General features: G+C 44.8%; 3 protein-coding genes and 1 pseudogene across 3 annotated transcripts in view; 3 read left to right on the top strand and 1 right to left on the bottom strand.

Annotated features, from left to right (window-relative positions):
• Positions 1 to 15,515, top strand: part of Dipk1c (divergent protein kinase domain 1C) — a 19,484-nt gene extending 3,969 nt beyond the window's left edge. Inside the window, exons 2-4 of the mRNA XM_041640888.1 lie at positions 5,749 to 6,408; positions 11,858 to 12,022; positions 13,109 to 15,515. Of these exons, the coding sequence (XP_041496822.1) occupies positions 5,749 to 6,408; positions 11,858 to 12,022; positions 13,109 to 13,327 (1,044 nt within the window). The 3' untranslated portion in view covers positions 13,328 to 15,515. The remainder of the gene's footprint in view (positions 1 to 5,748; positions 6,409 to 11,857; positions 12,023 to 13,108) is intronic.
• Positions 15,516 to 55,870: 40,355 nt separating this feature from the next.
• CUNH18orf63 (chromosome unknown C18orf63 homolog) lies at positions 55,871 to 98,292 on the bottom strand. Its single transcript, XM_041640799.1, has 13 exons — positions 98,159 to 98,292; positions 96,596 to 96,674; positions 95,170 to 95,226; positions 91,883 to 91,994; positions 91,334 to 91,375; positions 89,896 to 89,972; positions 85,770 to 85,879; positions 77,378 to 77,474; positions 77,183 to 77,268; positions 75,517 to 75,700; positions 67,843 to 68,859; positions 66,846 to 66,925; positions 55,871 to 55,943 (listed from the first exon to the last, which is right to left on the bottom strand). Exons 1-13 carry the CDS (start codon positions 98,290 to 98,292, stop codon positions 55,871 to 55,873), a joined length of 2,148 nt encoding a protein of 715 aa, XP_041496733.1.
• On the top strand, positions 69,280 to 69,375 carry LOC121440180 (annotated as a pseudogene).
• A 10,052-nt stretch (positions 98,293 to 108,344) lies between the features above and the next one.
• On the top strand, positions 108,345 to 138,468 carry LOC121440135 (cytochrome b5). The gene is made up of 5 exons (XM_041640839.1): positions 108,345 to 108,582; positions 130,564 to 130,692; positions 132,227 to 132,256; positions 137,209 to 137,243; positions 138,103 to 138,468. The coding sequence occupies exons 1-5, from the start codon at positions 108,454 to 108,456 to the stop codon at positions 138,182 to 138,184; spliced, it is 405 nt and encodes a 134-aa protein (XP_041496773.1). The 5' UTR covers positions 108,345 to 108,453; the 3' UTR covers positions 138,185 to 138,468.
• Positions 138,469 to 144,179: the final 5,711 nt, after the last annotated feature.

Genomic DNA, 144,179 nt, shown 5'->3' with positions numbered 1-144,179 from the left:
TCTGATGCTGGACTTCTCAGCAAGCCAGAAAGCAGCAGGTCTTTAGGCTGTTACAAACTCAGTAATGACACCATCTTTCAGAGTGTTTTCTGACTCCTGTTTGTAAATTGCCTTCCAAATTTGCTGGGGTGAATATCCTGGACATTTCAATAGTTTTTCTGTTATTTCATTGCGGAAGCAGATGTGTATATAAAGCAATAGGCTGGTGAGCACAATCCAGACAGCACTTACATGGTGGTTTAGCGAGAGCTGGGAACAGAAATAGAGGGAGGGAGGGAGGGAGGGAGGGAGAGAGAGAGAGAGAGAGAGAGAGAGAGAGAGAGAGCAGGATTGAGGGAGTTTTCTAAGGGTTTGATAGAAGGTTCGGAAACAGATGAAGAAGAAGGTGAGATGCAGACAGGAAAATGACTTTTCTGGCGGTGTAGTTGGTGTGAGACTGTCTTACTATAGATCAGGCTAGCCTCAAACTTGTGGCAATCCTTCCATTCCAGTTTCCCCAGTGCTATCTAAGATCACTATGCTAAGTTTAAAATAGCATTTTAAAAGACTTTCTTGTGTGTGTGTGAAGAGTGTGTATGTATGTTTGTGTAAGTGTATGAGTGTATGCATGCATATGTGTGTACATGTGTATGTATGCATATGTGCATTTATGAGTGTGTGCATGTGTATATGTGTGCATGAGTATGTGTGTGCATATGTGTATGCATGTATGTGTATATGTGTGCATGTGTATGTATGTGCATGTGTTTATGAATGTATGAATGTGTATGTATGTGTATATGTGTGCATGTGTGTTTATGAATGTATGAATGTGTATGTATGTGCATATGTGTGCATGTGTGTTTATGAATGTATGAATGTGTATGTATGTGTATACGTGTGCATGTGTGTATGTGTGTGTATATGTGTGTATGTGCATGTATGAGTGTGTGCATGAGTATGTATACATCCTACAGAGCACGTGTGGAAATGAGAATGCAGTCTTGGGTGTTGGACCTCACTTTCCACCTTCTTTGAAACAGGGTCTCTATTGTTTACCACCATGTATATCAGAGATTCTCCTGGTTCTGCCTCCTCCTTACCATAGGAGCCCCGGAGTTACAGATGAGTGCTAACACACCCAATGGGGATATAAACTTGGGTCCTCAGGGCTGGGCTACAACACTTTACCCACAAGTCAACTTCCAAGCCCTGGGACAGCACTTTGGATAGACTATTCCAGTCTGGCCTCAGGCCGGTGCTTTAACTGCTCTTCATTCTGAAGCACCTTTTCGTTTGGTGCTTCGTCAAATCTTGGACTGTGACAGAACTGCCCTGTGCTTTATTGCCTGCTGAGCAGGGTCCCTTGGCTGCTAGTGCTGAGGTCAGTTCTTGTCCTGCAAGAGAAAGCCCTGACCCTGCTCTTCATAACCAGCTCTGGGAGGCTGGAGAGCGGAGCGTCTAAGGCCCAGGGCCACATCGCTGGGGATGGTGCTTCTGACTGTTGGACCTTGTGACATCCTGCAACCCTGGACAATGTCCTCATTGCACATGCTTAGAAACAAGCTGCCCAGCCTGTGAGGGGCAGAGCCAAAACTGCTGTGTTCCCTTCCTGTCCACACTGTGCACACTCTGCCATTGCTCAGGAGTCTCGAGCTTGTCATGTCTGCTGTGAGCTGAGTCTGGGAGCTGTGGTGGGAAGGTGGCCCCATGATGTAGTAATACGAGCGGTGGGGCTGCGTTCCCAGCACCCCGGCCGCCTGGCTAGCTTATGCCCCGAAATAATCACACGGACACTGTATTCTTTTAATCACTGCTTGGCCCATTTCTATCTAGCCTCTTCTAGGCTAACTCTTGCACCTGGACTAGCTCATTTCTAATATTCTATGTAGCACAGCTAGGTGTGCTTACCGGGAAGATTCTAGCCTACGTCCATCCTGGGTCGGAGCTTCATTGCGTGTGTCTGCCCAGGAGCCGGGGAGCATGGCGTCTCTGCTCCAGAGAGCAGGGCTGTCCGTCTGAGCTCACTTCCTCTTCCTCCCAGCATTCTGTTCTGTTTACTCCACCCACCTATGTTCTAAGCTATGAGCCCAAGCAGTTTGTTTATTACTTAACCAAGGAAATCAACAGATTGATATATGACACTCCCACATTACCATGAGACCTCACTCACAAACGGGCTAATTCCAATAGGTGTCTTTGTTAATTTGACTGTGTCAAGGTGGGGGACAAAGCTTCAAGGCCTTGTTTCATGTCAATCTTCATGGGACTCGCTGGCTCCAGAATCTGCAGGTGTCTAACTCTGGTTTGTGGCAATGATAGCTCAGTTTAGAGGGGAAGAGGGAGGGTCCTGGTAGCCAGGTCCCTTGCCACACACACTTTTTTACTCATAACAAAGGAGACCAGCTCTGTGGCCTGGCTGAGAGCCTAGCCAGGACCGTTGCCAGTGACCTTGTCTCCAGGGCCTTAGGTTGCACCAGGGACTGGCTCCTCTGCCCCTTTGCAGCACTGTGAGATTGTGCAGTGCCCAGCTCAGGTCTTCTCCTTTACCACACATGGCACTCTTCAATTCTGCCACGTACTTCACGCAAGAGCATTTTTCAATTAAATTACTAATGCAGTAATAGCGGAGAAATGCTTGTGAAACTGATCCAAGGCACGTTTGGATATCACACAGCTTCTTTTGTTTAATTTGAAAGGACTCGAGAAGCTATTGCATTTTCTTATCTGGTTCATTATAGTGATTTGAGACTATAAATACAAGATAAAGCGGGGGAAACACACACGCACACATGCACACACACACATGCACACACACACACACGCATGCACGCGCACACACTCACACTGTTGTATGACCACATATCCTCACTCACTGGTTGTCCCAGTACCTTCCTAAGGCCATCAGGGAAGGCCTCTTGAAGCCTGACTGGCTGTTCTTTACCAGAGCACTACGGGAACACATAAGCAGAGAGACTGACCCAAAAGTTTCTGACATTTCCATGCCTACTCCCTGCCCCCATGCCGAGGAAAGAGGCCCCAGAGTTAAGGCCAAAGGACAGCATTTCTTCTGTATGAAGCTAAGACCCAAGAACATCCAACACACAAGCACAGCTCCAAGAAAGACTGTTTTAAACAACTCTACCTGAGTACCTGTATACAGTTGCATTATGGTTGTTGGTTTTCCAGACATAAAAATTCAGTCAAGAGGCTGGGGAATGTCTCAGCGGGCAAAGTGCTTGTCCAAGCATGGGGACCTGAGTGTGTATGCTCACTGAAAGCCAGGCATGGGGGCATGCACCTGTGACCCCAGCACTGGGGGTGGGCAGAGACAGCAGATCCTGGGTATCACTGGCCAATCGGTGTAGCCAAAATAGTGAGTTACAGTTCATGGAGAGATCCTGAAGAGAAAAAAAAAGGGAAGAAACCCACAGTTGATCTCTGGCCTCCATATGCACAGATGCACAGGCATACACACGCCTCTGCTACACCATCACTGTCACCATCACCTCCACCTCCTTCACCACCACCACCTCCTCCTTCACCATCACCACCTCCTCCTTCACCATCACCACCTCCTCCTCCACCATCTCCACCTCCTCCTCCACCATCACCACCTCCTTCACCATCACCACCTCCTCCTCCACCACCACCACCACCACCATCACCATCACCACCACCTCCTCCACCATCACCACCTCCTCCTTCACCATCACCATCACCACCACCTCCTTCACCATCACCACCACCTCCTTCACCATCACCTCCACCTCCTCCACCATCACCACCACCTCCTCCTTCACCATCACCTCCACCTCCTCCACCATCACCACCTCCTCCTTCACCATCACCTCCACCTCCTCCACCATCACCACCTCCTCCTTCACCATCACCTCCACCTCCTCCACCATCACCACCACCTCCTCCTCCACCATCACCACCACCTCCTCCACCTCCTCCTCCTCCACCATCACCACCACCTCCTCCACCTCCTCCTCCTTCACCATCACCACCACCTCCTTCACCATCACCACCACCACCACCACCATCACCACCTCCTCCTCCACCATCACCACAACCTCCTCTACCACCACCACCACCACCTCCTCCTCCTCCACCATCACCACCACCTCCTCTACCACCACCACCACCACCACCACCACCACCACCACCACCACCACCACCTTCACCAAAACTCTGGGCATACGGTGCCATTCTTTAGCTGGGAGATCAAGTCCAGCACTTTTTTCTGTTTTAAATTTTTATTTATTTTATTTCATGTATTTGAGCATTGACTATATTTATGTGTGCACACCCCATGTGCCTGATGAGTCAGAACTGAAGATGGTTGTGAGGCACTATGTGGGTTCTAGAGATTGAACCCTGGTCCTCGGCAAGAACAACATGATGGACGGCCGAGTCACCTCTCCAAGTCCCGGATCCCAGACTTTCTATTTGCAGAACTCTGGTACACGAAGTCTCGTAACCTGGTGTCTGACTAGTGTGAGCCTCAGTCTCTGTGGTCTAGAGAGTTCTAAAGGCCCCCATTGCAAGAGGACCCCTCAGCAGGAAGCCAGTGGGAAGGGGCAGTTCAGACCTTCCTTGAGGTTTCAGGATTTGGGGCAGTTGTGAAGTTACTGTCTTAAAGTGGCCTCATAAATCAGGCACTGAAGCACAGGTGTGTTCTTTGTTAACAGGCATTCAAACACTTCGTCTTTAGTATTCATAAATGTCCACAATTTCTTACCGACTGCTGGGGGTTCCAGTTTGGAACTCACATTGTTTGCCTGCTACAGAGATGGGGCAGCAGCGGCCGCCAGGAATTCTTAGGCGAATGAGCACAGTCGCAGAGTTAAACAGGAACTGTGTATGCTTCATCTTAGCCTAGCTTGACACCACCCGTGGCCAGATGAGTCACAAACGTTTGCGGTTTCCAGACAGTTTTTGGTTTTGACGTTATTTGTGTCTGAGCACCCGAAGTTTATTTTCTCGACTTTCAGGCACATCTTATAATTGACTCAGGAGCAGCAGAGCTGACTAACGTGAAACAGCCCGTCCATCTATGAGAGGGCACGCTGACGTATCTGACCGTGCGTCCGTCTATGGGAGAACACGCTGACGTATCTGACCGTGCGTCCATCTATGGGAGGGCACGCTGACGTATCTGACTGTGCGTCTGTCTATGGGAGGGCACGCTGACGTATCTGACTGTACATCCGTCTATGGGAGAGCATGCTGACATATCTGAGCCCTTGGTTTCTAGATGTGTGATTTTGAAGGCCAGGTCCTCAACTCTGTCTAGTGGCATAATCATCCTGAGAGCCTCCCTAACTGTCACCAAATCAGGGTTGCAGGGAAGTTGTTCTGGAACCTCACTGGGTACCAGCACTCAACCCAAGGGTTGTGGTCCCTTCTATGACAGCCGAGTGTCTGTATAGTAGCTATGCCCCTCTCTCCCCAGGCTTTGGACCACCTCTGTGTTTCTTATGATGCCCACTGCAAAGTCCTTGAGCTATTGTAGAGGAGTGACGGCAGATGAAATAGTCTGTACGTGTTCTGCGGGGGTACAGTACCTAACCAGAATTTCTAGTAGAGGCTTGGCTTGGGATCTCACAGGTCCAGGAGGTTGTGGAACCCACCGCCCAGGGACCTCCAGCATTCTCATCTGGGCACCCTAATGTCAAAGCCTTTGAGTACAGCATGCCAATACGTGTTGTCCCTTGCCTCTTATCCCTGCCCTGTTGTGACCCACTGTTCCCTTCGTTCCAGTGCCAGGACTACCGCGGCGGCTGGCTCACGGGTGCGCTGTGCGAGGACCTGTGCGTGGCCGGGGAACTGCTGTACCAACGCTGCCTGTACTATGAGCGTGGCAAGAAGGTGCTGCAGGCCCAGTGGAGAGGTCGAACTGTGGTCCTCAAATCCAAGAGGGAGGCTTTCTCCAGCTTCCCACCCCTCAACCTGCTGGGGGAGGAAGCGGGGCCAGGTGCTCCGGGCATCCCCGACGCTGAGCTGCTCCTGATGGTGGCTGGCGAAGTGAAGAACACACTAGGTTTGGAGCTGCCCAACAACAGCATAGTTCCTCTGTGGCCCGCCAGGCAGGGCCCTCGCTGGCGGCAACAGCTGGCCAGTGCGTGGTCACTGCTTCAGCAAGAGGAATACGTGTACTTTAGTGTGCTGCCAGATCTGAGCCGCCACATCCTACCGGTCCTGGGTTCCTGTGGCCATTTTTACGCAGTGGAGTACTTGGCTGCCGGTAGCCCTCACCACAGGGCTCTCTTCCCGCTGGGTGAAGCTGGCCAGGCACAGGCTATTAGCCACATTGCTCTCAGCTTCCTGGATATGGTGCGCCATTTCGACAGTGACTTCTCCCACCGCCTCCACCTCTGTGATGTCAAGCCCGAAAACTTTGCCATCAAGAGGGACTTCACGGTAAGTGCAAGCAGGCTGCTCTGTTTGTTGTGGAGAGAGGCAACTGGTCTGCGTGGGAGGAAATGAAATGTCTGCTTTCAGAAGGAAGGTGGTGTAACTTTGGGCAGCCTCGTGGCTCCTGGTCATTCCCGTTCCAGACCACTTCCTTGCTGCATTGACAAGCGGATTTAAACAGATATATCTTCTGCTTCTGGAGTAGAAGTTCAGGGAAGGAGCCCAGAGCAGGCAGAGGCCAGGCAGGGCAAAGAGGAAGTGCCTCATTTTCTTGAGGGCAGCCCTGATGACCAGTTAGTGCTAGCACAGGATCTGTGTGGTCTGCGGGGTGTGGAGGGTGGGGTGGGGGGGCTTCCTGGACTTCAGATGGCTGTGGGAACAGCCTCTAGGGCTGTTCTTCCAGGCCAGGCCTTCTGTGCCCACAGCACCAGGATGCTGAGATAGCCAGTGCTTCCAAATCTCTCTTCTGGAGAGATTCTAGTCAGTTTTAAGCCTGCAGTAAGACACCTAGAGAGGCACGTGGAGTTCCGTGCCTGTTAGCAGGGAAGACCCCCAGGAGAGCAGGAGACCCCACAGCTCCTGCAGATGGAAGCTGCACTTTTATCCTCTTCTCTGGGGCTCTGCAGCGGCACCGGAGATTTGCGTGGTGGATAAAAAGTGACGAGAGAGACTGTATGTTTTATAAGATGGCATCAGACTCCTCCCCCTCTTGGCTAGAAATAGCTCTGAGGCGCCCCCCCCCCCCCAGGTTAGGTGCAAGTGCTGCTCAAATGGGATTGCTCATTGCAGGGACCCGCTCATGGTGGAGCAAGGCTCTTCATCCTGGTTAGGACACGGAGGGACAAAATAAGTTCTTGCTGGGCCCTGGGATTTCATGGCGGGCTGCACGGGATTGGCATACACCTTCAAAAGCAGTTTGAAATCTAGGGAACTAAATTTGCCATCGGTGTGTTCTCCTGATGCCCTTTCCCGGGCTGCCCCAGAGGGGATGAAAATCCAGGGGTAGCTTTAAGTAGGAAAAGATGGAGCGCATGCAGGGTAGTTCTGGTGGGCTCCAGCAGAGTGTATACTGGGAAGGGGGCTCGGGGGTGCTCAGTCCTGTGTTATATCCTTGCTGTGAGTTCATTAGGGCGTCTCAGATGAAGCCCCTCAGACAATGTGCCACCAGCAGCTGTTTCAGAGCAGATGGCCTTTCTAGCCAAGGCTCTCCACCTTAGCAGGATTGTGCAGTAGAAAGATGGGTAGTTGCCCGCCACACCCAGAAAGTCTTGTCTCAGTCACTTGAGGTATGGATAGAGCCCTTATGAGCCCTGGGGACACAGGCACCTGGGATAGGGCATATAACCACCTGAGTTGGAGGGACAGTGGGATATGGAAAGTTGTCCTCTGGGTATGGCATAGGCATCGTCCCCTTGAGACCTCCACAGTTGTGATTACCTGCGTGAGAGAACAATGTTGGGTCCATTTGTGATCCACAGTGGGAGGGAGGGAGGAGCTCATGAGGAGCATTGTCATCAGAGTCCCCCTCCTCCCTGAGGACTTATTACCGGTTATCCTCATCATGAGAGAACTTGCTAGCAATACAAATTCCATTTTCTGTTACATTTACATACTTATTTTGTGTGTGGAAGTCACGACTATTATAGCATACGCACCCATGTCAACTGATGGGAGTCAGTTCTGTCTTCAATACCATGAAGGTTGAATTCAGGTCCTAGGTTTGGTGACAAGTGTCTTTACCTGCTCAGCCATTTTACCAGCCCCACAATATAAATTCTCACACTGTGCCTCAGACCGAGTCTGAGACTCTAGAGACAGCTGAGGCCACACCTGTGATCAAATCCAATATTCAGGAAGACCAACAAGTGAGTTCAAGGCCAATCTGGGCTACATGATATGAGATGCTGTCTCAAAAATATGCAAGCAAACTAATAGATCAGGCACCTTCTAGGTGACTCTGGTCTGTGTTCAAGTTTGAGAAACTCTCACTCCAACTTCCAGAAGGGGGTTCTGTTCTTGAGCCCTGGCTGACTCCTGCCCTGAGCAGAGGGAGGGGATCTAACCGCTGAGGCAGGAGAAAGGAAGATCCCCATTCTCCCAGTGCAGGCTCTCAGGCTTTAGGAAACACTTGCAACTGAACAGCTGGGAAGTGAAGGTGACCCCAAACCACCCGCAGGGCTTTCAAGCAGGTGAGATGTTCCTGCTCAGGAGAGGGTTGTCTCCATGTTTCCAGTCTGCTGCCCAGAGGAGGTTTGAGTAGAGGGTACTACTTGGGTCGTTTTGTGCAGGATAAAGTCTCTGATTCCCCTGATGCTAAGCAATATTATGAAGGGTTTCCTATTTGTTTTTGTTGCTGTTCTTACTTTAGGGACACAAGAGCTGCAATTCATTCTAGGCTACAGACTATAAATTAAAATATAAATGTGACTGTCACCAGGAGATGAGAGAAACAGTGTTACAAATGAGGCTGAGGGGCACAGAGGCTGGGGAGAGTGCCAGAAAATAAGAGAGAAAATGGTTCTTGCCCTAACAATAAATTATAAAGAAAATAGGTTCATTAGCATAGCTCTCATTAATTAAAAGGTTATTTTATTATTTTATGTGTATAGGTGTTTTGCCTGATATATTTCTATGTACTACTTAAAAATCTTTTGTTGTTTACTTTATGTAAATGAGTGTTTAGCCTGCATGTATGTGTGTGAACCATGTGTGCCTGGAGCCCAAAGAGGTCAGATGAAGGCACCAGGTTCCCTGAAACTGGACCTATGGATGTTTGTGAGCCACTATGTGGATGCTGGGAACCAAACCTGGGTCCTTTAATGGACAAGCCTACTCTCCGGCCCCCAGTTCTTGTTAATTTTTAGTGTTTCTAACCAAGCTGAGTGATGAGATTAGTTATTAATTTCGACCAAATAATGAGACAGGAAAGATTGATAAATTGTATCAGCTTGGGATGTAGCTCAGTGCTAGAGTCCATCCTGGCATGCACAAAGTCCTGGGCTCGATTCTTAGCATTACCAAAGGAAAAACCCCTCTTTTAATTAGGGTTAGGGGTGTGGCTCAGTGGTGGTAGAATGCTTACCGACTTCTGTGCTGCCCCTGGGTTCCCCAGTATCTCCCCCCAAATAGAAACAAAGGACGGGATGTGTGTGTGTGTGTGTATGTGTGTAGTCTTGTAGGAAGGGAGAAGTGGGGGTAGATACAATCAAGACACATAGTAGATATGTATGAAATCGTCAAAGACTAGATGAAAAGATATTATTAAAAACCAAGAAAAACATCAACTTCCTCAAAACAAACAGCAGCAATGAATTGTTTGCCGTGCCTGAGTTCATTACTAGGCGAAGATCACTGAGGAGGGAGAAGTTCTTTGTGCTCTGTTCTCATTATTCTGCACACATTTTAAAATAATCTATGTTCTTCCTGATGTTTTCCTGATAATCCCCAGGAAGCCAGTCCACTCCCAGCATCGATCCTGAGCCGAAAAGAAAAGGAAAGTAGAACCAATGAACAAGCCTTCTGAAGCCAAATGACAACCAGCGAATAAGCCCTCTCTGTGATGCTGGGGGGGGGGCAAGGGGGGAGGGCTCACATTTTCACAGTGACCTGTGAGGGCTTGTGGGATGCCAGTTCCATCAAAGATGTCACATTTTGTAATGACTTCTTATCTCGACTTATCTCGAGCTATTAGCTGTTGAACTTGGGCAAACCCTAGATTCCAGCAGATTTGAGTTCACTTTTTTGGGGGATCCAGGTGGTGAAGGGAATTCTGAGTAATTTATAAGTTTTTCTTCTTCTTTTTTACTGAAGCCTGTTTGGTTGGAAGCCAAAAGGATAAATTTGAAATTCCAGCAGTCCCCAGTCCTTACTCTGACAGTGGAATTAGTGGTTGATGTTGTTCTACCTGGGCATATAAAGATTCTAATGCGGATTCTAATGTCAGTTGCGGTTTCCCCATGGCTCATCTGACCGGTCAGTTGACTTGGATACTAGTTGTGCCATCAACAGAGCAGCCTGTGATTGTTCGTAGTCTTGGGGCTCAATTATGTGTCTCTTAAGACATTTAAAATCCTCACTCCGAGAGGCGTGAAGAAATGAGAAACTTAGTGGGGTCAAATGGAGCTCTCACAACAGAGATAACTAAGTGGAGAGAAGGAAGAGGCTGTGCCTGATGGTGACTGTCACTCGGACTCTGTCAAATCTGCAGTCTTCCACAGAAGCCAACACAGCCTTAAACAGAACAGTCAGCAAGGACTTGAGGACGTCTGTCTCACTACTGTGTGTTTACCCTTGGACGGATGCAAAGCTTGTTAATCTCTGTGACCAAGGATGGTTGTTTCAAGATCTCTGATGTTACTCTCCTTACTTTTGTCTTATGTGTTGGGTTGTTTGCACGTGTGTGTGTGTGTGTGTGTGTGTGTGTGTGTGTGTGTGAATACCTGTCTCTGTGTGTGTAGGAGCTCCTTCTAGCCTGAGCCTCACCGAGTAGATTTGACTGGTTGGCCACTGAACCCCAGGATGTATTTGTTTTTGCTTCTACAGCTCTGGAATTACAATGCTTTTTTAACTTATTTATTTTTCAACATGAGTTCTGCGGATTGAACTCAGGTCCCGCACACTTTTTTGACTGAGCTGTCTCCTCGGCTCCCTCATTTTTGACTTCCAAAGTTTCCCCTTCCCCTGACCTCTTTATATGAGCCTATCTATGTTTTACCTGTGTCTTACCGTGGCAACACATTACTGCTTTATACCAGTACTCTCTGGACGAGCTTCTCTGAGTGTTCTTGTTATTTATGTGACAAGTATCATAGACGGTCAAAAAGGAAGCAGAAGAGGGGGCTGGAGGGACGGCTCAGCGGTTGGTAGTGTTAGCTGTTCTTCTGGAGACCTGATCTGGTTCCCAGAACCCAGACCCGGTGACTTACAACCACCTGTAACCCAGCCCCAGGAGAGCCTTGTCCTCTGTCAGCCTCACAGGTACTTGCACACGCATGGCACATGCATGCACACAAGTGCGCACATACACTAAGTGCAAATCAAAACAAACTTTAAGAAAGCAACAGAAAGAAAATTCATTTTAAGTTATTGTGCATATTCTGCATTTAAAAGTCAAGAGAAAGTCCAAAGATGAAGGTGATATGGATGGTTACAGTCCCAAATCCTGGGCTCAAGTTGGTGATACCAAAGGATCTTTTACAGTAAAACGTTGGGACATGATCTAGGATACTGACTTGTGACAAAGGAAGCATTTGTGGGTACTCTGGGGAAATGAGCTGTTTCCCAGGGCGTGGCTGGGCGTGGTCTCCTGACAGGTGGACTCGTGGTCACAGTCATGCTGCTCCGTGTGACCTCAGGACTGGAAAAGGAGCCAGGAATGGGTTCTCCTACAGGGCCCCTGCTCTTATCTGTTTGCCGTCCATGCTATCATTATTGCCACGTGCCTCTTTGATTTCAGGTGGTAGCCATCGACGTGGACATGGCCTTCTTTGAGCCTAAGATGAGGGAAATCCTTGAGCAACACTGCACAGGAGATGAAGACTGCACCTTCTTTGACTGTTTCTCCAGGTGTGATCTGAGAGTGAACCGGTGTGGAGCCCAGCGTGTGAACAGCAACCTGCAGGTAGGCGACTCCAATCCCAGGGCTGAATGTTTCTCCCATCAGCTGGGAACAAGCCCTTCTCTTGGCCAGGATTGTTCCCTTCCACCCTCGTCTGATGCTTTCAGAAGGGCGTGTGTGAACTTGGGCCCCCGGATGCCCAGGTGCTGAGTGTAAGCAGAGAGATGTCCAAGCTGCTTCCACAGGTGGGTTACCTCACTGCCGGCCACATCCAGTGTCTGTTCTGTGCCCTTTGGTTTTTGAAACAAAGTTTCTGCATGTAACAGTCCTGGCTTCCCCAGAACTTACTTTGTATAAAGGTGTTTGGTAAATGAGGTGGACAGAAAGCCTGGTCAAGGTAAGTTAGGCACATTCTCAGTGCAGCTCCAGGCAGTGCTCCCCACTGTGGGGTTGGGGACCTCAAAACCTGTTGGCAGATAATGTGTGGAGAGTCTGAAGAGCTCTTGTTATTCATTGAATTTCATGGCCTATTAGCAGTTAAGTCTATGAAACAGTGCCTTTTTTTCTTCTTTCCCTAAAGTAAAGCAGTTTGACGCCTCTTGCACAGCCTTGTGCCTGTACAGCTTTCCCCTGGGATGTACTTTTCCCCTGGGTGTCCTAGGACTATAAAGATAAAAGCTCACACTTGCATGCTCTTCTTTATGAATGACCTGTTGACTCTCAGGACGCCGCTATGGGCAGTTATTATTGTTATTATCCCCTGTGAACGGGGCAGTCCATCTAGCTGAGGGATGGAACAGGCACAGCTGCCCTCTGCCCTGCCAGCGAGCAACTCCTTGCTCGACTTGGCTCTGCTCTTTTCTTTGGAAATATGTTTATTCTTGTTTAAGTATCACCCAGAATTTTCTCCCTCTGCTTTGGGGCTGGAAATGGAATTTTCTGCTTCAGAGGGAGGAAGTCTTCTGTGCTCTTAGACATACCCTGTTCCCAGTGCTTAGTGGTTGAAGGCTTAGGAAGGAAACTCCTGCTCAATGTTAAGGCTCTCTCTACAGAGCCTTCCCCAAAGGGGTAAGGAAAGGGTGTCCTTGAGACCCAGGGGATGCCAAGAATGGCTTGTTTCCATGAATTAACTTCTCACTTTCCCCTAAGGTCATCTGTGATAAAATATTTCGACGCTGGTTCTCCTCAACTCACAGGAGCCCTGCCGTCTCCCCACAGCTTCGGCTGCAGCTACAGCAGGCTGTTCAGGAGTGTGCTCACCAAGGGGGTCCCTCTGGGTACTCCAGGACTGCATCCTCCGGCGTGTTCTGGAAGCTTCGGTGGCTCCTGCAGGCCACTCTGAGAGAGCTGCAGGAGGTGGAGAAGTAGCTGCTTTCTTGTCTTAGTCATCAAGAGTGGACAGAAGAAGCGACCTTCAAGTGATGGCCTCTATTGTTGCCATGCAAACGCGCTGTCCCCGCCATTGACAGGTTCTTCTGGAGAGTGCAACCGACTTTCCCTTCTGGCACTGTGGTGTGGACCACCCTTGCTCCTGCCCAGCTTGATTCGACTTTATTTGGTGCTGACCTCTGTCCTGTCCACTCCCTCAGAAGTGAGCCAAGGGAGGGGATTTGGAGTATTTGACCTGTGCAGTTGCAGTGTGCAATTTTCTGACGAGTGCAACCATACCTTGCCTTGGAGACAAAAGGCAGCTGCTCCCTGCTCGCCATTAGCAAGCTAAAGTGTGAGTGTGGGCATACAGATGAGTGTGTTTGCAAATAAGTGTGTGTATATGTGCATCCATGAGTGTGTGAGCGTGTTTGTATAAGTGAATGGGCACTGTGTATATGTGAGTATGTTAATGTGTGCAAACACAGGTGGGTTTGTGTGTACATGAGTGGATGGTGCACATGGTCTCACAAATAATGTGTGTAAACACACGTGCACACACACAGGCAATGCACACTTATGCACGTGCACACACACACCTTTTGCCACTGTCTTCCCTTTCCTGATATGTGAAGATGAAGTCTGTGCCAAGCACAGAGGCTGACGGAGCTGGAGGTGATTTTCGTTTGAAAACTGTATCTCAGGTGGGTGTGGTGGTGTGCACCTGTGATCTTCTTACTTAGGGAGACTGCAGATTTAAGGCCAGCGTGAGCTACATGATGAGTGTGAAGCCAGTTCTGTACGGTGAGTTCGGGACTAGCTGACCTACAGATTCAAACTGTGTCATAACAAACACACAAAACCAAACCCCAACAGAACCAAGTTTCCTCTGGAGATTCTCTGCTGATGAGGAAGTGGCATGAAGATGCCTTCATTGTACCAATATGTCCGTCTCTTTGGTGGATCTCACGTGCCTAGACTGCACTCATTTCCCATCGGCCCATCTTTTCTCAGAGAGAATAATCACCAGTGATGGCTGTCTGAGTTGTCAATGCTGTCAACATCCGGAATTAACTAAAATCCAAATGGCCGGGTACACCTGTGAGAGATTTTTCCTAATTAGATCATTTGAAATGAGAAACCCACCTTTAATCTAGATCCTCTGAGGTGGGACGATGCACAGTTAATCTGGCCCTTGGTTTCTGTAGGATGTCCCATTTTGTCCATGTGTGAGGGTCAGGATGCCAGAGGGGGAGGGAAAGAACAGAGCTATGGAAGGAAAGGAGAAAGGAAGAGAAGGTTTCCATATATCCTTCAAGGGCATGTGCTCAGTGCCCTTTCCCCCCAACTGGTTCTACCTGTGGGCATCTCCACCTCCTCCCAATAGCGCCATCAGCTGAGAACCAAGCCTCCAGCGTAAGAGCTTTTGGGGAACATTCCAGATCCAAGACATCACCTTTGATGGCTCCTTTTTGAATGGTGTAATAAAGGGCCGTCTGCCTCCTAGGCTGTGCCCTTGCCTTGCTTCTCTGGTTTTCAGTTTGGGGTAAGCGAACGCGTTCTGAACAATTGTCCCACCCTTTGCACTTAAAGCCCACATGGAAGACATTTTATAACTGGCACTGACCTGGGTCCAGCTCCTTGTGCTCTTCAGGGGTTGTGCCTTTTACTCTAACAAATTGCTGAAGCTGAGCTTCACTGGAAACGCTACAGAAGAGCTGGCCAGATGGCTCCACTGGTAAAGGGGCACGCTACCATGTCTGCTTGCCCTCTCTGCTCCCTGGGACCAGGGAAAACTCGTTCCTCAGGTGGAAACCCATCCAGACGGCAAACCACTGTGGAACAAGGTGAAGGTGGGATTAAAGTATTTCCCCTGAAAGCCTCTCAATGCGAGTTTTGTTTTCTTTTTGTTTTGTTTGTTTGTTTGGTTGGTTTTATATCCAGAAATAAAGCTACTCACTTTGACTTTTCATGAAAATTGTAGCTTCTTATGGGGTTTGAAGAGATGTCTCAGTATTTAAGATCACATGCTGCTCTTGCAGAGGAGTCTGGCTAAGTCCCCAGCTCCCACATGGCTGCTCAAAACCACCTATCACTGCAGTTCTCTCTTCTGGACTCTATGGTCACCGGACAACACCCAGTGCAATACATACATGAAGAAAACACTGCATATAAAATAAAAATGAATAAAAATCTTTAAAAAAATATCCTATACATGCACTTTTAATTTTAAGTGTGTGTGTGTGTGTGTGTGTGTGTGTGTGTGTGTGAGAGAGAGAGAGAGAGAGAGAGAGAGAGAGAGAGAGAGAGAGAGATGCCCACATGTGGTGTAACTTACCATAACAGAGGATAACTTGTGGGAATGAGTTCTCTCCTTCCACCATGGATTCCAGGGATCATAGGCATGTGGGCAGGCTTGGTTGTGTCAGGTGTAAGGAAACTCCATTTCCCCAAATTCCATCAGTTGAACAACAGCCAGCATCCTCTGCAAGCTGTGAAGTTGGTCCGCCTCTGCCCACGGAGCTATTTCCCTTATCATGGAGAAGAAATAATTACAGCATTAAAGTGCATGGTGGCCTCCAGACTCCCTCAGCATCACAAGTACCTGTTACACATTTCAGAGTCAGTGTTGGCATCCTAGCTCTTCTTGAGTTTTCTTGCTTCCCCCTTACCCTAAACTCCCTGCAGATCAGGAACTTTCCTTCCCATAGCTTCACCTTCTCCTTATAACCCTGATATTTCCTCGGTGTGCTTCCTCTTGTCTTCCTCTGCTGTGGGGCAATGGTCTTGTACCCTGTAAAGATTTGTCACTTGTATTAGTTTAATAAAATGCTGATTGGCCAGTAGCCAGGCAGGAAGTATAGATGAGGCGACCAGAACAGGAGAATTCTGGGAAGAGAAAAGGTTCAGTCTGCAGTCATCACCCAGACACAGAGGAAGCAAGATGAGAATGCCTTTCTGATAAAAGGTATCAAGCCATGTTGCTAACACAGACAAGAATTATGGGTTAATGTAAGTTATAAGGGTTAATAGGAAGCCTGAACTAATAGACCAACCAGTTTATGATTAATGTGGACCTCTATGTGTTTTTTTTTTGGAGGGGGACTGAAAGGCTGTAGGACAAGGCAGGACAGAAACCTCTGTCTCTCTTGGTCCTCTCTTGGTCTTCATCTATTACCCTTTCCCATTCACTTCTACTCTGCCTCTCTCCTGGCCAGGTCCAGTCTGCTAGCGATGCCCAGTCTACCACTTTCTCTCTCTGCTCTGGACTCCTTCAGATGCCTCTGCCTGCTCTCTCCCTCATATCTACAGTAAAACCCTTTGCCTTAGCTCTACCTTGGAACAGCTCTGTAGACAGTTTATATAGGTAGCAAGTTACCAGCTGAGCCACTTTTCTAGCTTTTCAGTAGCATTTCTAATTTGTTAGAGTAAAAACCCTCCCCCCAAAAGTACAAAAAGTGGAACCCAGGTCAGTGTCAATGCAAATATTAAATTTATATTAAAAACTATGAAATTATTTCTGCATTTTTTTTGTAACTGGATTGCTTGGCTCTTGGATGTGAAGTTCTAGATGACAGTGTTGTGTCATTGTTGAGCGCTGGGCACTGCTGTAGGGTTCTGTGGTCTAGGCCACATAGAATTCCAGCACATCCAGAAGTCATCATCTTGTCACACACCCCCATGACACTGCAGGGTCCTTCTAGTGGCTCCAGCATTTCTTCAGGAAGCTCTACCCTTCCTCTCACTTTGTCTCTTCCCTCCCATTGCTGAGGGTGCTGGTGTTTCCATCTGACCTCAGCAGTGCTGGCAGAATTACAATGCTTTCTCCTGTCTCTGTCTCTGAGGCAGATATCTATTGGAACTCTGTTCAGGACATTAGAGAAGACCTGGATGTTTTGCTAGAGCAGAGCCACAGTTTCCCCTCTTTAAAAGCACATTTTCCAGGTGTTGAGCTCAACTATGAGAGAACATACAGGAATACAAAGTCAGGGCATTCACTGGCTTGCCTCAGACTCCCTGGGCCTTCCTTCAGGCTCTTTCAAGGTTCTGAGCCCTCCTGTGGTGCCATTTTCTTCCCTTTAATCACTCCCCCTTTCATCCTGACCAGGTCCTGGCATTTCTTTGAAGACTGAGAGATGAAACCGGAGTGAACAGTGTAATAAGAAGTTGCATAATTCTGAGGAAACTACACCATTCTTTAAACTGGCGCTTTTGATCAGGGTTCTTGCTTATTGCAAACATTCCTGCTGCTCAATTGTAAGCTTGGCTATTATTTTTTTAAAACATTTGCTGGAATCATCTGTAGGCCAATTCTTCACTAGATCTTAGTTATTCCAGGTACAATGAAACACTCCTTATCCTCACTAGCAACCGGGTGACTGCAGAGGTTGTGAACCTCTCGGGTGGGTGTCCATGGTAAAGAAGTGACCAGTGCTCTGGGAACTGCACTCCTTCCCCAGCCACCTGTGGTGGTTTAAATGGCAAGGCCCTCATAGCCCTCACATATTTGCATGCTTAGTCTCCACCTGAGGAGCTGTTGGGAAGGATTGGGAGGTGTGGCCATGTTGCAGAAGGTGATTCCCTAGGGGTGATACTGGGAGGTTTCAAAATCCATGTCCAGGCTCAGGGTCTCTCTTTCTCTGCCTGCTGCTGATCAGGATGCAAAGCCCCGGGCTACTGCTCCCCTGACCGTCTGCTTCCCGCCATTATGATTGTGGACTAACCCTCTGAAACTGTAAACAAGCCCCAATTAAATGCAGTCATGGTGTGGCTTCACAGCAGTAGAACAGTGACTAAGGCAGCCTCTGACCCCACCCCCTTCAGGCTCCTCAGGCCTCCAGAGTCTTTTCTCTGTGGAGTGTCTTATGTTGTGAGCTTCGTCCTCACTTCAAGATCCAGGAAGGGCAGCGAGGGAGCACTTAGAAGCAGCCAATGACAGACTGCACTTTACGAGCACTCATTTGGGGAACACAAAGATCTTGCTGCCTCTGAGGGTTTTGTACATGAGGCCAATTTTTACGGCAAGAGTTGAGATGAAAGAGACAGAGCAAAGACAAGTGTTTTAGCTTGCACTTGAAGAATGAAGTCAATAAGCCCGAGTTTTCTTGTCCTGGTGTCAAAATATACACTATACAAAGTTTGCCACTTCACCAGAGGATTAGTGCTGTGGGAACTCCTTCAGCCGGTAGCCTTTAAGATAGCAGCCCACTTGGGCGTGGTCTCTTGTACTATAAATGCAGATGTAAAGCTTGCACGGCTCTCTATTGGCTGCTGGATTCAGTTCCCATTCCCCGCTCATGCAGAGGACTGTTGATCTGTGAGTCTACCCCTAAATAAAGCACTCTTCAGTGTACTCTACTCTGAGCTAGTGTGGGACGACTTCATTGTAATCATCTACAGATTATGATAGCGGGAGGCTTCCTGGAGACTGGTGAGGCTGCTGTTTCCCAGAAGGGAAACCTTACTTAGTGAGAACTTGATACCATCATAACAAATCATGTCTATAATCTCAGGCAGTGCCAGTGTTGAAATGCTGGGTGTGGAAGCTCATGGAGGATCTGAGGACAGATTGTACTACATGGTGAATTATAGACCAGTCTGGGCTATAGAGCGAAGCTGTCCGAACAAAGCAAAGCAAAGCAAAGTGTAACAGGAGACTTTAAGCTTCTAAACCACCAGTTTCTGTGCTAAACAATAGACAGAGATCAAACCAAAGGCCTGCGTTATCTGTGTTCTCATACTCACACGTGTGTGCACTCATGCTAACACAAGGCACAGCTCTATCTCTCTCTCTCTCTCTCTCTCTCTCTCTCTCTCTCTCTCTCTCCTCATTGGCTATTTAAAGCAACATTAGGCCAAACTGTGTCTACAATGAGTGGACCCTGGGCCCAAGCCTGCCTCTGACCTTTCTCCCTGGCTCACAATGCTCCTCTTAGGGCAGAGTATCATGGGAGGAACCACCAGAAACATCCCCAAGGCTCAGGCTGCTTAGGTACTCTCTAGTAGCACTGTTGGTGCACATCTTAGCTCCTGGTTGTCAGGAATTCAGGTGTAGGTGCATGCAAGCATGTGCATAGAGGAGACAGCGACCTGCTGGAGCAGCCTGACGACCAGGTGACATACACTCAGAAGCCTGAGGGTGTAGAGGGCAGGCATTCCCCAGCCGTGTCTCTGCATGGATGCCTGCATGTCACTCATAGGCTGGGCATGCTTAGCAGGCTATGGTGGGGCTTTGCAATTTTGGCCTATACCCCACCCCTAGTTTTTTAAAAGTCAATTTCTACTAAGTCCTTGGCATCTCCTCCTGGCATCGTAGGTCCTGGTATGTTAGAACATTGTCTCACATTGCTTAAGCAGCAAGCCTTGGCCAGGCATGTGAGCATGTCATAGGCATGCTGTCATTGGGAACCATAGTTCTGTCCAGGAGAGAGTATTGATTTACATAGGCCTCCAAGGGCATTAGCAACTGTAGCTCTTTACCTGATGTCGTGAACTCTAAGTGAGAGCTGCCCCTACCCACTCACTTGTTCTTGTGGCTTTCTGAGGTTGAGGAACTACTGTTCCTGAAATGGGAATGGCCCCCATCCACTCGTGTGTTTGAGTGCTTGTCCCATAGAGAGTTATTAGGGGGTGTGGCCTTGGAGGAAGTGTGTTAACGTGGAGGCAGGCTTTGAGGACTCAGAAGTTAGGCTCAGTGAGGCATTCACTTCTGCTGTCTGCAGATCAAGATATAGACCCCTCAGCTCCGTCTCCAGCACCATGTCTGTCTGCATGCTGGCTTGCTCCCCACCATGGTGATAATGGACTGAAACTCTGAAACTGTAAGTCAGACCCAATTATATGTTTTCCTTTATAAGAGTTGCCATGGGGTCAGCAAGTGTCCAATCCAACCCAGCCTTGCAGAACATGAATTCTATGCAAGCAGGTGTCCAGAGAGCTGGCCTGCACCAGGAGCAACCCCAGGAATTGCTCCAGTCACACAACAAACCCACCTCCTCACCTCCATCTGAGCTACTGGGCCACTGTTGCTGGTGACATGCCTCCCTCTGAGTACATGGCCCATACGTCTGGAGAGGTGTTTGTCTGTTCTTCATTCTCCTGTCACCCCAGACAGGTGACTTTCCTAAGCCACCCAAGACACAGTGAAAGATTCTGCCCAGTGCTTTCCTCCAATCTTGTAGTTTTCCAGGAGGGAAACCCAGAGTTTGGGAAACTGCCCTGATTGGAAACAAGTATTTGGGTTCTGGGTCCTGAACTCGAGAAGCTTAGCTCTGGGTAGCTCCTTCATGCTCTTTGGAGGCTCTAACCACTTGGCTCCCCCATCACCTTCCTCTTCAGCAGTCTCTGGCTCCCCCATCATCACCTTCCTCTTCAGCAGTCTCTCTCTGGCTCCCCCATCACCTTCCTCTTCAGCAGTCTCTCTCTGGCTCCCTCATCACCTTCCTCTTCAGCAGTCTCTGGCTCCCCCATCACCTTCCTCTTCAGCAGTCTCTGGCTCTGCTCCCGCAGAGGACAGAAGAGGGCACCACACAAGCCGGCAGCTGTCCCAACTTCCAGGCACCATGGTTGGGGTACCAGACTGGCATAGCTTGGGAGCACAGGGCATAGAACAAATCCACAGACAACAGGATTTTACATAGAATCTCTCTGGATAGCAGAGAGTGTGGAGCAGGGTAGTGTTGGAGGAGACCTGTTTTTCCTGGAGACAAGCAAAGCTTCATCACTCAAGCAGGGTGTGAAAGATGTCCTTGGAGAGGGCAGGGGCAAGCGCACTGACACTTTTGGATTGAAGACCAGCCAGGGAGTAACAATGGGAGGGGACTCAGGATGCTCCTACCCACTGCTCTCCCTGTGTGAACTGAGCAGCCAGGAGCTGATGCTACACAGAGGTGAAGCCCTCACTAACCAGGAGAGAACCAACCTTCCTCCCTAATTCTACAGTGAGGGATGCTATAAATGTTTAGAACAAGAGAGCGTGTGGGGGAAGGGCAAAGGGGCAAAGCTATTAATCAAAAGTTCAACTCTTGCCTGGGTTTTAAGAACTTCGTATTTCAGTTCAGGTTTGGTGACTCAGACCCCCAGGAGCTGGAGCACATTACAGAAGCCACATCTTCCCCGAAGCAGTTTGCAGCCTGGAAACAATCACAGTGTTCCTTTTTACAATAACGTAATTTATGTAGGCTCTTGCCGGCAAATGGCCAGATTTAATTCTTGAATAGCATAATGATGAACCACTTTAGGAGCACAGAACTCTGGGCTGTTTGGGAACATTCACAACCAATATGGCTGAGAGAAAGGTGCATCCCAGGCTGGCCCAGGTCACTGGCTTTTCTTGCTCTGAGGGGAGAATTTCTCACTTGCAGGGCTGGGCACCTGGGAACAGATAATAAATAACATGTATAATGTGTAGTGAATTATGTATTAGCAGTAGGGGATGCATGAGAAGAGATGCTGAGTACTCTGGGAAGAGGCAGAGGAGGACAAATGGGTGGACCCTGGCCAGGAAGCAATTGAGTGTGCTGGAGAGGCTGGAGAGGAGAGTGTCCAGACAGTTAGGAAAAGGTCATGAAGCTGGCCCAGCATGGCATGAGAGGAATGGGGGAGGAGACCGCATGTACCCGGCCACAAGCAGAGAGAGGACTGCATGGGAGCTCAAAGGGCTCCTCCGGGGACGGGGTTTTTATGAAATGCCAGGAGACAGGGTTTGGAGCGCTGTGGAGAATGGAGTTAAAGGCACCAGGAAGACAACATGGGGGTTTAGTAGGACTCCCCGGCATGCCCAGTGAACAGACAGCTTCTGAACAGAGTCTACTGACTGGGTAATGGGCAGACAGAAATTCTGGGAACTCTCCAAGCTTTCCAGCCACCAGGGCTGCAAGATGGGGCTGCCATTCCTGAAGACATAGACTGTGGGCAGAGCAGCAGAGAGTTAAGTCTTCAACAAGCTAAGTACAGCTGTCTGTCCACGTCCAAGCGTCCAGTAAGTGGATGTTTCTGGAGACGGATGCTGGGGTTGAATTCTGAGGTGGTCAGCAGAGAGACTACGTTAAAACCAAAGCAGGGACTTTCTGGTCTTAGTTCTCGGTTTCCCAGGGAAACTTATTTTGAACTGTTCCGTTTAATAAGATTATGGGCCAAAGCCTTGGGGAAAAAGTCCTGGTCTATAAAAATCGAGCTTATTTTTGCTCCGGCCATCAGCGTAGAGCTGTTCTGTGGAGGAAGCCATGAACCCTGCCCTACATGTGATTGAGCGCCTCGCCTGGAGTGATCTTTACCTGTGTGTCTGTGAAAAGCCTTGTATGAATGACCCTGGAGAGACAAAGCTTCTATGGTAGGCCATGCCCAGCGCAGGAAGAAATCCCATATTTGAGCCAAGCATTCATTCTCTGCATGACGTAACATCTGAAGTGCGGGTTGCCCGGTCCACCCAAATAAGGCTCGATTTTATATACCAAATCTAGCTCAATTTTAGCTTGTCTTCTGCTATTGCTTTTAAATTAGTTTAAGTCGCTTTCTTTTCTTTTTAAAGAGGACTTTTATGTTTATGTGTTCGATGTGTGTACCTGGGTGTATGTATGTGTACCATGTGTATGCAGTGCTCCGAGGCCAGGGGAGAGCATGAGGTTCCACAGAACTGGGGTTCAGGCAGCTGTGAAGCCCATGTGTGTGCCATGGACAGAATCTGGGTTCCCTGCAGGAACAGTAAGTACTCTTGATGGCTGAGCCAGCGCTCAAGTCCCTGTTATGCAGTTTTATCATCTCCCGCTCCCTTTTTCTTTGAGATAAGGAAAACTGGGTAGCAAAGATGAGTGAGGCTTGGAGCGGGTGAGGTAGCTCAGTGGATAAAAGTGTGAGCCACCAAGTCTAATGACCTGAGTTCAGCCCCCAGGACCTACAATGTGGAAGGGGAATACTGACTGGTAAGAGTATCCTCTGGCCTCCACACACACACACTGTGTCATGCGTGTACCAACACATACAACATATCACATATGAATCTATCTGTTCTCACATGCCATGTCCTTCAGAACAAATAAATAAACAAACAAACAAATAAATAAATACTGTTATTTTAAGACAGATTAGTAGGGCTGTATCTTAAATATAAGCTAAGCGTTAAGTAGAAACACATGGCATGGCTTTAAAAATCCCCTCCTCCCTCTTCAAAGATGGAGCAAGCTTGTGGTTGGTGCTTGCTATTACAGAGAGACTGATCACGGACATGGAATTTCTGAAGTCCTTTTCTCAGGCTTTGAAGAAACAAGCAGAAGATGCGGGTGTGTCAGGCAAAGGGAGTGAGAGGTGTTCTTTCTGATGACTGTCTCCTGAGGCTGTTGCTGGGGTCTTTGCTGCTTGTTTTTGGTTTGTTGGCCTGAGGACTACTGAGACAATGTGTCTGTTTCTGAACTCTGAGGACAGCTGTGACTACAATCTGACCTACATCTTTTCTGTACTAAGGAGAGGTGTGAGCACGCACGCATGTCCTCTTGCGTCCAGCCTGAGCTGGTGTGAGGTCTGTTGGACGTGAGCTCCTGCGCATCTGTGTGCTGCCTCTACCTTTTGTTCTTGGACCCGTCCTTGCTGTGTTCTCAAACCTTCCCAGGGCTCCAAGCTCCCTACCAGGGGCCAAATGGGAGGGACTAGGGAGGACAGGAAGCGCCAGATGGTGACTTGGAAACTTCATGTGGAGGTAGGGAGATGGTCAGGAGTGTGCTGGCTTTCAGGTCCTTGGCAAGGGCCCCAGAAGGCAGCAGCTGCTCCCTTTGCTGCTCCTCAGGGTTCAGATGGGATCATAATAAATCCTAGTGTGGATTTTCCTTGGAGTACGCAGGTCTGAGATCCCTAATGAAGTTGTCAGGGAAGCTGTCTCCTCGCTGCTGGGAGAACAGCTGTGTGGGAAGAAAGATGGAAGCAGGATTTCTTGGGCGCCTGCTCTGAAGAATGGCTGGAGTTAGATCAGCTTTGGAGAGAGTAACTATTTCTTCTTTATCCATCAGCGGGTCACATACCCACCCATCTATTCTTCACCCATCACTGTCTACCCATCCATTTGATTGCCTCTCTATTATATAGATAGCATCTACCCTCCGTACACTCCCTTCTTCACCTCTCCGTCCCATGGTAGTAGTTCCTTAAAGAATATACGCTGTAGTTACTTCAGCTTGAAATACGAGGGGAGCTGTGCCTGCTCTTTTAAAATTGATTACTAGCGTATAGGGGGGCACACTTGTTTCATGGTGTGTGTGATTATATGTGAGTGTGTGCAAGCATGTATTTGAAAGTGGGTGGTGTTTAGGACGGTATGTGTGCGTGTGTGAATGTGTATTCAAGTGTGAAAGTTGATGTGAGTGTGTTTGAGTGTGTCTGGATCATGTGTGAATGAGTGAGAGAATGTGAATGTGTGTTTATATTTTCTACCAGTCAGTGCCAGCCTGATGTTTCGATGGAGAGAAACATCTGAAATAGAGGAAGAGGCCACAGTAATGTAGGGGGAGCTCACACAGCTGAGGTCACTCTGGTACCCAGGCGTGTTCGCTAAAGGGGAGTAGAGAACACCTGGCTGTTTCCTGGTGGGAGTGCTTGACACTGTTAAGGTCTCAGCCTCTCTTTAGGGCCTCCTGAGCCTGCAAAGGTAGCTCTGCCTAGCTCCCAGGAAGACACCCTGTACCACTTACAGGTAGCTCTGCCTTGCTCCCAGAAGACACCCTACACCACTTACACTAAATCTCTGTTTTCTCCTTCAACTTTTTAGGAAAATCTGCTCATCTCCATGTGCTGGGAGTGGGAGGGTGACCAGCTATGACCACGAGCCCCGCCATCCTCTGCTGAAGGAGTCTCTAAAGCTAGGAAGGGATTCTAATGTGAGGGGAAAGGAGCACTCACACAGGGACCTGGGCAGTCCTGAAAGAGTCACCTGGTTTCACATTCAGAGAAGAAGCCGCCTAAGGCTTCCTTGGTCAACTAAGGTGGGATCCCAACAAGTCAATTAGCAGCTGTGAGTTGCTTCTAAAGTGCAGAGGCAGACAGTGAAGCTGTCAGTTTGCCATCAGTGAGAGGGAAGTAAAGTGTTGTTACAGGGCTGGCAGGAAGAGGCATTGAGATGCTTCTTGCCCAGTGGACTTCATTAATTACTGGCAAAGCCATAATGACACCCACAACTAATGGGACGCAGTGGAAGGGGCAGCTTTCTGCTCCTGTAAGCATTTGCGATCTCTACATAAAAACCCGGTAGAGGGGAAAATGACTAGTTTTCTGTCTGTGTGCTATTGGCTCCTGCTTCTTTGTAGACAAACCCTATACCAGGTCATTACTAATTGCTCAGTATCAAGCTGAGAGGGGCTATTGATCTGAAGAAAGCTCTTTTCTCAACTGCTACCAGCTTTGGAAATCGAAATTGACGTTAAGCCTTTGAATTCCTTGCAAGACATAAATGGGAATCAATAAAAGAAGGTTTATTGGGGATTAAACAAAGAAATTAGTTGGGAAAGGAAAACTAAAAATAAATAATGAACAATGACAGAGACAGAGTGGGCAAGAACACACCCTTGGTGACTGACAGAGACAGAGTGGGCAAGAACACACCCTTGGCAGCATCGAACCCTTTCACGAGAGAAGCCTTGTCTTTCCCGGTCACCATGGCACTGTTGTCGTGGATGGCAACTCTGATCTGAGACGTCATGATCAGCTGCAGTTTCTCAAGAGGGGCTGGTCTATGTGCCGAATCGTGCCCCGCCACCAATCTTCAGCTCTAAAGAGCCCCTGAAGTCTGTTAGGGATAAATGTAGTATTGTAGTTAGGTTTCTATTGCTGTGATAAAAACACTGACCAAAACAAACTTGGGGAGGAATGGGTTTATTTGTAGTTCACGGTCCACAGCTGAAGGACACCCAGGCAGGAACCTGAGGCAGGAACTGACGCAGAGGCTGTGGAGGAGTGCTGCTTACTGGCTTGCTTCCCATGTCTTGCTCAGCCTGCTTTCTTCTGTAGCTCAGGACCACCTAGCCAGGGATGGCGCCATCACGGTGGGCTGGCCTTTCCACATCAGTAATTAATTAAGGAAATTTCTCCCTGTACTTGCCTACAAGGCAATTTAATGGAGGTGCTTTCTCAATTGACTGTAAAAGTACCACAGTCTTGGAAAATTTTCAACATTTTAAAGGTCCAAGTTCTCTTTCAAAGCGCAACATCTCACTCTCGACTGTGGACACAAATAAACTCTCAAACAGTGAGCCAAATCAAACCTTCTTTAAGCTGCTGCTTTAGACACTGCTCACAGCAACTTTAGAAAAGGACCTAATTTGCATGCTCTGTCTTGCCCTCTGTCTCTGTTAGAGCTTCTGTGGCTGTGAAGAGACACCATGGTCACGGTAACTCTGACGAGGGAAAACATTTCACTGAGGTGGCAGTTTACAGTGTCAGAGGTTCAGTCCGTTATCATCATGGTGGAACACGGTGGCATGCGGGCAGACATGGTGCTGGAGAAGGAGCTGAGAGTCCTACATCTTGTAGGCAGCAGGAAATGGCCTCTAAGACGGGGAGTAGCTTGAGCAAGAGAACTCAAAGCCCACCTCTACAGTGACACATTTCCTCCAACAAGGCCACACCCACTGTAATGAAGCCGCACCTGTGACCTAATGGAGGCCAATGGCATCCGAACTAGAGCATCTCCCATGACTGATACAACAAATTCCACACATTTAGGAGTTTAAAACAGCATCTTACCATTCTGGAGGTCAGAAGTACAAAGTCAGCGTCACTGCGTCAGGGTCATAGGTCACAGAATTGTGAGGTAGCAAGGTCAGCCTCTTTCCTTGCCTTCCCCACTTCCGGTAGTGGTGAATGTTTCTAGGATGGTGGCCCTACCACTCCAAAGTCTGTTTTCATTACTATATCATCTCCATTTCTGAATTGCATCCGCCACACCCACCCTCATATCTAGGATATTCTGTCTGTCTCAAAATCCTTAATCTAATGTAAGGCCCACTCCACAGCATGGAATTCCTGGTACTGTAAACCTTGCTAAGAATTGGTGCCTGGGATGTTGCAGACCAGAGGGGTGAACTTACTATTTGAAATTGACACAATATCGAAACTGCCTTTGAATACTTATATCTGTACCCATAGATTTTAACTATTAATAGAGGAGTTTCTCTTCACAGTAGACATGAATTAACCCAGAGTGTCAGCTGGTCAGGGTTCAGAGAATGAGTGTGCACCGCTCAGCCCTAGATGGAACATCCGTATCTACCCCTTCTCACACGGCTCCGAGAACATCGTGGAATGGGGTCAGAAGGACTCAGAGCCGAGGTTAGGCAGAATGGTTAGAACTGCCTTCTGGACACAACAGGGTTGCTATATTCGTGAGCCCACATGGCACTGGTTGTCCAAACAGGACATGCAGACGATCAAGCATAGATGAGCGAGGGGCTCATGAACCCAGCCCTCTAGCTGAGAAGGTAACTGAAGGTCGCTGGAGATGGGAGAGCCAGTTTTCTTCAGAAAAGCAACATCTATTGTTGCCATGCAAAAATGGACAACCCTGATCGGATCCAGAGGGCTGTGAATGGAGAACATGGAATTGGAACAGGGACACTGCAAGGCAGGCTGAGAGGAGAATGTGGCATTGATTTGATCAAAATACATTGCCTACCTGTCTGAAAATCTCAAAGAATGAATATATTTAAAAACCAGCCTCCATTGGCTTCTCGACTCACTGGAATGAGAGAGAAATGATGTCTCACGTGACCAAAAGGCCTTCGTACTCCTCTTCCTTCATGACTTCTGCATTCCATCTCTTCAATCTTTAGTCACACTGGCTACTTCCTTGCAGCTTTTCGAATGTGCAGATATGCTATATATGCTCGCTCAAGCCCTCTGCTTGCAGGGTCTCTCCCTCCTTGAGATTTCCTTGTATACTTTCCTTCTTCCTTGTGTCTTTATGGAATGATGTCTTCTTCGGTGTGTTGGGGGACGTGTGGCGTGCAGCGCTATTTCACTTCTCAGGTCTCCCATCATTCCCACTCCTTCCCTGCTTGACTTTTCTCTTAGTACTGTTGATACTTTTATTGTCTCTTTTCCCACTCAGAAAGGAGTCTCATCAATGCGGGAATTCATGTTTCTTTGTTAATGGCTGGATATCCAGCCGTAGACCAGGCCTGCATATTGTGGACAATATATATTTATTTAACACATGAAAGAAGAATCCATAACCACATCTGATGTGATTATGTCAGACGCACCGAGTCCGAGAAGGCAAGGCCCATGTGACTGTCACCTGAGAGAAAGGCAGAGTCTCCTGCTGACCGATTTACAACCTCTGTGTCTAAGCCAGAGGGCCAGCGTCATAGACGTCAAGACCTGTGCCCATTACTGCTGTCACCCAAGCCCCAAAGGTCATTCCACACTGAGGCATCATGGAAACAATTTTTGCCTGCTTAGTTTTCCCCTTAGCCCAGAGCCACACTCTTCTGAGAAATCTTATTCTCCTGTGAAGTAAATGCTCACTGAGGGGAACCTGGGGGTGTTTCTCAGCTTCACAGCTGCGGATATTACAATACAGGCTCACAGAGCACAAATCAACACACGCCTGACAAGGGTGGAGAGCAAGGGAAGCCTTCTCAAAGCCCGTGGAGACTGTGGATAGAACCACACATAAACTAGCTCGCTTGAACAGACAGGCGTTCTTTTCCTTAAAGAAAGGGCGAATAATGCCTTTGTCTATCACACCAAATAAAGTCATTTAAGACGGAACCCCCTTTGAGCTGCCAGGGCTTGCCATGACTTGGAAATGCAGTTCTGGGTTCCCCCTGAGTGTGGGAATGTGTTCTCTCCCTCGTCAGCTTTCCCAAAGGGAAAAGAATCTGTGTGGCTGGGGTAGCCAAGAGGAGGCCCCAGGGAGGGCAAAGTCATGCAGGTCCTTGCAAAAAGTCAGGGTCTCAGGGAAAAGGCTGCACGGTGACATGTGTCCGTGCTCCCATGGAAGACAGCTCCTGTCCTGGCTGCACCGCTCCTGGTCTGATTTTTAATGTGGGAGATGTGTTGCTGGCTTGGAGTCTTGGGTGTCAGCATGAGGTGCTGATGAACACACCCAGGGCACAGCTAGCCTTGAAGGCTGCAGCCTGGCAGGCCAAACAGGCTATTGCTGGAAAAAATAAAAGTATAGATTGGAGCACCCCTTGTCTTCCCTGTCTGAGAGTCACAGGTGGCTGTGTCAGGAACAGTTACCGCAGGGTTGTGCTGTCGTTGCTCTGCGATCACGTTCCCATCACTCGGCCTGCACTCCTGTTTCTAGCATCCAGCGCGGTGCCCGTCTCATAGCGGCCGCTCACACATGTTTATTGAATGTGACAGTGTTTCTAACTAGCGAGCTCTGTGACTAGAGAATGGAGGGTGATCACAGTCCGTAAAAAATCAATTAACATTCCCAAGTCTGATTTTCTACTTAAAATGGCCACTCTATCTAATCTCGTCTCTGCGGCTTGGTTGATAGTTCTCCCCTGTACTGAACATGAGGTCATGAGGGTTGTCACCTCAGCCTGGAGTCAAGCAGAAGTGAGAAAAGCACAGCAGAGAGGGGCTGGGTGTGGGGTACACAGTGCCATCCCAGCCCTGGGGAGACACAAACAGGAGGGGCTGGGTGCGGGGTACACAGTGCCAACCCAGCCCTGGGGAGACACAAACAGGAGGGGCTGGGTGTGGGGTACACAGTGCCATCCCAGCCCTGGGGAATCACAAACAGGAGGGGCTGGGTGCGGGGTACACAGTGCCATCCCAGCCCTGGGGAGACACAAACAGGAGGGGCTGGGTGCGGGGTACACAGTGCCATCCCAGCCCTGGGGAGACACAAACAGGAGGGGCTGGGTGTGGGGTACACAGTGCCATCCCAGCCCTGGGGAGACACAGACAGGAGGGGCTGGGTGTGGGGTACACAGTGCCATCCCAGCCCTGGGGAGACACAAACAGGAGGGGCTGGGTGCGGGGTACACAGTGCCATCCCAGCCCTGGGGAGACACAAACAGGAGGGGCTGGGTGCGGGGTACACAGTGCCATCCCAGCTCTGGGGAGACACAAACAGGAGGGGCTGGGTGTGGGGTGCACATTTGTAAGACCAGCACTGGGGAGACACAGACAGGAGGGACTGGGATTTGCTGGCCAGTCAGTCCACAAAATGTTACAGTTTCAGTGAGAGACCCTGACTGAGGAAGTCACCAACATGTACGCGTGCACGCACGCGCGCGCACACACACACTCTCAGAAGAAGAAGGCTAGGACGCATGTTGAGATTGGTGGAAGCTAAGCCTCAGAACCTTTAGCAAGTGGGTGGGAAGGTCCTGTTTTAAACGCTGCTTGTGTCCCAAAAGCTTTTCCAATGGTGCAAGGCCAATTATTTCCCCAAATCATTCTCCCTGGAAAGAATGTCAGCCACTATAGATTCCTCTCCTCCGACGTACAGCTTGGTTTCTTTCCAGTATACACATTACTGTGAGCTCTTCATCATAATGGGGCCTTGCTGGGTCACTCTGGTTTTCCCTGATAATCTTTTATTGTATTTACACGCTGACTGAGGAGCTAGGAGCTCACTAGATCCTTGACAGACAGACAGAGAAAGAGACCACAGAGAGAAAAGAACAGTGGCAAACTTCCAGCTTTTTCCCTGCCCCCTTGACCTGAGATAAAGGCCTGGTGGGCATTTCCCAGCAAGGGCTTCCTTCTAGCTGATTGGTCCTAGTTGGTCAACCATGCTGGGGTTGGTTCTAAACATGTGACCCTTTCTTTGTTTAAGCTGAACAATCCAGAATTAGGGGAGGGAGTCCCATCCCAGGCCACCAGAGCCACTTAAAACCCTCAGCCCTCTGGGGGAAATTAGTCTTTGGTTTCCAGGTGCCCTCTCTGCCCCCTGGGGGTGGTCTTCTCTGTGTCTTGTTGTGTATACATCTTCACTTTTAATAAATCTGTTGCCTGTCACTGCCTGCTGTGCCTGAGAATTTTCCTGCTTTCTAATTCTTTAATTGGTAGAAAAGATGAACCTGATGAAGATCTGTGGATGGTAACAGGACCTCACTGCGGAGCTCCGCGTCTGACCTCAGGGGAGAATTCCTTTCTGTCAGGAGCGGATGACATCTGAGAGATCAGACATAGATTTCTTCTTCTGTTGCTCTTGTCCCTTGCTGTATTCTTATGTGACCCCATGGCTGTGCCTGTGTTTTGCCAGTGATTACACCACTTGACCTGGAAGAACCATGCCTCCTGCCAGAGCCTCCTATCTGTGTTGACTTTGGTGTCTAGCCATGGGCTGCTTTCTAGATAGGCACCCTGGGCACTGCTCCAGAGCATAGATGACCTAGGGCTCAATCACATTCACACCGAGACAAGAGTCCCAGAATACCCAGCTATGGATCATAGCCACTTACTCTCGAGTGATGCCCGTGCAAATGGCTCCAGAGGGCAGACCCACACCAGAGCGGCCAGCACTGGGTGTTAAGCAGGAGGAAGTGACCAACATCCACTCCTGGGTCTCAGAGCTGTTACCAGTGAGCTTTTACTATGGGGATCCTGAGGGCTTGGATCAGGTCCTCATGCTTGCGTAGCAGGCACCTCAGTGACCTAGCCAACTCCACTGCCCAAGTTCTGGCCTTCTTAAAGCAGACAGTGTCCTAACCCCAGAGCAAGGCTGCTTTTGCCTCAAGCAGGCTGGTCTCAGAGCTCTGTTAACCTCTGGGCAGAACCAGAAATAATTAACAATTCTTTATACAGTCTGTCTTAGGGTGTAGGGATGCCATTTTTAAAAATCACATTTATTATTTTTACACACACACACACCCCACACTGGGCATATGGAGGCCAGGGGACACTACGAGGGAGCTGGCTCTCTCTTTCTATCAGGTTCCTATTCTGGGGATGAAACTTAGGTCATCAGGTGTGGTGATAATGTCCCTGGAGCAGGCTTTGACCATGAGGACTCTAATCTGGGTTCCTGAGCTGCCTTTTACAGGAAGCCAGTCCTCCTGCAAAACACTGCTCATAAAAGCAGGGAAATGTCTACCTACCCACACAGATAGGAGCCACACAAGTGTCTCACGTGGCAGCCAGGGCACAGTGTCATGGAAACACTCCCCGAGTGCCAACACATACGCTCTCTCCCATCAGGCTCCCCCCACCCCCCAGAATGTCTCTGTGTAGTTTGCTGCTTATGGCCTCGCATACTCCAGACAGATTGTAGTGTGTTCTGTAAACTCTTGATCTCTGCCTCTCCTTGGTCTGGATGGATCCCTTCTGAGCATGCACAGTCCCCTCAAGACTGGAAAGGTGCAGAATGACCAGCTCAATGGCTGGGGACCCTGGCAGAGGTGTTCTACCACCCTGCTGTGTCACTTCTCTTTCTTTTTCTTCCCCTAGCTTGCAGTGCCCATGGCTGGGACAAACGGGCCTCTCCCTTCTCCTCTCCAGAGAGGGTATCATAGGACCATCCTAATCAGGACACTGCCCCATCCCCTTCACAGAGCCATTATGGGAAGGACAATGTACCTGGTATGGGCAGCAGTAACTAGACACCCTTCGTAATTAGTTGGCCACCCACTGAGAGCTACTTGAAGCTATTTGGGTCATCGGTTAGATCAAGTGAGCCATTGTAGTCCAATGAATGGGAGGCCTTGAATAGACAGGAAAACAGCCCTGCTGGAGGAGTCCCAGAACGGGGCATGGGAAAATCTGCATAGACCTGTTCTGCTAGGCAGGCAGCCTTTCAAAGTGTCCCTAGCCATGACACCCTAACTCCCAGGAACAACTTTGGATGTTTGAATTGGTATCGAACATTCTTTTTAGGAATGTTTTTATTTATTCTTTGATAATATATGTGTGTGCAGTATATCTTGATCATATCCACTCCCAATTTTCTCTCTCACAAAAATATCATATGACTTGAAATCTGTCTCCGTTGAAATTCTCTATTCATTTTCCAGATTATGGGGGGTTGGGGTGGAATATGCCTCCTCTCCTCTCCATCCCCTCCCTCCTTTTCCCTCTCCTTCTTCCCTGCCTCCTGAGTTCATGTGTTCAGTAGGCAGAATCCATAACACAGCAGGAGCCTCAAAGGCTGGGAAAGACTTCAGGTAGGAGAGGGACTAATTTCTCCCCGGTACCAATCTTTGCATTTCAAAGCTGGAGCTGGAAACACTTCTAGTTAAAGCAGTTATGAGAGACAGAAGTCTGACCATGGTTGCTGGGGCTGGCCATGGACTAGGGATAAGGAGCTAACCTGTGCTCAGTGGGAATGGAGTCTAAGTTCCTCAGGCTGGAAGAAGATGTGCAGGGACAGGGTCATGAAGGTGGCGCCACTTTATGCTGAACTTAATACCATTAAACTACACCTAAGATGCCAAGCATATTTTACCACAAGGAAAAGAAGAATAAAAAATAAAAACACTTCCAAAGGTTATACAGATTAGAGAAAATAAGGCATCGCTTTGCAGTTACAGGCAGGGCAGACACAGGCTGGGGAGATTTAAGATTTATCCCTCCATGAAGGAGGCAGTAGCAACTTTCAGAGTGGAGAATGAACTGTTGGCACAAGTTACACCATAGTGAGCCTTTCCCTTTAAGCCAGACTTGGCTATTGTACCATTAGAAATGCTGATACCATCCGTGATAGAGACTTTGGGCAGCACATCACGGTGGTTGGGAGACAGCACATGAAGATGCCTGATAAAGACCCAAAACATGCAAAAATTAAGACCTTGCTGAGAATTTTCTGATTAAAAATGAGAAAGACTCAAAGTCACAGATGAGAACCAGGAAGGGAAATTCATGGCTCAGGACTCTTGGTTTTGTTTTGGTTTTGGTTTTTCGAGGCAGGGTTTCTCTGTGTAACTTTGGAGCCTGTTCTGGCACTTACTCTGCAGACCAGATTGGCCTTGAACTTACAGAGATCCGCCTGCCTTTGCCTCCCAAGTGCTGGGAATAAAGGCGTGCACCACCACAACTCAGCCAGGCTTTGTTTTCCCTGCAAGCAGAAAGACAGGGTATCTGAGGATGTTCTCCTCCACTGAACACATTGTACTTAATGCAGAGCTGGGGTTTTTATTCAGCAGTGAGTCAGGGAGGAATTGACTGCCTGGGATCCTGAGACTAACAAGACTTGCATCGGGTCAAAACCATGCTGCAGTGAGAAGGCTGCAACCTGCTGTCAGGGTTAGGGGCTCTTGCCAAGTAGGAAGTTTGACTTAGAGCTGGTAGAATATTTCAGAGCTCAGAGTGTTCCCAGATGCCTTGTGAATAAGGAGTTAACATTTGGAGCTTTGAGAGTTAGAAATGTATGTGGGAACGGAGGCAGGAAAGGAAAGGGGAACTAAAGAAAGTTGAATAACCAAATTTTAAAAATTTAAAGGGAAAGGAGCTAAATAAAAAGCAAGGAAAATAAACAAAATACTATGTTGGGAAGAATCTATTTGGAAGTGGATGAAGACCATGGCAATGCACAAATATAATAAAAAGTTAAAAAGGTTTACAAACACGCGAAGAAAGAAACAAACTTGCTGTTGGTTTTTGAATCATGTGATGGTCTTAAGTAGAATTTGTTATTTTGAACATTGACTGGATGAGCCTGGAGGACATTGTGCTGCATGAAGTTACCCAGGCAAGTGGTCCCACTTACATGTGGCATCTTAATGTGAAATCCAGAAGCAGAGCTAAGTGGTTACAGCGGTGTCCTCTAAAATGTGAGACCCAGAAGCAGGGCTATGTGGTTACAGAGTGTCCGTCTAAAATGTGAGACCCAGAAGCAGGGTTACTTAGTTACAGAGTATCCATCTAAAACGTGAGACCCAGAAGCAGGGCTACATGGTTGCAGAGGTGTCCTGGTTAGTTTTTGTTGTCATCTTGACACAATCTAGAGTTACCTAGTGTGATGGTTTGAAGAAAATGGCCCCCAAAGGGAGTGGCATTATTAGGAGGTGTGGTTTTGTTGGAGTAGGTGTGGCCTTGGTGGAGGAAGTGTGTCGCTGTAGAGGTGGGCTTTGAGGCCTTTTGCTTAAGCTATGCTAATTATGGAACACAGTTTACTTCCTGTTGCGGGTGGATCAAGATGTAGGACTCTCAGCTCCTTCCCTAGCACCATGTGGTCCCGAATGCCGCCATGTCCCAGCATGATGATAAAACTCTGAATGGTAAGCTGATGCAATTCAATGTGTCCCTTTGGAAAAGTTTCTGTGATCATGGTGTTCCTTCACAGCAACAGAGGCCCTAACAAAGGCACCTGGGAAGAGGGAATTCCAACTGAAGAACTGTGATCAGAGTGGCCAGTGGCCATGTCTCCGAGGGACTGTCTTGGCTGACGATTGATATGGGAGTGCCCATTCCTTATGAGTGGCACTGTCCATAGGTGGGTGGGACTAGGCTATGTAGGAAAGCCAGCTGAGCATGAGCCAGGGCGAGACCCAGAGGACAAGCCAGGAAGCAGTGTTCTTCATGGCTTCTGTTTGAGTTCCGCTCCGATTTTCCTCAATGATGGTCTATGACCAAGAACTATAAACCAAATAAACCTCCCTTTCCCCAAAGTTGCTTTTGACCAGAGTGGTTTTTATCACAGCAACAGAAAGAACCTAGGACAAGGGTCAAGAGGAAAGGGGATGGAAGACGGTGGTCAGGAGGCACAGTTAGAATCAACAGCAGCAGAAGCCCATAAGAGGGTATCTACAGATGAAATACCGGTTAAAATTCAGAAAATTAGCAATCTTCCTTAATCAGTAAGTGATTTAAAAACACAGTTGATAGAGCTGCTGTTAAAAACAGTGCTGTGAATCAAACTAAGCATCAAGTGATCAATCAAACCAAAGATATGTGATCGTGTATGAAATATTGCCTGATAGGAGCTATAGTGAGTGCAGAGACCGGCAATGCAGACATGAGTGTCTAGAAATGTATTATGAAAACATCCTGTGTCTTCATGGAAATGGCCAAGAATATGGTGGTATAACTACTGGTCATCTTTACCAGGCTTTTGAAATCTGTGGGCAAGGTTGGGAAGACCAGAGTACGATGACCCTCCTTCTGGTTTGGCCTGGTCAGATGGGGCAGAGCCCTGCTTTTATGTTGGGTGTCCTTCATCAGATGGCTCTTCACCTGTGCTGGCTTGCAACTCCAGCCAGCTGGTACTCATTGGAGCTCCCATCTACAGATCAAATGCCATTGTATCTCCTGAGGTTACAGAGAAAGCACACAAACGCTCCGGGGGGCGGGGGGATGCACAAATGGCATCAAGTCTTTCTCCTTCCTGGAGACAGACAGTTTAGTTTCCCGCTTGGGGCCTAGAAAGTCCAGACTTGTTGCAAAACTGATTGTTCTTTAGTGAGTGTCTTCCACTTGTCTCTCCTTTAAGATTGGGATAAATGTATATCCCGCTTGAGAAAAGGCTCTCAAAAGGAAATTTAACTTCATGCCTTTTAGCAAAAAAGAAAAAAGAGCAAACAAACAATCTAGGTTAAATCAGTTTTCCTCCAGTTGACCTCCTATGATGAAACAGTAACTTTAGGCCACTGTTCATGAGACAGTCCACATACCCCTCCCCTAGAATCTAAGCCTAATCCTAATTCTGCATAGCTGTGTGGTATAGAAGGTGTCCTCATCAGGGTTACTATTGCTGTGGTGAAACACTATGACCAAAGCAAGTCAGGGAGCAAAGGGTTTATTTGGGTTGTACTTCCAGACCACTGTTCATCATTGAAGGAAGTCAGGACAGGAACTCAAATACGGCAGGAAGGTGGATACAGGAGCTGATACAGAGACCATGGAGGGGTGCTGCTTACTGGCTTGCTCAGTCTGCTTTCTTATAAAACCAAGACCACCAGCCCAGGGATGGCACCATGCACAATGGACTGGGCCCACCCCCATCAGCTACTAATTAAGAAAATACCCTATAGGCTTGTCTACAGCCTGGCCTTTTGGAGGTGTTTTTTCAATTGAAGCTCCCTCCTCTCAGATGACTCTAGTTTGTGTCAAGTTCCTATATAACTAGACAGTACAACAAGTTACTTGCCTATGCTTTAGTTTTATTAATTTTTGTGTGGTATTATGTGTGTGTGTGTGCATGTGTGTGTACATGTGCACACATTTGTGTGCAAGCCAGAGTTCCTGGGATCTGAATGTCTCCACCCTCTTCCTTCAATAGGTTACAGGTGCAGGTGGCCATACATGGCTGCTTATTTGTTTGCTTGGGATTAGAACTCAGGTCTTTATGCTTGTGCAGTGAGTCCACTGAGCCATCTCCCCAGCCTCCTGTGTCTCGGTTTTCTAATCAACAAAAAGAGAAAAAAAAAAGTCTAAGATATCTGCAAGAACACAGAGTACTAGAGCCCAGAACAGAAGGCAATGCATTTTCAGTCCAATTGATGTGAACTCTGCATCCACAGGAAACAGGAAGCAGACGCACTCTGGATTCAGCCTCTCCACTGACCACACCATTAGGGATTTGTAATGTCTTTTGCTAATCTGGACAGATCAAACCCTCTGGGCATTCTAGACAGATCCGAGAAACTTCTCTTACCTGCAGAACTCATGTCTACTCTGTTCCCTACTGGGCCAGCCGACTTCTCAGAACACAAGCAAAAAACTGGGTTAGGGATGAAAAGACTTACTACCAAGAAACCAGCAGCAATGCCGTAAATGCTACAAGCAGACAAGCCCTACATCAAGTATTCAGGACACGAAAACTTGGCTTAAAGCCATTTCTGAATGAGCCAAAAATAATTGCCCAAGAGGCTTGGGTTAAAGCCAAGGAAAGCAGAGAGCAGAGCCACGGAAACATGAAACCTAGAAATGCGTTTGCCTCGAGGTTGGTCCTCCTGTCCTGTGCCCTGTCCAGAAGGAAAGGAGGTGACAGCTGCGGGCTTTGTGCAAATCTAAGGTAGGAAATGTTCTACTGTGGGGAGCCTGGTCTTGATGTGGTCACACCTCTTAGTTCACGAGAGCTGTGGATTTCATTGACTCCCGATGGGCCAAGGAGAGGGAGGCAATCGGAAAGGGGGTGGGGAATTATGGAGTCAACTTTACCCATCATCCTTCATTCCACGAGTCCCAGGTTCCAGGGAGTCAGGTGCTAGGCTGAATGACAGGGACTCAAAGATGCACCAGACAGTCATGACACTCATATGAGGTAGAGGGAAGGAGGGCGGCCGCTCAAAGCATGTTAGTGAAGTCATGTAGCTGTCCTCCAGCTAATACTGGGACTGTCTTGATAAACCATCACAGTGTGATTATATCATGAACTGGAAATGCACTATTTACACCTATCCTACAGAACACTACAGTTTAAGCCCAGAAAAATCATCTATCATGAAGCCCCCTTTATGAGAAAACACTGAGTATATTATGAGATTGGTTGGAGACTGTCCTGAACATAGAACATTGGTGTGGCACACTTTACAACCTCCTTAGTGTCAGGACATCCCCACTCGGAGGGTCTGGAGTATAGATACCTTCCCGAAGCCCGTGAGGGACACACTTGGTGTCTTAGGTTTGTTTCCTCTTGTGGCTGTGCTAACACATCCCAACAAAAGCAGCCTAGGGAGAGAGGGTCTATTTCAGCTCACAGTTCCCATTCCATCACACTGAGGAAATCCAGACGGAAGCAGCTTCAAACAGCTGGTCACATCATATCTGTAGTCAGGATAGAGAGTGATGTGTACTTGTGAACATCTCCTTCTTCCTGGGTCCCATCCCAAGGAACTGTCCCGTCCATGGTAGGTGGGTCTTCCCACTTTGATCGACCTGCAAAGAGTAACCCTTAGAGGGGCAGCCAAGGGCTAAGATGACCTGACCGTCCACTGCAGGAGGGCCTAAGGCTTGCGTCTTAGTTAAGTCTGCATTTGTTAAGCTGCCAATTAGCACTAACACTGGCACTGACACTAACTTCACACTTGGTGGTCTGTCTTCTTCAGCAGACGGCTGGGCTATCGTGTGCAAAGTGGCAAAGCTCAGGGTGGAGAGTAATTGAATGGAAGGGCGGTGAAGAGTGGGGATGTATCAACTGCTACCAGGAAATCATCTTGGAGGAATGATTTTAGGTGAACTTCTGAAATCAATGAGATATATAATATAACTTAATATAATATAATATAATATAATATCCATCTCCACCTTTTCATGACTATTCAGTAAAACCGACATTTTGCACTCAGGCTCCTTGAATCTGCAGCTGAGTTCTAGGGTGCAGCAATAGCTTTATATGCCTCTTGGGCTACGTAAACATAAAGTCCATAGTAATGATAATAGCGATAGTGACAATAATAAAGCAGTAACAGTACTAATAAAATAGTAATAACAATCATAATGCAACAGTAAGCGAGATATTAACAACAATAAGAATAACGTCCTGGCTGACTTTTTTTGCCACCTTGACACAGGCCAGAGTCATCTGGGCAGATTGAAACTCAGTTGAAGGATTGTCTCTGTTAGACTGGCCTGTGGGCATTTGTAGTATTTTCTTGGTGAAAGGTTGATGTAGGAGGGGCCACCCCCTGGGCAGGTGGCCCTGAGTGACACAAGGAAACAGGCTGAGCAAGCCATGGGGATCAAGCCAGTAGGCAGTGCTTTCCCACGGCCTCTGCTTCAGTTCCTGCCTTGAGTTCCTGCCCTGGCTTCTCTTTACAATGGACTATACGTGATTGTAAGCTGAAATAAACCCTGTTCTTTTCAAGTTGCTTTAGGTCAAGGTGTTTATCAGAGAAGCAGAAATCTAAGATGGTTAATAATAGTCATAGCGATGGTGGTGGTACTGATGGGGACAGAACAGTGATAATAACAGTAATAACAGCAGTAACGACGGTGCAGTAGTAATGAAAACAGATAAAATAACAGTAGCCTGATAGTAACAGCAGCACTGATGGTGACGGTGCCTCCAGGGACGAGTGTGTTCTCTCTCAAGCGAAGGAAATCCTCCCGCAGTGCAAGGCAGGTCCTTGACGAGAAGACTTGCCTCCTAAGTGACAGCAATGCTGGCAGCTGGGCTCACTAATTAGCAGTTTTTATTGCAGTAAAACATACATAGCATAAAATTTACCCGTCACATTGCTGTAAGGTATGTAATTCAGTGTGCTGACAAGGCTGGGCAGCCTTCACCACTGCATGCTTCCTGGACTTCCCTTCACCCCTGCACGGTCACTAGGCAGAAACACACCCTCTGCCCGGCCCTCTCTCCCCACACTTCCCGGACTTCCCTTCACCCCTGCGCGGCCACTAGGTAGAAACACACCTCTGCCCAGCCCTCTCGCCCCACACTGACTGCAGATACTAGTCTCCATATACTTTTTTTTTTTTTGTAGTTTTCGTTTGCGGAAGAAACATTCTAGAACCTGCCGGAACAAAGGGATAAAAACTTCAGGAAGGGGGTGGGTAGCCTTTCTCCATCCCTAAGTGCTCCCGTGGGGCAGAGAGAGGCGGGGCAGGTTCTGAGGCAAAGGGGGCAGTGCAGGTCATGTGCATTTTAAGGACAGAAACATGCCACAACTTTAGATCAAGTCTTCATCTGTTTGGCACTGTCCCCCCTCATCCTGTACAGCATAGCATACACTCATCATGGAACTGAGGATGCCCCTCAACTCCTGACCTTTCTTCCTCTATCTCTCAAGTGCTGGGCTTATAAACTCTGCCACCGGGACGAGCTTGTGTGGTGTTTGAGGTGGAAGCCAGGGCTTTGTGGATGAGAAGCAAGCACTTGACCCACAGACCAACAGCCTCAATGATAGACTGAGTTGTGGTTGGTTTTGATATTTAATGTGCGTGTGTGTGTGTGTGTGTGGTGTGCTACATGTGTGCAGGTGCCTGAGACGGCTGGAAGAGGGTGTCTGATCCTCTCGATCTGGAGTTACAGGCAGTAGTGAGCTACCAGACATGGCACTGGGAACTGAACACCAGTCCTTTACAGGAGCAGCAAGCACACTTAGCCACCGAGCCTCCCTCCAGCCCATAGACTGGGTTGTTGGTTTTCTGCTCTTCCCTTGACGAGCAGCAATGCTCACACATGCTCTGGGTGTAGAAGGACACATTGGTTATTTAGCGAATGTGTTCTAGACTGGAGACAGGAAAAGAACAGCACACTGGGTATTTACAGCAGGAGCCCGTGGGCTTTCTGTTTGAAAGGTGACGGTTTCCAAGCCTAGGAGGTTTTGTTTTTCAGTTAATAGCTACACTTTTCTCTCTTAAAACTTTCCTTCTTTTCTCGCGTGATTTTGTTCATCTGCTTTGTTGTTATGAACTAAATTCTTGTGCCTCTGTAAAATTCATATATTGAAATCATTTCCCCAAATGGTGGCATTCTGTTCTTTGTGGGTGACTAGATCAAAGGACGGAGGCTCCCTGGAAGGGATTAGTGCCCTATGAGAAAGGCCGCAGGATGCTCTTCTTTGTTTTCTCTACCATGTGTAGATATAGCAAGGAGGTAGCTGCTGCAGCCTTCTAGAGCCTTGGTTGGAACCCAATCTACTTCCTGCTTGTAAAACTCTGCACAATAAGTGGTTATTCTTTTGAGTCCCAGCCCGTGGTTGTCTATTACAGCTGTCAAGGATGACTGAGCTCTCAGTAACAGAAGTTAAGGAGGCGGCTGGGAGGGTCACACACAGGCCATCATTCCCATCCAGTGTCCGACTACAGCTCTCTTCCTGGGAGTCCGCTACCTAGGAAAGACTCCAGCCCAGGGGTGCTTCTTGGACCAGTCTTCTGTCAGCCATGCCTGGGAACTTAGAAGGCCTGGGATGTCTGGGTCAAGAGCAGTCCTGAAACAGCACAGACTCGAGAACCATATCCAAAGGCAACTTTGGGCTGTGAGAAACAATAATCCTTACTGCACAATAAAAAAAAGTGTCATTTCATATAAAGAGCACCAGAGAGAGTCATGACCTCAGGACAGTTTATGACTTGACAAAGTTGGTGTCAGCCTAAGAATGGCAGGCGCATTGATTGAGTGCAGGGAACAATTTATAAACCCTGCACATGGCTTCTATTCCCTTTTTAATAATCAGGAGGGGCAATCTTACAGGTTATCTAGAGCTTGCCTTTCTCTGTCAAGTTTGCCGTTTTTGTTTTTTCACTTTTTAGCATTTTATTTTATTTTTATTATTATTATTATTTTTTGTTTTTTCGAGACAGGGTTTCTCTGTGGTTTTTGGAGCCTGTCCTGGAACTAGCTCTTGTAGACCAAGCTGGTCTCGAACTCACAGAGATCTGCCTGCCTCTGCCTCCCAAGTGCTGGGATTAAAGGCGTGCGCCACCACTGCCCGGCCGTTTTTGTTTTTTCAACAAGAGCCATCCACAGAGGCTTCATCGCTCCAGTTTCCATCCTGTTTATTTTAAAGACCCTTGATCTTGCAGGCAAGTCTGGCTGCTCGTACTTTTCTACAAACCTGTGTGTGTGTGTGTGTGTGTGTGTGTGTGTGTGTGTCTGTACGGTAGTTTAGAGTTTGAATGGGTGGGGCTATGAGCTAGACCAGCAGCCATTTGCAGAGACCTAGTTCTTTCTCTTCATTTGTAGTTGGATCTAAGCTGTCTCAAGGCACCCTTGGAAATGCCCCATTAGAATTTATTTCTTTTTTTTTTCTTTTTTTTTTATTGAGAAAAGGAAGAAAAAAAAACAAGTTTCCACCTCCTCTCAGCCTCCCATTTCCCTCCCCCTCCTCCCACCCTATTCCCCCTCCTCCCATCCTTCTCCCCCTCCTACCACTCCTCTCCCCCTCCCTCTCCAATCCAAAGAGCATTCAGGGTTCCCTGTCCTGTGGTAAGTCCTAGGTCCTCCCCGCTCTGTCCATATCTAGGAAGGTGAACATCCAAACTGGCTAGGCTCCCACAAAGCCAGCACATTAAGTAGGATCAAAACCCCGTGCCATTGTCCTTGGCTTCTCATCAGCCCTCATTGTTCGCCATGTTCAGAGATGATGGAGGAAGGTCATTGGCTAATAAAGGAACTGCCCTGGCCCATTTTATTGGTTAGAGGATAGGTGGGAGGAGTAAACAGAACAGAACGCTGGGAGGAAGAGGAAGTGAGCTCAGAGCCTCGACAGCTCTCCTCTCGGGAGCAGACGCTTGAGAGAGATGCCATGCCCCGCTCCCGGGATGAAGCTCCGACCCAGGATGGACTAGGCTAGAATCTCCCCGGTAAGCGCACCTTGGGGTGCTACACACAGATGATTAGAAATGGGCTAAATTAATATGTGAGAATTAGCCTAGAAGAGAATGGGCCAAGCAGTGTTTACATGAATACAGTTTGTGTGTTGTTATTTCGGGGCATAAGCTAGCCGAGCAGGCAGCCGGGGTGCTGGGGACGCAGCCCCGCCACCCCTTATTACAACAGATTGGCGCCCACTTGATGGACTAAACCCACTTAAAAAACCTGAGAAGGCTTAAAAATAAGGGAAAGAGAGTTTAACACAGATTTTTGCTGTTTGTTGGTAGCATGCTGTAGAGAGATTTCCTGATTCGGCAACAGTAGCAGAAAAAACGCTGTGTCATTTTAAAGCGTGACTTCCTGGGGCTATGCCGCCATTGCAATCTCTGTCTGGCTCCTGTGGGAGACAGAGCTTTTGAATAGAGCATTTGGAGTAAAGTGCTACGATTTGTTTGATGGCAACTAGACTCACTGTGTTCTCGGGTCTACTCTGCTTGCCAGAGGCAAGCAAGCGCCTCATCTAAGAGAGGCTTCCTGACTCAGCTTTAGCTGCAAAGCCTGCAGCTCATTAAGAGGTCCTGCCACGAAACACTTAAACGGTGTTGACGAAAAGCTGAACGCATGCTTTTCGGTTTTCAGCCATAGCAGGAAAAAAGCTGCGCCGTTTAAAAATGCCGGCTTTCTGGGTTGTCCTGCCAGGGCAAACTCTGACTCTTTTACGCAGGCGGTTTGTGTGGTTTGCAAGCACAGGCTGCTGAAGCTCGCTTGCTGGTAGGGACCTTGAAATGCTGTAGAGTTGTCACAGTAAACATGGCTACAGCCAGTACCTCAGCCATGAGGCTGGAAAGCTAAGGAATGGGCTGGATCCAGCCGGCAAAGCCACGCCTTTAATCATACTGATATTGCTTGGTAAATTAAAGATTCATGTGGTCAGAAAAAGAGAGATATACAGTAAAGAGAGATTCAAAGACAAAGAAAATTTTTAAATGATTTACAGTGTGTTAAAATATATGCAGACTAAAAATTAAAGTTCTTAAAGTAAAAAACAAAAATAAGGAAGAAAGAGAGTTGTTGTGTGTGGTAGTACACACCTTTAATCCCAACACTTGGAAGTTAGAGGGAGATAGACCTCTGTGACTTCCAGGTGTGGTAGCACACGCCTTTAATCCCAATGCCTGGGAGGCAGAGACAGGCGGATCTCTGAGAGTTCAAAGACAGCCTGGTCAACAGAGTTACTTCAGGTCAAAGATGCAGAGAACCTGTCTCAAAAAGCAAAGAGTTAAAAGTAAAAATAAACAAAATAGAGGTTAAAACAAAGCTGCACAAAGATGGAAAATACACAGAGAATTTTGATACTGTATGCTATTATGCTCTCTTTGAATTGTTTGAATGCTGAGGAAGGAGCAACAGCTGCTAAAAGATATTTATTTATAAATGCTGCTGAACTAATCCAACATAGATATTTTGATGCCTTGACGTTGAAATTTGGATCTAAGGAAAGGATGCTTTGGAAAGGAGTTTCTTATTTTGTTTTCACAGAGGATAAGACGCTGTTCACTTCTTCTATTCCGATTTGGTATGATGGACCACGCCCTCCTGAAGGGTTGGTGTGAACGCCTTCAAAAAATTGCTTCGCTCAGCTGCCAACTGAGATGAAACTAGCACACAGGTTATACCATGAAAGACCTAGTTAACGACGCCCCCATTCAGCAGGAAGCAGTTTGGAGAGAAATAACTGCGCCCATATTCCCAAAAAATGTTTATAAATATTCTTTTACATTTAAAGGGGGATATGATCTAGGTATGAATAATTTGCATTAGTATAGATTTTGCTTTATTGATAGAGATTTACGGTCAATTTTGTTATATATATATAAGTGTTTCTGATTTTGATTAAGGTATTGTGATTGTGTAGTTCATTTAAATATGTACTGTATAATTAAGAAATATAGGTTGTTAATGGATAATCATCAATAATAGTAAAGCTTGTAGTCATGTTAGTTAGATTTTCTAGATATATAGAGATATATTTTAGATAGACATTCTTCATGTCTTTCAAAGATTACAGAATAGGACATTTAATGTTTTAATAACTGAGGACTTTTCATGACAATGAGACACTCTGCTCCTGACAGCACCAATGTACTTCCAGAGGAAGATGGGCATTGAAGAGGCACCTTATGGAGTTTGATAGCCATTTGGGCAAGAAACTACTCTTGCCTGGACTATTGCATAAACTGGACACAGAGAACCCACAGGGAGAGGACTACTGAATTTGCCTAAGGTGAGATGATCTTTTGGGGTTCCTGATTCATGAAAGAGTCTGCGAGACATTCTGCAGGACACAACAGATAGTGACTGAACTTACTTGGAATTTTCCTGCTTTATGGAAATGTCTGCTGGATACCATGGGCCTGAAGGCTGAAGATGGATGCCCCAACGATACAGAGGAACTTTGGGTGACTGTCCAGGCAGCGAGATGTCTCTGTCATTTCTAGAGTTTTAAAAGTTGCTTTTTTCTTGTTTGCTTAGGTAGTAGTGTATCTTTCTGGAGTCTTTGATGGAGTTAAGAATAGTTAGTTATAGTTTTCCTTAGTTATAATAAAGATTATTGTAACTTTTACTTGATAACTGTTTTGTTATATGTAATTTTGCTATGTTAAAGCCTTTTTTTTTGTTTAAACCGAAAAAGGGGAAATGATGGAGGAAGGTCATTGGCTAATAAAGGAACTGCCCTGGCCCATTTTATTGGTTAGAGGATAGGTGGGAGGAGTAAACAGAACAGAACGCTGGGAGGAAGAGGAAGTGAGCTCAGAGCCTCGACAGCTCTCCTCTTGGGAGCAGACGCTTGAGAGAGACGCCATGCCCCGCTCCCGGGATGAAGCTCCGACCCAGGATGGACTAGGCTAGAATCTCCCCGGTAAGCGCACCTTGGGGTGCTACACACAGATGATTAGAAATGGGCTAAATTAATATGTGAGAATTAGCCTAGAAGAGAATGGGCCAAGCAGTGTTTAAATTAATACAGTTTGTGTGTTGTTATTTCGGGGCATAAGCTAGCCGAGCAGGCAGCCGGGGTGCTGGGGACGCAGCCCCGCCGCCCTTATTACTACACAGAGAGTCCAGTTTTAACCCATGCTTTTTCAGTCACAGTCCAGCTGACCTTGGTGAGCTCCCAGTAGATCAGCTCCACTGTCTCAATGGGTGGGTGCACCCCTCGTTGTCCCGACTTCCTTGCTCATGTTCTCCCTCCTTCTGCTCCTCATTGGGACCTTGGGAGCTCAGTCCAGTGCTCCAGTGTGGGTCTCTGTCTCTATCTCCATCCATCACCAGATGAAGGTTCTATGATGATATGCAAGATATTCGTCAGTATTGCTATAGGCTAGGGTCATTTCCGGTTCCCTATCCTCAGCTGCCCAAGGAACTAACTGGGGACCTCGATTTGGGCTCCTGGGAGCCCCTCTAGGGTCAAGTCTCTTGCCAGCCCTAAGGTGGCTCCCTTAACTAAGAATTGTGGTTCCGTGCTCCCCTATCCTACCTTCTTTTATCCCAATCTTCCTTTTTCCCCAAGTTCCCCCTGATGGAGGAAGGTCATTGGCTAATAAAGGAACTGCCTTGGCCCATTTTATTGGTTGAAAGATAGGTGGGAGGAGTAGGCAGAACAGGACGCTGGGAGGAAGAGGAAGCGAGCTCACTCTCGACAGCTCTCCTCTCTGGAGCAGACGCCTGAGAGAGATGCCATGCCCTGTTCCTGGGATGAAGCTCCAACCCAGGATGGACATAGGCTAGAATCTCCCCGATAAGTGCACCTTGGGCTGCTACACACAGATGATTAGAAATGGGCTAAATTCATATGTGAGAATTAGCCTAGAAGAGAATGGGCCAAGCAGTGTTTACATGAATACAGTTTGTGTGTTGTTATTTCCGGGCATAAGCTAGCCGAGCAGGCAGCCAGGGTGCTGGGGACGCAGCCCCGCCGCTCCTATTACTACATTCCCCCCTCCTTCCCTTCTCCCTTTTCTCTCCCCATCTCCCCTTACCCCCATCCCACCCCACCCCCATATCATCTTACACCTGTCAGAATGGCTAAAATAAAAAACTCCAATGATAGCCTTTGCTGGAGAGGCTGTGGAGGAAGGGGTACCTTCATCCATTGCTGGTGGGAATGCAATCTTGTGCAACCACTTTGGAAATCAGTGTTTCCGTTTCTCAGGAAATTCGGGATCAACCTACCCCTGGACCCAGCAATACCACTCCTGGGAATATACCCAAGAGATGCCCTATCATATGACAAGAGCATTTGTTCAACCATGTTCATAGCAGTATTATTTGTAATAGCCAGAACCTGGAAACAACCTAGATGCCCCTCAATGGAAGAATGGATGAAGAAAGTGTGGAATATCTACACATTAGAGTACTACGCTGCGGTAAAAAACAATGACTTCTCGAATTTTGCATGCAAATGGATGGAAATAGAAAACACTATTCTGAGTGAGGTAACCCAGACCCAAAAAGATGAATATGGGATGTACTCACTCATAATTGGTTTCTAGCCATAAATAAGGGTCACGGAGTCTACAATTGGTGATCCTAAAGAAGCTAAGTAAGAAGTTGAACCAAAGGAAAAACATATAGTTATCCTCTTGGCTATGGCAAGTAGAATTTATTTCTAAGAAGGGCCCATCGTGGAAGCTACGACTCCATCTCGATCTCACTTCCCGCCCCACCCTAACTCCTGTGTGTCCATCCACGAACTTCATCCATTAGCACAGGCAGCAATGCTCTCCCAGTGAGACTGACCCTTCTCTTTTCAAAAACAGCGGAGCTGAGAAGCACTTTTACTCACCTAGTCCTTCTTGTCTAGGGGCTCCTCCGGCATTTCCTACACCATCAGCTAGTTGACCGCACAGCCAAAGATTTGTGGTCCCTCACATGCCTTGCTTCAGAGAACATGGCCTTTAACAGCTACCACAGGCGTGTGATATGATGAGATGCAGACGTGTGAGGACACGGGGGCTCCCCAGTGTAAACATCACAGGTGATGGGAATAGTCCTGTGGTCGAGCTCCAGGGGAAGCAGCCCTTTCTCGTGGGAGGGTGACAGGCTGCAGCAAGCACATCTTGGCACTTGGCACAGACACACCATGACTCTGTGGCCTTGAAGTTACGCACATCGATGTGGCACAAATTTGGAAGTGTCCTACTTTAAGTTTCCTAGGCCACAGCTGCCTTTTCATAGGCGAGGTGCTGAGCAATAAAATACCTTAAAAGCATTTCAAAGTGCTTTAGGTAGGAACAGGCTGCCCAAGGCACACACACTTGCTCCGCCTCTTTTCCTCCTGGCTCCCAATTTCTGCAGGTGCCAGGGAAAGAGCAGATTAAATCTGACATCGGTGAGTACCGGGGGTTGCCCTGCAATGCTGGTAAGTTCACTGTGGTATTTCAAGTTGGGAAACATGAGACCATAATATATGAAGTGGAATCCGAAGTACTGACCACGCTCTCCAGGGAGCTTTTAATAGATGTGGGTAGCAGTATTTCTTGAGAACGTGCCCAGAGGTCTGGCTCCGGACACATGCTTTCTGAGTCTGAGAAGTGGAGACTGCTGAGACGCTCTGTTTTGGAAGAGTGTTTCCTTGTTTTCTCAGGGCTGGGGTCAGTCTTTCTACGTTCCCAGTTTAGGGTCTGATAGGGCCCGGGTTGGTCGCAATGCTTCTTCCTGGTGTAGGCTGGACGGTAGGGTCTCAGCGTATCTCCCAGTGGTAATGTCAGCCTTCAGGTCTTGTTTTTCTGCTGTGCACATGAGCAGTGCACTTTACCTTCCCGGCTCTCACTATTCATTACTAGCTTCTTTAGCTAGCAACAGGCCAGGTGCTCCCACGGGTTTGTACACAGGGTTAGGGCAGAGGACTGGGGTGAACCTGGGAGCTTAGGGGTGCTTGTCATATGAGAAAGCTCAGGACATATATGCAAAATGAGGAACTGTGCTCTCCTTGAACTGTCTAATGTGGGGACATGAATCTACTTCTAGCTAAGTGAAGTAGTAAGGGCGACGGGGCTGCGTCCCCAGCACCCCAGCCGCCCGCTCGGCTAGCTTATGCCCGAAATAACAACATACAAACTGTATTCATTTAATTACTGCTTGGCCCATTTCTATCTAGCCTCTTCTAAGCTAATTCTCACATATTAATTTAGCCCATTTCTAATCATCTGTGTTGTGCCCCTAGGTGCCCTCACCGGGAAGATTCTAGCCTATGTCCATCCTGGGTTGGAGCTTCATAGCGTGCATCTGCCCAGGAGCCAGGAGCATGGCATCTCTCTCAGGCGTCTGCTCCAGAGAGTAGAGCTTTCGAGTCTGACCTCACTTCCTCTTCCTCCCGGCATTCTGTTCTGTTTACTCCACCTACCTATGTCCTAACCAATAAAATGGGCCAAGGCAGTTCCTTTATTAGCCAATGACCTTCCTCCATCAGCTAAGCAAATGCTGTCCTGTTTTTTTCCATGCGAAATTGAGTATTGTTATTTCAAGGTCTGTAAAGAATCATGTTGGAATTTGGATTGGGATTGCACTGAATCTGTAGATTGCTTTCAGTAAGATTTTTTTTTTACTATGTTAATCCTATTATTGATCCATGAGCATGGGCACATCTTTCCACCTTCTGATATCTTATTCAATTTCTTTCTTCAAAGACTTGAAGTTTTTCCCATACAGGCCTTTCACTTTTTCTTTGGTCTGGTTTCTGGACTTGTCCTCATCTATACCTTCTTTTCTGTCCATGTCATTTGAGGTTTTATTTCTCATCACATTTTCTCAGTTATTTTTACTTTCTCAGTGTTAAACCACTGTGATAAACACCATTGAGACATATGGCTTTTATTGCAAAATGTCTGCCAATATTAAAAATGAATCCCTCCTTGATCCAAAAATTACATTTAAAGTAATTTATTTAGCAGATAGCCTGGCAGATAAGGGAAATAGTATATTTCTGAGAGTAACTTTGGCACTGTGGGATATACTATTCAAAGAGTGAAAATAAGGCTGGAGTCCTAGCTGGGGTAAAGATTTGCTCAGCACAGGAGGGCTTCAACTTGATCTTCAGTGCAGAGGGGAAGAGCCCAAAGCATAAAGACAGCAGTGGCGACAATGGGATTGAAATATTCATCAGCAGAGGACTCACTGAACTCCCAGACATTTAAGGAGGGAATTCTACATAATACTTAGTTACAGGGAGATCTCCGGCTACTGATAGATGATCATCAGAAAATTTTTCAAAGATGCTGCTATGGAGAGTGGACTGTGGGGGAGCAGGGATATTCTTGTACACGTGTAGAATGTCTCTAGAAGGATATAAAAGATGTTGGTGTTATGGAATAATCTTTTTGTACATTTTGTCCATTTGCCAAGACACCTTCTGATTGAATTAATGAACAGCTAACTGGCCAATATTTAGGCAGAAAGAGTTTATTCAGGAGAGCCAAACGGAGAGGATGGTGGGAAAAAAGGGTGGAGTCGGGGGATCTCCAGCCAGACGCTGATGAAGCCGGTGATAAACATGCCGTACTGAAAAATGGTACCACCACATGGTAGGGCATGGATAAGAAATGTGGGTTAACCTAAGATGGAAGAGCTAGTTAGTAACAAGCCTAAGGTATCAGCCAAGCATTTGCAATTACTAGTAAGTCTCACTGTGGTTATTTGGGATCTGGTTGGCAGGGCAGAGATGACTGGGAGTCCAAACAAAAAACTCTGCCTACAAATGGCGCCTAACATGGGGCTTCAGATATAGCAATTTTGTTTATTGTTTGTTATAAAATAAAACTCAGGAACAAATATTAAAGATAAAAACCTGAGATAATTGAAAGCAACCATGACATAAACCACCACCATCTGCTTCCCAGCTCAAAAGGACCATGCAACCTTCTGGCCCCACCTCTTCTTCCCAGGATCCTTTTTTTCCCCAGTCGGTCAGGGAAACTAACTTCATGATCCGTCCCAACCAGCTGAATATGGACCCTGACTCATGAACTAACACTTGACTCCATTGGACACCGAACCACAGCATAGACAAAATTTCTGTAACATGTTAATAATTGTCAGATACTGGGAGGAAACTGTGTATGTAAAAGTCAAGGGTGGGAAGGAAATTTGATTTTCCATGAATTTTGTAATACAAAATATCTCATCACAAATTTAAAGTGTTATATAGACAAATAAGTTAAGAGAATGAGATGCATACATTTGACAGTTAAGAATGTCGAATTCTGTGAAGCTCATGACCATTTAAGGAAACAGAAAGAAATGGGCACAAGCCCCTCCACCCTCATCATAACTATGAGCCATTTTGTCTATAGCCTGTGCCTGACCTTCCAGCACACCCTGTCCCTGTAAAGGAAGTCATATCTGCTAGGTAGTAAGGACCTGGGATGCTAGGGGTTGCTTTTCTTCTGACTCTCAGTAGGACTGGAAACTATTAACAATTGATGGGGAAAGAAGGAAGAAATATTGTCTTCTTTTAAACTGTTTCTAAGCAACTGGATAATCCTTTTAACTACCAGATTTCAGGATTCATAAGCGAGGCTGTGCACTCGGGGCACATACTACTGCTGAGGGCAGGGATGTTTCCACCTCATCCACCTGAAGGTTATTGACCGGTAACCCTTCGTCATAACTTCTCTATCCTTACTCTTCTTTCTCATTCTTCGACTGAGTTTCAATCTTACTCACGTTTATAGACAGAGCATTACTCTCCTCTCTGAGAAACAACAACAGTATTTTGGGAGTTGCCCTCTTCCTACAGTTGCGCTTCTCTACACGACTTAGGTCTCAGCTGTTCTCCATCTTGAAAATCAGTTCCTCCGAACTGGATCTAAGGTTGGAGCTCTGAGCATCTGGAAGGTTTTGAGCAGTGCTCAGCTCATGTGATCTGCTGAGCTTTGTAGTTGGGCATCCTAGATACTGGTAGTTGTTGGGGAATATTATTTTAAGGTGTGTGGCTTTTGTTTATGCTGCATTTGTTTAACTCTCTGAAGCTGTAATTCTTTGCCTGTCTAAAACACTTGATGGTCTAATAATAAAGAGCTGAACAGCCAATAGCAAGGCAAGAGAAAGGATAGGTGGAGTTGGCAGGCAGAGAGTATAAATAGAAGGAGAAACAAGAAAGAAGGAGGAGCAAGAGACCAGGGAGAAGAGGACTTCAGGGGCCAGTCACCCAGCTACACAGCAAGCCATGGAGAAAGAAAGAAAGGTACACAGAAATAGAGAAAGATCAAAGTCCAGAGGCAAAGGGTAGTTGGGATAAGTTAACTTAGAAAAGTTGATCAGAAACAAGTAAAGCTAAGGCCAGCCATTCATAACTAAGAATAAGACTCTGTGTGACTTATTGGAGAGCTGGAGGTGGCCCCACAAAAGCCAAAAGAGTAAACATATCATACAACAGGTAGTGTCTTTAGGATATTATCTGCTGATTTCTTCAGATTTCTGAGCAGAGCTTATTGTCAGTTGCTGGAGGCCCTGGGCTCTGAGAACAACTTGGAGGAAGTTGAAGATCTCATTATTGGGACAGCTCTCTGGGATATAGAACCAATAGATTTCCCTCTCAAGGATTAACTTACACTTATGGGGCTGCAGACAGATCTGTCCTTGACAAGAGTTGTGAGACGGGTTGAAGATCTGTTCTAGTGGCCTGATTCAGGGTTGCTTTCTTTGGAGATATGCAGTCTGAAGAACGTGACCATGCAGAGAAACTGGAGAGGGTGCAAAGCCTCTTGGGAGATGACCTAGTAGCTAGCGTGATTTGTCTTACTCTCTACAGTGAGTAGACGCCAGTGCTCACCCCTAGTTTGAATTTTCTGCTCCTGTTGGTAGTCTTTGAGGTTAAAAACTTTGGCCATTTTTGGGGGTCTCCCATTGAGTTTTCAAGTCCACATAGAGGCCTGAGTTCACTCCTGGAGGGCGGAAGGAACCAGCTGGGATGGGGTCCCAGTGTGGAATGGCTAATGTGCCCTTCTAGGGATTCTGATGCAGCCAATGTGGTTGGAAATTCCTTTGAGTTTTCCTACAGTATTGATACTGCTGACAGTCCTTTGTGAGTGTCAGAGGCTTCCTGTGGATCCATTCCTCCAGGAATCCGAGTCATCACACAGACCAGATTTGAGCTCTGCTGGCAGAAAGCGCTGTGCACCTCGCAGTCCACAAGCAAAGTTCGCACCAACTGTGTACCAACCAGGGTGGAGATGATGGCAGCCAGAGCTTACCAATGCAGTTGTCTTACGGTTGCTATCACTGTCATAAAACACCATGACCCAAAGAAACTTGGGGAAGAAAGGGTTTATTTGGCTTACACTTCCATATCACTGTTCATAAATTGAAGGAAGTCAGGATAGGAACTCAGAGAAGGAACCTGAACCCAGGCACGGATGCAGAGACCATGGAGGGGAGCTGCTTACTGGCTTGCTCCCCATGGCTTGCTCAGTCTTTCCTATAGAACCCAAGCCCACCATCCCAGGGATGGTACCTCCCACAATGGGCTGGGCCCTCCCTCACCAATCACTAATTAAAAAATGCCTTTTAGGTTTGCCTTTAATCCCATCTTATGGAGGCATTTTCTCAACTGAAATTTTTCTCAAGGTGAAAAGACCAAATTCACAATTGTCTAATTAAAGCGAGCTGTGTTGCTGGCCAGAAGGTTGTTTCACTGTAATTGGGCTTTCTGAGAGCAGGTCCTCCTGGCTTCTTGAAGTCCCTTTCACAAGAGAGATAAAGGGGTGAGAGCGTCGGCCGTTCTACATTGTTAGAGAGACGATATGAAAGGGAAGGACTGAGGGTAAGGATGTAGATCATTTAAATGGGGTCTCAAGCCATTAACCTCAGATCTAAGAAACAGGAATTTATTCTTAATTAGAAATAGAAACCTTAACTTGCAAGGACTTGACAAAGGACAAACAGGAACTTATTCCTAACTGTCTTAACTGCAAGCAGAACCCATGACCTGCAAGTTATATTGTTCCTGTTAGGTGTCATAAGGCTCTCCCGACTTGGATGACTCCAGCTGGTGTCCAGTTGACATAAATCAGTCAGCACAGTGGTGGAGCCATAGGAAGAGGCCCAATAAAATATGCAGAGTGAAGGGCAGTGTACTGTATGGGCAGGTCTCTCTTGTATAACAAATTTGATCAATAGAGTTACATTTACTCAAAAGTACATGTGGGTAAGCTTAAGGATTCACGAGAAGTTGCTAATACTCATTGCCTTGAGGACAAGAATTGAGGTGCTAAGAACTGCACCCCAACCCTTGAAACCACAGCTTTAGGATCAGCTGCATGTCTGCGGACTCTCTGAGAGGCCCTTAGTGCAGCTGGTGGGCCCCCATCTACCAGGGATGGCTGAGGGAAGACAGCACGACCTTTTCAGAGTCTGGGGTCACACTCCTTGCTTCCTGTTGGCGAGGAAGAGATACTCTGCTGTTTCCCTGAAGTCAGATGGCTGAAGACCAATGGGTCCCATAGAAGGTCCCCAGTGTCTGCAGGAACAGGGTACAGTAAATCCTTCCCCACTGGATGTCTGTGTGACACATGAGGTTCATGCCTGTTGCCCTGAAGCAGAACTGTGAGCAAAGATGGTGGGTACATTGTAAAAGGACAATCGAGACGGGGCAAAGAGTGTGGTCATAAACTCCTAGCCCTAAAGAGAGGTCTGGGAGAGCCAGCGAGTATAGCTGACTACCCTGGAACCAGGGTGCAAGGCCCAGGGGACTGTGGGTAGGACGAAACTGCTGCTCAGTTATGTGCATATCAATGCCATGCGTCAGAATCTCACTCAGGATCAGCCAGGTGCCAAAGTCTCTGATTCCATATCCCAGGGTGTGTGTGTGATGTATGTGTATGTATGTGGTGTGCAGTGTGTGTGTGCGTGCGTGCGTGCGGTGTGTGTGTGTGTCTATACAGCAACGAGCTAGCCTTTCGCTGATCTGCCGCTGGCCTGGGTTCCTGAAGTGAAAGATATTTGCTACCATTTTAATCTTTCTTTTCCCAAATAAATGGAAGTCCTGGCCCCTGAGTCCCCACACTATGAAAGAAAGACTTGGATATTTTCCTGTTACTGTACTCTCAGGTGCCCAAACCTTGTCCTGAGCAGAACCTGAAAGCAGCATTTCCTTGTTTCTGGTCAACTAAACTGAGAGTTCCACTCTGTTTGCATTAAAGCTCTCCAGGAAACTGCTTTCCCATGGCGTTTTTTCACAAGGTGCAACTAGCCAGTCCCCTGTCTAAGGAGCTCCAAAGGCAAAAACTCGCATTTACTCCTTTGGTCAAGGGAAACCAAGTCTCAGTCAGGGTGATGCTCCACAGCCAGACAGACATCACAGCAGACGAAGGGGAACACAGAGGTCCTAGGGGCAGATTTTAGTAGTGAGCAGAATTACCCACAATGTCTTTCTGAACACCAACATTGCCACTGTTTCTAGGGTTGGATGACCTGAAAGATGACAACAGTAGACATCATGACACAGCTGGATACAGCTGGAAAAGGCTTCACCTGCCCATGGCTTTAGGCAACTAATAGTGCTTCTACTCGCAGGTTTCAAGAAGGTCTCTGTTTAGGGCTCTGTGGATTACATTTATTTTGGGCTCATTCTTACCTGAATTGTTATGATTCTATAATAAGCAAGCCTTCAGTGTACTCTGGGCACAGTGGTCCTTGCTAACACTTGCTGAATGAGTCAGGATGGAGACTGGAGGTGTCTGGTGACCTGCTGCTGGGTCCCATTGCTGGGAAACATCTGCTATTCTTTTCTTTCCTTCCCCTCTCTTATTTTAATCATGAGGATGCCTGTTTTCCTTTCATCTGGAGGAAAGGGCAGCAGATGTGCAAAACGGCGTCATTAGCTTGGGAACAGAGACCCAAGCTGTGCATGCTCCCTCCACCGTTTGCTACGAAAGGCGAGGCCCCAGCTGGGCTCCATTCTATTGCTTGTCTCGGCACAGCCTGTTGTCTTAGCCCCAGCCGTCTGTCTTGTCCCTCCATTTTAGCCAAGCTGGGTTCCCTATTCCCACCGAAATACCTGGGGTGTTATACATCTTCAGTTTGCAAATGTCTGTTTCTCAGTTCTCTCACATCTCCAGCTCACTGAGAAGTCTTCCCTAATGATCTAGAGAGAGGCGCACTCGAGAAGGCAGCTCTGTCATCTACGTGCTGGTGGCAAGTGCCCCCTTGTTCTTCATCATGCCGCACACGAGTCTTCTTCCCTGGGTCCTGTAGAACAGCCCGTGTCTTTGCTAACTCTAAGCTATGGAAGCTGTAACTGCAACTCTGAAGCCCTGAAACCATTAGGGGGCACTGGACAGAAGATGCTACCCATGGTTTCCCTTACACGGGGTCTCTGGATTTCAGTACAGCCCACGTTTTCCTCTGAGACTCTTCATTCCCTCAACATATGCCTTGCTGCTCCCATCCATTCCCTACTCCCCTCCCATTGGTTCCTTCAAATATGTTCCTCTGTGGATTACTTTCCATGTAATAATTTTAGATAAAACTATCCACCAGCTTCAAAGTCTTTTAAGTCCACCATGAGAAGGTGAGGGAGTCTGTAATAGAAGGCCAGCAGAAACTTCCAAAGCACACTGCTGTTGAGAAAGTAAGAACTCTGAACCACATGCCTGGTAAGTAGTGACATTTATACGTGACCTGGTTTTAGAAAACTTGTATAAAAGACTCATGGGATTTTGGCTGCACCAGGGCCTGGTGGCTGGCTACACCAGGGCTGTGCCAACAGTTGACATGAAATAAAAATGTGGAGAGCATGTGAATTGTCATTGCCCTGTCTTGGCTGCATCATGCATGAGGAGGCTCCTATTTCCGTTAGAGATATTAAGAGTGGAATGACATTTCTTCTCATCAGGCTGTGGTTAAATGGTTTGTGGGATTCAAAGATGCAGCTGGGTGAAGAAACAGAACACAAGGGATAATCATTACCACAGAACTTTCCAAGATGTTGACCAGAGATGTAAATGTGATATTTCAAACAAGTGGATACAAGTGGCTAGGAATTCCCAGCTAAGTGGTGACGTGGGATTCCCCTCTGTATGCTGTCAATATTATTGGTTAATAAAGGAACTGCTTTGGGCCTATAGCAGAGCTATAGGGGAACAGAGCTAGGCAGGGAAAACTGAACTGAATGCTGGAAGGAAGGAGGCGGAGTCAGACAGAAGCCATGTAGCCCCTCCAGACACAGACTCAGACGCTGGTAAGCCACAGCCTTGTGGCAATACACAGATTACTAGAAATGGGTTAAATTAAGATGCAATAATTAGCCATTAAGAAGCTAGAGCTAATGGGCCATGCAGTGATTTAATTAACTAGTTTCTGAGTGGTTATTTCGGAGCTGAGCAGCCGGGAACCGACAAGCAGACTCCTCCAGCAAAATGATAGAGACATGGTTTTAGTACCCAAAGAAGAAACACACTTCTAAAGAGAGTGAGAAGGGCTTCCAAGCTGGCTTAGGTTAAAACTGTTGCAAACGACCAAAGGATTGCTACCCTTGCTCAACAGCTGCTCTAATTCATTCCATCTCCTCTTTCAAACTATGATGTTCTGGGTGACAGAAATTACTCTGTTTCTTCTTTTAAAATATCACCAAATTGCTTAAAATTTGGGATTTTAAGTATTAACAGGATTTTAAGCTACAGACTTCAGGATTTTTTTAAAATAGTTAAAATATATACTTTTATTTTTTCAAAGTTTCATATATTTATTCAATGTGTATTGATTATATTATTACATATTATATATATTATTATTATACCTTTACCTCCTTCAGCTCCCCCTACTGCCATCTCAGCCCGTCCTCCTCCTAACTTCATGTCTATTTTACTGTTATTAATAACTCACTGAGTACAATTATTGCTGTCCATATGCTCACTGGTGTTTCGCCATTTACTGGGTCATGAGCAACCTACCGGTAGCCACTTGTCTGAAGGAGAGTGACTCTCCCTCCCTCGGCAGCTATTAACTGCCTCGTTCCTACCAAAGGGGCGGCCCCCAAGGCTCCTTCCCCGTCCATTCTGAAAGTTTGGCTGGCAGATAATCACAGTCACCATGTCATGTCATGTCCAGACAGACTTTAGGATTTCTCCACAGAGCCGCTGCTTTGTCCTGCCCCCAGCATGGCTGAAGCCGCCTGTTACACAACATGATTAAACAGTGTTGGGAAACAGATGTGGTGAAACCCGGACTTGGCATTCTGATGTGCTGAGCTCTGACTTGCAGGCACCCTTTCCAGACATTGGCATAATTAGGGAAGGGCAGAAGGTAGAGGACCCTGAGGCTCAGGTCGCCTCCTATGGCCATGTTTTTAACTACTCGTTAAGTACTTATTTTAACTACTTAAAGAGAACAGAGTGGATTGCACATCATCTAGCTCGTGTTCCCAGATCAACATGTGATCCCCCCCCCTTCTTATCAAACAACAGCAAAGAACTGTGACCCAGGGTGATATCAGATGCCAAGATTTTTATATCTAAGTCTTCAGCGAGGGAAGACTTTCATTTGTGGTAATATTTTGCTTTGAGAGGGTAGGAGTTTAGGTTTGAACTTGAGACATGCATGTACATCTTTCTTTAGATGTACCACACTCGTGGGGAAGGAGTTTGCTCAGTAGCAGCAGGTTATAGTTGCTGCGCCAGAGCTGCGTTTCTCAGACTGTGCTTCTTTAAGTTCTAGAATACTTCTCTTCCCTAAAGATGGATTGATTTGAATTGCACTGTTGTGATTTTATTACTTATTCCTGTGGAGATGATGCATAGAACCTCCTGGGTGACTCTAAAAAAAGATCTCTGGGTTTGGGAGGACAAATACTACATAGCTTCTCTCCTCTGGAAAAGATGACTCAAAAAGGAAATGGAGAGACTATTGACAAATGGGAAGAGAAAATAAGGAAGACAAAAGGAAGGAACAGTCAGGTGGGGGTGGGGCTAAGGAAAGAAGCAACTGGGCCCAGGGCAGGGCTGGATATAAGAGCATCAGTGTTTCTCCTGATGCAGTGTTTAGAACAAGGCAGACCTGGGAAAGGGATGGATGCTGGGCATACACTAAAGTTCTTGGAGAATATTGAGCAGATTTCCGTGAAGGATCTTTTTAATTAATAATTATTATCATATACACACGTGTATATATGTGTGATATGTGTATATATGTGCATCTTTCTGTTTTTCATATATATATATATATATATGATATGTGCATCTCTTTCTCTCTGAGTTTTTCCGTCTGTGAGCTTGCAGACATCCCACAGCGCCCCTGTGGAAAGCAGAGAACGGCTTGCAGAAGTTGGTTGTCTTCTTCCACAGTGGGATTCAGCGATCGAACACGGATCATCGGGCTTGCTCAGTGAGCGTTTCTAAGTGCTGCACCGCCTTACCAGCTCTGGGAATACTTTTCTTTCAAAGTGTATGGCTGCATCTATTATTGGCTATGCAGGGCAGGGGTTACCAGCTCCTTGCAAGGGAGCCTTCTGAGGGCGCAGCAGAGTGGGGTGGATATACTGAAGGCCAAGGTTCTGAGCAAGGTGTTCTGCGAGCCCATACTTCTTCTGTGAGTGGTAGGTAACTTGGATTTGGGCTGCGCAGTAACAAATGCGTCAGGATCTGACATTCCCACACCATTCACCGAGGGGAGATGTCAGTTGCTGTCCCTATGAAGGATGCCGCCATACACCCGCTGGACCAGTGGAAACCTTAGGCATCCATACCTTGCTCTTCCCATGGTCTCCAGAGAGGGGCTGGATTTCTGTGGAGGAAGGCCACTTTCTCCTCTAACACTGGCACATAGGACACACCAGGCAGCTTAGAGAGATGTTGAGAAGTCCCCCGGACCATCTCCACACACCCAGCAAAGTTACTGATTAATTAAACCCAGTAAAACAGTTTGATTTGTAAATCCCCATTTCTTATTCCCCAATTCTCATCCTTTGGGAATTACACAGCCTTGCTAGAGAACCATCTTTGAATATCTCAAAGTCCCCTTCTGAATGTAAGCAGTTTCTTTATACTTTGAGGCCTCCAAAGATGAGGCTGCCCGTCAAGAACATCATAGGTTCCAGCATCAGGTGGCCATACTGCCTGCCCGGGCAGGACAGGTAGAGATGGTGAGCATGCCTGTGTGCATGTGTAGAGAGAAGAGCAGCAAGGCATGCTGGTTAATGTTCTCCTTGGCTTCATACACCTCACTGAGCAGATCCAGCAGGCGGACTATTCAGTGGTCTCTGAAAGGAGACCCTTCCTGTGCCATGCTGATGTTCTATCAGGCAGGGAAAGCCAAGCCGTATGTTCTGATGAAAATATTTTCTGATGATGTGTAACAAACATTCTGTTTCTCATCATCCCTCAGAACTGAACTGCACTTGAAATCAGGTTAACAAGAGCTAAATTTAATCATCGTGTGACTGGATTGGGTGCTCGCATCCTGGGGTATCGAGTATCCTACTTTCTGTTGCTCTTCTCGGTTTCATCTCCTTCTTTCCTTAGGGACTGCAAAGCTATGGGAGGCAGCAAAATAATGAAATGTGGTAAATCTGGTCAGAGAAAAATATGACTAAAACACTTTCCTTTGTTTCATTTCTACAACCCCATATTAAGTGTAGGTTATTTTGGTTTACAAAGTACAAAAGCTGGCTCTTAGAAGGAAAGAGGCAGGCAGAATTATTGCTTTGCAGGTTACAGGGATTTCTCTACTTTATAACATATAAAGGTCTTTATATAATATACTTATATGTATTTATTATAATATATACTTATATATTATAATAATATTCATTTCTTTATTATACTTATATATTATAATAAGTACCTATTATGAAAATATATGTCATAATCATTTATTCCCACCTGCACAGTTATGCTGAGCTTTCATGAAATTGTCTGAGAGGGCATGTCATTGGTCCCCAGCATGAGAGGGCATGTCATTGGTCCCCAGCATGAGAGGGCATGTCATTGGTCCCCAGCATGAGAGGGCATGTCATTGGTCCCCAGCATGAGAGGGCATGTCATTGGTTCCCAGCACACACAGAGGGCTCTTCTGCACTCAATGCTTCTGCCCTCACCACTGGCCAACTGTATGGGTCTGGAGACCAGAGGGGCCAGGAAAATGTGTCACTGAGAAACTTTGGACTCCCTGGTGAAGGAGACTGAGTATCTGGCCTTTCTGTTGGTAACTGTAAAAAATAACAGTTTCTCTGGTAAGTCTCAGCTCAGCATTGTAAGCTAGGATCTCATCCTTCTAAGCAATCAAGCCATAGACACTATTGTAGATAGCATGGAAACCCCTACCCTCCAGTTGGTAGGCTCTACCCTTCACAGGACACCAGGACCATTTCGTAACTTCCTTACTTGCACCCACGGTGGTCCTGCATTTATCAACTGCCAGGATTCTGAGCTGGTCTCTCACCTTCTCTCCTATCCCTGAGCCCTAATCTATCCATGCCACAGCAGCTACAGTAGCCTGCCAAACCCTGTGAGATTGGGTCACCCCGTGGAATAAAACAAATGCTCTCCAGGGGCCCATGGGACCCGGTGTGGTCAACTCCATCCTCCCTCTGGCTTCTCTACTCCAGCCGCTCTAGGCTCCTTGGTGCTCCTTGAGCCACAGGCTGGTTTTGTGTCTAAGAACCTCATCTTTCTTCCCCTGCTGTAAACCTCACAAGTGCTTGACACATGGCAAATACTTTAATGAATATCCCTTTTCTTTTCCCAGACAGGGTTTCACTGTGTAGTCCTGGCTGTCCTGGAACTCTGCAGACCAGGCTGGCCTCAAACTCAGAGGTCCACCTGCTTCTGCCTTCCAAGAGCTGAGGTTAAAGGCACACACCACCACCGCCCAGCTAATGAGTAACTTTTTAAGATGAAATGAAGATCTTTTGAGAGTAAAACTCTGTGATGTACTAAGGACCTAAGCTGGCTTAGGAAATGAACTACAGTGGGAACGAATTTGCAGGGTCTGTAAGCCGGCCCATCTCTGTACGGTCACCCGTACAGACATCTGAAAAGTACATACATTTGAAATTCTCTGTTTGTCATCTGAAATAATATACAGCATGAACATTCTAAACATAAGCACATAAGGGTCATGCATCTTTAAATATTTTTATTGATTATTTATAATTATCAGCAAACAGTCATATATTAGCATGTCCAGAATAAAAGCAGATCATAGCAGTTTGGAAACAGAGAGTGAAAATTGGTCAGGAAACCAGACAAATAAGAGCCATTCAACGAGATGCTCAAAATTTTATCTTATTTGCGACAGACACAATAAATAAAGTAATAGACACAAATAAAGTAAAAATAATTGTAATATATAATAAAAACATAAAACCAAATACAAATATAGCAAGAAGCTAATATACATGAGAAACACATTTTTACATAACTATAAATGTGATTCTTGGCATTGAGTTTCGCCTATTTCCACAAGTTTGTTTTGGTGTGGTGGTTGATTTCTAAATCTCTGGATATAGGCAAACATAAAACTGCTTATTGTTTAGCCCTGGAATGGCCCTGGAATGTAGAATTTTAAAAAGTAAGGATTTTTTGGAAGGGGTCCAAACTACAAACAAAGCATCAAGACCCTATACAAAGTAAAATCTGTTTTTTTCCCCAACTGACTGCAATTATTTTGGCTCTCAGAAATGGAAGTCTTTAAAAACATTTATTTTTTTCCTGTATGTATGTATGTATGTATGTATGTGTATCATGTGTGACTGGTGCCTGGGAGGTTGAAGAAGACGTTAGATCCCCTTGGAACCGGAGTACAGGTGGTTGTGAGCAGCTCTATGGTGCTGGGAAATAAACGTGAATCCTTGACAAGGGAGCAACTGCTCTTAACTGCTGAGTCATCTCCAGCCCCCAGAACTGAAATCTTTAATATGAACCAAGATCTTCATTGATTTCTCTGGTAATCTGAGCACAGATTTTTGGTGTGTGTGTGTTTCATTAGAACAATTGTAAGACAGAAATGTACTATGATGAAAACAGACTCATAGAGAGTCATGTTAGCACAGCAAACCCTGTACATATGTGGACACTCATCTAAAATGAAGCACTAGTGTAGGCTGTGGCTCAGTTGGTAGAGAGCTTGCCTCACGCACACAAACCCTGGATTCAGTCTCCAGCATGGCGTAAACTGAGCAAGCTATAACCTAGCAGCGTGGAAGCAGAGGTGGGAAGAGAAGCAGTTCAAAGCCAGTCCACCTACACAGTGAGTTCAAGGCCAACCTGGGCTATGTGATGCCCGTCTAAGAAGAAAGCAGAAAGGAATGTTACACTGTCAGTTCTAAGTAGTCCAGATTAGTAGAGTGGAGGAAGAGGGATCATAAAGATTCCGTGACGAACTGGGAAGCACTGTACATTGCTTCAGCATGGACTCAGCGTAGTTTGCTGAGTTGAGCAATACGATGTCTTCCTAGCCTAAGCTGCGATGATGGAGCAGCTCCAGGAAGCACCCGGGAAGCCTGGTCCAAGAATAACCACGTGTGTGGATGACTGTGCTGACCACACATGTATATTTCAGTACATCACTCTCAAAACGAAATACATTTCTACACAAGCAAAACAATGTCCTGGTCTTTACTGTGGTCAGCTGACTTTCCACAGCATGGGCTTCACGAGAAAGAAGCATTTAAAATGGGCTTTGAATTAAATGTACTTTCTTCCTATGAAGATGATAAACTAGGAACTAGAGATAGTTGTGAAACAGAAGCGCTCACAGTAAGGCACAAAGCAAACTAAACTAGGCATAACTCTGGGAGCAGGAGCAACAGTCACATGGGAAGGAGGTTAGGACTTGCTTTGTCTAACTCCAGTGTTTTGACGAATTGATTGGTAGCAACGGCAAACCATATGTAAACAATCATGGGTCAGCTTACACTTGATTCCCTGCTGGGTCTTTTATATGATGAAGGATTATTGTAGTAGGACATGCAGTGAAGAATTTTGACTTTAAAAGTATCTTTGGTATGTTATCAAATCCACTTAAAGTCTTAAAGTTTTGAAAGAGAGGAATTCTCATTTGTGAGAAGCACTATTTGTACTTCTCACTCCCGTCCCTCTCAGTGTGAGAGGGTTGTTCATGGAGGGCAAGCAGGGGATTCTGGACACTTGCTCCATCACCTACATAACCCTGAGCCCGAGCCACAGCCTACATGAGTTTGCTAAAGACCAGACTCAGCCTTCAGGGCAAGGCCATCCCTCTGCAAACTAAGGGTGAGCTTTGAGATATCCCCCACCCCAGCCACTCATGACCAGCCACTGATGTGAGCTGAGTTAACTTTTATTGTGCATTGCCCCACACCCTTCTGGCTAAGCAAACCTGGCAGTATCCGGAGACTGCAGAGCTTTGGTAAACACCATCGGAAAGTGCCAAATAGAAACAACGGGCTAAATACAAACACTAGTTTGACTGAAAAACCCTATTAATGGAAACTGTATAAGAAAAAAGCACTTTGTATCTGAGTTTTACCTCGGGATTGTAAAAATTCTTTTGTTCATGCCTAATGCTTGCTTCTTGCTATAAAAAGTGGAGTTTGGAAACTGCCCATGGCCACAGTCTCAGAATCGCAGTCTGGCTATGGTCATTGCTATAGCTGATATGTTTCTGTGCCCTGCAGAGATTTTCCCTTTATCGTTTCCTGGAATGAAGTTTGCTTCTGGTTTAACAGACTTGGTGGTTTTCTTTCCATCCTTGTGCAACCCCCGGACCCAACACTCTATTGGATAAAGTGGTACATGGGAGGCAGATGCAGGGAGATCTCTGTGAGTTTGAGGTCAGCCTGATCTTTATAGCAATTCCAGGCTAGCTGGGGCTACAGAGTGAAACTCCTTCTTTACAAAAATAATGTACCATATAAATTCAGTAACTTGCAGCATTCTGTATAGAACAATTTACATGCCTTATAATAGTGAAAGTTTGCAAACAACTGAAGTATTAACCAGTCGGGAGCTAGCTAAGCATGGCATATCCACATTCAATAAAAGACTGTGCAAAAACTGAGAAGAAAAGAGCCGAGTGAAGCAGCAAGTCCCAGGGCAGCACACACAGCCTGCGTCTCACCCACAGGCCCAGTCTGGAAGACTTCATCTGGGTTCTGGGAGATCATCCCTGAAAGAGCAATTGTAGGTGGTTTTCACTTTTCAGAAATTTATTACTGTATGTGTATGGGTGTTTTGCCTGCATATATGACTGTGTGCCATGTACAAGCCTGTTATACACAGGGTCCAGAAGATGACATTATATCCCCTGGAACTGGAGTTATATATTGTTGTGAACCACCATGTTGGTCCTGGGAATTGAACCTGGGTCTTCTGGAACAGGAGTCAGTGCTCATAATTGCTAAGTCATCTCTCCAGTGACCAATTTTTTAAAACTTGTTTACTGAATTACTCCATGTTACTCAAAAATTTTTACATAACTATGTATTAATTTTATAGTGGGGGGATACAGAAACTACAATTTTCTCATCATGATATTCTTCCTAATAGTGATTTCATGTTAACACGTCAGGCATTAAGCAATTCAAAATGAGAAAGTGACCATATTTCTAAGACCATGGGACCTAGAGTAGATTCTCTTATTTCTAAAAATGCAAAAAGCCATGCCCAAGGCACATACAATATTTTCCTCAGGCACATGAGAGTATTAAAATGAAGATGTTTAAAACTACATAAGATACCACATCATAATTTATATAAGAATAGACTTAGGCACCTTTTAGTTAATTCAAATCAGGTTGAAAATTCTATTAACTCTAGAAAGAACTGGCGTTGGAACAGAAAAGCAACTTTCTAGCTGGCTCTTAAAGGATCTGAACGCAAGCCAATGGCTTTATGAGAAGAGTGTCTGTGGGTACTTCAGTCATGTTTGTTCTCAGGACAGAGCAGATGGCAACAAGGGATAAAATGTCATTGCCAGATGTACAGTTTTGTGAATTTGGTGCCAGGGACCCAGAATGAAAGTTAAATCTCAAGTTTGAGCGTAGCTGGCATCGTCCCACTTCGTGAGTCAATTTCAGTGTAATGGTTAGTTCTGGGACATCACCTAAGGTCTGCTATTTCGGTCATGCCCAAGAAGAAGGATATTTTAGTGGGGCCATAGTCTTACATATTCAGTCAGCTGCTGTGACCACAAGGCAGACACTGGCTTCCTACTCTGTGGGACCCAGAGCTAAAGAGAAGGGAGCCCGAGGGGTCCTTTCTCAAAGCCATTCTTCTTTGGGGTCCACACAGGGAAAACAGTCGCTTATCCACAGGAGTGCTATTCCCATTCCCTTGCTAATCTAAGTGCAGATCTCTCTATTTAAGTAATATAAACAAGGGCACGCCCTGCAGTTACCTGATGGGTGGTCTCTGTTCCATACTGTACTCTGTCTCAGGAATGCCAAAGAACTTCTTAGGTTTTGTTGTCTTAGGTACCTGTATCAAATTGAAGAACGGCATTTTGTTACAAATTAACCAGATTACTAACAGTTTTGATTCTTAAGAGAGTTAGTCTCTCTTTTAAAATTCTTTGACAATTTCATATATATATATATATATATATATATATATATATATAGTGAATTCTAGCCATTGTCATTCCCAGACCATCCTCCAACCCTCCTCCCTCTTCCACCAAAACCCTTTAAAACAAGTCTTGCTCCTACTCTGATGCCTTGAAATTTCTGAACAACTGAGTTTAATTTTGGTGACTTGTGTGAGCATGGTGGGAAGTCATTTATTGGAGCATGGTCAACATGTCAGTGATTACACCATCTAAGCAAGCCTAAACAGCTCATATTCTCTCAGAGTGAGTGGGAACTCATGATCCTCTTTCCCCAACTCATGAAATGTTGGGGGTGGGGGCCCCAGTCTTCCTCAGGTCTTTCTTGCTACAGTGTTCATGGCTGCATGGGCAGTGTCTTGTCCAGAGACACTGTTTCATAGCATCCCCCATCCCATCCCACCCCAGCCTCCAGCTCTTACATCCTTTCTGCTCCCTTTCTACAATGTTCTGTGAACCGTGAATGTCCTTAGATGTCCTATTTGCTGTCACTTGGTTTTTTTTTTTTTTCCGAGACAGGGTTTCTCTGTGTAGTCCTGGCTGTCCTGATTAGATTGGCCTCAAATGCACAGAGACCCTCCTGACTCTGCCTCCCAAATGCTGGGATTAAGAGTGGTGCCAACATGCCAGGCTGAGCATCCTTTTTAAGGATTGGAACAGAGTTGGCTTTCTTAATAACCACATTTCTACATCGACTTGTGCAAGTTACTTACGTTCTTATTCAAGGCTCTAAAAGTCTAGCCAGCGTACCATGAATTTTTTCCAGGCTGAAAGAAAAACAAACCTTTACCTGTTTCCTAGAAGAACCAGATTGCCTCTGATGAGCAGCATTAGAACGATGCTTTGTAGAAGATTGTGAAGACTCAAGGCTTAGTTTCCGTCTGTGCTTGTGGGATGCTTTGCTCTCTGTTAGGCCATGATTGGCTGCGTCAGCTTCTTCAGTTCGATCTGCTAACTGTTGCGGTTGGAGTTGGGAGTCTTCCGTTTCTAAGTCTGATTCAAAAATGTGTGGCTGGCTTTTGAGTTTTAGTGACTCATGGCTTTTCCCCAAAATTTGTGTTATAAATCTGCTTGTTAAATTGCGTTTTCCACTGGTGTGGCTGTCAACAGCACTTTTTATAGCACTTAAACTACCTGACATTTGAGTCATGGCTTTGGTAGACAGTGGCCCACCTTCAGTGAGGTGCACAGCCCGCTCCACCTCAGAAGAGGGACGTTTCCCCTCAGGCTCACAGAACTCAGCGCTTTTCCCTAGCAGAGGTCTGACGTTCTTCTGATTTAAATTGCTAGCCTGGACTTGAATGTTACTATCTGGTCTTTTTCTCGGAGCTGAACCTGAACTTGGTTTGCCCCCCTGGGTTACGCTGGTTTTCTGCGCCGGTAGGGTAGGTTGTGTAACCGCGCTCTGTTTTCTTTTCGCGCTGTTGAGTGTTGAGATGTCTTTGTTCACTTGCTCAGATTTCCTTTGGAAAACTGGTATGAACGCTGGGGCCCTCTTACTTTGTGAGCAAAGATTATCGCCTTGAGTCTGTGTATTTTCACTGCTGGGTTTTGACTCCCCCACACGTAGGGGTGGCGCCCTGAGAGGCCAGGCGGGCTGTCTGGGCTGCGGAGACCCTGGCTGGAAGCGGCCCGCTGCAGACAAGCCTGCGCGCTGCGGGCTGACCAAAGGCTCCACCTTGTGGCTGGCTGCTGCTGGCTGTGGGACTAAAGGCAGAGCCCCTGTGGGCTTCAGCAAAGTGGCTTGAGTCAGAGCCACTCTGAAGTGGCTTTTCGTCGTCAGATTGGGGGGTTTGACTTTGTTTTCCTGGAAGGATGGAGATTAGGGAAAGGTAAAAATGTAATATTAATAATATAAGAGAAACAAGAAAGAAAATACAAAGTATCAGAATACGAACACAAAGTAACACTAAAATGCATAGAACCGCTGAAGAGAAAAATACAAACGAGCCTTCTGGTGCAATGTGTAGATTTCTCAGCCCCATGTAAATCAACTGTAAGATCTAATGGAGGGGTGCATGCATTTGCCTGGGATCTCTAAGTGGGGTTTTGACTTCAGGGCAGGGTTGCATGTCTTAAGCCTGCCTGTGTTTGCACCACCAGTTTCTGGTGCCTAGCAGTAACTCGGCGAGACCGTCTCAAAACGACTAGTTAGATACAGCAAAGAAATCCAAGTGTGTCCTCATCTTTAAAAACTCTGTCTGCATAGGAAATCAAGTTGTCCCGTGCTCACTTGTGAGCCCAGACTAGAACTGGACGAGACAGAGATTAGTATGGTCCCTGTGCAAGGATGAAGCAAATTTGTGAAGTGCCCCATATTTAAATAAAGAAACAAAAGAAAGAAGACGTTTCCACTGCTTCAGTATAGGCGCACAATTCAGAGGACTCTAAGCGCACTTACCACTGCCCTGGGGGGGTCAGAACTGTCACCTACAGTTTCTTCTTCCCACACAAAAACCAAAACTTAGACCTTTGTAAATAATAATCCGCACTTCCCCTTGCTCCAGGATGCTGGCAACACCTGCTCTATTTTCTTTTGCTATGATCTGCCCATTCCTGATACTTCATACGAGATCATACAATATTTTCCTTTAGTGTCGGACTTATTTCACCTAACATACTATTTTTTTCAAGATTCAGGTATGTTGCAGCACATATCAGGATCTCTTTTCTTGTGACTGACTATTGCACAGTATGTATATATGATGTTTTTCTTGTGACTGACTATTGCACAGTATGTATATATGATGTTTTTCTTGTGATTGACTATTGTACAGTATGTATATATGATGTTTTTCTTATCTGTTCAATTGCTGATGGAAGTGTTTCTATTGTTTTGAAATAAATATACACTGGGCTTTCACTGCTGTATAAGAAAAGCAGAACTCGTTAGATTTTGTCAACTTGTCACAAACTAGAGTCACCAGGAAAAGGGGGTGTCAACTGAGGAATGACGTCTGTCAGACTGGCATATGAGCACGCCTGTGGAGGTATTTTCATGATTCATCGTTGATATTGGAGGGTCTAGTCCACCATGGACGGTGCTACTCTCAGAAAGGTGTTCCTGAGTTCTATAAGGAAGTAGGCTCAGCAAGCCACGGAGAGCAAACCAATCAGTACCATTTCTCCATTTCTGCTTCTACTTGAATTCCTGATCTCAGTTTCCTCAATGATTGAATATTATCTCGTGGACCAAATGCCTCCCCAACCTGCTTGCTTTTGGTCATGGTATTTACAACAGAAAGTAAAGTAATATAGTAAATTTTGACAATAATATGAAATGTAGGTCACAGATTTATTTTCTTACTCTTACAGATTAAAAATATGTCACAGCTTCAAACAAAAACCATAAAAATTATAGGAATAATATGTAAGCCAGAACAATTGATTTTTCCTTCCTTCTACCGAGTTCCAGTTTTTGAATGAGGCTGGGAAGACACCAGTGGAGAGTTCAGGGAGATTAGAATTATAGGTAGGCACAAAAAATGATGAGATTGACCCAGTCATCTAGGGCATAACAAGGCACATAAAAATGATGTGGCTTAAAATTAAAAAAAAAAACAACAAAAATGGGGCTTCAATATATACACTTTGGGGGCACAATTCTTGTGGTCTGGAGAATGAAAAGGGTGATACAGACATTTTTCAGACTCTCCTCTTTCATGGGAACTAACAACAAACTAAAAGCTATCTGATAGGCATAGCATATCCTCTCTGTCAAGACATCATATGAGCAAAGACTACTGCTACCATCAGACCCGGGCAAGAAGCAGGCATCTCCCACTCACGATGGGAGCCTGGCCTCTACTCTTCCCATTGTTCCTTCTGGAACAAGCACCTGTGAAGTTCAATGTGCCATTTTCTCAATGATATTTAGAGTGTTGACTTACAGCCTGTCAATTAGACGCACATATCAACTGTGGGAAGTTGGAAGAAGGGGAAGCAATGCTTGTCCCAGCTTTGCTGAAAAAGTCAACTACAAACACTTCCCTTGACTTCAGTCACTGTTAGGGAGAAGTCGCACTGTTCACTCACTGGATTTCGGGGTCCAGTGCAGACCGACATTAGGGTGTCTGCTCTTCTCAGAGAGCAGTAGACACCCAACACACTCCCCACAAACCACAGCCCTTGCCTTGTGCTACATACACACACAGATGCTGTCATTGGAAATACTCTTAAATTATCCCATCAAATACCAGGAGACACTTTGTCACAACAGATGGCGTCACTCTGGAGAGCGAGTGTTTTCCCACTGCCTTGAAAGAAACATATCTGAGAACTAAGTTGAAACTAATTATAGACAAGCAAAGAACACTTGCTTTTTAATCCTTGGGTTTCACAAACTGCATTTTTTTAAAAATGTACCTATTACTTGAGATGCACAAAGAAAACTCTAGGCGGATTAGGATAAGGACAACCGACTTGCGCTCTGCGAACGTGTGTGTTGCACCTGAGACAGCTACACTCTCACCCGCTTTCCAGTTGCACCTGAGACAGCTACACTCACACCCGCTTTCCAGCCCTGTCTGAAGCGCACATCAGCGAGAGTCGTGCCCGGGGCACCGCTTGCTCCCTAGCCTGTCGATACATTGTCACTCATTGTTTTAACTCTAAAATACTGTACATAGCCACAAGGGAGGAAACTTAGGCTTATATTCAAAATGTATAGAAAAGCAAAAAGGGCCTGTGTAAACAGCAGATGAGATCATAAATAATTCACAGAACTTAAACATTTTTAAGCTGTCAACAGCTGAAGCTCTGTGGAGCCGTGAGCCAGCTCAAGAGCATGTGCTTCACGGCTCACATCTCTCTTCTAGGCGTTGTCGGAAACGCAGCTTAGTAGACTTTTAACTTCTCGCACTGACACATAACGTATACAACTTTGGATAATAATATAGAATTGTGAAACTAAACATTTTACAGTTATCTAACGGGATTCCAGTATTAAGGTAACCGTTAAGAAGAATTTGAGAAGCCCACGACTTATCTAGGCTATGTGGTTGGATGTTTTTGAGAGGGAAAGCTCTTCTGTTGCATCCATGCTTTCGGTGTGGGAAAATCAGGACAGTGTCTTTCATCCTGTTAACCATTAACATTCAGGAAAGTTGAGGCAAAAAGAGGTCAGTATGCTTAGGCTTAGCCACACACATGCGCACACGCATGCACGCACACACATACAGGCATACACACAAATACACAAACACAGGCACGCATGCACACACACAAACACACAACACACGTACACACATATAAATGCACACACATACATGCACGCACACAAACACACATACAAACAAACTCACATACGCACTCACACACATATGCACTCACACACACACACACACACACACACACACACACACACACCATGATTACTGAAACTGGAGATAATGTAATCCAGAGAGGCACACTCTACCTCAACTAGCAGTAATGGGCAAGTGTTATAAAATGTCAGGGGAGGTAGAGAGAAAATTTAAAAATGTTTAAAAAGAAAATGGAAAAGTAAGCAGAATGACTAATCAGATGTGGGTTATTTATTGAAGTCTGGTTCTGCGTGTGGCATCACACTTGTCTGTTTTGCTAAAGCCAAGCCCCTAGTTTATGAGAAATAAAAATGTTGGCTTTAAATGACATATCACACAAGGAAGCAGCTGCTCACATCCAGAGTGTAGAATACCCTCCAGGGCAAGTGTTCCTGTATCTAGCAAGCAATGGTCATAAATAATGCTATAGAATAAAACACACTTAGCAGATAGAATGGCCAAGTGATCTGAGATGGTCCTGTTTAGATTTTAACTTGGCAAAAGCCTTAAAAACAAATCTTTGAGATAAATGAGAAGTGTATGACCTGGGTTTGGTGATACTTAGGAACTATTCATCCTGTTTGGTATATAGTGACATCGGGCCACGTGAAAAATGCTTTTTCAATGCTGCATGTGGTACAAATATATTCTACAGGATTTAGAGAAGATGAAATAATATTTTGCCTGATGTTTGCTTCAAAACACCCATTTTACCCCTACTTAAAACTTATTTTCTCTTAAGTAGTTTTGAAATTTTCCTTAATTAAAAGCAAACCTAGTCTGGCTAACCACTCCTGGAAAATTAATTTTTTAAAAAGTCAGCAGCGTGTAGAAAGTTCCAGAAGGTTATGCAGCTTAGCTATTGTTCCCCATGAAGAGCACTCCTGACAGGGTTGTCCATAGCTTCCTTCCTAGCTTCCCCCATGCAGCTCTAAGGGCTGCCTGGACTCCAGCCTACATTGCTCCCACCGCCCAAGCTCAGACATCACCGCTGTCACCTCACTCTGTTTGCCAGACGCAAGGCAATCACAGGTCTACTCCAGTACACAATGGCAAGGACTTGGGTCTAGACAGCCAGTTCTCAGAGCCCGAACTCTCAGACAGGAATCAATGGTTAATTTTAATTTATTTTCTTGATTATTATGCTAAGAATCTGACCAGGCTTCATTTTTAAGTCAGAAGTGTATTTACTTCATGCTGGCGAAGACACCTGAGCTCTGTGCTGTGGGTCCTCGCAATAGAATAACAGACAAGGCAGAATGAATTCTTACTGTCAACAGCAGTGTGCAGACGATTTCAGGGAAGTGCTGCTGTACACTTAAGACGCAAGCTTTGCACATTGTCTGGATTTACTACTCACAGAGCAGGTATGGCTGAAGATATGCAGTATAAAGCAGTCAATACGGACATACGATATAAGTGTCTGCTCAGCAGCAATTCCTTAGATTGGATCTGGCAAGCAGTCTAACTTTTAAAAACTGTTATGCGAGCCAGATATGGTAGTGTACACCTTTAATCCCAGCACTCGGGAGGCAGAGACAGGAGGGTCTATGTGAGTTTAAGGCCAGCCTGGTCTACAGAGTGAGTTCTAGGGAAGCCAGAGCTACAAAGTGAGATTCTATCTCAAAAATAAAAAAAAAAACTTCATACCTATCTTTAAGACTAAAATATAGGTATCATATAGGTATCTGTCCACTTACACTCCCTTCTCTGGAAAGCACAATGCAGAAAAAAGGGAGATGAGGAGCCCTACACAGCTGACGAAGAACTCATACCTAGCATGCCATAATATCTGTAAATGAAAACTAGAGATATATCAAAATAGATATCCAAATAACCACTATACACAAGTGGTTATATATAATCATTATATATATATATATATATATTATATATAATCAAGAACACGCACACTGAAAGCAGATCATAACAAGCGTATCTGCGAGAATCACTGGAAACCAGCAATGCCACATAAGAACAAGGGAAAGAAGCAACAGCCGGAGGCTCAGAGACGGCTACAGACACTTTAGGAGGAGCCTAGCATATGTTCTACGCTTAGGAATACACCTGCTGATTCTGCATGCATGGGATTCATGTCCGTGCACCTAGAGGGTGTGTACTAGAAGGTTCACTGCCACATCACCACAGATAGCCCTCACACAATTCAGCTGTCAATCAACAATATTCTGGAGAAATAAACGATAACGTAATCATATCACCACACAGAAATGAAAGTGAGTGAGCTACAGCTGAGTGGAACATTACGGCTGAGCGTCACAACACCATTCTAAAGCCAAGGGACGGACTGGGAAACACAGACACGATGGTTTCTTTTGCATGAAATTCAAAACTGGACATCACTAAAGCCTATGCTTAGTAAAGACAAAGAGCAAGCCCCAGAAGTCACGGCAGTGGTTGCCTCTCTGAACACATAATGAGGACGGTGGAAGTACGCTGTATTGGGTTACATAAACAATTATTCAACAAGACGTATGCATATACTTCTACATGTTTATAATATGGTACAATAAAATTAGATTCTAACTCCCAGAGATCCGCCTGCCTCTGCCTGTCTCGAAAAACCAAAAAAAAAAAAAATAGATTCTAAAATGCAGGGGGATAAAGCCAGAGGTGACTCTCCTCCCTTGAAAACTTTCCAGCCCCAGAAAATATAAAGACTCAGAATCTGATTTCAAGTTGCATCTTCTTCCCCTGCTCTGCTAAGTCTGGGACATAACACAACCCCAGGCAGCCATTTCTTTTCTTGTGTCATATGTCTATCTGCGGGGAGCCAGGCATGCTGGTTTCCTCCTGAAGTTAATGTCTTGCCGAGGCAGGCACGGGGATGCCCTTTCTCCTGCTGCACCCGCCCAGTGGGCAGCAGGCACCTACTTCTCCTGAACAGGCTTTCCCTGTCTGTGCAGCTGAGCAGTTCACAGCATTTTCTCTCTAATCTCCAGTAACCCAGTCCATGTATATCCAGATATGGATGGAACACATCAGGAATAATGATTGTGTGTCATGAAATGCAGTGACCGCAACGGCAGGGCAAACAGTTAAGTAACAGTAACGACAAATAGCACTTACGAGATGCTGTACCAAGAAAAGTTCGTGATCTGCTAAAGAATTCCGAGACCCTGAGTGAGAAGAGTACGTCTTACCTGTGTTTGTGGTCTGCTTAGCTCCTGTGTGTAGTAGCAAGGCTTACTTGTCATCTTTATGGGAAATCCACATATATGAGGAAGTTTAGATTTTAAGTCTGACAGAAAGCTTTTCAGCACACCTTCCAAATCCACCCTCGGGAAGAACTGGATGGGCTGACTCCTGATGCAGCTGAGAGGGTACCTGAGCCAGGGGAAAGGTTAAAGAGCAACACGAAGGCGGCCGTCTGCAAGGCAGCAATTTCCTTCTTTCAAAAGGCGGCAATGCAGACAAGATGCACACAAACAGACTCTATTTTTATGTTATATTCTTCTGTGTTCAAAGCTAAAAAGCATTCCATCTTCCCTTCTATTTTAAGTTATTTTTATTTAAAAATTACATGTGTGTGTTATGAGACAAGATGAATTACCATGTCTTTGTTTTATAAATAGAATTGTAAGTAGAGTAGATCACAATGCCATCTATCACCTGCACAGAGCATAAGGACAAAATTAGCAGACATTAAGCTGCTCTTATCTTCAAAAGCAATGAAAAACTTGGCACGGAGAAGAAACCCATTACCAATTATATCCAGATTTCAAAACCAGTCCTTCAAGGAAAACAGTCACTTTTCCTAATGAGAAATCTTCTAAACATGTGGGATAGTGTTGGCACCTAATGGAAGGGAATTGCTGGTGGTGTTGATCCTGCTTTGCCTGGGTTAGGAAAGAGCACAGAACACTGGTTCTTCTAGTACTAAACCTCACTGTCAGAATGACGAAAGCCATGCTAATTAAGATTTAAGAGCTCCACCCAGGGTCTTGTGTTCTGTTTCTGTGTATATTTTAAAGTAATATTAAGAAAGCTATTTTCCTATATTAATGCAGCGAGTTAAGTGCAAGTCAAATCTAAAAAACAAATCTTCCAAAGAGGAAGGTCTTAGTGACCTTTAACTTAACCCGTTCAATACTGCCTGAGCAACACTGGGGGGAGCTCTTGGCTAAGGAGAGTCCTATGATTGGTTTCTCAATGTTCTACTAGCAAATACATGTACATACTTTTTGCTATTCTGAATTTTCTTTTCTTCTCTAAATTTTTCAATAGTCTTTAAATAATAGTCTTTATAGCCTGTAGTGGTGGTAATTCCAGCACGGAGAAAACTGAGGCAGGAGGATGGCCCGTTCAAGAATAGCCTGGGTTACATAACAAGACTTTATCTCCTTCCTGTCACTAAAGTAGTTTCATATTAGAAGCAATTAAGATCTGTTAGAGATTAGGAGATGAGAGGCTGGGGATGTAGCTCAGCTGGAAGAGTGACGTAATATAGAGTCTTGCAGTGAGTCCTGGACCCAATCCTATCCTCAGCAAAACCTAGATGTGGTGGCCTATGCCTGTAATAACAGCACTTGAAAAGTACAGACGGGAGTATCAGAAATTCCAGAGTATCTTGGGATACACAGTGAGTTCCCAGCCTGTCTGGGTTATATGAGACCTGTCTCAAAAACAAAACAAAAATACCCAAGATAAGCATCCACAAAAACTCTTATTAATATCATCTTCTGAGCTAAATTAAAAGCAGCTGTGCAGGAAACGCGGGTCCATGAAATAAAGACGGCACGGGGATGAGCAAGCCTGGCTCTCAAGGCAGACAGGAAGTCTCTGCTGTCACCAGTGTGCAAAGGATACGTGAAGGTCCTTTCTTTGGTCATCCTGAAGTAGATGCTGCAGTATGTTTTCAGGTCTCCACGGTCTTCCGGAAGTTTATAGCCATACTATAAATTAAACACACAATATAAACCTTGCTGGGGGAGTCTGTCCTTGTGTTACACGGAGAGCAAAGAGATCAAATGACACTGAATGAGATGCCCATGTGCTTCTTACCAGGTCGTCCCAGTGCCTCCGGAAATCGTCGAAGGAACGGAAGGGACAGTCAGGTGGTGGAGTATGAAGAACGTTTATTATCTGCCCCATTTTCATACTGTGAAGAAGGAGATTTGATACAACGTTATGCTGCTGCTTAAATATAGGTAAGCATTGTTTGAGAAGTTAACTGTGCTTTAGAAAGTATTCCAAAAGACTTAGCGAGTAATATCACTATTCACATATAAATGACAAACTAATCGTTAGCACCGAGTTCTAAACCCCATTACCTTAAATCTTTGGTCTTGACATGTAAATTTTAGATATATTTGGTATGCTTTAAATTATAAATAGGTTACCAAATGCCTTAATCAGCTTCATACATACATTACTTCACATATGTACATGTTTTGTGGTACAAATATTTAAATCTATTTGTAATAATTTTCAAGACAACCATTTGTTGATATTCACTAGAGTGTGTCATACACAGATTGTTTAATGTATTCCTTCTGTCTGAGATTCTTTACCATTGACCAGCATCTCTCTGCTGTAATCTAAAGCCCCATCCTTTCCCTGGCAACTGTGATTATCAGCATCTCTCTGCTGTATTCCAAAGCCCCATCCTACCCCTGGTAACTGTGATTATCAACATCTCTCTAATGTATTCCAAAGCCCCATCCTACCCCTGGTAACTGTGATTACCAACATCTCTCTGCTGTATTCCAAAGCCCCATCCTATCCCTGACAACTGTGATTACCAACATCTCTCTGCTGTATTCCAAAGCCCCATCCTACCCCTGGTAACTGTGATTATCAACATCTCTCTGCTATAGTTCAAATCTCCATCCTACCCCTGGTAACTGTGATTATCAACATCTCTCTGCTGTAGTCCAAAGTTCCATCCTACCCCTGGTAACTGCAATTTTACTGTTTTCATGAGTCAACTTGTTAGATGCAACATATAAGGTCACATAGAATTTGTCTATCTTATTTTGCTTAGTATAACATGTTTCAGGTTCATCATCAGTATTGTCACATATGACAGGACTGCCCTCCTTTAAGGCTGAATGTTGCTCCATGTGTATACACACCATACCTTTATCTGTTCTATCAGGTAGATGCTTAGGCTGTATCCATGTTTCACCTACAGTGAAGAGTGCTACAATGGATGTGAGTGCAGAAATATCTCTGACATGCTGATTTTATTTCTTTGATGACTTATTTCCTTTAGACATATAGGATTAATGATCATATGATAATTCCATATTTACCATTTTAAGAAATTTCCATATTGTTTTCTATAGTATTTGTACTAATTTACAGTCTCATGAACAGCATGTTGACATCCCCGTTACATGGGATACTTACAATTCTTTTAATTTAAGGATTTTGTATATGACTATACTGTATTTCTATTCTTTCCACCCTGCCTTTGCCCCTCCCTCAACTTCCCTATCCTCCCAACCACTTCCTTTTAATTCATGAACTCTTCTATATTTGTTTGTTAAATATATATGTATATGTATGTGTGTGTTGTAGAATATTAAAATGTGTTACATTCATTTATGCTGTGGAACATTTGTTTAATGATGCAAAGAATGTGTTGCATTCTTTCATGTTGCATTTGTTTAACTCTGTGAAGCTGTGTTACTGTGCCTGCCTAAAACACCTGATTGGTGTAATAAATAGCTAAACGACCAATACATAGGCAAGAGAAAGAAATGGGGCAGGGGAATGGTGGGCAGAGAGAATAAAGAGAAGGGAGGCTGCCAAGCTAACACCAGGCATTCATAAGCAAAAATAGTCTCAGTGTATTTCTTTGGGAGCTGAGTGACAGGTCCCCAAAGAGTAGATTTTTTTTAAAAACCAACTACATATGTGTGTGTATGACCTATTGAGTCCAATTACTGTGTACTTATTTGCATAAGTGCAAATATAAATAAGTTGACCTTTTAGAACTGAGGTCTTGTCCCTAAAAACAAAACAAAACAACACCAAAAGCTGGTTCTTTGTCCCTCAGCAGGCATTGCCTACAGTTTTTCATCTAGGGGTGGAACCTTATGACATTTTTTCCAATCCACATCGGTGTGTTGATGGGTTTGGTCTTTGTAGGTTTTGTACAGGCAACTACATTGTTGAGAGTTCATGGTGCAACACCCTGTCCAGAAGAAACCACCACAGATAGAGCAGGCATCCCAGTTGTCTGGTTCTAACAATCTTTCCACCCCAACTTCCAAGATGTTCCCTGAGCCATAGGTGTAGGTGTTGTGTTACAGATTTCCCCTGTATGGGGAAGCCATAGTCACTTATTCTCTGCATTTTGATGGGTTGTGGATCTAATCGTCTGCTGCAAAAAGAAGCTTCTCTTGTGAGATGTGCGTGCGGCACCTCTATCAAGGAGCAGATGGATGAGCATGCAGAAGAAAACTGGCAGCTGTATTACTTTAACAGTATGGGCCCTTCCCAGGTATAGATTCTTGGGGAAATTTATATTAGCAGGCAGGAGTTACCTCCAAGTGAGCGGTTCTTATTAGACACTGCTTGGCTGCCATCGGGATACAAGGGCCACTATTGCACTATCTTGTGAGTCCCGTTATTATTGTGGCTCTCAGGCTTTAGAGTTGGGTAAGACTATTGATATCTTTTCTCCTGAGGCATCTGGCACAGCACCTTCTAACACAGGACAATTACCTTCAGGGAAGAGACTCCCAGATAAGTTTCAGCTTGGTTTCTACAGGTCCTGGGAGCAAAGTTTGTAGTGTCTTCAGCAAGAGGGTCTTACCTTCACGCTTATTAGGCAACCAGGAACAACAGACTCGTTGACTAACAACTCAAGTGAAGTAGTCCCCCGCCTGACACTCGGGTTTTTGTAAAATAGTCTAAATCTTCTGAGAGGCAATTTATCCTGTTCTGTCGGGTAAGTGCTTCAAAACATGTTCTTACTCTCCATATATATCATACATAGATTATGTTTCCTCACTGCTACCAGTTAAATGTGCCATCCCGCTTCCCCTTCCCCCTTCATAGCACCTATGTCCTGACATTCCTCTAGCCCTACTCTTCATCTCTCCCCCATCGGCCCCTTTCTTCTTCACTGGCTTCCGTGGTTACTCTAAGTTATACATTCAAACCTATAGATTTAGACTGAGAGCCCACGAAGAAGAGAGAACATTTGTCTTTCTGGGTCTGGGTTATCTCACGCAGAATATTTTTCAGTTCCATTCCTTTGCCTGAAAATTTCATGGCTCCATCTTTCTTTATAGCTGAGTAGAATTCCGTTGTGGATGTGTACCACATTTTCATTATCTAGTAATGACTTGATGGACATCTAGGCTGTTTCCACTCTCTGGCTCTTATGAATAGAGTAGTATTGAACACAGCTGAGCAAGTCTCTGTAGAAGGATATCAAGTCCTATGGGTGTATGGTAGATCTCTCTCTCTCTGTCTCTGTCTCTCTCTCTCTCTCTGTCTCTCTCTCTCTCTGTCTCTCTGTCTCTCTGTCTCTCTCTGTGTCTCTCCTCTCTCTCTCTCTCTCTCTCTCTCTCTCTCTCTCTGTGTGTGTGTGTGTGTGTGTGTGAGTGTGAATGTGAGTGTGTGTGTTTTCTCTACACTGATTTCCATAGTGGCTGCACCATTCTATAATCCTACCAACAGTGGACAAAGGTTCTCCTCTCTATATCCTTGCTAGCATTTACTGTAAGTTGTTTGTTCTTAGCCATTCTGGCTGGGGTGAGATAAAACCTTAAAGTAATTAAATTTCCACTTCCCTGTTTGCTAATGATGGTCTTAACCACTTTTGTTTTTCTTGCAGAACTTTCTGTTAATTATCTTGTACTAGCTACTTTTCCATTGCTGTGATAAAATATCATGACCATTGTGGCTGACACAGCAGCAGGAGCAGGGAGGTGAGAGATCCCATTTTCAACCACAAACACAAAGCAGAAATAGTGAACTGGAAATGCAGTGAGGTTTAGACTCTCAAAGCCCGCCTCCAGTGATATAAAATAAAAAAATTATAAATTATAAAGTAAAAGAAAGTATAAAGTAATATGCTTTCTTCAGCAACACTGTACCACCTCCCCAAGTATCCCCAAGTAGCATTATCAACTGGAGACCAAGAATTCAAATGCCTGATCCTATAGGAGACATGCTCATTCAAACCACTACAGATGTATAGCCCCCTTCTATTGGATTGTTTTTCTTTATTCTTTTATCGTTTTAAGTTCTTTGCAATATTCTAAGCATTAGTTCTCTTTTGGATCTATAGCTGATAAAGATTCTCTCCTCTTCACTTATTATTTTCTTTATTACACATAAACTTTTAGTTTTATAAGATCCCATTTGTTTATTGTTGGGGCTGATTCCTGGGCCATTGAAGTTCTATTAAAAGAAAGTCTTTTCTATACCTATATCCTATAGGGACAATCTGTTTTCTTCTAGCAATTTCAGACTTTCATGTTTCTTCCTGAAGTCTTTGATCTATTTGGAGTTAATTTTGTGCATGATAATAAATATAAATCTTCTATATGTGTGCATCAAATTTTCCCAGGACTGTTTGGGGAAGATGCTCTCTTTCCTCCAGGGTGTGTTTTTGACATCTTGGTTGAATATCAAGTGGCTATACTAATGTGAATTTGAGACTGTGTCTTCTATTGTTCCATTGATCTACAAGTCCACTTTTGTATCATGCTGGTTTTATTACTATTGCTGTGTAATGTAACCTAAAATATCGTATGGTGATAATGGGTCATTATTATTTTTTAGATACAGGATTGCTGACATTATTCATGCCTTTTGCGCTTTCATATGAAGTTTAGAGGTGTTTTTCTATCACTCATATAGAGCTTAACTGAGAATGCATTGAAACTATAAACTGCTTTTTGTAGGATTATGTTTCACAGTAGTAATTCTAACAATCCATGAGCATGGGAGGTCTTCCCATTTCCTAGTGACTTCCTCCATTTATTTCTTAAGAAATTAAATTTTTCATTGTAAAGACCTTTCACCTTCTTGGTTAGGTTTATTCCTCTCTCTCTCTCTCCTGAAGATATAGTGAACGGGCATGTTTCCATGGATTCTGTTCTCAGTATGTTTGTTATTGATGTGTGGAAAGGATGTTGAGCTTTGTAAGTTAATTTTGTATCCAGCCACTTGCTGAAGTGATCATTTCTAATTTTCTGGTGTAATATTTGAGATCTCTTATATGTAATATAAAACTATCTGCAAATAGGGATAGCTGTATCCCTTTAGTTTCCTTCTCTTTTCTTAATACTCTAGTTAGGCTTCAAGTACTATATTAAGGAGGAATGGAGATAGAGAACATCCCTCTCTCATTCTTTAATGAGATTGCTTCAAATTTTTCTCCATTTAGAATGTTGGCTAGTGGGTGTGACATTATATAGGCCCTTTCTATTGATATTTTTATTTTTGATAATGCCATTCTAACAGACATGAGGTTATATCTCATTATGACTTCAATTTGGATTTCCCTATTATTATTGAATGTTCTTTTCCATGTGTTTATTAGCTATCTGGGATATCTTCTTTTGTCCATGTAAGTTGGGTTTAGTGGCATCTGCTTTTAAACCCAGCACTCACAAGACAGAGGGAAAGGGTAACTCGGTGAGTTCAAAGTCTGATCGCGATTTCTAGGACAGCCCGGGATGCACAATGAGACCCTGTCTGCAAGAAGAAGAAGAAGGAGAGGACAAAGAGATGCCTATTTCTTTGTTAATTTGAAAATCAAGTTGTTATCTTGCTGTTGAATAGAGTTTTTGTATGTCTGCCCTGATGTGGGGAGTGTTTGCTCCCTCCTAAATTTAATTGACATTGTAACCACTGAAGAGGCAATTATGCTGGTGAGGTTCTGCTGACAGTGACTACAATGATGTAATTATCTCAGGTTTGAGTTCCTGATAAAATAGCAATCTTGGCCTTTTTGTGTGTCTTTCTGGACCTCTCTTTGCCTGTTCACTCTGGAATGACAGAGCAAAGAACTCAGTAGAAAGTTAATGTGCAGGCACTTCAGTCTCAGACTTCCCAGCTTCCAGCCCGATATGAGAAATAAGTTTGCATTGCATATAAATTATCCAGGACCAGACATTCTATTATAGAAGCACAAAATATTCTAAGAGGAAAATGGTTTAGAAGCATTTTCTCATACTTCATGGTGATGCTCATTCTTTTGACTATTTTCTTTGGTATGCAGAAGAGTTTTAGTTTGATGAAGTTCTATTGATCCATTTCTACTTTTGTTGTACAATGTTTAGGGCCATATAAAAAATTCACCCCCAGATCAAAGCCATGATGCTTTCCTGAAGTTTTTAATGACGTTTTCATACATACTTAATTTACAGAATGCTGTTCTGTTCTGTCAGTCTATGTGTCTGCTTATTGTTTTAATTATTATAGATTCGTAGGACAGTTTGAAATCAGAGTGTGATACCCCCAAAATTGCTCTAGCTCCTTGGGGTCTTTTATTTCCATATGAAGTAATTTTTTTTCTATTTTTGAAGAATAGCATAATTTGGTAGGGATTACATAAAATCTCTAGACTAGATTGTGGACATTTTAATGGTTCTAATTCCTCTAATCCATGACTGAGCTCTCTTTACAATTATTTATGTATTTTTCAATGCCTTTTAGAAGTATTTTTAAATTTTAACTTTCACTTCTTTGTTAGATTTATTCTAGAATTTCTTTTTGTTAGCTACTTTGAATGAGATCGTTTATTAATTTCTTCTTTCTATAGTCCCTATTGAAGTATGGAAATGCTGCTGGATTTTCCTGTTGTTGACAGTGGTGGTTTGAGACACAGGCTTGCTAAGTAATCAAGGTTAGTCTTGAGATCATGGTCTTCCTACCTCAGCCTCCTATGTTCTGGAATTATAGGTGTGTACCAGATACTGTGGGTTATAAGTTGGTTCTATAGCATGCAACTCTTTGAATTCACTTCAGAGTTCTAGGTTTTGATGGGATCCTTAAGGTTTTCTGTTTGTAGCATTAAATTGTTGTTGAGCAGTACAGTTAACCTCTTCCTTTTCAGTTATGGGGCTTTTCATTTTCTTCTCCTAGGACCAGTATTGGGTTGAATAGAAATTCTTGTCTTGTTTCTGATCTTAATGGAAAGCTTTCAACCTTCCACCATTAAAAATGACTTTACTGTGGGTTTATTATGTATGGCACTTACATCTTAATAACTGAACAGGTTAGGAAAAACTGAGTCGACCTGCTACAAACAATGCACCAACCACAAATACACACAAAATAGAAGAAAAAAATGTTTCCATCTGCTGTGTGCCTAGTGCTTGTTAGATGGAGGGAAAGTCTGGTAAGAACTGAGCCACAATCATGCCCTTCCCTTGGATGCTTTACCATCTGTAAATCCTTTCTTAATTTTCCTGAGCAAGTTAAAACATTTTGGTAATAGAAATGAATCATTTTTTTCTGATAATGCAAGCAAAACCAGTTCACATTAAATTATAATAAATCAGTATTAAGTAAACATTCATATATTTGGTATTAGAATTGTTGTACTGAGAAATTAGATAATTTTACTCTTTATTAAAAGCAAAACCAGCAAAAATGTGAATGCAGAATAAATTATTGTAGTGCTTCAAGAAGGGAGAGTTACAAACTCTGACAAACTGTTCTAGCACTTTTTAGTTTTGTTTTTTATGTATATAAGTGTTCTGCCTACATGAATGTATGTGTACCACATGTGTGCCTGGGGAAGAGGCCAGAAGAAGACACCAGATCCTCTGAAAGTAGTTACAAACAGTTGCAAGCTGCCATGTAGGTGTGGAGAACTGACTGAGGTCCTCTGCGAGAGCAACACGTGTCCTTTACCACCAAAGCCATCTCTCCTGTCCTGCTCCAGTACTTTCTAGTATTATAATTATGTTTTTTAAAAGTTCAAAGGAGTTTACAGTTTTGAACAAAATGTTAAGAAACAAATTATCAAGTATTATAATATTCTGAGTCCACTAGTGATGGTTAATCTTCATTACCAACCCAACTGGATTTAGAATTAAATTAAATTAAGTGTTCTGGCTACAGAACACTTCTAAATGTCTCTGTGACATTTGGAGAAACTCCAGAAAGGACTAACTGAGGGTGAAGTGAAAGCTCTTCCTAACCGTGGGTGGAACTTCTCATAGCCGAGGGCTCATAACAGAAGAGGGGGAAGATAAAGCCTGCCATACCGGCATTCTCCAATTGCTGCTTCTTGGCCTTTGATACAAACTTTGCTGCCCCAAACTGTGATTCCACAATGTGATGCTCTGAACCCTCTAAAGCTGTCAGCCCAGAAAAAACTCCCCTCCCTGAAGTTTCTTCTACTAGATATTGTGGTCACGGTGGTGCAAAATAAGTTCTTACATCGGCTGTGCCTTACAAACTAAAATCTTACCTGGGCAAAACGTAGCACCAGTTGCTTAGAATGGAATGTCTCTCAATGACAGCCTTCTGGTTGGTATAAAAATCCTCTATAACATGCTGAGAAACATCAAACTCCTGCAGCTTTTAAAGGAAACAAGATTTCAACACATAAGTCCTCCAGGAATTTGCCACATAAAAGGAGACATTATGACAATACACACTGACCTTGGTTATGAACGTTTCGGGGATTCACGTCTTTTTGAATCACAACCTAATCAGTGCTGTGACACACCCCCTCTCTGCCACACAGGACACCTCGTAGGCCAGGTTTTCCCTTCCCTTTCATCCAGAGCTTTTGTTTTACGCTTAACTCAGTCAGTTTTGATTATGTCAACTTAGAGAAATTAAATCCCTTCTGAAGGAATCTGTGTGTACATGTTTGTTCATGTGGTCATGTGTGAGTGGGGGCAACCCTGGCAGTCATTCCCTGGGAATATAATCTTTTTTGTTTGCTTTCTGAGACAGGGTCTCACTGGTCTGGAACTCTCGAGTAGGCCGGCCAGCAAGGTGTAGGGGTCTGCTTGTTGCTGTCACGCCAGTGCTGGAATTACAAATAGGTTCCACAATGCCCTTCTCTTGTTAATGTGGGATCTGGTGGATCAACCCAGCAAGCACTAGACCAGATTAGGGAGTCTTCCCAGCCCTGTGTTACACTCCCCCAGATTAGGGAACCTTCCCAGCCCTGTGTTACACATCACCAGATCAGGGAAACTTCCCAGCCCTGCGTTATACTCCCCCAGATCAGGGAACCTTCCCAGTCCTGTGTTACACATCACCAGATCAGGGAACATCCCAGTCCTGTATCACACTTTTAAAAGACCAACTTCTGACAGAGCCGGTGTCACACTCTCCTTTGATATCCCAACCACTTCCTAGACTGCTTTTTTCCTCTTGCTTACATATCCTACCCAGAGAGGATTCCAGCTTCTATACAGACAGTAAATGTTCACAGCTTATAGTTCAGCTGCTCTGAAGAGTCCTATAAGATATTTCTTAAATTTAGACAAAGGGAGGCCTCAAGTAAAAATAAAATATTAGCGGGTAAGGAACACTGAGGATAGAGAGATGTGTGTCGTGATGCCTCACTCCCTACAAAGAGCAAAGCAACTCGGAGGAACAATGCTCTCATTTCATTCATTGCCCACTTCTTTCCAGACCCTAACATAGCTAACACTGCATTGTCTGTAGAAGCCATTAGTACGCTAGTGATGTTACTTAAAGCATGACTTACATTTTGATATTTCAACTCCTATTAGTCAAAGTCTTACACATCTAAGTCTACACCCATTTATTCTAATATCACTTTTCTGAATTCTTATTCCATTCCTTAAGACTACCAAAGTTCCACACCTTCCATGGAGCCATTGGCAATTGTTAACTACTGGGAAAGTAAGGGTCAATATTCATTAAGAATGTGTCCCCTTGCAGTTGACCATACTCCAGTGGAAAAACCACACATCCAGGAATATCTGGAAAGCCCACATTGGTCTTAAAGGGTTTTAAAGAAAAACAAAAAGGGGGATGGAGAGATGGCTTAGAGGTTAAGAGCACTGACTGCTCTTCCAGAGGTCCTGAGTTCAATTCCCAGCAACCACATGGTGGCTCACAGCCATCCATAATGAGATTTGGTGCCCTCTTCTGGCATGCAAGCATACATGGAAGGAATGTTGTATACATAATAAGTAAATAAATCTTTAAAAAAAAAAGGACAAAAAGTTGGGTGAAGAGGGATAGTGGATACGGGAAGACTTGGGGGAGGTGAATCTAATCAAAACATCTTACAAAATTTGAAGCTCTCAAAGAACTTTTGATTTTTTTTTTTGAGACAGGGTTTCTCTGTAGCATTTTGGTTCCTGTCCTGGAACTAGCTCTTGTAGACCAGGCTGGCCTCGAACTCACAGAGATCCGCCTGCCTCTGCCTCCCAAGTGCTGGGATTAAAGGCGTGCGCCACCAGTGCCTGGCTCTCAAAGAACTTTTGAAAGAGAGCAATGGAAACCAGGGAACAGAGGAACTAAGAAAACATCAATATGGAAAGAGATGATAAGATATGTTAGGGACATACAGTAGTGTTGTAGTACTTGTGTGGCTTATGAAAGACCCCAGGTTCTATCCTAAGCAGCAGAAGAAGGAAGAAAAAAAAATAGTAAGAGCAACAAAACTCAGAACTGATAAGGACATAGAATGTCCCATGCAGGACAAGAGGTAACTTTTAAATTTTTTATTCATTTTACATTCCAACCACAGTTCTCCCTCCCACCTCTCCTTCCTCCCCTTCTCCCCCATCTGCTCCTCCCAAAGGGTAAGGCCACTCCTGGGGAACCAACAAGGCCTGTTGCATTAAGCTGAGGCAAGACGAAGCCCCTCCTCCATGCATCAAGGCTAGGCATGACAACCCACCATAGGGAATGGGCTCCGAAAAGCCAGCTCATGCACCAGGAACATATCCTGGTCCCATGCAGGCTCCACAGCTGTTGGTCTAGAGTTCGTGACTCCAATTAGTTGCAAATCAATGAAACTGAACAGTGTGGAAAGAAAAACTCTGAATCGAGACCTTCTGACTACCTTTGATACCCGAGTTTCAATTCTTAGTTCTAACAATAAAATTTATACAAAAATCTGAGATTAAGGGAAACTAAGTAAGTAAGTTCAAAGTGGCACTGTTATTGAATGAAGATCTGAGAGTTTTAATGTGATTCTAAGCCAACTCTGAATGTTTCAGGTGTGCAAACAATGAGTATTTTTGTAAGTGTTCTCATCTTTATGCTGGCTTTTCTTCTGACCTCAACAAAATCTTTGGGAGGAGACACTTTGCACATGTACATATTGATACCCAATAAATGGCTGTCTGTAGAATAAACACAAATTGGCTTTCAGTTGCTTATTTTCCATATAATTAAAATTTCAGGGCAACAGTTTAATATTACATAAAACTTTTGGAACATATCCCTCAGGTGGTCATGTATTCAATTATAATCTGAATGTATCACTTTGAGTCAGTTTACACACATAAATTTAGCATGGATGTCACTGGCTCTGTAATCTCATAGGCAGCGGCACTATTAAGAAGTGTGGTTTTGTTGAAGTGGGTGTGGCCTTGGAGAAAGTGTGTCACTGTGGGGGTGGGCTTTGAGGTTTGTGATGCTCAGGATACCACCCACTTCCTCAGATCATTTCTGTTTCCTCAAGGTTTAGGGCTCTCAACTACTACTCCAGCACTTGTGCGCTTGCATGCCCCATGCTCGCTATCATGATGACAACGGACTGAACCTCTGAAGCTATAAGCGAGCCACCCCAATTAAATGTTCTCCTTATAAGAGTTGCTGTGGTCACGGTGACTCTTCATAGTGATAGAAACCCCAAGACAATGAGTTTTAGGAAACTAGTATAGTTTAACACAGTTTAAATTTGGAGAAATAACTATTATTTAAAAAATATGTATGGATTTTTTAAAAAGAAAATAAGAGCTGAAATACCATTTCTTCTAATAATGATAAACTATCTTTAAAAGTTATTTAAATAAGATCAAAGTTTAGAAAACTACTGGAATTTCTACCTTAGAAGAATAGATTTTAGGTAGTAAGTTGTCTAATTCAAATTAGAAGCCTACAGTCCTAGCACTCAGGAGACAGAGGTAGAAAGATAGCTATAAGTTCAAGGAGCTACAAGTTCAAGGCCAGCAGGGCAGATACCAACTGCTAGAGCTATAAAACGAGACCTTGTTTCAGAATGCCAAAACTAAACAAACAAGAGCAACAAACAACCACTGAGCCCTTTAAAATGCTAGCACCAAACAATGGGCTTCTCCAAGATTTTGATTGATGTGTATATTTGTGCTCGCTTCACAGTAGCCCTTGGTCTCTCCTGTCTATGCTGCCTCCTGCTAGTCCCCTCCAAATACTCCCCTTCTGTTTTCATGTATGTATGTCTGTGTGTATGTATGTATGTCCTGCATATGTGAGAAAACATTGCAATTGCTTTGGTAACAAACCCTTCCAATCAGCTTCTACGTTAAAAATTAAAATCAAACAGTAATAATAGCACACATACACTAAGTGTATTTAAATATAGGAACTTATAGAAATCAAATATTTTGTACCTCAGGCGGTGGCAATCTGATAGTATAGACGTCTACACTCAAACAAACTTGTGTTTCTGTTACGTTGATGTCTAATACTGGAAAAGAATTATCCATGAATTTTCTATAATTAGTATTCTATCATAACATAAAATGAAACATTTTAGTAACACATATTACTTTATCCAACTTATACATTAAGAATTTTTTTACACATATAATAAAGTTTATATAATGAACTGTAGATTTGGCAGCCTACAGATTGCACTTCTAAGACAAAGATAACAAACCATAGGCTATATATGGGAAGGAGGCCCTACGACAGGATGACAGTAGGAGAGATAAGACTTCCTACAGCCTACAGAACACTCAATACCTACTTTCCGCAAACCTGACATCTATTACTAATTCCAGTGAGGTCTCGTACCAGGCTCCTGACTTCAGAAGTAGTCCCTGAAGCTTCTTCCTAAAGACCTTCCTTTCTCTCCTATATAAAGCTGTGCTAATATGGGGGTCATGGGGACCTTGAAAGGAGACAGTATCCGAAGAGGCTCTGGAAGCTTCAGGGATGTTGACGATGCTGCTTCTTGATCAGAGGACCAGTTATAAGGCTGCTCTGACTTTGTAAAACTTTAGCGAGTATGCACTTAAAATATCTGAGGTTTAACAAAGTATGTTACATTTACACAAAAGTAAAAACAATCTTTTGACAGAAGCCCAAGAAATTTTCTCTTCTAAATTGTTATCTCAACTCTCTAGCTAAGGTCTCATGCTAATGAAGCTAAAATTAGGGAACAAACTCACTCATCCAGAGTGAGGTCCTAGCGACTGCCGCTGTCAACTGAATCACGGTTCAGCAGGGCAGTCTGCTCAGCTCCAGTAGCTGGGGGCTATAGATGAGGACTGGGAGACTGGGTCCAAATGATGAAGAACCTGCCATGTCTGGTTACTAATGCCTACTGGAAGCTGATGATCCATCTGTACCTCAGTAGGACTATTTACCAACCTACCTACATTCAAGGCAATACACAGAGCAATCAATTAGATTGGATGTTATAATAAAGTCTGTCTTTGAGATTATTGATGTTCCTTTAGATTATTTTCAGGAGAAAAATAAGATTCTAATAAAAATAAGTTTTGACATAATTAATACAATTTTGATAATATGATTTTGGAAAATATATTAAAATACTTAGAGAATTAAACATCTTCACAATCATTTTCTTAAGTAGAGAAATTAAAATATAACTTTCCTCCCAACTAGGTGAATTTTTTTCTCAAGTAAGTAAATATATGTTTTTAATGAGAAGTAACTTCCTAAGTGAGTTCTGGTTATAATTATGTCTTATTGTCTCCTTGCATATGGTAATCACCAAGACTGTAACAACTCAGCATTGGTTTTTAAACAACTGTTTGTCATCTTAATGCTTTTTCTATTGTTTTGAGCACTTTTACTTACCAACAGCACTTTGCTTTCCCATATGAGAAAGAAAATCTCTTCCTTAAAAAAATTCAAAGAAAATACCATATTATTATAACTCAGAAATAATCATTATTGACAAATATAACCATTTGAAGTGCTATGAAAATTATAAAACAAATTTTTAATGACAGCTCTTAGAAAAATATATAATCACTCAAAAAATACTTGTTCGCTGAAAAGGACCAAGATACTCAATACTTCCTTCAACAATCTATCTCTTGCTATAAAGTAGAAAACCATCAAACTTTAGAAGTAAATTCAAGATGGCCCTTTAGGCCCAACAAAAATGACAATCTGTTTATTTTATCAAATCTTCATAACGTGTTCATTCTTAAGTATCAAGAATTCTACTAATCAAAGCACTTCAAAGCAGCACCAGCAGGGCTCTGCATATTATCCCTGTAGGGAGATGACAGTGGTGTTATTGTAGGCTTGTGTAGGAACTCTTCACTAAAAGGAAGCCACCTTGAAATCAAAAATAGAAGTTCATATAGAATCAGTCCAGTGACTGGCAAGGGAAGTCACCTTGTACCAAGAGATGACCTGTTCTATTCCAGGCTGGAGCAAGTCTTGTGCTGAGGGAATACGAAAGGCAGCTTTGAAGAATTACAGGAATTACTCTTTGTGGAGTCTCCATCTGAGACAAAGAGAGAATATGGGCAAATTAAGAGCAATGCTACATATCTACATATCTATAATGCTACAAACTCAGATACTGTCTGTAGTCTCAGATCAGCCTCCAAAGAACTAAGCAATTCTAGGTAAAAACAACAGTTGTTCCTGTAATTAATACTACTTAGTTATAAGGCTAAAGAATTGAAGAGATGCTCATTTCGAAGCCACCAGTGCGGCACTGTTAACTGTCAAAATTTCTTGCTCAAGTCTAAACCGTACCCAGTCTTTAACCATGCAGCCCGCTCTACACAGAGAAACTCAAGAAAGAATGATATTCTGGTTTGTTTATTTTTTCCACTGTAGTTTAACATTAGAAATGACTAAGTACAAAATTACTCATGCAACCAAGCATTTATCTATATATACAGAGTCAATCTTGAATATAAATGCTTTCATTGCTGACTCCCAAGTAATTGGAATTGGATTTATTTCTCCCATTTGAAGTTTCTAAAGAAACTGGGCAAGTTATTTGAAACAATGCTTCATAAAATACTGGACATTATGGAACAAGGAGGAGGTATTCTCTATAGATGAAAAGTCAACAAGATAAGCCCTGGGAAATCATAGAGCCCATCTTGTGGGCTTTTCCTCTACAGAGGATAACATGTCCCTGGTTTATTGTGTAAAGAGGGGTTTCCAGTCTGTGGTCACGAAAGAGGCAATCTAGAGAGACTCTGTTAGTCTCTGTGAGCTGAAGAGACAGTGCTGAGGGTCCACAGAAGACAAAGAAGCAAGAAAGCCCTTGAGAGGAGGACACTGCAGAGAACAGACTGCAGGCCAGCAGAGTCCCTGGGTTTTTGCTGAGTACGGACCAGTACACACAGGTGAGGAAACCACTGAAGTCAGAATGAAAACCAAGTGGACATGAGCATTGAATACAATCCAGAAAGATCTGCCCTGCACTCTGCAAGAAAGCAAGTGGAGAAGTCAGAGGGCCAAGAATTGTTTGGCAGTATTGATTTCTGGGATGTCCACAATTACAAGTAGAGATTTTGATACCCTGATCCTAATCATTGGCACAAGCAAACAGAAAACAAGAATGTGGTAGATTTTTCATTATCAACCAATGAGACCCAGTTCACATCTATAAAATGCTGAATAGTATAATAAGACCAGAACACAAACTGTTGTCAAGAGGACAAGGAACATTTATTAAATCTATAGTAGTTTATATTCTGGACCCTAAAAAATCAATTTTTTTTAAAATTAAAGCTTTATGAAACATCTTTCTAAATAATAATTGAATGAGAAAGCGTAGCAGAAAGACCCCTGCGAACCATTTGGAAACCTGCAGCCTGTTTGTAGCAGACCTTAGGAAGCACTTGTAACTGAAAAGTTAAAGGGCAGAACTATTTAGAGAACACGTCAAACACTAAACATATCTGTACTAGGCAGGAATGACGTTCTTAACTCAGTGACATCGGACATCATGTTAGGAAGCTAGAAAAAGGAGGGCAAAACAAAACCAAATTAAGTAGAAGAAAATATTATAGACCAAAGCGGTGGGTGTGTATGTGGGGGGAATCAATGAAATACAAAGTAGCAAAACAATAGAGAAAATAAATGAAACCTAACACCCTCCTTAATCCTATCAATGATTGTCAACTCTCTAGCTGGACTGATCAGAGAATTAAGAAAAAGAAAAGAAAAAAATTAAAAAAAGATCACACATATAACCAATGCTGGAAATCAGAAAGGAAGCCAGGCGGTGGTGGCACACACCTTTCTTCCCAGCACTTGGGAGACAGAGGCAGGCAATCTCTGTGAGTTCGAAGCCAGCCTGGTCTACAAGAGCTAGTTCCAGGACAGGCTCCAAAGCTACAGAGAAACCTTGTCTCAAAAAAAAAAAAAAAAAAAAAGAAAAGAAAAGATAAAAGAAAAAGAAATCAGAAAGGAGAAATAACTTAATACTTTATAGCAAAGGAAAATAAGAGAACACCAAAGCAAATTTATTAAAACAAAATCCAAGTTCCAGACAGCCCTATGGATGAATTTCATGAAACATTTAGGGAAGAAATAACAAAATCAGACATGACTTCTTCCAGAAAAGTGTTTTTTTAAGGGAGGTGGTATTTATTTCTTACGATTCCTGGTGGTAGAGATCTTAACTGATCCATAAATATGACGGTTAATCTTAATTGTCAAATTGATTGTTTGAGAAGTGCCAAAGGGGTGAGTAAGACATACATCTGGACGTGTCAGGGGTTTACAGGGAGGACTGGGGGTAGAATCCACTGTGAACGTGGCAGTGCCATCCCCACAGGCTGGAGCTGAGGCTAGGGAGAAGAAAGCCCGAGAGTGCAGACTCTCTCTCTCCCTCCTTCCCTCCCCACCTCAGTGACATTGGCCAACTGCTTTTCTCAGCTAAGCCTCTCACCACAATGTGCCTAACCCTCTGAAGCCAGGACGCACTGCCCCAACACCCATGCCCACTTTCTGCCTTTTAAGTTCACCATTAGTGGAATACAGTCTACAGTTTTGTTTCTCTTGCATATTAGCTATATAATTGTGGCAATAATTCCATCTCTTGGGATTTTGTTGTTTTTCTATGTCAAAATGGAATAAATCCCTCTCTCTTTGTGTCCTTATATAAATTTTTGTGAAAAAATCTTGAAGTCTTTTCACATGTTTAACAACAACTTGTGAGAAAGAGACTCCAAATTTTGTTTGCTGGTTTAGTTTTGGCTATCTATTTATTTTTGACAACTCTACACACACTAGGGTCATCTGGAAAGAGGGAACCTCAACTGAGAAAATGCCTTCATCAGATTGGCAAGTCTGTGGGTCATTTTTAAATTAATGATTGGTGCTGGAATGAGGGCAGCCCAGTGTGGGTGCTGCCACCTCTTGGCAGGTGGTCCTGGTTATGTAAAAACGCGAGTTAAGTGGGCCATGTTACAGACAGGTGAGCTCCTCTATGGTTGGTCATGTCTGTTCTTCAGTTCCTGCCACTCCGTTCCTGTCTGGAATGCCTGCCCTGGCTGCCTGTGGAGAGACCCTGTGGTGTGGAAGGACGAGCCTGATAGACACTTCTCTCCCTAAGTTGCTCTTTAGTTATGGTGTCTACACAGCAACAGACAGCACACCAGGACACTGAGGAAAGAAACAGACTAGATATTATTATTTTAAGCACATACCTTAGCTCCATATTTTTCAACATAGGCATGAAGTCTCCCAGATTTGAAAAACGGTATCTGTAACAGAAAGTCCTTTGTAAAAAGGACTAAACATAGATCTTTAACAAAACACTGTTATACATAAATATTTTAAGTAAAATACAACAAAGGGCACAGATTTTGGCTATCGTTCTATATTTCTATTATATATCCATTTGAAGAAAGAGACTATGAAAACCACTTTTTCCTTGACATAGGATCTGTGACAGGTTCACTGCCAAGGTGAAGTTGCCTGGTATTTGACATATTCTTTTATATTGACATATAAAAGAAAAGGCAAATACATCTCATATAAGTACTTAACAACTTTTAAATATACAAGACATACTTAGATGTGGATGTGGAAAATGAACTAAATAGAAATTTAAATTTAAAAGGTTTCCACCTACTAATGAAAGAAATGTAAGTACTAAAAGAATAGCAGACATTATATGCTAAATGGGCATGGTATCACATTGACATCTAAATACATACATCTATGCCAATAGGTTACGCAGCTCTCAGTACCCTCCAGAGAAGTGTCTTTATGCCAATGGTGATTAATACAGAGACCCTCGGCTAGTCTGTGTGTAGAGAATGAATGGCTAGGAGCAGCTCAGCCCGAAACGGGACAACTATATCATACTGCCTGCCCCTCAGGCTCATGGGACATCACGGAGGAAGGGACAGACAGAACAACCGTAAGAGCCAGAGGTCAGGGAGGACTGGTGTGAAATAGTTTCTTCCATAGCTGACACTCAAATTCCCAGCAACTGTGGTGGCCTGCACGAAATCAAGACAATCAACATTCCCACACGGGTGAGGGAGGGGCACCCAAGGTCCCACAACAAGCTGGAAAGTTACTGAGAGCTGATGGCTGCTAGGGAAGGGTTTGATTCCTGTCAGGGTGACCACTGTGGTGGATGGTTCTACCACCACGCATGCCTGCTCTGATTAGAGTCCGAAGATAATTTTTTAAGAAAGAGTACATGAAGTTGGGAGGAGGAAGAGGTGTGTATGGAAGGATTTGGAGGGGGAAAGGTGTGATGGAAATAAAGGGTATAAATATATGATATTCTCAAAGAATAATAAAAATGTTGATTTACTGAGATGAGAAATTTAAGTATAACTAAAATATTGATCAAAAGCATTGAAGCCCATGCTATCTTATCTATTGTACCATAACATGTTCTGTTCATTAGTGGTCTTTATTTCAGCACTTATATAAGATAAAGCTAAATATTAATTTAGAATCACAAGATAGATTTAAATGTCACACATATCAAGTTAATGGGACATTCACTCAAACTGAAATAGGGGTGGTCAGTCCCCATAAACAATCTTTCATTTCTGCTACCATACTTATTATTATTTATTAATATTGCTTCTAGGAATCAGTGATACTAACCGACATCACTACCCAGATTTGGTTTAATATTCCAGGCACAGGTGCTGTAAGAACATCTTCATACAGCAGTAGCAGCTGCCTGTGGAGAAGGAACACATTATTTTCACACTGAACTTGTCTACTGTCTATACATGTATGCTACTGAAATATTTAGAAACTTCATCGAGCCTCTCACTTTTCTACCTATTTTGTTATTTTTCAAAGAGGTCAGAGGTAACTTGTATTAAGTATGACTAAATTACACCCAAACAGGAAGGCTACAGATTTTCTGATATACTTGGGGATTTAAGATGGGATAGCACTCCAAGACTGTCCTCCCCACTTCTGTCCTTAAGATTTTGTTTTGTTTTGCAACCATCTCACTACATAGTTCAGGATGCCTCTAATTTGAGATTCTTGCTCCTCAGCATCCAGACTGCTGGGATTATGTAAACTCAGTATTACATTCAGCTTTCTCCTAGCAATCTTACAGGCTTTATTCTCCTCTGAGATAGTTATTTAAACACATAAATTTGTCTTGAGTCCTTTGGGTACCTCAAACAGTTAAAGGCATGATACAGTGAGTCCTTAACAATCAGATTTCAGTTGAGCTGTTCCTTAAAGATTATCTTGAGTCAGGAGTTGTAAAATAATTCTTATAGAAACATGTAGACAGAAGTTCCTGTCCCTGGTCCCACAGCTGTTAAATCCCAAAGAAACACACAGAGACTTATATTAATTATAAACTCTTTGGCCTATTATCTCAGGCATATTTTTAACTAGCTCTTATAATTTAAATTAACCCATAATTCGTATCTATGTTTAGCCATGTGGCTTGGAACCTTTTCTCACTGAGGCATTCTCATTGCTTCTGGGGCATCTGGTTGGTAACTCACTCTCCACCTTTCTTCTTCCCTGAATTCTCCTAGTCTGGTGGCCCCACCTATACTTCCTGCCTGGCTACTGGCCAACCAGTGTTTTTTAAACCAATACGAGTGACACATCTTTACAGTGTACAAGAGCATTATCCCACAGTAGAAATATTCTCCGTTGTCATGTTTTGACATAGAAATTTAGAAATTATGTTAATCTTTTTGTATCTTTAAGTGTCTTGTAAAGAGTATATAGCAAATATATATTACTTAGTATATTTGGGGGGAGTCTGATTTAGTTCAAAAACTAAGTCTTGTAAAGAATTAAAATTTATTTTTTTATTTTATGTGCGTTGGTGTTTTGCCTGCATACATGTCGCAGACAGTTGTGAGCTTCCCTGTGGGTGCTGGGAATTGAACTCAGGTCCTCTGGAAGAGCACACAGGGCTTTCAACCACTGAACCATCTCTGCAGTCTTGAAAATTCAAAATTTTTAAAGCTCACAAGAGGTCACAAATATAAAAACTTAACAGTGAGATATTTACCTCAAGCATTTTAACTCCCTTTTAAAATGTAATCTAATATACTTGGATTCATTGCTTTCAAAATAGAGATACAGATTTAGTAGATGTTTTGAAGGAAACCCCCCCTAAAGTAGCTATGATGGGATTTGTAATGTCCAAAGGCTCGGAGAGAAGGCACATGTTTTTACCTGCACATCTTGATCTGTGTACTCCTGATCTCTGTTTCTGCCACGCTGCTACTCAATGTTATCTGGACAGCACAGACTTTGTGTAAGTCTGGGAGTAGGATAAAGAACAGGGATGGCTGCCTCGTCTCATTCATACTTCTGTGCTGACTGTGTTCCAGCAAGCAGGTCCGTCACAGACACACAGCTGTAGAAAAATGCACATCAACAGTTTAACCATAAGGTTTCAGTACTAACTCAGCAGACTGTATTTGATGTCACGTTAGAATAAGAAAATAAAAATGAATTAGTAAACTTTAGACAAAAAGCCAAAAAATCACCATTTCAGCTTCATGGTCTTCTAAATCACTTGTCTTTAGACAGGTTTTATTAAAATATTATTCACCAATGATTATCCAGTTAGAATAAGTTCAATACGTTTGTTTACTATATTCATAGAGCTACACACCTATTAATGGAATAGATTAGAAAGAACACTTTTATTGCTTCTCCCAAGATTCTAAATCTTCAGTTCTACAACACAAATTGAATGGCTAATTTCTGTACTAATAGCTCTAATTTATTAAATGCCTAAGTCTTTTCTATACTTGCTATATGCCTACCATATTGTGTTTAATAATTTCCTTCTACAGATCTTGGCTATCCTTAAAGTTTTATTTAAAAAAAAATGAAATCTTTTCTCTCAAATAATTTTTTTAAAAAAGAAAAGGTTAGCCAAAACATGTCACTGTGTAACCATTAAGTAGATTTCATTTCCACGTAATGACTTGGCTTTAAAACTTGTACTTGGGGGCACATTTTAAAACTGCTAGTTCACAGGCAACCTTTGAAGTGTGTGTTGGGCATTACAGAAAACTGGAACCTCAGAGCAGAGCCGGCTAGGGAAATCCAAGTACCCCAGTGGGAGGTGACTTGGACTCTAGAACGGCAGACTTTACACAAACATACCTTTTCTCTTTAAAGAGAAACCACCAGCCCTGGAATCTGAAGTGTGGGTGGACTTTAGTCTGGTCACATCAACCAAATGCCTTTGGTTGTCGTTTGAGGAATGCTGGCCCTGAACTTTGGCTTGAACAAATCTAACGTACTTAAACCACAGTATTTGAAATTTTCTTCAGTAATATTTCAGTCCTGGGTTCACTTATGCTTCCCATAAATGAGTTCACAATAAGTTTCCTTCCCTCCTTTATTCTCCACTTTCTCAGTGACAGCAATACCTCTGAAGCCCTTAAAAACAAATTTAAGGTACTTCTAGACATTTCTAATGCTCTAAAAATCGAAGTAAATGACATCGTTTTAACAGAATTCTTTTCCTGGCCCTTAAGCTATCCCAGTGCAAAACCAGCACGGGTTGTTTAACTCTGGGGTCTTCAGTGTGGTTCTTAAAGCAGCGCCCCAGTTTTCTCAGGGCGATCATGAAGGTCTCGCTCGACCGGCGATCCTGACCTCCTCCTTCATCTCTTTCCTTGCTTCCTAATGATGTGGCGCCTCTGAGAAGCCCTTCCTGGGGAGGTGAGGAAGGCCAGGCTGGCATCAAAGCCGCCTGCAGCCGGTCCTCTCTTACCTCAGTCTGTCTGTCAGCCTCCGTGCTCTCCTCAGCCTCCGTGCTCTCCTCAGCCTCCGTGCACTCCTCAGTCTCCGTGCTCACCTCAGCCTCGGGGCTCACCTCAGCCTCTCTGTTCACTTCAGCTTCCGTGCTCTCCTCAGCCTCCCTGTTCACTTCAGCCTCCCTGTTCTCCTCAGCCTCCGTGCTCTCCTCAGCCTCCGTGCTCTCCTCAGCCTCCCTGTTCACTTCAGCTTCCGTGCTCTCCTCAGCCTCCGTGCTCTCCTCAGCCTCCCTGTTCACTTCAGCTTCCGTGCTCTCCTCAGCCTCCGTGCTCTCCTCAGCCTCCGTGCTCTCCTCAGCCTCCGTGCTCTCCTCAGTTGGTCCTCGCAGTCCCAGGAGCTATTAGGATGCTTAAGCCCCGTCTTCCCGTCAGAACGTGCTCTCTTCACACCTAGCTCCTGTCAAGTCCCGCGCTCGGACTCCCATCAGGCCCTGCGCTCTGGGCTCCTGGGAGCTCCCATGCTGCCTTGCGCTCCTAGTTCTTCCACGCTCCTGTCACATTGCTGGCTCCCATCAGCCCCCTGATCGCTGCAGGGTCCGCCCTGGGGTCTGGCCCCAGTCGGCCTAGCCCTCCACTCAGCCCAGCAGCTCCCAGCCCACATCCCTGCCGCCCAGCAGGGGGTCCGGAGCTCTCAGAGGCCTGTGCTTCCCAGTGCCACCTATGACCCCTGGCAGCTGCTCCCGCGCAACCTTTGTTCCCCGCGTGCCCTCTGCCGACAGATGCCACGGTGCCTAGGGAGCCGATTTCAGCGTGGCCTTCTGTGTCATATGCCCGGAGGGGTCGGCCCCACCATGCAATACATGCAGTGCCTTCTGTCACCGCCCCAGCATGGCCCATGGGATTTCCTGAGAAAACGAGAGTTTGCTTAGCACCTCGCAGGTCACCCAACCGCCCAAGAGCAAATGGTTCCCGGGCTGTGTGCAAAGGCTGTGTGAAGCCGCAGGCCACCCTGCTGGCTGGGATGTGTGAGCCGCAGTCTGGTGACAGGAACAGTTTCTGCTCAGATTCTGGTTGCCCTCTAAGCAACTGTGGTGATGAGGCTCCACCGCTGTGATACGCTCCTCGCTCCTCGGACTCATTTGACAGGTAGTTATTAAGCACACGCCACACTTAGGTGTTTGCTAGGCGTTTGGCGATGGAGCATTAAACAGCATTTTCTACCACCATAGCAGGACTTACTCGGAGCAGGAAAAGTTACTGATCCTGAAGTGAACTCATTCTTGTCCGACCCACAGAAAAGGAGAGTTGAGAAATCATAAGAGTCGTTGCCTGTCTGCAATCAGTTCTTTCGCAAGATTCCAACGAGCGTTCTCCTTGCAGATACGCAGGTTCCTGTGTCAAAGTTCACCTATAATATTCTTCAAAACTGCAGCAGTTCAGACACGATATGCTTATTAGACCCTTTGTCCAGCAACAGATGCTCCACCAGCGAGCTCACCCTAACTGCTGGTTAAGGCCTCCCACGCTAGTGAATTTTGTGTACCGGTAGATCACCTGGAGTACTTCCGTTTTTCCATCAGATAATCCTTTTCCTCGAGCCTCTTAAATAGGTCATTGTGTGCCATAACTCTGAATGGAAAAAAAAAAATGTGCCTCAGAAGACTTTAGTCTTCTGTGCCTGGCCCTGTTTTAAAATAAGTGATTGTTTTCTAAGCAAAGACAAGCAGTTTATTGGTGATGGCTTTGATTCTGAGGATTGCCTAGAAAATTCCCTAACTCCCGGCCCGAGAGGCACTGTCACCTCTGCGTCCTGGGACTGTCAAGGACCCTGAATGGTTTGCACAGTTATGTTTAGTATCTGGAATTCTCACAGACACAGAAACCCAAGAAATTAAAAGTACACAAATATTACAAATGCCTCCTGACTTCCACAACTGGGACATTGTAATACCATTGAGATTATCAATTCTACGTCTAACCTTGTGCAAAAATATATATACTTTAAGAAGTATTTGCTCTCGATCTCTTCTGTCTCTGTCTTTCTGTCTGTCTCTCTCTTGCTTTCCTTATCAAATAAACTTTTCTGCAAAAAGACTCCAATTTAGATATGAACGGAGGAAAGCTACATCCTATTTGTGTCTTTTGAATATCATATTAATACAGAACAGCTTTTCCTTTCCAGAAATATCTGTCTCTGTCTCTTGTGCATATTTAGTTAAATTTAAACAGTTGTGCATCTACTTAAGAATAAAGCATCTTTCTGTGGTCTGATTATAGAGGTTGCCATGACTTCAAGAGAAGACTCTGCTGGAGGTCATAGGTCATTCAGCAGTCCTAGGGTTTCAAAGAAAAAGGTATATTATGGTTCCCTTGTCAGTTTTTACTAAATCTCAATCATTTGATTTTACCAATAAAGACTTGGGAGTCAGATGCTGTGGTGAAAGAAAGCTTGCTAGCTCAGAGAGGCAGAGATCTCACCCAGCTGACTTCCTCCTAAGGCCCTGTATTATAATATTTCCCATCATTGATAGGGGAAAGATTTTCCCCTTTAATATTACTTAATTCCTTCCTTGAGAACCTTCCAGGTGTCTTCCCAAATCTGATGGCTTCTCAGTTTGTCCACAGCTGGCATGATTGCCCAGACTGTGTGGTTGTGCCATGTGCTGGGACACCAGATATTGTTTTCAGCAAACTCTCAATCGTTTGATTTTACCAATAAAGACTTGGAAGCCAGATGCTGGGGTGAAAGCCTGCTAGCTCAGACGGGGAGAGAAATCACCCATCTGGCCTTCCTTCTCCACTAATGACCCAGAAAAAGACCTTTCTTCTAACACTGTCTCAAACAAGACTCTTCCAACTCAATGTCCTTCCCCTTTCTATGTCCTGCACTCCTGACTCCCTCTTGCTCTCTATGGTTTTCTTCTTGTTCATTTCCTGTCAACTGGCTGCTTGCTCTGTCTCTTGACCTTTAGTTAACTTCATTTAATTCTGTTTATAATAAACAGAAATCTCTGGGATTAAAGGTGTGTGCTGGAGCTGAGCCACACTACAAGTATAAACAGGTTTTTTTTCAAGTAAATGATGAAATCTCAGGGTTGAAAGTGTGATCAAATATTCTGCAACATTCACTAAATGCATCTATTTGAAGAAAGGAAAAGTCGGAAGTCAATAACTAAAGGGGGGGGAGGTAAAATAAGAAGAAAGTTATATAAAGATGCTTTTTTAAACCAAACGATTGAGATTTTGCTAAAAACAATAATAAACACCACAAATAAATGAGGTTTATCCTACAAGCACAATGCTAGTTCAATATTTAAAACTCAATGTTGACAGACATTTCTGTCCCGCCTGCTCCCTCAGCCGTTCAATCCCAAAGAAACACACAGACGCCTACATTAGTTGTAAAGTGATTGGCCTATTAGCTCAGGATTCGTATTAACTCTTACACCCTACATTAACCCATTATTCTTGTCTATGTCAGTCACGTAACTTGGTACCTCTTGTCAGTAAGTCATTCTCATCTTGCTTCCTCTGCATCTGGGTGATGACAGCAGACCGAGACTTTCCTCTTCCCAGAATTCTCCTCTTCTGATCACCACACCTATTCTTTGTGCCTGGCTACTGGTCAATCAGCATGTTATTAGACCAATACAAGTGACAAATCTTTACAGGGCACAAGACCATTGTCCTTCAGCAACTCAATGCATTCTATCATTGGAAAAGGCTAAAGAGGGGAAACCATAGGACCATTTCTACAGATAGAAACAAGATTAAAGCTCTACGTCCCTAGTGATAGCATCTGTCAGAAAGCTGGTGGACACCGACAAGCAATTCAATTACTAAGGGACATCCACAGAAATAACCAATCACCTACAGTGATCATTCTTAATTGTCCACTCCATGGGATTTGGAGTCACTCCGGAAGGAAGCTTCTGACAATGTCTGTGTGGGTTTCTCTGGACTAGTCTAATTGAAGTAGGAAGACCCACCTGTTCTATGGCTTTGGGTCCTGGGCTGAATGAAAAAGAGAAGACCAGGTGAGCACCAGCGTTACCTCTGTTGGCTTTTCTTAAATGGCCTTTATTTGTATGTACACATGTCTCGCCTACATGTGTGTATGTGCCCCACATGCGTGCCTGATGCCTGTGGAGAGTGGAGAAGGGTGTTGGATTTCCTGGAACTGGAGTTACAGATGGTTGTGAGCTATCACGTGGGTGCTGGGAATTGAACCCTGGTCCTCTGCAAGAGCAAACAGTGCTCTTGACTGCTGAGCCGTCTCTCCAGCCATTCTTCTGAGTTCTTGCCTGCAGATACAACATGACCATCTGCCAAAAACTCCTGTAGCCATTACTTCCCCAGTAGTAGGCTGGACTGTACCCTCAAACCATCAGCCAGAAAAACCTACCCTTCTCTAAAGCGTTTTTGCCCAGTTTTTATTGCAGCGACAATCTAGTACCTGATCTAGTAATACAGCCACCTTTGAACATGATACAGTCAATGAGATAAGGGATTTATATAAAAAAAAGATAGGTTATTATCAGGTGACATAGTTGGCTATAAGACAATCTCAATACACATGCCAAGAAGCAGAGTTATGAAAGTATAGACTCAAGGAAAGTGTAAAAATTAGCTAAGTAATTATATGTTGAAATGAATATGCAGTGGTATACAAGAAAATACAACACCATTTATAATTACTAAAAACAAATGTTTAAGACCGGCAAGATGCCTTGGTAGTAAAAAGCACTTGTTCAGCAAGCCTGGGGATGTGAGTCCACTGCATCAAACCTACATAAAGGTGGAAAGAGGGTACTGAAACTGTCTTCTGACCTTCACACACATGCCATTGACACGTGAAACCCCCCGCCACATCACACACACAATAATGATAGTGAATACCTAAAATTTATGTGAGAACATTCTGATGTATATCCAATGAAGATATAAGATTTGTGTGCTGAAATTGAAATAGCTGATGGAAAATATCTAAGAAAGATCTCTGTGCTCATATCTTAGAAGGGGTGGCAGTGCACAATTTTTCCCAGCTTAACATATAGCTTTAATGAAAAAACTGTCATTTAAAAATGTGTATTAGTGTGCATCTGTTTGTCCGTATGTGTGCAAATGTCAGGTGACATTTGAGGCCAGAGAGAGCTCTGGGGCCACTGGAATTGGAATTACAGAAATTACAGTTATGAGCCCATCCCTGTGAGGGCTAGGAACTGAACCCAGGTCCTCTGCAAGAGCAGCCCTTGCTGTCATACAGCTCGGCCCTGGAGGGATCTTTAGTTTAAAGACCCATGACATTTCCAGTTCTCTCTCTGCTTTATTTGTCTCAGTTGCAGTGCTGTTGCTGTGCAGAGACACCATGAAAGCTGAAACTCTTACAAAGGAAAGCACACAAACGGGTCCTGCTTACCCTTGGTCCAGAATCGGCATGACAGGGAGCATGCCAACCAACCTACCAGCAGATACTATACTGCTGGAGAGGTATCTGAGACTTCTCATCCGGGTCTGCAGGCAGTAGGAAGAGAGCCACTGGGCCTGACTCGTGTTTTTAACACCTCAAAGCTCACCTCTAGTGACCCATTTCCTCCAACAAGGCCACACTTCTTTGGTGACTAAGCATCCAATATATGAGTCTATGGGGGGCATTCTTATTCAAATTACTACAGTGCTTTTGGTTCAAGATGTGAGCTCCCTGCTTCTTGCTTCAACCTCCATCCTGCTTCTTGTCCCAGCAGCCATGTCTCCCTTTGCTAACAGACTCTCATCCCACTGCAACCACAAGCCTGAATAAACTCTTTCTTCTGTAAATTGCTCTCCCTATGGTGTTTTATCACAGTAATAGAAAAGTGCCTGGGGCCGACACAGACATTAGCTACGCTTTTGTGTATGCGACAAGGAAAGGAATTGAGATTATCGGAAGCAGTTTTAGAGAAGGAAATAAAGCAGGTGTTGTGGAATATTCTTTTTGGACACTGTGAAAACGTGTCTCTGTTATTGGCTTAATAAAAAGCTGAATAGTCAATAGCTAGGCAGGATGCTGGGAAGAGGAAAGGAGGAGACAGGAGGAGTTACCAGCCAGAGTGAGAGGGAGCTAGACAGGCAGGAGGACAGGCAAATGCCAGGAGTCTCATGACAACTTGTAGGTGAATAAAAGTTTCAGTTATAAGAGCTAATGATAAGTAAGCCTAAGCTATCGACTGAGCTTCCATAATGAATATATCTCCATGCCATTATTTGGGAGCTGGTTGATGGGACAGAAAAAATCTGCCTACAAGCAGGAGGACTCATCCTACCTGATCTCAGGAATTATTCAATAATTATTGTTGTCAAGACTGTATCATATTGGTGGAAGCATAGATATATGGATTAGTGGAAAAGAGTATACAATTCAGAATTGATTCCACTAATATCTGATAAATAAGCCAAAAGAATTTACTGAAGACAGGCTATGGCAGGAGTTAGGGACTTGTCTCCAATCATGTGGCCCTGGAATAGTGGTTATTTCAAGCTGAAACCTGAAATCTTACCTTTCTAACACCAGGAGTACAAACAGCCTTGCTCACTAAGTATTGATGAGGGCAGCCATAAACCCACACAGATAAGTTCTTCATATGACCTTTGCCTTCCTCTAGCACTTCCCTTCAGCCGATCTATCTCCTGACGACCTCCCTGAATTTACCAGCATAGCTCAGAGGTCCGTCATGTCCTCACGAGTTGATTGTTCTTTATCTAAAATGTATAAAAGCATCATGCTTTGCTTGTATTTTGACTTTTGTCTCTAGTGTAAATCTCCATGTGCACATACAGTTAACACTACTTCTGTGCTTTCTCTTGCTAACCAGCTCCCGTGTTTGATTGTTAGGGACAGCTAACCAATCCACACACGAATTACTGTAGGGTGTGCACAGGGTATATTTTACTCTATTCCTTTTCCTTTCAAGTCTTCCCAACAAATAATGCTTGAGGAATTTGATGCAAGGAAAAGGAACTCCACTGTGAGTCTTTCACTTTACACAAAGAAAGGGAGCTTGGAATGCATTGCAATTGGGACGTAGTGGGGGTGTTCTGCAGTCCATGCTACTCAAGAACCAGACAGAAAGACCTCTTCAGAGAGGATTTGGAAGCCAGTGTAGGCTACACAGTAAGCTCTCAGCCAGACTGGACCACACAGTAAGACACTGTCTTAGAAAACAGCAAAACAAACACAAAGAACCAAGCAAAAATGGGATGTCTTCAAAATTAAAATTGTTTGCTATGTAGCCCAAGCTGGCTTCAGACCCGTTGTCCTCTGTCTCCCCTGTCTGAGTCAGGGTCTGCAGGTGTGTGCTGCCTTTTGCTTTTATTGTATAGTTACATTATTATATTGCCAGGTGAGGGATACAGAGAGCCTATCGTTACATATTTGAAACTTCCCGTGAAACTAAAAACTCCACTGAACTTCTTGGAAATTGTTCCTACTTTATATTTTAGTTGGTTAATGTAAAATAAAATCCATGCATGTTGTATGTGAATTAAACAGATTTCTATCCTAATACAAATAATTTACCATAGAAATACTTCTGAGTTACAACCGGAAATGCTTCCTTTTGGTTAAACGAAAGAAACAAGGAAAGTAGTTTGGAGTACTTTCCAGAGTTTTCTTCCCATGAGTAGGTCTTCCTGGAGAAGGGAAAGGGGAAGGAACTTACCTCTAAGCACCTGCTGTGTTCAGGACCTTCCTGATTTCCCCGGAAATCACGGAGATGGAAATCACTAATGTCATTTATTTATATTTATTTTTGGAGTTCATTGTTTAAAAGACTTAAATAAACTACTAAGGGCTTTTAAAATATGTTAAGAGTCTTTGTGCCCCCTGCTATCTTATATGGTATTTACTCCCTGTCAAAAGGGCAGGGGAGTGCCAGGCGGAGGGGGGTGCCCTTCACAGTGCACAGCTTGGTTCCTTATTTAGAATTTAAATTAACAACATTGTGGAGGGTAAGAGAAAGTCCTTGCCATTTCGGGGTGTCCTGGCACAGAAGCTGTTTCAGGTTACAGAAATTATTGTATGCTTCTAATTTTTATGTAGTAATTTCTTTAGAGTCTTTGTTTGCCTGTTAGATGAGCCATCAATCCCTAAGGTACCGGCCGAGTAAAATGCATGGCTCGTTCTTTGGGACCACATATTCGATTTCAGGGTTTAAACTGTGGCACTTGTGAAGAGACTCTCTTTCCTATCTTCTTACAGTCACTTTGTGGACTTGAACCACTGCAATTTTTGTTCTAAGTGATTATCAGGACGCAAGGCCGGTTTGAGTAGGAAACACGCAAGGAATTAGCGTGGAGGTCAGGGCCTAAGGCTGGGGATGGAGTTTGCCCGGCCGTACCGCTTCCTCTTCTGTTTGGTGCTAAGACCTCCGATCTTGCCTCCTCATCACACAGTGACCCCACCCGCTGCCTCCGCGCAGACTCAGAAAAGTCTCTCCCTGTCCTCGGCGCAGGCAGCGGGTGATTGTGAAGGGCACCTCTTGTAGCCAATCAATACCAGCATCCTGAGCTGAGGGGCGTGATTGGACCGAAGGAGGGCGTCGACCGTTGACGGGAGCACCATATTGGCCAATCGCTGGGGGAGGCGCCACCTCACGGTCCTGGGCACGGGTCCCGGTGAGGCTGGGAATGTCCCGGGCGGAGGCAACTCAGAATTGAGTAGCGCACCACCCTGCACGGTTGAGTTGCAGGGCCCGGGAGGCTCACTGTTCCGAGATGGCCGGACAGGCAAACAAGGATGTGAAGTACTACACCCTGGAAGAGATTCAGAAGCACAAAGACAGCAAGAGCACCTGGGTGATCCTGCACCACAAGGTGTACGATCTGACCAAGTTTCTGGAAGAGGTGAGCTGGGCACGCGCGCTCCAGTGGGGGCGCGGGGAGGGTGAGCCCGGGCTTTGGGTCTCCCCGGCGTGACCCGGGACCGAGGTCTGAATAGGCGTTATCTGTGAGTACGCATTCGTTTGCGTAAGTTTAGGAGGGCCCTCCGCGTCTGCACACTAGTGTTCGCTTCTGAGCATGCTCACCTGCGTGTGCACACCTGTGTCTGTGCTCCTGAGCGCCTTGGGTTTGCACACCTGGGCATGGCTCTGGGAGGTCGGGAAGCATCCTAGCCTTTGTGAGCGGTTTTTGCAGGCTGCTACGGGAGGAATACTTGCGGGCCAGAGCTGGGTTCCTAAGGGTGTTCAGGAGGGTCCTGAATAAATGCTAACCACTTATTAGGAGAGGGCATAACCGCACAAGGATTTTAAAAAGATCCCCTTTTATTTTATTCCGTCTTGTGTTTGCATATAAGGCTCTCTCCTTGTAGAACAGATTTATGAGTGGACTTCTTATACCAGCGGGTTGGAGACCGCTGGTCTGAAGAGGTGTGGGTTTCCAGAGGGTTCGCTAGGGTCGGAAGTCCAGGAGGGGACACCTCCAGGGCCATTCTGAAGTCGAGACCTCTATGTTCACCAGTGTTCACTCAGCAGAGACTGAATGTTGACCACCTTACTGCAGTATGACTTGGAGCCCAGCGCCTGATTGGTGGGCATCCGGAAGACTCCCTAGCCTGCCCTTTGAGCTAGCACTAGGGTAGGCAGGTAGGCAGCACGGTACAGCCAGAAAACTGGAGCTTCATCCTTAAGCTACTTCGGAAGTTTTAAATGGCTTAAAATAAATGGCTTAAATTTCCTTGGGCAATGCTGGTCTCAAGGTTGTAATTTTTAATCTTTATTCCCTCCGGACGCACTTTTGCTTTGAGTCACAACACAACACACTTATTCCCAATTAAATAAGAATTCTGATTGATGGGGATGGTTTGCCTGTGTTTTGTATTGTTTTGGTTGTGAACTAGGCAAAAGAAGAGGCTCAGTTTTAGATTATAATTTAAATCAAGAGCCCTTTTTTGCATACAGTGTTAAACAAACACAGGGAAAACATGCAAGTTTGGAGTTGATGTCTCCTAGTAAAACACTTGACTGTTAGGGATAAAAAGGGGTTCCAATTTAGGTGGAAATGGAGTGCAGTGTGGACTCAGATCTGCCTCCCTTCTGCTGAGCCCAGAGGAAATTTGCATCCTGGCTTCTCAAACTGACATGCCTGCATGACATGAGGAACCCAGGCCCCTGTGCCTGACTCCTCACATGGAACTGTCCCTTTAGCCCCTTCCCTTGCCATGGTATCTGTAATCATACAGTGTGCCTTTTGACTTCATGCGTGCATGCGCGTGCTTGTATGTGTGTGTGTGTAATAAAGTGTAGCATTTGTACAAAACAAAACATTGGGATATTTTATACTATGAAGCAGTTTTAACTTGTCCTGTTGTCCTCTAAAATACGGTCTTTAGACCCAGTCCTGTTGACTTGTTAGGTCGCCTCTCTAGCTGTCCTCAGTACCCCCGTCCTAACAGTGACACTGTCTCCAGATCCTGCCAAATATCCCACAGACCATGCAGTTTCTCCTAGTGAATACATTGTGTATGACTTTTAAAAGTAGATGCTTGAAATAGATAACAAGGAAGAGATTATTAGATCCCATTCAAAACTGTTTATTCTCTTGTTTTATTCTCACGGGGCAGGAAATGGGGGAGAGGATCCTACAGGTTTCCTGGGCCCAGCTGAAGGCCTAAGAGGCAGCCACTCAGTTGGGAAACAAGTTGGAAAGCAAATCTTTGTTCTCCCGAAGTTATCAACACCCTGTCTTTGAGAATTGCTTGGGAAGAACACTTCTTGAGCAACATGCTCCCCAGGAGCCAGTCAGCTAGGGAGATGATGAAGAGAGCTGAGTTTGGAAGATACAAAACGGTTGGGTCCTGTTGACATGAGGGTTAGAGGAACCAAGGTGCCCTCCTGCCTTTCTTACCCCTGCCACTGTGTATGAATGTTCTAGCATGTTGGAATGTAGCAGGAGTATTTCCTGTGACTTCTCAGTATGTCCAGATTCTGCCGGGTGTCGACAGGTTTTTCCTCTTGACATCTTTGTAGCTTGCTTTTCCTACGTACGACTGCTTGTTTTGCACAGTGTTTTAATCATTGGTTTTCCACCTCCAGGGTAGTGTTGTCCTTAGGTTCACTGTGTGCACAGCGTTGTGTGGTCCCTGCAGACAACTGCCTGTGTCCGTTCGGGTTGCAGATTCACACAAGTCTCCTTCAGCTCTGCTGCGAAGACATGCCGCCAGACAGCTTTTCTCCTTCCTAGGTCCCTCCAGCTTCAATTATCTTTGTTAAGTCTATGCAGTTATCATAGGCTTAGGCTTAAAACAGAAATATTTTACAAGACCAGAGTGTCTGGCTGTCTGGCCCACTTTCTCTGCCTTTTCCTCCCATTCCACATTTCAAGGCCTCGCACTTTCGTGAAGCCTGTGAACTGAGCACTAGTCTGTCCTTGGTAATTTACAAATGAAGGGGGGGGTGGGGGCAGCCTCCTTACCTCCCACTGGAACTTTCTGTCACCTTGAGCTATGTTTCCACAGCTCACCCCTCCACGTAGCCACGCTCCCTCGTTTCTGTTGAGGAAGCGTGTGTTGTGATGTTGGGTGGTTCCTACTCTGCCCTCTGCCTTCTTCTGTGCCTTCAATCCCTACATGCAAAGGGAGTCCGTGGCAGTGCCTGCCTGCCTGCCTGCCACCGACACAGGACTTGAAGCATGACTGGTGTGATGTGCATACATGTAATCTCAGCATTTCCAGAACTCAAGAGTCAGAGGCAGGAGAATGGCCAAGAGTGAAAGAGGCTAGCTTGGGCATCAGTGACAATCTGTCTCCAGAAACCAAAACTAGAAGAAAAAACAAAACAAGACATACAGACAAACAACAGAACCCAAAGCAGGCTGAGTGCGTGTGCTTTTGTCAGCTGCCGTCAGGGGCATACTAGGGCTGTGGTTTCCACTTCGCAGTGCCAGGTGTGTTTGTAGGTAACATGTAAATCCAGAAGGTAATCTTGAAATAGGGGAGTATTCAGAAAAATTATCTTTCTGGTCAAGAACACAGATTGAAGGTTACTTGTGCAATGTGAACTCTGTCTTGCTGAAATAATGTTTAGAGGTTCAAAGGATGGGCAGGAACCCAAGAGGGAGGGCAGGCCGATTGCCAAGGCAATCTAAACAGCCGCAGGTGTTTGCTTTCTAGCTGGTGCCTGCAATGGGATTATAAGTCTCATTACCTATATTTTGAAACCCCCTCTTTTTTTTTTAGTTCCAACCCGTAGGTTTTTAGTTTATTTTTGTGAAATTGAGTCTTGTCCTATCAGACCATGTTATTAACCAGGTTAATGATTACAGAAATTTGAGACATCATGATTTGAAATGAAAACAGGTGTTTAGGGCCAAAGAACAAGTTTGCATTTCCCCCTCCTCCAGTTGGGCCAGGTTTTAACAGGCTGTGGATGGGAGGGAAGGAAGCATCCTATGATAACCCTGTTAGCTACCTTTCCGTCTGGGCAGCATGGGTGTTGGTAACATAACATCTCCTGGACTGTGTCACAAGGCAAGTTGACCCTCCTCCCCATGGACATTTCCTATTGGCCCCCAGATGCCCCTGTCTTCTAAACTGAGTCTTGAATATCCTTTGAAAGCATTCTGCCTTGCAGAAGCTCTTAGCTTCTGACGCGCTTTGGCTTTGGGGTCTTGATGAAATCTGTTGTCACATTCAAAGGAGCCCTCAGTGATGGCAGTGGCTTATGCATCCTGGGTAAACAGGTCGCAATGTGACATCCTGCAAGGCCACCTGGGTATGCACCTAAGTTTCTTTTAGCTATTTCTGCTGTTTCGGGGAGGTGTACCTTTTCTGAAAATAGATTCCAGCTTTGTTCTAAAACAGTGAAAACCAAAACAAAGGCTCCAGACCACACTCAAGGCACTTAAATCTCGCTTTTTTGTCCTTAAGGTGATGAAAATTTTATAAATAAGGAAGTGAAACAGGTTCTACAGGCCAGTGGGGGTAAATCAGGGACTAGGTAAGATGCTAATCACCACTTACTATGGATATCTGTTATTCTAGAAGATTCCAGAACCCTGGGAGACAACCCACAGTGCCTGTCTTGTGTAATAGAATCTGAATAACTCTGGTCCTCCTCCATTCATTCGAGCACGTCGGGCTGTGGTGCTAAGGCCGGTTCTAGTCTGAGGACATTGGGAAGAATACTATGCGTGAAAAGCGCGTAAAGAGGAGGTGTTCAGACAATTAAAAATTTTGGGTTTTTTTTTTGTTGTTATTGTTAATTGTGCTTGGAATTTGTTTTGTTTTTGTATTGAGGTTTGACCTCAGGGCCTTGAGCGTGCCAGACAAGCCACTAAGCTACGTCCCCACGCCTTGCTATTTTGTTTTACTATGGAGACAGGTCTTGCGCAGGTTGGGCTTCAACAGATGGTCCTCTCACTTCAGCCTCCTGAGTGCAGGGATGGCCAGCGGGGCCACTATACCCGTGTCACATGATTACATTTTGATTACTGCCTACTTGGGGTGAGGGTCCAGCTTCATGGCAGAATACAGAATACTACATGGCAGGCTCAAAGCTTTGGATTTGATCCCTGGCACTTGTTATGTGGGTGTGTATAGTTATCAGAAAAACAAACAAACAGAAACGTGCTTGGCACCTTTCACATGTAAAGCTGTTACTATCGGCACTCACCCGCCCGTCCTATGGGCGCAGTGGCCGTCAGCACCAGCACTATTCCCTGTCTTTGTGCAATGTGCAAGACCATCTGACAGGTGCGTTCTTGGTGTCTCCTGGGATGTAGTTTCCTTGGGAATGAACCCTTAATTGTATTTATGAGCTGACTCCTGAGCTTCTTGCAGTTATCGGAGCCATGGGAATGGGTTGAAGATCGGGTGCACCAAGCTCTATGATAGGCGGCGTCCAGAACTTGGTCTTGGTGGCCTCTGGTCAGGAGGATCACAAAGATGAACTTAATTTTTTATACCTATAAAGTATATTCTAGTCGGGTGAGTGTCCAGACGGTGGGAGCCTGGGGAGACTCTGGAAGAAGTCAGGATACTCCAGGGAGCTGGAGGCGAAGGGATAAGATTGTGTTAACATCCTTTAAGCCCACACTGTCTGGCTTGCTGGCTGGGGATGCAACTGTTTCAGCGTTGCAAGCTCCTTGGTACCAGAGTGCTTTCCTGCCTGCTGTTCTTTTGTTCACCAGGATTTGTACAGCTGAGCCACCATAGGCTGGGACACAAAACACATTCTGCCTGCTCTCCATTTTTTTACTATGCAAGTAAATGTCACTTATTAATTCCCTCCTCCCCAGTGGGGTGATAAAAACTATAGCAGGGAACATTTAGTGGACGTTTATTAACATTCATTACGTCGTAGGCTGTAATGCCGAGGACAGTTTGGTTCTAAAACCCTTGTTGGGGTTAGATAGCTCAGTTGATAAAGTGCTCGACCCACAAACATGATCTGAGTTAATCCCCAGGGCCCATGTAAAAAAAGACCCAGGTGTGGTGGTGCAGACATGTAGTCCCAGCACTGAGGAGGCAGAGTTGGGGAGATTCCTGAGGCTCACTGGCCAGCTAACTTACCCCACTTGGTTAACTACAGGCCAGTAGGAGTCCCTGTGCCTAAAACAAGGTAGACAGCATCTGAGAAACAGTCCCTGAGGTTAACCTTTGACCTTCACACACGTGTGCACACACGCATCCTTGTATGCATGCATTCCCATGCTGCACAGGTACATACATACAAATCAGACCAGAAAGAAAACAGAACTTTACATTTGTGTTATAGGTCACTAAAACATACCTCCTACTGCATGGGGGGCAGCCTTCTCCTCCTAAAGGCAAAGGCACGTGGCTTAGAGAGTCTCCCAGCTGGCTCGGGCATACAGCCTGCACTGCGCTACCAAACCTGAGGCCTATAGGGTTTGGAAGATAACCAGGATAGCTTTCAATGAAATCATATCCCATGGTAGGAGTGCCCTTTCTTGCTCTGAGGTTTCAAGGCAAGCTGTGAAACAGATGGAAGGAGGTGAAAGGGCAGACTCCTGTCTTCCTTCTGTCTGCATAGCTTTCTAGAAGGGAAGGGAAACAGCCATTCTGTTTCTCACAGGAGCTGTTCAAGTCTCGCCCAGTTGGTTCTTGGCATAGGGATCTTTGCCACTGGACCCACTTAAACCATGAGTGATTTCCATCCAGAGAGGTTCAGTTCCCACGTATCAGGCGTGTGTGAGGAGGCTGTGGAGGTTCTGGAGAAGGCTTCCTCAGTGACTGCCTTTAGAAGACAGCAGTGAAGCCGCTGCTCTGACCCATCCCTGGGTGTGTCTGGCTGCCCTCCCACCCCCTCTTCCTGTCTTCCGCTTTCTCCTGCCCCATAGTCCTCTCCTGTGAGTCTCCCATGCCACCACAGGAGTGGCTGGGACATCTTTGTCCGGGCTCATCTGTCACCGGCTTCAACGCCCTTCCCTTCTGTCTCCAGCCCATCTCACCTTCACCTCTGCAGCAGGCCTTTGGTTTTGTTCACTTGGTGGCACCATGAGCCTTCAGCTAGTTAAGGCATGCTAACATTACCCTAGGGAGTGCATTTTCCAGAAAACTAAGCTCCGTCTTGTGAAAGACTGTCATGTGACTGTCATGTGACTCCTTCCTGGTGCCTCCCATTGCATTTAGAATCAAATCCCATCTCTGCCCAATCTAATGGTGATGGGTCCCTGCCTGTGGCCCTCTTCCACCTCAGGTAGTGACACTGTCTCCTGTCCACCATGGCTTTGTTTTTCAAACCAGCTAGACTTATTTCTGCCTGAAGCCTTTGTTCTTCTTCCTCCCTGCTTGTCCTGTTTCCCTGGTCAGCTCCACAGAGAGGACAGTTCTCTGTCTTACTTTCTGTTGCATGTACCTGCTAACGGTGACATCAGTCAGGACCGGGCATTTCTTTAGCCGCTGGGCTTTGTCTTCTAGACAGCAGGCTGCACGTGTGTCTGCTCAGTGCTGTCTGCCCTGGACGTAGTAACTGCTCAGCCTTAACCCTGGGGCGGAACAGGAGAGCCTTCTGTGGACCGCAGCTGCCAGCTCATCTTCGCTGCTGTCGGGTTTTCCTCTCCTACTCATGGCCCTTTGTGGTAGCGTCAGGATCTCTTCGTCACAGACACTTGGTAGAATTCTGTCCTGAGGAATTTGTCACTCAGCACTAATGGGACTTGGTTGTGGAAATCCGGATTATTATATAACCACAGAGCAAGGAGCAACACTTGAGTCAGATCCTGTGTTGTAAGACAGAGTGGAGTTCAGTACACACAGAGCACATTCGGAGACGCTTCCCGGCTTCTTCCTATGGAAGCCCATGCCGCCATGTTTCCTCTGGGTTCTGCTTTCTCACTTGGTGATGTGACGTTTCTTCCCCGCCACCTGTTTCTATTCTGCAGGAACAAGTTCCAGCGTCAGAGCCTCACCCCCCATGCCATTCTCTTCCTTATTCAACATGGGGACCCCCATCCTAAGAATTACATGAACACGGCGTCTCTGGACAGCTCTCCCCACTGTCTCCTCAGGGTTTGTTCCCTTGCATAGTGCAGCCTTTGAAAGTCCTGTTAAACCTCTCCATCAACTCCCCGCTCCTCTCTGTTTCATCTGCACCTTTCTCTTAATTCCGCGACTGCTCCTCTCCTGGGTTGTTCCTCCAGTGTCATCCGAAGGTCATGCAGTCATTTCCTGCTTGGCTTCCTGGACAGCACTCACTTCTTCCTATCTCAATGGTCACACCTTTGGCCACCTACTCTTCCTTCTCTGCCTATCTCTGACCTCGGTACTGGAGACCCTAAGGCCAAGGGTTTTTCATTCTTCCTGGACCATCTTGTCCAGTGTCACAGCTTCCAACATGTGGGTGACTTCTGGATTATAATATCCAGTCCAGAAAGGCCCCTCTGCTGAGCATGGCTTCACGTATGGTGTTTTATTTCATATCCCCACTTTGGTTTCTGATAGGCTTCTCAAACCTAACATCTGAGAAACAAATACCTGGTTTTGTGTTCCAAAACTTTATCTTTATCCTTGCCTGCCTTCCCCAGTCGTGAGTTTCTTACACCTTCTATTAAACTCACCAGAATATTCTGTTGGCTTATCTTCATATGAAAGTTAGACTTTGGTTAACTTTTCCTCTCTCTGCTGTCACTGGTCAAACCCTCTGACAGCTCATGCCTGGCCAGGTCTCCTGTGACCCTGAATTTGCTCACCACAGTAGATTGACATTTTAGAAGTAAAGCCAGTTTATGCCACTTTGTTCCATTTAATCCCTTTGTGGATAATCACTCTACCTAATTAAAAAACTTAGAGTGTATCTACAGTATTCCGGAGAGTGTGGTGCTGGCAGAGGGACACATATGTAGATCAGTGAAACAGAAATAGAAAAATCCAAAAATAGACCTGCACAGATATTTCTCACTGATTTTTTTTTTTTTTTTTTTTTTTTTGCAAAAATATAAAGGCAGTTTTAGGGAGGAAGGGCAGTCTTCAGCAAATGGTTCTGGAGTGACTGGGTATCAGTGGCCAAAAATAAATCCTGTTTTAAACTTCACATTTTATGGAAATTGGCTCAAAATGGATCACAGAAGCAGTTTTTGGTTTTCGTTTTGGAAGAGTGTTCTTAACATGGTACCGAAAGAATGACCCATTCTAAGATCTTTGCCTTGGAAAAAGAAACTATCTCTACAGTTCACTCCTTTGTCCTTCAAGTATTAGCCAGCCTTTACCCCAAGAAGGCTCCCACCGCTCCACTTAGCCCCCAGCATTTCAGAGACCAGGACTGCTTTGACTTCCTAATGCGTTCCTGGGCAGCGTGAGCTACACAATGAGAGCTTCTCAAAACAATGGACAGACAGACAAAGCCTATCCTGACCAAATTAATCCAGCTGGAAGTCTGTGTAGATCCCTGAGTTTGTCCTTCCTTCCTTCTTTCCTTCCTTCCTTCCTTCCTTCCTAATCCCCCATCTCCTCCTAATCCCCCATCTCCTCCTAATCCCCATCTCCTCCTAATCCCCCATCCCCTCCTAATCCCCCATCTCCTCCTAATCCCCCATCTCCTCCTAATCTCCCATCTCCTCCTAATCCCCCATCCCCTCCTAATCCCCCATCTCCTCCTAATCCCCCATCTCCTCCTAATCCCCCATCCCCTCCTAATCCCCCATCTCCTCCTAATCCCCCATCTCCTCCTAATCCCCCATCCCCTCCTAATCCCCCATCTCCTCCTAATCCCCCATCTCCTCCTAATCTCCCATCATCTCCTCCGTGCTAGGGAACAAATCATGACCTGAGACATGCTGGGTAATTGCTCTATCTCTGAATTACATCCCCAGCCTTGTATTTGTCTTACATGACCCCCAAACACTAACTTGCTTGCTTATTGTATTGTTGCATATCTGTTTCCTACTAAAGGATGCCCCCTGTGAACCCTGGAGCTCCTCAGTCTTATTCATAGGTCTCTCCTAATTCCTAGAATAGCCCTGCATGGAGAAGGGACTCCGTATGAATGAAATGACTGAATGAATAGAATCTTAAAAGTGTAAAATAGAAGAAAGCTCCTAGGAATGGCTGTTGGATCAGACTGAGTAATTTCCTGACAATATTTATAATTTTTTCCTTGCCCGCCTGCAGATTTCAGCCCCATTTATTATTGTTTGTTTTTCAAGACAGGATTTCTGGCTGTCCTGAAACTCGCTCTGTAGATCAGGCTGACCTCAAATTCAGACATCTGCCTGCCTCTGCCCCTCAAATGCTGGGATTAAAGGCATGTGCCACCACCTCGCAGCCCATTTATTATTCTTAACACTTAAGGATGGGCCCCGATGTTTTTGGTATTGGGGGGAAGCAGGGAGGATGGAATGGCGCCACTGTCAGCCCTCTGGTGCCCATAGCTTCGGCTCTTCTGACTCACTCTGCATTTCAGGTAGACCAACAGCCCCTCTCAGGTCAAAGTCAGCTACCTCTGGGCCCTGGTTTTGGTATCTTTACTAGTTTTAATTGAAGTTGGGTGGTCAGTCAGGAAGTCCACTGTGACGCCACCTGATGGCATCTGTGCGTGGTTCTGTCCCTGGGAAGCAGGCCTTGTCCCGAGCCTTTCTTCCCTCTACTTCCAAGCCATTGCATCAGAACTTGGGGCTTTGTGCCCTTCAGGATCCAGAATAATAGTTATGTCTTCACTTTCTTTCCTTGCTTTATTTTATCTGTTGAGAAAGACTTAGTAATGGCGGACTGAAAATGCTGGTCAGGGCATACTGACCAAGCTCAGAATCATCATTCACGCATGTAATATTTTAGTCTAAACACTTACTGTTTTATTTCTAAAAAGTGATGTTTTGTTTGCTTTTCTCAAGGAGGGAAAGCACTATCTGTCTGCTCGCTCACAGATGACCCTGTGTTTCATAGGTGCCCTCCTCATGGCTGACCTAGAGAGTGAGGTCACTCTTTATGATGTTTCCGTGAACTCTTTCAGTGCGGGCCTTGGTAGAATCGAGACACTAGGAGTCAGATAGACTCCCAGATAGGTAGATTTTGTATCAGGTCGGGACGTTGAGGAAGAAGCTGGCCAATATGGAGATTTGTCGCCTTTGTTACCTAGCCAGGGCCTCTTTCCCTCTCTGTCTCCTCACCGGGGAGTCTGTCTACCTCCCAGTTTCTCAGAATCGTGGTAGCTGATTTAAGTTCGTCATCTTGATGGTGATGGGGTGGGGGTGGTGGGAATGGGGTTCTTTGGGCTTTGGTGCTAGAACTGACTTTTAATGGTTTTAGGGAATGGGGTCATGGGATAGGGAGAAATGGGAACTATATTATTATTTGAACACTCTTAAGTGCCAGGCTTCATACTGTTTTGCTGTTTAATTTTCTGCAGTTTGAGGGTCTATTTTAAGATTTTGATAAATGATCATGGGAAGTAATATCCGCTTTGTTCTCTCTTCTTTCTGAATGTTTCCTCAACACACAAAACACATAAACAAACCATTAACCACTATATTTTTATACTTGTAAAATCTGGTTAAACCTTCAAGGGCAGCCTTGACCTAGAGAAGAGGCCACCAGAAAACATCTGGAGAGGTTGGAGGGAGGAGGGCAAGTGCCCAGCAGATAAGCATTGCTTGTGGCGCAGAAACCATCCTGGACTTGGACTGTGGAAGCATCACTCACGGCAGTGCTGTGGAGACGTGGTTTGCAGTCAGCCTGCCCAGGAACCTGCCTCCGGTTCTCCCTGGGATGATGGTAGAAACATCCCACTTGGAGGCGTGTGGAGACAGCTGGTCTCAGAACACTTCCCGGCACGGCTGTCATTGGTGAAATGCAGTTTGTCACTGTTACTTGAGACTGTTGTCCCTACTTTGTTTTCCCAGGAAGAGATGAGGCGGTGCCTGTTCACCCCATGAAGAGCTATGGCAACAGGCCAGTGAAAGTCTTGTTGAACCTGTGAATTTGTTGGCATTACTTACAGGAATATGAGTCAGGGGGTTGCTTAACCTCCGGAGTTTGGGTGCCTGGGGCAGGGACATCACCGGAAAAGCCCACCCAGCATGAGTGAGGACTCTACCATCCCTTGCAGCCTTTGGGCAGCTGCACCTCAGAGCAATCTCCCCTCCTCAACCGCAGGCCTGTATGTCAGCAGGGTGATTGCACAGGGGTCTTATGTGCGTGCCCAGCTAAGAGAAGTCGGATGAGCTTGAGCCAGCGTCAAAGCTTTGCCGTCTTAGAAAAACAGACCTCAGAAATGAAAGGAAACATCTGGTTGGACTTCTTGTGATTTTAAATCTTACTGCTTTTTAAATTCTTTTGTATTTTTTATTTTGTTTTAACTATTACAGATAATCTCGAATAAGTTTTTGCTTGTGATTTTTGGGGGGGGGCATTATTTTCTTTTTGTGGGTTTTTGTTGTCTTTTTGCTTTGTCATTGTTTTGGGAACTTTGTGTGTGTGTGTGTGTGTGTGTGTGTGTGTGTGTGTGTGTGTGTGTGATGAAAGAGCCTGTTTCAGACTCCAGAACTGGTGGACTTTTGGCCCACATAGTTAGATTACGTGGCAAAGTGTATTTGTCCTTTGTAGTTGTTTTTCAGTCTTCGGTTAAGCAAGCTCAGTGCAGACCCTGACTGATGTGATTTACAGTGCTGTGCAGTCTGCTCACCTTGGGGCTCCACCAGTCCTGCTCCTCCAGTGCTCTCTCACTTTTTATAGGGGCCATTTCGCCATCAGTTAAGAGCTCCGACCTAAGAGTGTCAGGTGTGTGTGTGTGTGTGTGCACGTGCGTGTGTGTGCAGAGGGGTGTGTGTGTGTGAGGGGTGTCTGTGTGTGCACGCGCATGTATGTAAGGTGTGTTTGTGGTGTGTGTGTGTAAGGGGTGCGCGCATATGTGTGTGTACACGCGTGTGAGGTGTGTGTGTGAGAGGGAGGGGTGTGTGTTTGTGTGCATGCGTGCCTGTGTGCTATCCAAATTTCCTTTGGGTTATTTTTAGTTGGAGCATTTACGGTAGTAAGCATTTAGTTTTCTTGGTTTTACAGGAGTGATTTCCTTCCAAATTCCCCAATGAGAAATGTATGAAGAAACTTGGTTTTGTATATAAAGTTACTTGGTTCACACTTTTTTTTAAAAAAGTAATCCATCTGCGTCAGAAAAGTGTCTGTGGCCCCATCCTTTCTTCTGATTGCAGCTTTTCTGTCACCTGTAAATTTCAGAAGGGCGTTTCCCATTTAATCTCTATGGTGGGGGGGGGGTGGATTTTGACCTTCAGCCTTTTTGGAATCAGGAACTTTGACCCAGATGGATGTTTCTGGGCTGGGCTCTGGATTCAGAGGAGGCCAGACTTAGTAGAAGTCCAGGACTGGTTGCTGTGAGGCTAGCTGCCCTGGACTAGTTCAGATCAAATGAGTGTGTGTGTGTGTGTGTGTGTGTGTGTGTGGTGTGTGTGTGACAGTTTTTATTGCAACACTGTCCTGCAGCATCGCTGTGATTTCCTGGAGTTGGGTTGCAATGGCTTTTAGCCTACATGTGGCTGGGTCCTTCAGTTCATTGTGTTGGGTGGGGACAAGGAACTTTGGCACATCTGTAATGCCATGTTCTTCTGGCCTCGGAGTGACCCTTCATTCTAGTCTCCTGCAGCATGCTGGCTTTCAACACCCTATGTGCTTACTTACTTCCAACCATCTAGACTTTCATAGTTTTTTTAAATTTAAACTAATTTCTTTGTTAATAACAGACTTTTTCATATCCGTGAGTAACCTGTTATTTTTTACCTCTGCTCCTTTATGTACCAGCTCTGTGAACTTCAGTTTTTGCAATCCAGAAAGCACTTAGATTGTTTTTTTTTTAAATCCCTGTTTTTCTACATAGATGTCTAGTCTTACTGTTTAGTCAACAACCCAGAAAGAAGACTTCTTAATAATTCTCTCATTGATATATGTCAAGACACTTGTCCTTGAACTTGTTTGAGGTTTTTTTTTTTTTTTGTGGTTTAAAACTGTACTTATGCTGCTAGAGATGGTATCAGACAAGCTGGATTTCTTAAGTAGGTGATTGATGCAGTTATTAGATTTAAACTCAAAGGAAATTCAAATAATCGCGCACACAGGAGCTGAGAGTTGATTCTCTGTCAAAGCAGGTGGCTTTCCTGCCCAGGGCTATGGATAAACCGTTCTGTCCTGAGGAGTCCACACTCGACCCCCCGCCCTTTTCAGGTAGCTTGGGGCAGGTCCTCCTCCTTCAGCTCAGGAGCAGCTGTGGAGTGGAGGAGATAGGTGAAGAGCGAGCCTGGGGACCAGTCTTGCCGAGGAGAGAGCATCTCTAATGACAGCCGCAGGCTACTGGTTTGAATCTAAAGTGATGCTGACTTCTGGCAGCAGCATTTTTTCTCATCTGAGTTCATTGCCTCTATGTCAAGAATTATTTATTATTCATGCAAATAATCCATATCATAACTAGTATCAAAAGTTCTCTTATCAGTTTTTGTAGATCCACAGGTCTCAGAAAATCCAAAGTAGATTTTCCCCCTTGCAGTTTAAAAAATACATATTCTGGCTCCTGTAGAGCAGTGGTTCTCGACCTGTGTGCCCTGACCCTTTCACAGGGGTCCCACATCAGATATCCATACCAGATATTTACATTGCAGTCCATAACAATAGCAAAATTATGACGTATCAGCATACATAATGTTATGGTCGGATCCCGCACCATGAGGAACTGTATTAAAGGGTCACAGCATTAGGAAGGTTGAGAAGCACTGTTGTAGAGTCTGATATGTCTGTCTCTTATCACTTCTCTTTGGCCTCATTCTGAAAAGGGATGAAGTACCAGGTTACTAATATCTTATCGTTCTTGTCCTCATAACTTAGAAAGTAACCCCAGGTCATGAGTTTATTATAAATTCATTCCAGGGCAGTGTGATATGCCTGTGATACTGTTCTTTAGAGAACGCTTTCTTCAGTTTTACTCTGGTATTACTGTCTTCTGTGTATGAAAAATCTCACTCTCTTCTCCACCGGCAAAGCCATTGCCGGGTGTGCGCTGTGTCATCCTTACTCCTGATTGTACTGAAGTGGAGATTTAACAAGAAGCTAGAGAAGGGGGTGAAGATAAGGACCCTCCGGGGACAAGTTTACCACATGAACAGTACTGGGTCAGACGTATGGGCTAGCCAGCTTGGCCTGTAATGTTTGGGTTCATTGGCCTGGGGTAAACCTATGTGCACTGTAGTCTTAACAAGAGACATGCACTCTCACTGAGGTTCCTAGAGCTTGGCTGTGGATGGTGTTATCATCTGGTCCCTTAGGGAGATTTTGCATGTACCACTTTAATAACTTTAGTGTCTCTTCTTGAAGAAAGCAATCCCAGGAACGGTGGTCTCTTCCCAGGCTGTGTACTTTTCATTAAATTCCTTTGGAAAGTGGGGTGGGTAGGGTCATGGCTGGCCCTGTAGCTAGATAAGCCTATATCTGTGGTCATGCTTTTAACTGAGTTCATTTCTCACAGCAAGTAATTTAACTACTTACTTAAAAATACTAGGTTAGCATTATTAGTGAAGATGGAACAGGAATCCGAGCTTTTATCAATCAGCATTGGCCAAGGGTCTGTAAATAGCACACTCAGGTTGTTATGGATAAATGTTGCTCAGTGAAGAATAATGACCAAGTTTGTGATATTATCTCTTTTTTAGGAAACCAAAGATACACCTGTTACGTTTTTGAATATTATATTAGCTCTCTGAAAGCCACTGACCGGGATGCCCTGTTAACGCAGTCAGGGATAGCCCCACTTTTCCAGCCAGTCATTCTGAATAGTGAGGGTTCCTTTCTTGTCTATTTTCCTCTCTGAAATGACCTATCTTTGCCTGAATTTATTGCTCTCATTCATTTAATGCTTACTTTCCTCCCTTATTTATTTATATTTCTCATTTTATAGGTAGGCCCTTGAATTCTAATTTATGATGTATATTGCTATATTTTTCATTTAATAATTTAACCCCAATTATTTAAATAAATCTTAAGTAAGACGGTTAAGAAATCACTTCAGATACGTAGTGATTGCAAGGCAATGATTAAAGCTATAACACTTAATCTATTTAAAGTTAATATGAACGAAATGTTACATAAGCTTTAATTCCACTGTTCAAACAGGACTTAACCAGAACCTCTTCAAAGTCCTACAGTTGGGAGGATTGTAAAACAGGTTTGGCTCGATCCTAACACCCATTCTGGAGTTACAGAGAGTCCTTTGCCACCTCAGCTTTTCCAGGGCTGTGTCAGCTACGAAGGGTTTTTATTCTGAAACATTTTGATTTGTGTTAGATTCTTCCTCTGATGGTTATTGCTAAGTAGAATGTATAGTCGATAACTGCTTAGAGTAATTCTCTTGATCGAATCATTTAAAGATGTTATAATAGGGGGAGAGAGTACCTATTTTACACTAAAGCTAGGGAGAGGTTTTTTTTTTTTTTTTTTTTTTTTTTTGAACATTAACAGAGATGAAAATCCTGCAGTTGCAGTGTGAGGCGGACACCTGGGAGCCCACAGCGCATTCGTCCTTGCCTCTTAGGGACCTTGCTCCAAGTCACGCCTGAGGTGTAGGGCCCGCGGGCCATTCATGATTAGTCAGAACTGAGGCCCTGCCAGTGCCAAAGGAAGTACATGCTTCTTCAGGATTAGAGCGCGTACTTTTTTTTTCTTTTTATGATTTTTTTCTCCCATCCAATTATGAACATGCCTGAGCCTGTTAAGCTGTTCAGTCAGACAGGATCGGGTGTGTCCTTTTCTATATGCCTCACAGTGCTTTGCATATAGATTTTAATTTAGTGGGTTATCTCAGGGAAAGGAGATTTGTGTGAACCGTTGGGAGTGAGAAAGTTCAGCTCCTCAGCTGGCTGGCATATGTAGCGATCCTAAAAGCAAAGATCCGTGCTGATCTCGTGTATTTAGTTAGCATTGGCGTGGGTGGCAAACACAGATGAACAGAACAGGCTGAAGTCTGAGTCATGGATTTGGCAAACAAATGTGTACACGATTTGAAAGTGTTAGCAGTGTGAGCTGAGAGGGAATGGGGAGAGGCTGTCGTGCAGGACGGTAGGGAGGCCATGCTGGGAGTGGGAATTAAAGGATGGCGACTGGAAACTGTCACTGGAGCAGGAGCGAGATGCCCATACAGCTGAGGTCACGGGGGCAACATTAACCGAGGACCAAAAGAATCGGAAAGAGTGTATTTAGGGCAAGAGAGAGAAATGTTTTGCTTGAAATGGACACTGGGCATTGGGTGAAGTTTTCAAGTATATAGACGCGCTAGGAGCCTGGCACCATGAGGTCACAGAAGTTGTTACACAGCTGTCTTCGTTAGTGGACGGATGGTATGCAAACTGAAGATGCAATCACCAGGAGAGATACTGCAAGTGGGTTGGGAGCAGGGCCAAGGGCGGAGCCTCAGTGTTCACACTTGGATATCGGGTGGCTTTGGTGGGGTGAAGGACGGAGAGAATGTATCTGAGAAAAACAGCATTTCAAGAAGAGACCCATGATGAGAAACTTTCCTGAGAGCCAGCTGAATTTCAGGAGTGGGGAGCCAATTTGAACTGTCTGTGATACAGTTTGGAAATGCTTGGTACCAGAAGTGTTTCCGGCCTCCGATTTTGAGATATTTGTGTACTCACAATGGCCTTTTAGGGATGGGACTCATCAGTGTGAGATCCATTTGTTGCACACCCTTTTTTGTGTGTTTCTTCCTAAGCCTTTTGTGTTGTCAGATACCACTAGTTAGAGTTCTGCTCTAGACTTTGCTTCTGTAGATGTGTGAAGTCCCACTAGACCACTGCACCGTTCCTTTTGCAAAAACAGATATCACCTGCTTTTTTCTGTTGTCCTTTAGAAACAACCAGACAAAGCTGTTGTAGCTCTCTGAATCAGAGCCGCTAAATTTGAAATAAGTTCAGCGTCATTTCCTCCAACCATTGTGAACTCATCTCTCTGGGCTTGAGAGGCACAGCAGGCACCCCTTGTCTGCATCCAAGGGATGGATGGATCTTCTCCCCAGGATATTCTGGATTGGAACAAGAGACACACTCTCCTGAGTATAAACTTTGGTGATGACATGAGCGTCCACAGATCTCGTAATGGAGGCCTGGTGCACTGTCCGTGGCTGTAGACAGTCTGCACAGTCATCAGCTTCCAATTTCCCTGCCGTTGCTCCAACCAGAGTCTCTCTTCCTGTCTGAGAAGACTGAGCTGTGTAGCTATGCAGTTGTTGGAATTGGAGTACTGCCATTGGGTTCCTCTGGGTCCCTCTGCAACAGATGCGCATCCCTCGAGTGGTGCAGACCTCTCTGGAATGTCAGCAGCCATTTAATTGCTGAGAATGCCCTTCATTCTTTCAGGATATATATGACAAGGCCTTGTCCTTCTTACACACATAACCTGAAGGTAATTTTATATGATTTTAGTGTACTTACATTTTTCTGCAACCCCTTACATGAAGTTGGGGTATCATGTCAGCACTCAGTAAGTTTTTATTTGAGGTTTTAGGATTAGGAGTGTACATTGTACCATGACTTCCTCAATGTATCCTTAGTTCTGAGTTGGAGATGTGGCAGAAAATTTCTCCATTTATGGACCATGTCAACTTTTAGTATTTTAAAACAGAGTTTCCTTCCTTCTTTCCTTCCTTCCTTCCTTCCTTCCTTCCTTCTTTCAGATAAAAATATGAAGACTACTAATACCATTTATTGGCATTTCCTTATCTCTGTCTCTGTTCATCTCTGTCTCTGTTCTCATGTATTGTCAGGATGAGGGTGTATCAAGGCAGCTAAAGAAGTTGGGAATTCACAAAAATACGTGGAAGGAACTGTGATCTTGCAAAATATGTGGGCAGAGTGCTGAGGTTATCCCAACAACCAATTTAGATCTGGTCTCTCTCCCTAATCCCCACATAAGCCTCCCTCCCTCCTCCCATCTCCACCTTCTTCATCTTCTGGTGCTTCCGCTATGAGCCGTCATTTTGGCCTAGCACACTTACTGTCCATTGTCGCCCTCAGGACTCTCAGAGTAAAGTCTGACTTCATCACCTTCATTTTGATGACTTCCTGTTGCTCACCAAAAAGATCAAGATCCTTGAAGAGACCTGGGATCCCTTCTTGGCCTGGCCTGGCCTTCTCCTTCCTGGGCCTCAGGCAGGCTTCCTTCCTGTCCCTGAACTCAGGAACTTCTGCATTAGAGGGACTTCCTTCTGTGACCCTTACCCTCTCACAACTCCAGTTGCCTCTACTTTTTTCTTCTCCATTGGCGACAGTCCTTTTTCATCTTGGTGGCACTCACCGTGTGATTTCAGCAGTGACATTCGCTTGTAGTTCACAGTTGAGCGTTGTTCATGTTTGCCTGTTAGCCTGTGGTCCTTAGGGGCAGGAACCAGACTGTCTTGGCTTACTCTTGAGGCTGGGTTTCGAGGACACAAGGCCTGCATTTGTTGTGTGAATTGACTAGAGCCACAGAAAATGAAAGCTTCCTGTGGGATAATGGGAACCCTTCACAGATGCGATTGGCCGCCTTGCTCTACTCTGCCCCGGCGTCCTTCTCCACCTTCCCCTCTTTCTCTTAATTTACGTGGCGAGCACTTTCTCTTTTTCTGTGTGTGTCACGTTTCAAGGAAAATACTGGCTATTGCTAAGAGCTAGTCCCTTATCTTTGCTCTTTTATCAGGACTTGAAGTTTATTTTCTCTTAAAACAATTTTTCAGGCTTCGATTTTCTTGTTGATTCTTTCACAAAGCTTTTAGGGTAGAGTTAAAATGTTCCAACATCAATCAGTTTATTTGGTATTGTGTTTTTCCTAAGTTATTCATACACACACACACACACACACACACACACACACACATACTCACACACACACACTCACACTTGCTTAGCAGTGATCAGTGAGACCAGTAACCAAAGTGTTTTCTTCTTTGCTTAGAAAATTGCCTGGCAGATGATTTAGGCCAGGTTCACACTGGAGACGGAGCTTCAGGTAAACAGGCCCTTTGCTTTGTTTTCTGTTGGAGCTGAGAGGTGAGGGCTGCCCCCTTGGCATCGCTCTTTTTGGTTAAGACTGTTGTGTAATTGAGATGGTATGTGTGGTTTCTCCACCTTAGCCCCTTCAGTCCAGGATCCTCATGACTCCATAGCAGACTAAGATGATGACCTCATTTGTCCCGGAAGATAGGCTGTCTCTGGTGGACATCGAGACTTCGGGAGATCCAATGAGGCTCACTTGTCCTGAGCAGGAATCCCAAGTTGAGGAACTTGTGAATTAGGTCATTAGCTGAGGAGCTGTAGTGTGGGACTGGTCACCTCTGGGCTCTGGGGACTTTGGTCACTTCATATCTCCTACGTCCCTGCCTTTCTGCTCCTTGGTCAGATCAATGTTTGGCAGTTCCAGATCATTCCAGAACCAGAAAGTCTTGATTACCACTGCCACACCTGAGGTGCATCTAGAGCCGTTAGTGTAAATTTACGTCTTGCCAGTCTCTTCTCATTGTCACAATGGCTGGAGCAGAGCATATTCCAGTGACATAGAGCAATGTTTATGCAATTCAAGTCATGCCGAGGGCAGATACTAATATCGGGAAGTGTTTATTAAGGTACTGTTGTGTTCGCTAAACATAATGATATGTGTCTGACACATAAAATATATCCTCCAAAGTTATGACCAAGATTTCCTTCCTTGTTTATTTTATGTGTATGTACGTATGGGTGCTGTACCTGAGTGCATGTATGTGGATCGCATGTGTGCAGGTCCCCACCCCCTGCATTAGAATTGCAGGTGGTTTTGATCCACCCCCATGAGATAAGTGCTGGTATCTGAATCTGGGTTTCTGCAAGTGGCAAATGCTCTTTCCTACTGAACCACCTTTCCGGCCCCCAAGTCCTGGTATTTTCTCTAGTTCCCATCGTGTCTTAGTAGGTGTTCTGTTGCTGTGAAGAGATACCATGACCAAGGGAACTCATGAGAGAAAGCAGTTTTAATCAGAAGCCTGCTTGCAGTCCATGGTTATTACAGCAGGAGGAAGACTCGCGTGACCTTGGAGCAGTAGCTGAGAGCTTTACCTCACGAAGTCCAGGCAGCAGGCAGAGAGAGTCACACTGGTCTGGTGTGGGCTTGGAAAACCTCACAGCCCATCCCCAGTGATACAGGTCTTCTGATAAGACCACACCTCCTAGGAAGGAAGGCCTGACTGCCTTCGGCTACACAGGGAGGTAGCTTATGGACCCTAAGGTAACTTGCTTAAAGATCGGGATGAATTTGATTCAGGTACATCTTCAAGCTTAATTTAAGAAGAGTTTCAGGGGTGAGAGAGGTGGCTGAGTCATTAAAGGCTAGGCTCATAACCAAAAACATAAGAAGTGGTTTTTGTTTTGTTTTGCTTTGCTTTCCTGCCAGAGTGTTTTGGATGACTTAGCAAAGCGCATTTTCCTTCTGCTTGTCTGAGAACTCTTAGCCAGGAACCTCTGGGCCTCATCCCCTAGGGTCTCTTTCCACTGTTGGACTTGGCTTCCTGAAGCAAGATTGTCCTTTGTTTTTCCTGTTAATGCAACTAAAAGCACTAAAATGCTTCTGCAAAATAAAGGGTTCTTCCCTCCGTCAACGTAGAAGTGCACTGTCTTTTCTATAGATGTTCTGGCTATACCGATGGCGGTTACTTGGATCCCTCCAGAAAGAATCCCATGCTCACTCATCCTGCACCTTCCTGCTTGTCCCCTGAGCAATGCCAGCTGTGCAGTGTAGCTGTACGGAGTGCGTCCTTGAAGGGAAGCTTTGTGTTTATCTCTCTCTGACCAATGGATGGTCCCTCCTTGGTCCAGAATCAGGCTGAGAGGGTCCCAAGTCTGAGCCTTAAGTAGATGGCTGAGAGACAGTTTAGGGATGGGTGAAGAAGCAGAGCAGGCATTACTACATCTTTTTAAATAGTTTACTTATTTTCATTTATGTACATTGGTATTTTGTCTGAATGTATGACTGTATGAGGGCATCGGGTTCCCTGGAGCAGGAGTTAAAGACAATTGTGAGCTGAGCTGCCAGGTGGGTGCTGGGAATTGAACCCGGATCCTCTGAAAGAGCAGCAGTGTTCTTAACCCCTGAGCCATCTCTCCGGTTCCCACCACATTATTAAGGCCACCACCCTTATAACAGTGTTGTTGCTGGGCCAGCACGGTGACAGATAGCATCAGAGGAAGCTTCTGCTGTGTGGTCACCAAGGAACTGGATCGTGAAGAAGCATGCTTAGAGTTCCCATCGTAGACACTTAAAGTCAGCCATGGTCATCAGTGACTTCTGGGGTAGGCTTTTGGATTCAATAAAGTAACCATTTCCTTTTAACTCATTGACCTGAAAGATTTTAACGTTCATGCAATCTGTTCTCTGAACAGCATCCCGGTGGGGAAGAAGTTCTAAGAGAACAAGCCGGGGGCGATGCTACCGAGAACTTTGAGGATGTTGGGCACTCTACTGACGCACGAGAACTGTCCAAAACGTACATCATCGGGGAGCTCCACCCAGTAAGTCAGTTCTTGGGGTAGGAGGTGCCTTTCTTCTATAAGGCTAGTGTTTGACATGGGTAAGTCTAGATTTGCATCAGAGAGAGAGAGAGAGAGAGAGAGAGAGAGAGAGACAGAGACAGAGACAGAGACAGAGAGAAACTTTAAAAAACAATAGAGCAAAACCAATTTCTTCTGAGTTTAGAATACTTTGAGACAGGGTCTCAGTACATAGCCCAGGCTGGGGTCTGGAGCTTCCTATATAGCCCATGCTGACCTGAAAGTGGCTCCTCAAACCTTTATCTGTGCTGGAATTATCACTGTACATCACCATGCCTAGTCAGGACACCATTTTGTCATTAAATAAATTGACTCAAGCTTTCTTTGCTTGGCATTTTTTGGTTATGGTTATTGCTGTACTCAGGGTCAGAATGCTGTGCTCCAAGGTTCTGCCCTGGGGACACTCCCCAGGCTCTGAGAGCCCAGAGAGAGACACATCCCGAGGGTGGAGAATCAATCCAGTCAGTTTGTTCTCCTGCAGCCAGGGGAGTGAAGGGAGCCATGAGTACACGTTCCCTGACGAGAGATAAGTAGCTGCCCCAGCCCGTTACGCAAGCAAGAAACGCTGAAGATAAATAAATATAGGCATATCCCTATTTTTAAGTCTTACTGTATATGAATGGTGGTTTTTGTAAGAACCAAAAATGAAGAAAAGATAAAAGTAGGCTCTTTTTAAAAGTCCCAGAAATCCGCTTTGGAGCAGGTTCTGTTGAGCTATCTCTGTGTGTCTGTGTGTGTGCCTGTGTGTGTGTGTATGTGTGTATGTATGTGTGTGTCTGTGTCTATTTTTCTGCTTGCCTGCCGTCTTTTGGATTTGCTGGGAGGTTATGTATACTTAGACTCTGTCTTACTTCTCTGGAAGTTTTATCAGCCCACACATTTTCATACTTCCCAGAAATAACATGGTTGTATTGTATCGGCAAGGTCTGCCCTTGTGATAATTCCTCCCTGTCCTGTTCCTTTAAGTTCTCTTCCCATAAGGAGGGCGGGTGAGTTTCATTTAGGTCACCTCCCTGTGAGGTTCTTCTGTGGTCAGCATTTAGATGCCCTTGGATTTTGACATCTTCAGCCTGAGGGTTGGATAGTTTATAGTCATATTTCTGGGAGATTGCAGGCTTCACTGAGGCCATCATAGCAGAAAGATGCGTATCTCAGTGAACTTGAGAGCAGAGAAGGAAGGGAAGGATTTTGTTTTCAGTTGTTCTCTGAATTGACAACTCTAGTAAGTCTCTAAACCCCTCCACATATAACCAAGACAATCATGGGTCCATTCTGAACTCTGGGACTGTGGATGGAAATGCCTCTTGTTCCTAACTACTGTGAATTTTTGTTGTCAAACCACACGGATCAAACTTCGTATTTAACTTTGCTGAATGCCAAATGCTAGTCACTGAGTAATAATTTAAAAATAAGTTAGCCCTTTGAATATGAGACTTTTACAGATAGATGTCCTGTTATTTTTTAATCCCAACCCTTTTCTTTTTTTCCCTTACAGGATGACAGATCAAAGATCGCCAAGCCTTCGGTAAGTTTGCACAACCATCTCAGAGTGGTGAACAGAGGTCACTGTGTGTCTTCATTGCAGGTCAAACTAGAGCAAAGGTCACCACCTGCACAGGTCTTTCTGGGTTAGGTAGATGTGTGGTTTACTGGCTTTGCAAAAGCTTGGTTTGGGGTTTTTCCTTTGTTTTTCTTACCAGTCAGTGTGGTTTTGAGGAGTCCTTGTGTGTTACAACAAATGTATTACTTTGAAAAACATCATAATTATCAATAAACAAAAGTCTGGGTGTATAGCTCGATGGAAAATGCTTGTTGAACTGAAAGCGTGTTCTCCTCCCTGACTCGGAGAGGACTTACCTATGGCTCTTCCTTCTCTGTAGAGTGTGGTGTCCTGGGCATTCAGAAAAGGCGTTTCACATTGGCATCCCCTAGTTCTTCAGTCTAAGCTGACTTTCTTATTTAATTTGCTCATTAAATCAGCAAAAAAGTTCCTGAAAAGTATACCTAGGCCAAAGTTAATTCTGGCTCGTAAAAAATGAAGGGTGAGGGAAGGTTTTGCTTTAGAAACGACAGCAAGGAAACCCAGCTTTTCCGTCTTGTTCTGTGCTTCTGGCCTTAGTGGAGAAGGCACACAGGGCGAGCCTCTCTGTGGAAAGCCCACTGTGCTGTCTCTGCTGCCGAGATGCTGTTTGCATACATAGCATACACACTCAGGAGCATGAGTGCAGATGCCGCGCTCACTCCAACTCTCACACGGTGCAGGAAAAGCCATGTGTGAGCCTTCCAGTGCACATTTAACACTGGTGATAGGCGTGCTTCAGGGAGAGTTAAGAAAATGAAATGGTGTTTAGAATCTGAACTATGTCTGTGACAGTTGCTCAGATTCTGACGAGTAGGTAGCTTTTCTGGCTGCTTTATAGGCAGCTGACATGCTGGAATACCTATGGTTGTTTCCCCTAGAGTTTGTCAGGGAAGAGGTCCATTTCGGTCTTGTTAGATGTTTAGTATGTTAGTGGTTTTGTCATGAGTCAGTCACCTGCAGGAAAACAGGCTTTGGGGAGGCTTGTTTCCTGAGCTTTGATCTGCTGCAGGCCAACCACATCCCTAACCGTAGTGCCCATGCAGGTGTGTTTGGTGGTTAGCCTGTCTCATACCCCAGACCACTGGAGGCCACCTTCATCCGTTTGTTCTTAGAACATGTTCACTCTGCAGCTGTGGGTCTTGGAGATCCACATGCTGGTGCTCAGCATGCACGAGGTCCTCGGGTCAGTCTCCAACAACTGGCCGTTATTGTGCTCCCCTGAAATCCCGAGTCCTTGGGAAATGATCACAGGAGCACCAGAAATCATCCCAGGCAACAGCGTGCGTTTTAGGCTAGCCTGGGATATATGAGACTGTCCCGAAGGGCAGTGTCGAGGGACGAGCGTGTGTGTGCCTGCTATGTTTGCTGCTCTCTGTGAGTGTTTAGTTTCCATTACTTTGATGTTTGGAGTAGCTGGTGGATGGAGCACACGTTGCAGAATGAATTCTGGGACTTGCACTGTCAGCGTTAACGAAAGACCTCCTGCCCATGTTTGCAGGAGGGAGCAGCTCTCTCAGTCAGACACTGGGCCCCCATTTTATCACACGTGGCTCCGTGGATGTGGAGCCTCTCACTGGACCCCACATCTACTTGGTGTGCAAAGCAGACACTTTTACTCTCAATATTTTACAGATGGACCAGCTTTGGGGTATTTTATTGTTTTATTGTTTTAAAACAAACAAACCAACAAGCAAAAGAATCCCTTTATTTCCTGTTGTGATTTCACTTAAACTGGAGTGGAGCTGGGAGAAAGGAGGTGACCCTTGCTGGTTACTCCAGAGGCTGGAAACAAGTGACGTGAAGAAAATGAGTTGCTGCTTTTCTGGGTGCTTTGTTATTTCTGCCAAACAAAACTGTCTATTTCTTAGGGTCCCATGTTATTGATAGGGGTTTCTGTCCCGCCCGGTTCCTGAAGTCCTTAAGTCCCAAAGAAATCACACAGAGGTCTACATTAATTGTAAACTGATTGGCCCATTAGCTCAGGCTTCTTATTAACTCTTATAACTTATATTAGCCCATTATTCTTGTCTGTGTTAGCCACATGGCTTGGTACCTTTTTCAGCCAGGCAGTCACATCTTGTTTGCTCTGTGTCTGGCTTTCTCTCTGTCTGGGTAACAACTAAAGACTGAAACTTCCCTCTTCCCAAAATTCTCGTTGCCCCTCCTCTCCTTCCTGCCTGCCTACTGGCCAATCAACATTTTACAAGTGACAGGATAAAAGACCATTGTCCCACAGCCCCATGTAGTCATCTTTCGGCTAGAGGATGTGTTCTGCGGTCTGATGTTTTTAAATAATCATCACACTTGGAGCTGGAGCTCAGCGGTAGAGCACTTTCCAAGTCTGTATAAGGCCTGGTGTGTGCGTTAGTCCTCGGTGTTGAGATAAAAATATTGCTTACCTAAAACATCTAGTTTAGTTTTGAGAAATATGATGGACTGGAGAGTATTCTCTAGAACCTGCGCAGATGAAGCTAAACTGCCAAGTTAAGGAATTTACAGAAATTACACATCTGTGAATGAATCCCTAGCAATCAAATTTGCTTACATAGAAGGTAGTAACAGTATTGGGATATTTCTTTGTGGATACTTTTCAAAGCACCGTGATATACAAGGTTGGATTAGTCTCTGAGATCCTCAGACCTCGAGGCCCTGAAGCTCTACTGAACTGCCATGAAAGCTCTGGAGGTCACGTGTCCAGCGTCTGGCTTGTCAATTGGTCTCTTCAGTTCCTGGAGTCTCCTAACTTCTTAGGAAGACTCCACTCTCAGTACTTCCAATGAAGGAGTGAGCTAGGTTACGTGAACTTCTTTGAGATGACTGGTTTGCAAAGGCTTTAGGGATTTGTATTTTTTTATATGGAACTAATCATGATTTATGCTGACTCACATGGCCTTTGGAAGTCATTATACATGCCATATCGGTAGTTTTTACTGCACGTTGGAAGTCCTCCAGGTTGCACAGAAAACAGGCAGCAGAGAGTCATTGCTGGTTCCCTGAACCCAGCTGATCCTCCCGGAGCACAGGCCACTAGATAAAATGGGCTTCTTTATCCCTTTGTCAAGTGGAGATTACAGCTTCAACTCCCAAGCATTCTGGGTTTTAAGGCTATGAAGAAAGTAGACAATCCAAAAACTCTATGTTTCTGGTTTTGTTTTGTTTTTAAAGTTTTATCTTTTGGAATGTTATTGTTAGTGGTGATGGTGGTGGTAATAATACATTAGGATTATTTTATTTACCTATATTTAAACTTTAGAAATATTTATTGTGTGTGTGTGCATACACGCTTGTGCGCCACAACACACACACACACACACACACACACACACACACACAGGTCAGAGGATAACTTTCAGGAGAACTGGTTCTTCTTCCATTGCACAGGTCCCAGGGATCAGAAAAGCCCAGGTTGTCCGGCTCTGAAGCAAGTACCTTTCCCTGCTGAGCCAAGTCACCTGCCCTTATATAAATGGTGTGGGCACATTTGAGCCTCAGCAATATTTTAACCTTATATTGGTGCCTTTGTGCTCTCAATGTGGCCACAAAGACAGGGGGCGCAGGGAAGGCTACCTGAGGTTGCACAGGGTCTCCTGAAATGCATGCACCCTGCCTGTATCTCAAGCGAGTGGTCCTTGCTCTCTGCGTCCCCACACTATCCAGCATGCGATAGTACCTTGCCTTCAGCGGGCTCTTCGGTATCGTCTATCATTGTGTTTCTTCTAATGACTGAATAATATTGTTTGCGTATTTAATTGTCTCCCACAATTGGTGTTAATTATACTCAGATGCTCATGAAAATTAATCTTGTGCTGGTTATGGATTCCTGTCGTCCCCACTATTTAAAATTGCTTAAAAGGGTAACAGATGTGACGTTTTCTTTTTAAATGATTTGTTTTTCTTCCCCTACTATGTCAGGAGTCTTAAAGGTGATGTGTCAAGGTTGGTGTGTGTTGCTGGGCTGCTTTGCTCATGTACCCCTAAAATGAATTTGCTTTTGGGGGGAGGGGTTCCCTAACATACCTCTCAGGGGCACCGCTTTGCCTTGCTGCTTCCAGGTGCCCGCCTGGCTGGTATTTTCCATCTATGCTGCAGGAAGCTGCAGACATGACTCTCTGACGGAGCTGGTCTGTCTGTGGCTGCTTTTGCTGGCGCACTAACAGTTTTGCTGGTGTGGAATATTACAAGTGCTTCCTAAAATGTGTTAAAACCTAAATGCGTGTGCTTCAGTGGGACGCAGTCCTTGAACGGTCTGAGAAAATATGTGGTGATTTTTTTTTAACGGTCCTCCTGAGAAGGCCTGTGCTCAGAAAGTGCTAGAAGGTAAATAACGCCATTTGTTGGCGAGGCAGAGCAGTTCCCGAGTTAGTCTGGGCTCTTTCTGGTGCCGTTCAGTGAGCTGAAGAAGTCTCAGGAAAGGCGGTGTAGCATGTGCCATGGCAGTTCTTACCATGTTGGTCGGCACGCCTGTAACGTGGTGTAGGTGCGCTCTCGTGCCCTGGCAGGTGTGACTGACATAAATGACGGAGTTCATACTCCGTGCTTTGAGGAGTTAGAGTTCCCTTCCGAAGGACAGTGACACGGCCTTGCTTATGTGCCCACGAGTACTCTGTTTACAGTTTTCATGATGAAGTGCTTAAATGTTAAGTGTGGATTATTATATGTATTCTATTGACATTTTCAAATTCACCAATTTAAATGTAGTTCTTAAAATTTCATTTTCTTAAAAAATGGTGAAATCGGGCTTTTTAGTAAGAAGAAGTTGAACATAATTGTTTCTTTTAACAATTTTTAAAAGACAGAGTTGAATAAAATGGTGATTTTTTTTTTTAATCTTAAAGCATGTTTTGAATCAGGGGGATCAATGCTCAGATGTTAACTATGTTTTTTGTGTGTTTCAGGAAAGTCTCATCACTACCGTGGACTCTAATTCCAGGTACGTGTTCTGTCTTTTCATTGGTTTTGTTTAGGACAGAGGCTCCTGTAGGGCTCCAGAGCCAGAATTAAGACACCTTCCCATCTGATTTCTGTCTTCCAAAAAGTTGAAATTTATAGGTTGAAATCCAATTTGAAAATTTATAGCTACATTAAAGTTCTTCCCAGCTATGTCTCTAATTTTACCTATAATCTCTAATTTACCATCCACTGGAAGCTTAGAAAAACTGAACAGTGTAAATCAGATATGCTTTTGAATTTGGGAGAGACACCACAGACTAAATACTCTGGGTATGGTTTTACTTAACAGTTTAAATCCATATGGCATAGATACTAAGTTTGGGTTTTTGAAGAAGTATCTGAGAATTTAAAGCTGAGTTTGAGTGGCAGCCGTTGCACTCAGGGTTCAGGCTCCTTACTTGGTGGCTCTGGGGACAAGGTCTGGCTAACAGTGTCCTCTGATACTCATCGTAGTGCTAAGTGGGCCCTGCAAGAGGACAAGACACATCCGGAGCATTCCCCTGTGTGGTCTGTGATTTCACGTCAGGAGAAAGTCACTGCTCCTAGGCAGTGTCTGTTGAGAGAGCCAGCGCAGCTCTCTGTAGAAAGGATATGGGAATAGCTGGAAGCAGAGCAAGGGTGTGAGTTTTCTCATGGTGACAACAGGAGAGAGCAGTGATGTCAACATTCTAGAGTGTGCACTGTGCTCAAGTTTAGCAGAGCTGAGCTGCCCTTTTAGCTCATGTGGTTCTAGAAGTAAGAAAACGAGGCTGTGGGAGTTTTCTATCAGAGGAGCACAGAGGTTGAGGTCTCTGTAGTGAGGAGCATTCAAGCATCTTGTTGCTCTTGTGTCTTTCTAGTTGGTGGACCAACTGGGTAATCCCAGCCGTCTCAGCCCTGGCTGTCGCCCTGATGTATCGCCTCTACATGGCAGAAGACTAACTTGCCTCTCCAAACCAAGGAAGGGGAAAGAATGCCCCCCAGAAGGGAGAAAAGAAGCCAGTGTTAATCATGTCCACTGACAGCCACCTTCCGCTGAGAACGTAATTGTAATATATCTGTTTCCCTTTCCTTCTGTGTTAGTGGAACCAACGAGGAACTCTTTGTACCCTTCCACTCTGCAAATGTGCCTTTTTTTTCCATCAACTTCATTTTGATGTTTCTTCACTACATAATTTACTTATTGTAAGCACGATCTTTTTAAAATATATCTGGCTTTTAAAACATGCTGCCGTGTGTGTCTGTCTGTTTGATAGGATGCCTCCAGTGCTTAGTGTTTTGGTTTATTTCACAGAGTTGTTTGATGTGCCGATTATCCAGACCCGGGTTGTCGGTGTCATGAAGGCTTGATTGTTCTTGTCTTGATGACGCGGTGATGATGGCAGCTAACACACACCTGTTACATGGTTTGATATTAGTTGCCTGACAAGCATAACTGGCTACAGCAGCGGAAGGAAGTCTCCACCATGGCGGGAAGGCCTACGGGGTAGGGTGCGGGTCTATGACAACACTGGAAACAGAAGTGGATTATCCTCTTTAATGACCCATTCCCGCTAGCTAGGCCATAGAGGCCAAGGTTCCACAGCTCCCCGAGACAGTGCCGCCAGATGGGACCCAGATGTTCAAACATACAAGCGGTGGGGACATTTCCTAGCCAACCAGTAAAGTGCCAGTATTGTTTCTTTTTCAAGAAGATTAAGATTCAGAAATTATATCTCAAAGATTGGTAATTTTTCTACTTGAAATGCATGGTAGAGTATAGAAGTGACCTACAAGATCTAGAAAAGAGGCACCGCGTCCTCTGTGTGTGACGGATAACAGCGGCGTAAACCAGGTCATGGACTGGGGAACGCTGTTGTAATGGCCTGTTCTCTGTTTAAAAGTTGTTCCCTAGAGACTCACAGTTTCGTAACTTTTGAAGTTCTACAGATTCCCCATCCAGAGACAATAGCAGAGTATGTCCTCATCTTAGGAAATACTGATTGAGTGACTCATCAGAGCACAGATCTGGACAGACTTGCTGCTTGCTCTTTTGGCGGAGCCTTAGCTGCTGAGTGATGAGCCGTGAGAGTGTGGTGTGGCTCTGTTTATTCTTCCCTGGACCTCTCAGGAAGCTTTCGTTGTTATCCCCTGCCTGGTGTGTTATTAGCATCCATGACTTTTTATTTTAAATGCAGAAACCCCAGGGGGTAATCTGCTAGGTGGTACTTGTACCTAGCTGTGACTAGGTGACCAGAAGTGGCGTTCTTAAGAAATAGCACATCAGAAAGGAGCATTACCGTTGCTACAGAGCACAGATTGTTTCTTAAGGATCCTTTTCAGTTATTTTTATCATATGTGTGTGAGTGCAAGCCTTCGTGTATGTACTGCATGGGTGCCTAGTACCCACAGAGGCTAGAATGTCAGATGATTGTGAACACGGTGGCGACCTGCCACGTGGGAGCTAGGAACTGGGTCCACGTAACTTAACTGAGTCATCTTTCTAGCACCGATGAAGAGGGATTGTTTTATAGTCAGTGGCATGCATCGCCCTTTCCCTGTAGCGCCAGGCCTTCCTTGCGCATGCTCAGTATACGCTGTGTCACCGAGTCACCCCCAGCCACTCTTAATCATCACAATTCTTGTCCAGCAGGGGAAGGGTCAGGGTCGGACGATATTGTAAACTCTTCAGAGCTTGAGACAGAAGAATGAGGAGCTATGAGCTGCAGTTGACCAGGGCATGTGCATTTTAAAATAAGTTAAATACTTGTTAAGATGGTAATATTTTGCTAGAGACTCACAACTGGTATAGAGAGTAAGTGACTGGAACACTGAACCTGACTTGGGATGTGTATCATATCCCCTGTTCAGGGCTCAGGGAGCATTGCGGAAATGGGCTGTGGAAAGATTACAAGAACCCAACCCAGGTTGGGAGGATTTCTGGGCACGTCAGGACTGTTGCATTCATGAGCTCAATGTTCTTGTTTCCTGGACAAGAACAGGAGATCAAGTTAAAGTTCCAGCGTTGATGGGGAGGGGCTCACTAGGCCCCGCCTCTTAGCTGAGACACTATTGGTGGCTTCTGTGGGCGGGCGAGGGGTGTGGCCTCTAGCTGGTTGCCCATGTTCTCATGGGTAACTCAATGCCTGGGTGCATTGTCTTCAGTGGGTAATAAAAAAGAGGGGAACGTGAAACTGGGAGGAGAATGGGGGCAATCTGAGAAGAGCTGGCTGGGGAAGGAGACGAAGATATTTACACAAACTGTATGCCTGTGTGAAATTACCAAATAATGACTAAAAAAAAAAAAAACTTTCAAGATAGGCAAAAGACCAGTATAGACTGCTGTCACTTTAGCAGGTCAGTGACGTTAGTTGTTAGGGAAATGCAAACCAGAACCTTAGTGAAGACTACCTCACCCCCACTAGAATTACTATAAAAAATTCAGAAACAAGTTTTGAGAGATGTGGAGACACCTTGCCTTTTGGGTGGGGATGTAAAAGGTGTGCACAGCATGGCCTCTGTGGGAATGGCAAGACCTTCAGAAGTATAGAGCTTCATATCCGGCTGTCTCTTTGCTGAGTGTATGCCTGGAAGTAAACACGGGTGCTCACATAAAGACTTGTCTGTGAGCCTGGCGGTGGAGGCGCACGCCTTTAATCCCAGCACTTGGGAGACAGAGGCAGGCAGATCTCTGTGAGTTCAAGGTCAGCTTGGTCTACAAGAGCTAGTTCCAGGACAGGCATCAAAACTACAGAGAAACCCTGTCTCAAAAAACAAAAAGTAAAAAACAAAAAACAAAACAAAAAGACCCCAAAAGACTGGTACGTGAATCCCCATTCATAAAACCACCAACTGGAGACAAGTGGAACTTGTGACTAGATAAACAAGACACATTATGGTCATATGGGCCACGAGATGACTTAATAGGTAAAGGTGCTTGCCACCAAACTTGGTCCTCTGGGTTAGATCATTGGGTCATGGTATAGACAGAGCTGACTCACAAATTCCTCTGACTTTCATATAAGCTATAGTGTTAGCACACACACACACACACACACACACACACACACACACACACACACACACAGTTTTTCTCTTTGACTTGTTGGTGCAAGAACTGCTAACTCGTCTCCCCTGATCTGCCAGGCTATTGTCTCTTTCTGCACTATGTTCCTGGGAGCTTAGTCCAATTCCTGAGATACAGATGGTGTTTGTTAACTGAATATCAAAGCTCATGGATGACTGATGTCTCCTAACTGCTCTTCCATCTTTAATCTGTATCTCTGATCATTTGTTGCCATCGTCTTTGAGCCATTCTTCGTTGACAGCATCTGGATATGACATTTGCTGCAAGCCTTGGCAAAGGCACCAAGTCCAGGGCCATGCCAAACTGCTCACCACCCATTTAGGACAGGGTGTTCTGAGAACTGCAGACAGATGGTTAGGTCTGGGTTTTGCTTGTTGGAGTATAGGTGTGTTCAGCTCCAGTGGTTGTCCAAACTGGCAAGAAGCGAAGAAAATCCTGTCTACTATTCTTAGCTCTCCAGATCTCTTGGCTTATGAAGTGCTGGGGAGATGGACGTCGTGTCTCTCTTGAAGTCCACCCAAAACTCCTGGGCGAGGGATGGTAGGAGATTATCGGAGGCAAACACGGAGGGCGGGGCCAGCCTCAAGCTCTTGAGACCAAGGACTTCTGTTATCTTTCCTCAGCCACAGTGACTGGCTACAGCAACTGGCAGAGGTTCAGGTAGTGAGTTCCTTGGGGCCAGGAGAGTTCACATTTGGAGTAACAAGTCCAGTCCTGACTCCTCCCCTCCGTTTGTCCCAGTCCTGACTCCTCCCCTCCGTTCGTCCCAGACCTGCAAGTGACATTCTCCTCCTGGGAAAAAGGTGATTATTTTAGCACCCAAAACTTCCCGCTGAGGTCTGGCAGTAGGAGAGAACACATTCTTGTTTCTTCGGGGTAGGGAGCATGTGATTCATTCACGGGCCTGTTAGGGAAAATCTTAAGACGGGCCTCTCAGCCATTGCAAAGAACACTAATCAAACCAGGTTAGATTGAATTAAAAATGCCCACATTTAATAAATGCATAAAAACTCTTTTTAATAAAACTCTTGGGTGGCTGGGAACATGGGGGCGGGGGACACGAGACACAAAGAGGAAGAGCACAAGCAAAACCCAAAACCATGAGCTCCTTTTTCTGGTGCAAGCCTAAATAGTCTGTGGGAGTGGTCCTGACCCTCCCCAGGGAGGGGTCAGCGCTTGGCAGGCTGGGAGTTGGAGTCCGGAGGTGGAGTCTGGCTCAAGGCAACTCCCAGGGAGAGGGGACTTGAGATGGAGCTTTCTGCTCCATTGGGGCTCCTTTGGCGCCCCTAGGATGGATGCCAGGGACTGGGGTGGCGCTTCCAATCAGTGCCCACACTGAGCACCTAGCAGTTCCCAAGAGATAGGTTATAGTAGCTGATGTTTTCATAAATCATAGAAAACAAAATCCTGAAGGGAAAACATGTGTGGCAATGCCACATTAAAGAAGAAAGACTAAATACCATTGTGTAGACACGTGTAAAATGGTGACCTGATTTACTTGGAGGAGTTTGGTCTTTCTTGTTGTAACCCAAGAGGGTCTAATCTAAGAATAAACATGGACAAAGGTACTCCTGTCTCTCTATTGAACAGCACAGCAAATACGGTAGCAAAAAGGAATGAGGGACTTTTGTCTTTATCTTTTCTTTTTGCTGTTGTTTATTTTTTTTAGATTGTAATTTAATTTCAACATTTTCTCTTTCCTCCCCCCAAGTCCTCGCATGTACTTCTTCTCACTCTCCTTCAAAATCATGGCTTCTTTTTCCATCAATTGTTATTGCATGCATATATGTATTTGTATATATATATATATATATATATATATATATATATATTCCTAAATATATGTTGAGTACATATAATGTTCGTGTGTATGTGTGGTGTGTGTGAGTGTGTGTCTGTTCTCAGGGCTGATTGACAGGGATAACCGACTAGTCACCATTCCCTGGGGAGGATTACTCTCAGCGTTCCTCAGATGCCTGTAGTTCTTTGTGTAGGGTTGAGGTCTAATGGTTTTCCCCCCATCCAGTTAGTCATGTCCTTTAGTGTCCTCCTTGTTCAGCACACATTTGGGCAATCATGTCGGTGAGATTTTAGGGGTGTGGCGTCTGACATTCCTAGGAGACCAACTCAGCAAACTCGCCGGGTCCTTTGACTCTGCCAGTCTTTCTAACTCTCTTCCACAATGTCCCCTGAACTTTAGATGCACAAGTGCTTTGTAGATGCATCCATTGGAACTGGGCTTCACAACTCTGCATTTTGAATGCTTGTGGTTTTCTGTAGTGGCCTTTATTGTAAAGAGAAGTTGCTATTTCAACTTTGTCGCTTTAAACTGCTAGTATCCAACTGCTAAGGCCGTAGCCTGGGGGGAATTCTGTTTCCCCCAGACAGTGGCTCTGCTGCTATTGTTAAAGGTAGTTAGTTCTAACTAAATCTCTACAGTTCTAATCAAATTCGAGACTCAACAGCTAGGGTGAAAACCTGCAAGCTCAGAGAGGTAGAGTAGCAATAGCCAACTTGCTCTCCTTGCTGGTGTCCTGGAAGTCACTTCCTTCCACACCGACCAATGAAAAATAGCTCATGCTAAGCTCCTCCCTGCTACTTCCTGTCAACCTGTTGCTAAGCCCACCTCTCTGAGCCCAGGTTAATTGTATTTAATTAATGCAAATGCAACACATCTTTAAGATAACAAATGCAGTATGAACAAATGTAACTTCATTGCACAACAAGAAGTTTCCTTGGTGAGAGGTGAAGTTTTTTCTTAATCTTTTATAGGACCCTCATAAGGGAGAAAAAAATTATTTTTCATCTTACTGACTCAAAACAGCATGCAAAGTCACAATCAAAGTTCTAGGAGGTCTCTCTTCAGTATCT

This window comes from Microtus oregoni, unplaced genomic scaffold, assembly GCF_018167655.1.
Source record: "Microtus oregoni isolate MIOR12 unplaced genomic scaffold, Mior012 000065F_ref0000479, whole genome shotgun sequence".
NCBI classification, from domain to species: domain Eukaryota; kingdom Metazoa; phylum Chordata; class Mammalia; order Rodentia; family Cricetidae; genus Microtus; species Microtus oregoni.
The sequence above is the reverse complement of the archived record's forward strand: the minus strand, read 5'-3'. Positions and strand labels throughout refer to the sequence as shown.

What these genes read in the sequence shown, in the direction of transcription:
- CUNH18orf63 (XM_041640799.1), bottom strand. Translation starts at nt 98,292, where the DNA reads ATGAATGAGACGAGGCAGCCATCCCTGTTCTTTATCCTACTCCCAGAC. An exon ending in TGGTGCTACGTTTTGCCCAG is followed by an intron (nt 77,475 to 85,769) that starts GTAAGATTTTAG and finishes CCTTCTTCACAG; the next exon opens with TATGAAAATGGGGCAGATAA. An exon ending in CTGGTTCTTCTAGGAAACAG is followed by an intron (nt 66,926 to 67,842) that starts GTAAAGGTTTGT and finishes AATTTGATACAG; the next exon opens with GTACCTAAGACAACAAAACC.
- LOC121440135 (XM_041640839.1), top strand. Translation starts at nt 108,454, where the DNA reads ATGGCCGGACAGGCAAACAAGGATGTGAAGTACTACACCCTGGAAGAG. An exon ending in TCATCGGGGAGCTCCACCCA is followed by an intron (nt 130,693 to 132,226) that starts GTAAGTCAGTTC and finishes TTTCCCTTACAG; the next exon opens with GATGACAGATCAAAGATCGC. An exon ending in ACCGTGGACTCTAATTCCAG is followed by an intron (nt 137,244 to 138,102) that starts GTACGTGTTCTG and finishes GTGTCTTTCTAG; the next exon opens with TTGGTGGACCAACTGGGTAA.